Raw genomic sequence first — 119,504 nt, 5'->3', positions numbered from 1 at the left:
TCCTTCTGTTGTTGTTTGTTTTTTTCCTTCGTTTATTGCCCATGTCGGGTATCCGCATCCGAAAACAGACTAGTACACCCAAAAGATAAGATACCAGCTGAACTTAAATGTGGAGTTGTTTACAAAATCCCATGCAAACTCTGCAATAAAACATACATAGGAGTAATTGTACTCTTGTTGTCTTCCCTGAGGCCTTTTGCCTCTGGTGTTTTGAGTTCTTTCCCGTTGCCTTCGTTTATTTTTTATCAGAGTAAATTAAACCCTAGTTCCCGCTAAATTTTCCGTCCAGGACTGAGAGTTTGTGTTTATACTTTTGTTAATAAAAATACATTTTTATTTATACTCACCTTTTTCCCTCCAGTTATTATGTTACCCCTCCTTCCACACCTACCACACTACCGTTGTAACATAAATGAGGGCTCATCCGGGATATCTAACCTCATCAGACCGTGAAGAAAAGAAAAATCCCTTGGTGGTGGTATTTTAATGGTGTTTTATTTGTTTTCATAGTACGTCGGTTTTCATTATCACCTTTGAGATTTTAAATAACTCCTTTTAGTCCGGTAACACCTTTAACTAAGTTTTAACCAGGGGTTTTAATGTTGACAATTCACCCTTTAAATGTGAACCTTTTAGTCATGGTTTTGTTTGGCATTATTTTAATAATGCTCTCCATCTGTTTGCTCGCTTGTTTTTACAACCTTTTTATGACAATTAAACCCATTTTAATCCACTGTCACGTTTCTTATGTTACCCCCCTCCTTAACTTTTTAACAGCTCCTGTCGGGGTTGCGACAGGCACCTTCAAAATAAAAGTCCCCAAAAAGTGGGTTACATCCGTATATTTATGTCGATGATTGTACTGTAATGTACATGCTGTTAGGACTGTGATCACTAGGTGGCACTAGTGTCACGGGTTCTACTGTTGCGTCAGTGAGTTGATACAGAAAGTAAAAGTTCGCTGGAACTAAACAGCTGCGTCTCAGTGTTTAATTACATAGTAGAAAACCTACAGAAGCTCATAGCATCCTACAGTCATAAAGCACGAGTCTAAACCACCAACCACTTCACAGTGGCCACACACACACACACACACACACACACACACACACACACACACACACACACACACACACACACACACACACACACACAGAGAGAGAGAGATTAGATTCGACAACCATAAAACTCTAGAAATAAACTTGTGCATGTCTTCTCCCTGGAGGAGAGTCTAGGTACTGCAGGTAACAAGTACCAACTTCATTATAAACCATTGGCATGCAATGTAAATTTATTTATGAAGCGTTTTAGAAAATGTGAGAGCTGCACCAATGTGTTGCGGCAGAAAGAGCAAGACATGCATTAATGATTAAAAATTGAAAGGATAGAAAATAATAAAAACAGAGAAGTAAAATCCTCCCAGAGCTGGAGTGGGTATTTAGGAGCACCTTAAAGTTTTCTACTTTGAGCAGCTCTGGTATGGAGAGGTACATTATTTCCGAAATCAAGATCAGCCACTGTAATATACCGGTAAATAAAGAAATGATGACCCAGGGATAAGAACACACACGCACACACTGCATATGTTTTTATGAATCAGGCCTTCAAAGGGTTAAACAGGGAATACTAACACAAAGAGTTAGATTTATGGGGCTGGCTTATCCACAAAGAAGACACAAATGATTAACTAGTCTTAGGAAGGAGTGAGGAGACAAACAGTCTCAGGATTGTTTCTGGTCCTAGGGGACACTGTGTAGTCCACAATCCTTTGACCTCATTCTTGTGAAGCATGTCCGCTTTGACTGGACACAGCCTGTTTCTCTCTCCCATTCAAACAGCAGCAGCAAACCGTTTCCACATTCAGGAAGGAATTTATTAATGAATGTAACAAATATTAACAGTGGGACGTATGAAAAAATGTAACACCACTTCTAGATATTACTGTTCAAACATTTTGGAACCTGTTATTCATGTTATCATGAATACTTTGATATCTGGCAACCTTGGTCTTTTTCGTGGTTCAGCTATTTGTGAAGATCACCCAAAGAAAAAGGTCTTTGCAACTTTCACACCTTTCAAAACACAGTTCATACAAGCATCAGAGCAACGTCTACAGGTGGGTTTGTTATCTGGTTTACACATGACGGCGTTTAACGTCTTGTAAGACAGGAGAAGATAGAGAAGCTTATGCAGGATTTTGGAGGTAAAACAACAAAAACGGAACAATTGTTTAACCTTTATTTGTTCAGGTGGAAGACTTGATGCATAAAGGGTCAGCATATCTTTAGATACACAACCTGTTAACAACAAAACATTTCAGTATATTTAGATAAACTCTAAAATACACTGTGGAAAATGTTCAAATCCAAGCAAGAAGAAAATATTTCTACTCTGGTTACAAAATAAGAGCTGATACCAAAGACCTGTCCTGGCCAGAAGAACACACATGAATGTTCCCGGGAACTAGCTCTCCCACACACACACACACACACACACACACGCACACGCACACACGCACACACACACACACACACACACGCACACACACACACACACACACACACACACACACACACACACACACACACACACACACACACACACACACACACACACACACAAAGGGTTGCGGTCAGTGGTCCTGCACTCAGCTCAGTGTAATGTGGGCAGGTGAGCTGCCAGAACTTCCATTTATCCACAGAGGACTGTCTGTCTCTGAGTACTAAACCAATGGGACAACTTCTAAATATCTAATTTAAAAGAAAAGACGTTTTCTACAAAAATGTTTGTGAGGACACTGACGGCCGGCTCCTTCGTGGTGGCGGATTATGTGGTGTTTGCGATCATGCTGGTGGTTTCTGCAGCCGTCGGGGTCTACTTCGCCTGGACTGATAGGAGGCAGAAAAGCTCCAAGGAATTCCTGACAGGGGGCCGCAGGCTGAACGCCCTCCCAGTCTCCCTGTCCCTGACCGCCAGCTTTATGTCGGCCATCACGGTCCTGTCCAACCCTGCTGAGGTAGGATAATTCACATAGCCTCCTAAAACCTTTTTTACTACTAAAAAATCTTAATGCATCATAACCCTATATAGGTGTACTGCTATGGAGCCATCATTGGATTTTACGCAGTGTCCTATTTGCTCACAATGCTGATCACATCTGAGATCTTTCTGCCAGTTTTCTACAAACTGACCATCACCAGCACCTATGAGGTCAGCGTGGTTTCTCTTTTTGATGTTTCTTTAACATTTTTGGTGAATACCTGGTTTGCTGATTTCTACTATTTTGCAGCCATATTTGATTCTATTGTTGTTCTTTTGCAGAGTGAAAGGTTTTGAACATTTGTCAGGAAAAGTACATTTTTCTGTCAGAAATTGGTGATTGACCTATAATAATAATGTTTGGGTCAGAGAGTGAATTGAAAATGACTGAATGAGAAAGCAGATCATAGACAGTGATCATAAAGATGCTCATGATGTTATTTCCTCATTGGTCCATTTCTATCAAGTATCTGGAGCTGCGTTTCAACAGAGCCACTCGCCTGCTGGGAACCATGCTCTTCATTGTTCAGACTGTGAGTCCAGATCCAGTGAGCTTGTATTACAGGTCTTCATTCCATAGAGGAAACCACAAATCTGTGACCTGTTTTTGTAAACACAGGTTCTCTACACTGGAATCGTCATTTATGCCCCTGCTCTTGCTTTAAACCAAGGTATTTAATCTACATGAGACAGATTCATGAAACATTCCCACATGAGGGTACTCAACCCTACTCCGATTTGTCCCATTGACTGACCACAATTCAAAACCTTCTCTCTTCAGTGACTGGTTTGGACCTGTGGGGTGCGGTCATCTCCACAGGAGTGGTTTGCACCTTTTACTGCACAATGGTATGTAATAAAATATGCACTTGTTAAAACACTTTTAAACATGTTGCTTTGGCATCACTTATTTCACCCCACAATGTTTTTTCTGTGCACACCTGCTTGTGGTTTACCTAACTGCAGGGCGGCCTGAAGGCAGTGGTATGGACAGATGTGATTCAGGTGTGTTTTTAAAATTATTGGTCAAATAAGGAGTTCAACTAGCTGACTAAGCTATGTGTCACATGTTTTGCAGTTATCAGTGGTAACAAACCACAACTATGGGACACTACTATGGGACAGTTCACTGATACAAAAGAGCTACACTTATCTCCAAAACAATTTTTCATGCAACTCAATCAAAAGGAAATAACAAACAGTTGGCTTGTTTATTAATAGATTAAAAAAAACACACAAAAACACTGTTTGTTACTTCATATGGAGCAGGGTTATGGGATAAGATGGAAAACATTAAGGAAAACTTTAAATTGAACAATTCAATTCAATTCAAATTCAAAACTACTTTATTAATCGCCGAGGGAAATTAAGAGTTTCGGTACAAACAATTCTGAGATCAGACATACATACATAGACACATGACAAGAATTGGTGACTGTGGTTATTCGCAACCCGAGTCGCGCTACCGTTATAGATCAAGAGGGTTTATATGAGGATAGAGTCAGGGGGAGGGAAAAAAGGCACTTCAGAGTTACCCTCTACAGAGAGGGCAGCTTTGCTATGCAAAAAACAAAAAAACAAAAACCTCAGACAGATATGCACACAAACTTCAGACATTACACAACATAAGTGTCCACTAGGTGGGGAGGTAGGGTTGGGACTCTCCTCACTGCAGTGCGTGCAGCTGCAAGAGCAGCGCTCATCACCTCCGTTTGGACAGGGGATGGAGTTGATGGGTTAGAGGGCACAGTGACTCCTAGATACGGTTCCACGGCCTTCACCGGTCACAGTCCTGCCCAGGCTGGGATAGGGAGAAAGGGTTTCCATAGCGACGGCAACATTCCACATTTCTTCTGAGGGGGGAGTTATCACTTCAGCCTCACAGGCTCCAAGGGCACCAGATTCAGATAAAAATTGTTTTGGGGACAGACAGAGATAATTTCCTCTCTGCCTTTGTGTTCTGTTGGTCTTCATCCCCTCTAGATCCAATAATGGCGTAATTAATCCATCTCAATTCATGTGGGTCTGTCCACTCGCTCCTTGATGGTATCCACCTTTTGTGCCAGAGCCTGAATCTCAGCCAAAGTTCCAAGCTTACGACTCATCTCGACAATTATATGAGTTTGTGCGTTCACAGCATGATGCATTCCATCCCTGAGCTCCGGGATTGAGCCAATGTTCCTTGAAATCTCGTTAATTTTCCAGTAAGCCAGGTAACCGCTCATGCCAAATCGCAGGAATCCCAACACCAAAACGAAGAATATCCAAACATCTTCAGAATTCTCTACAGACTGTTGAGAGAGGCATATCAGGTTCCACTGTTTCCAGGAGTCCATGATATACCCAGCTGGCTCTGCCCCAGAAGGGCATCTGGGAGCCCCTTCTCCCGTTCTCATCGCTGAAAAAATTTTGTCAATCGCGTTGAGAGACCAACTGACCATGTCCATTTGTAATAATTTCCAGTTTCCAGAAAAAATGCAGAAAGCGCCGTGCACACAAGACAGGACAAAGACCCTTGAGATTAGGAGGGAGGGAGAGGAGAAAAAAGCATCTGTACTCTCCAAGAGCTGGAAGAAAAAGCAAACAATCAAAACTTCCAAAGATTAAATGTGGAATCCCTCAAAGTTCAGTGTTGGGTCTGCTGATTTAGACCTAACATGGACCAGGCTGATACTTGTTGCCTTTAAATGCAAAATGATTAGCATTCATGCTAATTTTCATGAGTTTGTAATCATGACAAAGTCCTGATCTAGGATCATGGTTTGATGGAAGAAGAACGAAAATAATAACAACAAACTCGATTTTAAAGTAACAGATCAGTCCAGATCATACTTCTAGGAAGTGGAGTTGCTTGAAGACTTTCCCATCAGGTTATAATTTTCCCTGGACCATAAAAAATGTCTTATAACATCCATCATCCATCCATCCATCCATCCATCCATCCATCCACACACCTACTCACCCACCTATCGTCCGTCCGTCCGTCCGTCCAACTATCCACTCACTCACTCACTCACTCACTCACTCACTCACTCACTCACTCACTCACTCACTCACTCACTCACCCATCCATCCATCCAACCACCCACCAATCCATCCATCCATCCATCCATCCATCCATATCCCCCTTTTTTTCTAAGGTTTAATCACAGTAGTATTTTAAGAAAGGAAATTCAGTTAAATTCATTTTAACTGCATTTGTCCCCTAGGGGAATGTTGATAGCACAGAAGCAACACAAAAATAAACAGAATAACTATAAACAGAGCAATTATCATGCATTGAAAAAGAGGTGAGAACAAACATGTTTCAAAATCAATGAACAAGCTCACACTGCCATGAAAGGTTTCTGTAATTAAAAAAGCTGAAGTTGAATGGAATATACGTATACATATATATGCATTCAATGTAGAAACATGAAGAACTCTGTTTTATAAAATTTCAAACATTGAATTTAAAGAAATGATTTACTTCAGGTGATACCGGTCAAAAATTATGTTTGGAGATTTTGATCCAAAATGGCTTTTGTCTATTTGGAAATTATTTGAACTGCAAGAACCAGATCAAGTAAGAGTCACAGTTGGAAAAGAAACATAAACTAAAACAGGTCAAATACGCAACTTAAACTTATTTAAACTTTCTCCTGCAGCTTGGCGTCATGCTAGCAGGCTTCCTGGCTGTCATCATCCAATCTGCGGCCCTACAAGGCGGCGTTATCACCATCATTTCAGACTCGCAACAGGGCGGAAGACTGAATTTTTTGGAGTGAGTTTGTGGGAAACATTTTAAGTAAAACAGCTACTGGGTTGGGATTAAATCATGGATCAGGAACCATTTATAAAGCTAACTAGCAGTTGTGTTTGTGTTGGCATGAACTTGTAGTATACTTGCTATAACAATGTGTTGTGCTGAAACATTCAGCCTTTTGAGTTGAATCTGTCACTTATTATTAGCATGAGAGCACTGTTCACTTCCTCGCCCTGTCTGCCTGTTTGCAGAGTTATGGTGGCTATGTAATGGGAACTGACATCCAGTTTTAATTTCATCTGTGGTTGAACATAACCACTTTGTTTCCAGTATCTAACCAATAAGTGAAAGTAAAGCAAAGCGAAACATTTTTTATGTTCACCGAGAGTTGAGATTCGCTGGTGTTACAAGCGAATCTTTGACCCACCTGGCCATCACAGAGCTGGTTGATAAGGGTTTAACCTGCAATCTGAGAGTGGTCTTCTCTTCAGCTGAGAGGCTTATCACAAGCTCAGCAAAGGTTAATAAGCAATGATGATGCCTTGTTGACCCATATAACAGGCAACTAACAACTTTGTATGTTGTTTTTCTGGAAATTCCCTCTAGAATTGTTCAAACAATGTGACCTGAGACGTTTTTTAAACATGTTTCTTTACAAGTTTGAGCAAAAGGGTTTTCAAGATGTAAACAAAGATACTTCTGAAACAGAGGTAGTTTCTATGGAACAATTACATACAACTTAAATCTTACCTGGAGATGACTTTTAATACAATGTTATTTTATTTATATAACCTCTGGTGCAGAAGAACTAATAGACATAAATCCCAAACTGAAGAATAAACAATCTCCAACTTTAAGTTTCATAAAGGTTTCATTTTGATCTTTTCTTTTCACCAGCTTCGACCCAAACCCTCTACGGAGACACACATTCTGGACCATGTCTATCGGAGGGACATTTATTTGGGTCGGTGTGTATGGGATCAACCAGGCCCAGGTTCAAAGATATATCTCCTGCAAAAGCATGACTCACGCCAGACTGTAAGTTCTGCTGGACAGCAGCGTGTGTGTAGCTTTGTCTGCTTCATCAAAGCAGTTTTTGTGATTCACATTTAGATAAATCTCAGTTTGTGATAGACTCTAAGCATCTACAAGTGATGCATTTTGTGTTTGATGCTATTTTGACTTTTTAGTTCCTTGTACATCAACCTGCTGGGCCTGTGGTCCATCTTGTTGAGCTCGGTGTTTGCAGGAATGTGCCTTTACTCGGTCTATAAAGACTGTGACCCGTGGAGTGTTGGGCTTGTTTCTGCTCCTGATCAGGTACAGATCTGTGACTTATACACCGACCATCCTGATCCTGTATGTTATTTGATCCAGTGTCACTTCCTCTGTAGCTGATGCCATATTTGGTGATGGACATCCTGGCTGGCTATCCTGGCCTCCCTGGACTGTTTGTTGCAGCAGCGTATAGTGGATCTCTGAGGTTGATGCATGTCATTTCAGTGGTTTTATTGTTATGTTTCTCCTTTGGTTGAACGTCTGATGGTTCTGCTTTGTGCTCTGTTTAAATCATCAGCACAGTGTCTTCCAGCATCAATGCACTGGCTGCAGTGACAGTGGAGGATCTCATCAGACCACACGCCAAATTGTCTGAAAAACATCTGTCCTGGATCTCAAAGGGAATGAGTGAGTGAACGGTCAGGAACCGGGCTGTCAAACTTAACTTCTGACATGGTTTTAGGGACGAGTTTAACCCAAGATGTGCAGAATTCACCACTCAAGTCAATTAGAAAAATTAAAGAATTTTATTTTAAAAAAATCAGGAACTGAGGGCGCACTGGATAAGGTCCAGTGGGGATTGCAACGGAACCGCAGCGTCTGAGGAGGGTAGAGCAGAGGAACAGGTGAGTCCAGGGAGGCAAGTCTAAACTAGGAAGGTGCAGAGTAAAGACTTACGGGATGCTGGAGGCTGAAGAATAGCGGAGGGTAGGTGGAGTGCCGGGGTGAATCCAAGAGGGGGTGTCCAGGAAAGGGGGTGCGAGGAGAGCAGGAGAGCAGGCCGGCAGGGAGGAGAATGGTAAATGCTGCGTCCAGGAGATTTATGGGGCACAGGTGAGTAATCCAGCGGGATCATGGAAATGTCCAAGTAGTCAATCAGAGTCTACGGAGCAAACGCAGCGCAGCATGGCCCCGAGCTCCTGGTTCATGCACTCGCATTGTCCATTCGTCTATGGGTGATATCCGGAAGTGAGGGAGATCTTAGCCCCCAGAGCCTCAGCGAACTCCTTCCATAATCTGGAGATGAATTGAGGTCCTCGACCCGAGAGAATCTCCTCTGGAATCCTGTGCAACTTGAACACAACGAGGAGTTCTGCTTAACGAGGAGTTTAGCGGTAACAGAGGAGGAAGGGAGAGACTTTAGGGGTACGAGGTGGCAAGCCTTCGAAAACCTGTTCACTATGGTGGAAAAACTATGCGAATCAGGCAACCCACAGACGAAATCTAAGGCTATGTGTGACCAGGGATGTGAGGGAGTAGGAAGGGGGTTTAATAAGCCTGCCAGAGGCCGATGGTCCCCCTTCTGTTGGGCACATACGTGGCACGCCAAGATAGTCCTTCACTTCCTTGTACATAGCAGGCCACCAGAAAGTCCGTTTCAATAGGGCAATAGTGCGACCTGCACCTGGGTGCAGGGAAAACCTGCCGCTGTGTGCAAGGGCGCCAGTTTGTTTTCAGAATTGCTGGGGACAATAACCATACACTTGAGTGGGGTTTAAAAATTGCTGGGGACAATAAAGTAGGCTAGCACAGGGGTCGGCAATCCGCGGCTCTGGAGCCGCATGCGGCTCTTCCATCCATCTGATGCGGCTCTCTGTGCTTGTAAAATAATGAATGGATATTTAAATAAAATGCTTTATATTTTACTGCATTAATTTTACATCTGTATGCCAATTCCAAATGTAAAGATTGTCTGCGTAAACCTGAACAGGTCCAACCCGGTCTTACTGTGAGACCGGGTTGATGGGTCACGCTTGTGCGTAATCATATGCGCTGTCTGAGCTGAAGATGTGAGATTCTGGGCTTCTCCTCAGACGGCTCATGGATGTGTCGCCACATTGGAGACAGGAACAAGCACTATTCAGCCAAAGTTTCATCATCAAGGAACATTTTCTAAGTGACAAGTCTCTCTGAGAGAAAGGGTTTGGAAAACACTCGCTTCAGTGGAAGGAATCTTCCCGCATGCGCTCTGGTTCTCTGGGTGGCTCTGGGGTTAATCAAGTTTAATTGTTTCTCTTTGCAACAATCTTCACAGGAAGGCAAAACAGTTAAACGGCAGGTTACATATATTTCCATTTGACTGTTTATTTTGACAGATGAACTCAAGGATGTTGCTTGGTTTGAAAGAATTACCCCGACGCACACTGATGCGCATGGATGAGCTGACATTTTAATCGTTAACGCACATCGCGGAGGTAAAATATTCCCATCAGAACATCAGAGCTTTATACTGGACACTGTGTTCAGCGTGGCTCGGAGCGCCCACGGTGGACAGTGAGCTGAAGATCTGGGGTTCGCAGCGCAGTGCAGAACCACGCGCATGCGACAAGATTTCCTCCCACTGAAACAGTCTGGAAACCCGGTCTCTCTGAGGGATGTGTCACTTGGAAAAATGTTCTTTTTATGAAATTATGAAACTTTGGCTGAACAGCGCTTGTTCCCGTCTCTAATATGGAGACGCATGACGCGTAGAGACATTTGATCACGCACAAAGTTTATGTGGAGCAGAAGCGGTCGGGCCGCGGCAGGTGAAACGTTCCTAGCCTACATGAAGTGAAACTGTTTAATTGTAACATTAATATGTTACTGGACACGCTGGTCTGGTTGGTTAGACCAGTGTTTGAAGTGGAAAACACACACACACACACACACACACACACACACACACACACACACACACACACACACACACACACACACACACACACACACACACACACACACACACACACACACACACCAATTAAAATAATGCTGATAGCGTGGACTAGAAGACAGGTGATGGTTTACGTATTTAAATGATGATCAGGCTGCTGTAAAATGTAATCTCAATCCACATCCAGACACAATTATCCTCTATTCTTTCTCTATTTGCTCTGCTCTTGTCTGGGCTGATCAGCTGATGGTGCGCGCGGCGCGCCTAACTAGCGGCTGATGCACATTTTACGCATTTGGAGAGGTGGGCTGGATGCTTTGCTTTTACTGGAAGATGGTCCACTTAAGGCACGGGTGTAGACTAAATATTAATGACAAATGAATGAAAATTAAATTGTGAGTTTTTACTTCATATTTTATAAATAAAAAGGACGGGGGAACACATTTATGACCTCTTTTTAAACTAAATTTTCTAGCGCGACCTGCCTGCTTCACTTAAGTCACTGCTTATTAAGGTCCGTCCAAAATTACCGTGGGAAATGGGTAATAATGGCTCTTTGATGGGAATAGGTTGCCGACCCCTGGTATAAGATCTGAGCTGGTAAAACAAAAATCCTCATCAGCAGGCGTTTTTGAAAGTGGGGGGGACACAGCTGCCAATCACAAATTTTGCCGGGGACATGTCCCCGGCGTCCCCGGTTAAAATGACGCTTATGGGTGTGTGCCCAATGGATGACCTTGCCCCTTAAGCCTTGTGGCACATAAAGCCGGCCAGGCGGACCCTTACCTGGACCTGGGTCAGTTTTAAGAGCCTCCAGCACCTGATCCCGGATCTCCCACGTGACTCCTCCCACCACACATGCTGGGGGGGGGAGAATGGTGGAGGGCTCAACCTCCTGATCCGGAGCATACAACCTGGAGAGGGCGTCTGGTTTTGTTTTTAGACCCAGGGTGGTAAGAAATCTGGAAATTGAAATGTGAGAAGAAGAGAGACCACCTGTACTGTCGTGGATTAAGCCTCTTAGCTTCTCTCAGGTAAACCAGATTCTTGTGGTCAGTCCAGATGACGAAAGGTGTTTCTGCCCCCTCCAGCCAGTGTCTCCACTCCTCAACAACGAGCTTTACAGCCAGCAGCTCTCGGTCACCCACGTCATATCTGCTCCCTGCGGGAGTTAAACGGCAAGAGAAAAAGGCACAGGATGAAGTTTATTATCCGTGGGAGATACCTGAGAGAGTACAGCGCCGACGCCAGTGTCGGAGGCGTCTACTTTGAGGGTGAACTTGCGTTGCGGATCAGGTCTGTGGAGCACAGGGGCATTAGTGAACTTCCTCTTTGAGGTCTGGAAGGCAGCCTCGGCTTCTGAGGACCAAACAAAAGGGCGATTAATAGAGGTCAGGTTTGTAAGTGGGGCGGCGGTCTGGCTGTAGTTCCTTATAAACCTCCTGTAAAAGTTGGCAAAGCCCAGGAACCTTTGTAACTGCTTTCGAGAAGTTGGAATGGGCCACTCAGTGACTGCACTGACCTTCTCAGGGTCTGCCTTTAGCCTCCCGCTCTCGATGATAAAACCAAGGAACTTTACCTTGGGGACGTGGAACACGCATTTCTCCACCTTTACATATAAACGGTTCTCCAGGAGGCGCTGTAAAACGGCCCCAACGTGTCTTACATGTTGCTCTAAGGAGTTAGAAAAAAATCAAAATATCATCTAAAGAAACTGTTACAAACTTATTTAGAAAGTTTCCTAAAACAGAGTTCACTAGGGACTGGAACACGGCTGGTGCATTAGTTAAACCAAAGGGCATTAACAAGTACTCGAAATGTCCGATGGGAGTCTTAAACGCAGTCTTCCATTCGTCTCCCTGACAAATTCGAACCAGATGGTAAGCGTTCTGGAGATCCAGGCGACTGAAGATGCTGGCATCCTGAATGGGCTCAAAAGTAGATGTTAGTAGAGGCAGCGGGTATTTGTTCTTAACGGTAATCTGGTTCAGACCCCTGTAGTCAATACAGGGCCTGAGTGTTCCTTCCTTCTTCAGAACGAAGAAGAAACCCGCTCCTAGGGGTGATGAGGATGGTCTGATGAGGACGGCGGCCAGAGACTCCTGTATGTAGCTCTCCATGCTCTCTCTCTCTCTGGTTTAGAGAGGTGGTAAAGGCGGCTGGAGGGAAGAGGAGCCCCTGGCAGCAGATCTATGCTGCAATCGAATGGCCTGTGTGGGGGGAGAGATGATGCCCGATCCTTGCTGAAGACTAGGCTGAGGTCGTGGTAGACTGGTGGCACAGAGGACTGGTCTATCCTTTCTGCTGGAGGTGCGGCCGGGCTGCGGAGAATGGGTGAGGCTGAGCGGAGGCAGGTCTGTGAGCATCTGGAGCTCCATTCCTCAACTCTGTTAGTCTCCCAGTTCACGTGGGGGTTATGGAGGGACAGCCAGGAGTGTCCCAGGACCAGAGGTGACTGAGGAGAGAGAAATACATAAAAAGCCAAAGCCTCCGTGTGGTTACCTGACACTCGTAACTGCAACGGGGTGGTCTGGTGAGTAATGGTTGACAGGTTGCGGTCGTCCAAGGAAGACACAGAGAGCGGAGTAGGGAGCCGAATGGTTGGGATCTTCCATCTCTTTACTAAGTCCGGGTCCAACACGGACTGCTCACAACCAGAGTCAACAAGCGCTTCTATAGGAAACTGCTCGGAGTTAAAAAAACACAACACACTGAAGTACACAGTGGGAGCTCGCAGAAGAAGAGTTACTGCCCACCAGTAGTCCCGTCTTTACTGGTGGGCTCTGCCTTTTAACAGAGCCGGACAGGCTCTAGCAAAGTGTCCTGGCTCCCCACAATACAAACACAGACCTGACCTGATCCGATGTGACCTCTCCTCCCAGCTGAGGCGTGTCCTTCCCATCTGCATGGGTCCTTTCATGGTGGTGGGCTCCGCGGAGGGCCGAGTGCCCGACTCATGGTGACGGTCCAGTGTGGGGAAGGTTCTGGTACTGGAGTTCTGGTACCGCAGTTCATGCTGGCGTTTATCAATAGAAATGGCCAGGCGGATGAGTTCCTCCAGTGACTGGGGTTCTGGGCACAGTGCCAGCTGGTTCCAAACTCGGTCGTTGAGGAACTCCGTGAAGGCTGCGAGGAGGGCTTCCTCATTCCAGGATGACCGAGGCGTCAGGGTTCTAAACTCCACAGACAATGTCAGCAACAAATCTCCGCCCCTGCGATAAACTCCACAGTCTTTTACTGATGTCCTTAACAGACTCAGTACTGGCAAAAGTTAATTTGAAATCAGTCACAAAGTCCTCCAGAGGTCCCGACAGAAAAGTAGCACAGTGACTCTTCATCTCAGCCCATCTTAGGGCTCTCCCACGAAGAAATCCTACTATGTATGAGATCTTGACTGAATCCGAAGAAAAGGCTCCTGGTGAGCGCTTGAAAGCGAGCCGACATTGTAGCAGAAAACTGTAACAGTCCTCACACTCACCACTGAACATCGGTGATGGCGGTGAGGAGGCTGGACGGACATAGGCGACTTCCAGGGTGGCTGCTGCTGCCGGCCCGGGAACTGCAGGAGGGAAAGGGGAGGCGAGCGGAGACTCCGCAGCGGGGGGCTGCGGTTGGGACAGTCTGAGTTGTACCTGTCGTACCATGGCCTCCAACTGCTGGAAACGGTTGTTAGCGGCTTGAAGCTGTTCCATAAGTAGTGGCAGGACTTGCTCCTGCTGAGACAACCTGTTGAGTAGATCGGTAAGAGGTGAATCTGCAGGGTTAGCGGCCTGGCCGGATGATTCTGACATGGTTTTAGGGACGAGTTTAACCCAAGACGTGCAGAATTCACCACTCACGAGTCAATTGGAAAAATTAAAGAATTTTGTTTAAAAAAAAATTGGGAACTGAGGGCGCACTGGATAAGGTCCAGTGGGGATTGCAACGGAACCGCAGCGTCTGAGGAGGGGAGAGCAGAGGAACAGGTGAGTCCAGGGAGGCAAGTCTAAACTAGGAAGGTGCAGAGTAAAGACTTACGGGAAGCTGGGGGCTGAGGAATTGGGGAGGGTAGGTGGAGCACCGGGGTGAATCCAAGAGGGGGTGTCCAGGAGAGGGGGCGCGAGGAGAGCAGGAGAGCGGGCCGGCAGGGAGGAGAGGAGAATGGTGAAGGCTGCGTCCAGGAGATTTATGGGGCACAGGTGAGTAATCCAGCGGGATCGTGGAAATTTCCAAGTGGTCAATCAGAGGAGCCACAGGAAAACCAGAGAAGCTTCAGAAGTCCAAGGAGATCCTAAGGAGTCAAGGTAAGGTCCACAAACGATCCAAAAATCCTGGGAACAGGTAAGCACAAGTATATCCACAAGGGTTCTAAAATCCAAAAATCACTAGAGTTAACCTGGAGACACAAAGGGCCGGAACTACCAAGTTGTAGTTAATCATCTGGCGTCGAGATGTGTTCTCCTCCTCTTATGGCTGGACCCGCTGATTGTTAATGAGCTGCAGCTGGAGCCCCCCTCTCCTGAAACACAGCAGCTCAAAGATGGAACAAAAATGAGAGGAGCACTCACCCCGGCACATGACAACTTCAGAGGCCAATGTTAAAAACTTGGTCCAAAGACCAACATTTGCTATGTCTAAAAAAAATTTCACATTTTTTGCGACATATGTTATTGATAAATGATGCCGCTTGTTGTTTACTGGTTATTATTATTTTATTTAAATGAGATAAAAGAAATACACGTAAAATTAATATTAGCTGTTTTCCCGGGTTGCAGCAGCTTAGGGGAGGGGCCAATGGGCTTGTGGTGGTGCTGCCTGTACCAGTGCATTCTGGGACTTGCAGTTTTATGGAATTTCTGCTGTAAACTCATGAGACAGTTATGATACACAGAAAATGGATACATGTTATTTGGATGAATTGCTGTGAAATATTTTTAATTTGAGTCATTTTACCTTGACAGCATTCCTATATGAAATTGGCCATGCTTTGACTAGTCGTTAGCTTGTCAATCTGGCCAGACTTTTTCCCCCCTGTTTCTTCTAATCTAGCTGGTCAGATATTAGTCGTCCATAACCTCTTTACAAAACCCTCGTTTGAAAGGATATGAACTATCCCTTTAACTGATGCCACATCTGTTTTGTAAATAATTATAAATGATGTCTTCACACTGTCCTGATGATATTTGTAGGTCTTTCCTATGGAGTTTTATGCATTGGAATGGCTGGACTGGCCTCACTTATGGGAGGGGCCCTTCAGGTAAAAGACACAACAATTAGTATGCAAACATTTCAACCTTTGATTTACAATTCAGCATGAGAATGTATTCTCCATCCTGGGATATTTTCCCATTTGCAGGCAGCTATCAGTATTTTTGGAATCATTGGAGGTCCGTTACTTGGCTTGTTCACATTGGGCATCCTGTGTCCATCAGCCAACTCCAAAGTAAGTTCGTTCTCACTCCAAGTCACTGCCCAAAGATTCTCCCTGTCTTTAAATGTCTCTTAACTGTCTTGCAGGGAGGTCTTGTAGGTCTCGTGTCTGGGCTGGTCGTGTCTCTTTGGGTGGGCATTGGAGCCCAGGTCTACCCTCCTCCTTCTGAGTTGACTAAGCCTCTGCCTTTGTCCACTGATGGATGCAACTTCACCACAGCAGATTCCTTCAACTGGACTTCTGCTGCTTTGCCAATGCAACCAAACTCAACGGCTACAGTCCCACTCCATGATGATGATGGCAGGTGAGTAACTGCGCTGATTTTTTAGTTAATTAAAAAATTCTGGTGTTTTGTCAAAAAATGTTAAACTGACTGGAGTGCATAAAATACTTGTGTCAGAATTACTGTTGTAGAGCTGATTGGTAGAAAACAATTGATGAGACGTTACAAGATGTTCTCACATTTTGTTCAGAATGTTAATAATTTCTCTCTTTTCCCTCCTCCAGGTCTCTGATGTACTCTCTGTCCTACCTTTACTTCAGTCCACTTGGAACAATAATATCTATCAGTGTGGGGCTGATAGTCAGCATGCTAACAGGCAAATAACATTCTTCTAATCCAAATAGATCACACTAATCTATGGGGCACCAGCCAAAAAGTAACACACTCAAAAATAACAGCTACATTTGACAACATTTAGCTTCAAATAGAAATGTAAAAAATTTCATTTTCCAAAATAGATCTAAATTTAATTGTGAATAAATAAAGTAATAAAATGAAATAACTAAAACAATGAAGATTAAACCAATTTTTTTCTAAAATAGTAAATATGTTTTATTTAAACATTTAGATGTGAGTTTATACATGTAAATTTTATACACGTAAATATTAAGATTTGATCCTAAATAGTTTGATGTAACTTCCCATATTTAGATATTATTATTATTAAGTATTCTGATAAAACTTTTATATTTATTTTATTAACCTTCTACTCATTTTATTTTTTGGCATCTAATTTTGTTTTCATTTTGGTGTGATTTCCTTTGTGAAGCCCTTTGAACCATTTGATTTCATTTTTGTTTTACACCAAATGTTCTGGAAGCTTACTGTGACAAAATGTAGCTGCTAAACATTTCACTATTAATATTGAATCGGTGCCCCTTACTAACTTAAGTCTTTTAAGTTTTCCAATGATCTTTTGAAGTACTTTTTTTTTTTTTTTACAAATAATTTTGTTTTGTACATTTTAGGAGGCTGCAGACAACAAGTGGAATCAAGGCTCTTGTTAAAGAAGGAGGACACAACGTTTTATCACTTCATCAAGTTATTCAAGTGCAGAGTGAGTCCTGTTGCTCTGAATTCATTTTAGAAACAACAAACTCATAACATCTCTTAAATGGCTGCTCTGTGTTTGGTTTAGGCGAAGAGACAAAGTCGACAGCTCAACCTTGAGAAGGACAGAGAGAAGAAATTTGGAAATACCAATCCTGTGTTTAGTGATTTAGAGTTGGACTTAACAAAAAGCAGCATCGCTCTATAAAAACCATCAACCATCAGTCATCAACCAGTGCACTTGTGTACTTTAAATTTTTCTTTTTTTTCTGTATGATTCGTAAAAGTTTTGTTAATAAACAAGGAGAAATAATCTGTGACTCTATAATCTCTTAGAATACAAACTAAAGGAACCACAATCTCAAATAGTCCTAACCCTATGTTGAAGTTTAACATGAGTGAAATTTAAATGCACTTTCATTCAGACACTCAACATTAGGGATGTCCCGTTCTGATATCGAAATTGGAAGTGATTCAATAACGGCCCAAAAACATTGTATCGGATTATATCGGATGGCCCATTAAGGTTCACATTTTTGCAACCAATGGTTACGAAAAAATGGTCACTTTTTTCCTGTTATTGGCTCTTGTTCTCTGATTGAATAATATCACTTAATCAAGCATTTTATACATTCCACACTACAAAATAGGTAAAAGTACGTATGATTTGTGCTGATATCGCATCGGATTGATATCGGTATCGGTCAGTACTGAAGGCTGCAATATCGGTACTGTATCATTTAAACATACCTTCGTGTAAATCACACCAGAAATATACATGAATGTAATTTATTTCCAATTGTTATTCAGTCTTTTCAGCCCAACAAACCAACACTAGTGGAACAGACCAACACAAGGTCTGACAAAAGGATACCATCCTGTTTTACAGGGCTCTGCATGAATTAAATCATCTTTGATGTATTTAAGCTTAAAGCGTTCTGAGACTGTTTCTGCATCTTGTACAAAAACTTTTTAATTATTGATCTTAGAGTTACAGCTAAGATAACAAGTGTTCGTGTGTGTGTGTGTGTGTGTGAGAGAGAGAGAGAGAGAGAGAGAGAGAGAGAGAGAGAGAGAGAGAGAGAGAGAGAGAGAGAGAGAGAGAGAGAGAGAGTGCGCTCCTACTTTGCATATTTACACAGTACCTGACTGGAATGCTTAGACAGCATACAAAAGAGCAGCTTGTTACATCTTTGGTTCAGATCAAAGCAGATTATCGATGCTACAAGAACTTCTAGTGAAGTTAGAGAACAGTTCAGGCTGAATCATTTCCATCAAAATGTCAGGTTCTTCTCAGGGAGCTGGCTCCTTTGGCATTGCAGACTATGCAGTGTTTGTGCTCATGCTGGTGGTGTCTGCTGGTATAGGAGTTTACTACGCCTGGATGGACAGAAGCTCTGGGGAATTCTTAACGGGGGGCCGGACTCTCACGGCTCTGCCTGTGTCCATGTCCCTCACCGCCAGCATTATGTCATCTGTCACTCTGATGTCCAACCCGGCTGAGGTAAGAGCGACAAGATGGGACAGGACAGGACCCGGACTGGAAACCAGAGTTTCCCCAGCTACCTTCTTCCTCAATACTTTGATATTTCTTTGGCAAACTAAACACATTCTTGAGGAAAATAATTCATAATTACAATAAACTTTGCTGATATGGAATCAATTTTTACGGATCTCAAATGCATTCTCTGTAATTATCTTGGATTTGAAATGTTTAACTTTTCCCAAACTCTGCCAAAAATACAACCAACAAGAAAAGCAGCAGCGTGAGTGAATGGTGGATTCTCCATGAAGCGTTTTGAGTTCCTAAAGCACAAAATAAATCCAGTCCATAATTAGTATTATATATTTTTTCCAAATTGGAATTTCTTTTAAAACCTGTAACAAATCTGTATAAATCCTGTACATATGTACATAAAAAACATAAAACATGTAGTAAAGACTTAATGACAGGTGGAGAGAAAAGGGTGGATAGTTAAAAGGCACCATGGTAATATTCAATAGCAGCAGTTTATTTTTCTAATACTCTGTGGTTTCTTTTATTACTGATGGCTGATCTTTGTAAATTAGTTTAACATTTATTTGATCTGAAACAAGTAATTGATTTTTGTTGTTTTCTCTGACAAAATGCTGCTCAAAAAGATTTGAGGAAAGCACATTTATTAGGAGGTTTCACCACTTTTTAAATAAACTTTAATAATTTGTGAAATGAATTAATAGTTTGTGGTAGTATAGTGAGAGAAATCTGTGAATATTTTTATTTAATCTTGGATTTCTTTCTTCATTCATTTGGACTGTTTAGGTAGTCGGTCAAAATTAAAGAACATTTCAGGTCTTTGTTGTATTTGTTTAAAGAATAAAAACTAAATGATTTAGTCCCTATTGTGATGAAGTCCCTGAAAGGCCTCAGACTGGAGAAACAGAGATTAGCAGGGACCAGAGTGGGACCAGTTACAAGCAGAACACTAAATGACAAATGTGCCAAAGCAGTTTGTGCAAACAATTAAAAAGATTTACAGTTATTGACATCAGGACAAAAGTTGCATCAGAATTTTGTTTTGTAATTTATTTCGAGATGCCTCCTCTGCAGGTGTACCAGTATGGAGCGATTTTTGGTCTTATTGGTATCGCCTACACACTATCGATTGTCATCACTTCTGAGATCTTTCTACCTGTCTTCTACAGGCTGGGCATCACAAGCATCTATGAGGTGTGTTTGACTGATTATTTGCGCTGTAACCATTGATTTAGTTTGTTGTACTGTGAAAATTGTGTTTAAAATCTTTCCTTCTATGTCAAGTATCTGGAGCAGCGTTTTAATAAAGCAGCACGTCTCTATGGGACGGTGACTTTTATTATTCAGACAGTAAGTAAAGTTTATTACTGATAAGTCTTTAATGGGTCCAGTTAAAACTTTACCCCGTTGTCTTTCTCTGTCATAGTGCCTTTATGCAGGAGTTATGGCTTATGGCCCAGCTCTGGCTTTAAACAGAGGTATTTTATTTTGAAAGTTTTTGACATTTTTTCTCATCATCACTTAATCTAATCTTTACCTTAATCTTATAATGTCTTTATTTTTCTGTAGTTATTGATATGAATCTATGGATTGGAATTACTTCTACAGCCATTGTTTGTACTTTTTACTGCACTTTTGTAAGTAAACTCATTAAATTCTCCATTGATTTAGCACTTTCCCTTTAAGGCCTCGTCGTCGTCGTCGTCGTTGTCTTCCTCCACTTATCCGGGTCTGGGTCGCGGGGAAAGCATCCCAACTGGGGAGCTCCAGACCGTCCTCTCCCCAGCCACCTCCACCAGTTCCTCTGGCAATACCCCAAGGCGTTCACGGACCAGATTGGAGATGTAACCTCTCCATTGTGTCCTGGGTCAACCTGGAGGCCTCCTGCCGGCAGGACATGCCTGAAATACCTCCCCAGGAAGGTGTCCAGGAGGCATCCTGACCAGATGCCCAGACCACCTCAACAGACTCCTTTCAATCCGGAGGAGCAGCGGTTCTACTCCGAGTCCCTCCCAAATGTCCGAGCTCCTCACCCTATCTCTAAGGCTGAGCCCGGCCACCCTACAAAGGAAACTAATTTTGGCTGCTTGTATCCGCGATCTCGTTCTTTCGGTCATTACTCAAAGCTCGTGACCATAGGTGAGGATTGGGACGTAGATCGACTGGTAAATCGAAAGCCTGGCTTTCTGGCTCAGCTCCCTCTTCACCACGACAGATCGGCTCAGTGTCCGCATCACTGCAGACGCTGCCCCAATCCGCCTGTCAATCTCCCGATCCCTCCTACCCTCACTCGTGAACAAGACCCCAAGATATTTAAACTCCTCCACTTGAGATAGGACCTCTCTCCCGACCCGGAGTTGGCAAGCCACCCTTTCCCGGTCGAGAACCATGGTCTCAGATGTTGAGGTGCTGATCCTCATCCCAGCTGCTTCACACTCGGTCGTGAACCTACCCAGCAAGAGCTGAAGGTCAGAGCTGGATGAAGCTAGGAGGACCACATCATCCGCAAAAAGCAGAGACGAGATTCTTCTGCCACCAAACTTGACACACTCCACTCCACACCACGGCTGCGCCTAGAAATTCTGTCCATAAAGGTTATGAAAAGAACCGGTGACAAAGGGCAGCCCTGGTGGAGTCCAACCCTCACCAGGAACAGGTCCGACTTACTACCGGCTATGCGGACCAAACTCACGCTCCTCTGGTAAAGGGACTGAATGGCCCTAAGCAAAAGGCCACCCACCCCATACTCCTGGAGCGTCCCCCACAGGGTGCCCCTGGGGACACGGTCATAAGCCTTCTCCAAATCCACAAAACACATGTGGATTGGTTGGGCAAACTCCCATGCCCCCTCCATCACCCTAGCAAGGGTACAGAGCTGGTCCACAGTTCCACGGCCAGGATGAAAACCACATTGCTCCTCCTCTATCTGAGATTCAACTATCGATCAGACGCTCCTCTCCAGTACCTTGGAGTAGACCTTTCCAGGGAGGCTGAGGAGTGTGATCCCCCTATATTTGGAACACACCCTCCGGTCACCCTTTTTAAAGATGGGGACCACCACCCCGGTCTGCCACTCCACAGGAACTGCCCCCGATGAACACGCAATGTTGCAGAGACGTGTCAACCACGACAGCTCTACCACATCCATAGCCTTGAGATACCCAGGACGAATCTCATCCACCCCCGGGGCTCCACCGCTGTGTAGTTGTTTCACTACCTCAGCAACTTCTGCCTCAGAGATTGGACAGTCCATCCCCAGGTTTCCCAGCTCTGGCTCCTCCTCAGAATGAGCGTAGGTGGGATTGAGGAGCTCCTCAATGTATGCCTTCCACCGCCTGACTATAGCCCCAGTTGACGTCGACAGCCCCCCATCCCCACTGTGAACAGTTTGAGCAAGTTGCTGCCTCCCTCTCCTGAGGTGCCGGGCAGTTTGCCAGAACCTCCCCAAACTCATCCCACGCCCGAGATTTTGCCTCGGCAACTGCCACTGCTGCACCCCGCTTGGCTATCCGGTACCCGTCTGCTGCCTCCGGTGACCCACAGACCAGCCACGCCCTGTAGGCCTCCTTCTTCAGCCTGACGGCTCCCCGAACCTCTGGTGTCCACCAGTGGGTACGGGGATTGCCACCACGACTGGCACCGGCCACCTTCCGACCACAGCTAGCAACAGCCGCCTCAACAATCGCAAAGTTGAACAAGGCCTACTCGGAGTCAATGTCCCCCACTGCTCTCGGGACGCGGTCAAAACTCTGTCGGAGGTGGGAGTTGAAGACCGTCTTGACAGGTTCTTCTGCCAAGCGTTCCCAGCAGACCCTCACTATGCATTTAGGTTTGCCAGGTCTACGCGGCATCTTCACCTGCCATCTGATCCAACTCACCACCAGGTGGTGGTCAGTTGACAGCTCTGCTCCTCTCTTCACTCAGGTGTCTAAAACATACGGCTGCAGGTCAGATTATACAACTACAAAGTCTATCATCGACCTGTGACCTAGACTGACCTGGTACCAAGTGTACCGATGGGCATCCTTATGTTCGAACATGGTGTTCGTTATGGCCAAACTGCGGCTTGCACAGAAGTCCAGTAACGAAACACCACTCGAGTTCAGATCAGGCGGGCCGTTCCTCCCAATCACACCCCTCCAGGTCAAGCTGTCATTGCCCACATGAGCATTGAAGTCCCCCAGCAGGACAATGGAGTCCCCTGATGGAGCACTATCTAGCACTCGTCCCAGGGACTCCAAAAAGGGTGGGTAATCTGAACTGATATTTGGCGCAAAAGCACAAACAGTCAGGACCCGTTCCCCGACCCGAAGGCGCAGGGAAGCTACCCTCTCGTCCCCCGGGGTAAACCCCAACACACAGGCAAAGAGTCTTGTGGCTAACAGAAATCCAATCCCAGCCCTCCGCCCCTCACCCGGAGCAACTCCAGCAAAGGAGTGTCCAACCCCTCTCAAGGACATGGGTTCCAGAGCAAATGCTATGTGTCGAGGTGAGTCCGACTATATCTAGCCGGTACCGCTCAACCTCTGCCACAAGCTCCTGCTTGTCACGTTTAAGGCCTGAAATATGAAATGATGATGAAAAAAATCTTGTTTTTAAAATGAACCTTTTGTCTAGTACTAATAAAGAACTATGTAATAATCTGTTTTAGCTCATGATGAAATCTAACAATATGACAGAAATGAATACACTTAGGGCTGTACCTGTAGATCTTCCACCAGAGGGCAGTAGGTATAGGACTGAATATGGCAGATTTGTGATGAAAATATTAATCATAATCTTTAGACACCTTAAGTCAGTTATGTCTGTTTGCAGAAATAATGCTAAGTGTAAAAAAGTTTTTTTAAGCTAAAATATTTTTTGTTGGGTCTAATGCTGGATGTTAGGTCTGAATAATCTGACTTCATGTTCATTTTTGCAGGGTGGGTTTAAGGCAGTTGTGTGGACTGATGTGTTCCAGGTAGGTTTCTAAAGCAAAAGTAAATAAACAGCTTTCAGCCCTTCTCTCTCTGCTCCAGACTGCTGGACTCCTCACTCTGAATAAAAGGCTTTACAACTTATAAGTGAATTTATTATATGGTTATATCATACATATGTGTGTGTGTGTGTGTGTGTGTGTATACATATATACATACATATATATATATATATATATATATATATATATATATATATATATATATATATATATATATATACATATATGTATATTTTTTTAACATCTATATTTTAATCTATCTATTTATATATTTACTTAATTTTTTTGTTTTACCTGACCTGGAAAGCTCGGCACAAGAATTCCAATGTGCAGGGGCTGTTGATTTGTGCACAAATGGAAAATAAAGGACTTGAATAACAACAGCAACAACAATAATAATAATCATAATCAATGCCACATGTTAAAAAGCTATTTTTAAAAATCGTGTGGGTTTTTTATTCTGGTTCGCGAACGACGTGTGCATCTGTGTTATCAGAAGTAGGTGTCTTTGGGGCTGCCTTGCACCTTTAGATGGAGGCTTTGTCATGGAGTGGTCCCAAGTCTAAAACGGCACCTGTGATTCCTTTATGATGCTTATTATTTTCACTTGTTGTCAGTATGATTATTTTGGTCAGCAAGCTGAACTGGGATCACTACTGGATGATTTTAAGGACTTTTTCAACTCACAATGCTAGTTGGATCTATTTACTTACTGTGTTTGATGCTAAGCTACAGCTAAAGAGCCACACCAGGAGATCAATCTATCTAACTCTGGGAAATATGTCAACAGATTAAAGTTCAATTTTGGATGAAAAAAATCATTTATGTTTGAGTCACCTTTCACCCATTTATAATTAAATCCGTCTAAAGCAATTTTTTGTCCAAGTAATAGATGTACTCTCTAGGTCAGTGATACTCTAGGAGGCCCTCTTTGTAGGCCCCGGACCACCAGCACACCCCACACAAAATCTGTAAGCTCTATTTTTAACCAAGCCTTAACATTTGGCACCCATAGTCGTCAGTCAGTAATGAGATTCATTGTCACGTTGAGAACGCAGGAGGATTGGACCCAAAATGCAGAACACCAGAACTACTCAGGCGGTTGCATAAATAAAATTAATTTTATTCAGGATGATGAGCGAAATCCAAAAGTGCAGGACTCTAAGCCTAAAATCTAAAACACTGAATGACCAAAAGCAAAAGCTCACTTATGAGCAAGATCCTAGAGTTTCTAGAGGGGAACAAAACAACGCTGACAAAGACAATGGACCAACACACAGAGGGAAGCAATTAGGGAAACCGGTAGCAGGTGTGTGGGGAGTGTGAGCTGAAGGGATCAGAGACTAATTAACTAAATGGTAGGGCTGTCGCGGTTGAGGAATTCCTCCTGCGGTGATTCAGGGTGGCTTAATATTGAGGTGTGCGATATTATTGCAGCCCTTTTTTTATTGCAGTACTATCTAAACATAATGTTTACACATTTAAAAAAGGTTAAAAATTGCCGTGCCTTCTTTTATAACACTTTACTGAATGCAGATCAAAGGGCAGTAACAACACAGATCGCAGTAACGTTAGTTTCTCCGACAGTCGGAGTCCGACTGAACTTAAAAACAACAAAATTCAGGAGGTTAAACTTTTAAATGCAAATTTGGCTGCAGCATCTAACAAATAAGAAACAAGTCCCCATTTTGTTTAGTTGTTTAAAATCAAGCATAAAAAATTACATGTACCGGGCGCGCGCGTGCCGGGGGGCGGGCGCACTATCATTTCACTTTCACACACACGAATGACGGTGATTTATAGCTCGGTCACGTCCTTGTTACCCACAAGGAAAACCAGCATGTTAACCATATACGGTTTGAGAGAGGATCTGAGAGGGGTGGCAATATTTCCAGCAACACTGAAAACCCTCTCGGATGGTGTGCTCGTTGCACTACACATACGTACTTGCGTGCGACTGGCGAGCAAAGGGAATCTCTCCCGGTTGTTGCTCCACCATGTCGGGGGGGGTTCTTTAGGGTGGATGCATTCCTCCTGCAGATAGCGAGTGAGCTCCAGCTCGGCTCAAACTCTCTTCGGGACGGTTGCAGAAGCAGTGCTTGTCCGGGACTTCAGCAGGTCTCCGAGAGTTTATTATTATTTTTTTGCCACTGGTGGCAGCTCTGTCTCGGCCAAGGACTCTGGCTGCGCAGCAGCTGACGTACTGAAAACCAAAGTGCTCCCAAAGGATCGAAGTAGCGTTTCGTTTTGATACCAGTGCAGCCATCCTTCTAAACATGCATCATTGAGTTGAACCAAGTTCAGTAATCGCGGTGGCCCATGATGCAGCGCGGTGGGCTTCTTCATATTGCGATATTTCATTTTTGCGGTTACCGCGACAGCCCTACTAAATGGGGAGGAACACATTGTACTAAAGGGAGATACTGACTAGATAATATTAATATACAGAGAACTAAAGATAAGTGAACTAATAAACCTGAAACTAGAGACACCAGAACAAACAAGAAACACTAAACATTTAACTTGGGAAACCAAAGAGACGAGGAGGGAGGTGGGGACCAAAGGGGCACAGAAGATTAGGGGACACATGAGGGAAACCTGAAGAGAAACCTGGAGGAAGACCTGCGGGGGCTGGGGACCAAAAGGACACAGAACATGACATCATGTCTGAATAATTATGATGCTATCATCTTCTCAACTCTCCAAACTGAACTCACTCTAGCCGCTGTCTACAGCTGATAACTTGCAGACCACTAATAATTATTCCACAAAACCCCACTTGACACAAATATTTCTTTACTTTACACTAAAGCTGTTATATTTTACCCAAACGTTAACTGTGTTTGATTCAGTGCCATTTACATGTAAAAATGCTAGTTACTAGAAAATTAGACCATGAAACAGAACAAACACTAAACCAAAGGTGCTTCTTGGGATTATAGATTGGAATAATGCTCTCAGGATACTTTGCTGTTATCACCAAATCTGTGATGGTTCAAGGAGGAATCTCCATCATTGTTTCGGATTCACAACAAGGAGGAAGACTCAACTTTTGGGAGTGAGTATTCAGATTAAGAATCTTTAATAAACGCACAAGGCTGAGGTTTAGCAGACAGCTGAGTGAAGATTTTGTTTTTGTATGTGCCTAGCTTTGACATAAACCCCCTAAGGAGAAATACCTTTTGGACCCTTGTTGTTGGAGGCACGTTTGTCTGGAGCTCGGTTTATGGGATCCACCCAGCAGCCGTGCAGAGATACATCTCCTGCAAGAGCATCCTTCATGCCAGAGTGTAAGACAAAAGTATATTGCTCAGGGTGCTCAGTATTTCAGGTTTGTTCCAGAAATCTTTTTTTTTTCCAGAAAATTCAAGACATTAGGTCCGTGATCAAGTCCTCAGGGGTCAAAGCTCATTTGGAGCCCCCTCACACAAGTTCTCTTTCTGGTTTTTATGACATCTCACTCTCTGCCTTGGAAAAGATAAAAAACAGGAATGAATCCTTCGGGTTCCCCAGAGGACCCCATTCCTCCCGGAGTGTTGACTGAGGAATTTCCTGTCATTGGTCCCCTCATCCATAACTTTATTAATTCCAGCCTACTCTCAGGTGTAGTTCCATTTGTCTTTAAAACTGCAGTTGTTCAGCTGCTACTGAAGAAACCGGGTTTAGAAATTGACAATCTCTCATTTCTGCCACATTTCAAAACTTCCATTCCTGTCAAAGGTCATGGAAAAAAGTCATGTAAGAATAATTAACGCAACATCTTTCAGTCTGGTTTCGGGCCTGTCTACAGAATCCACACATATTCCTGTACTAAATGACTTTCTGACAGCTCATGTTTTATTTCTTAGCCTTTACCTCTCAGCTGCATTTGACACTGTTCATCACTCCACCCCGATTCAAAATCATGAGCTAGGCTCAAAGGGTCAGCATTGGATTGGTTTAAGTCATATCTAGCAGATAGAAGCTTCAGTGTCTGCATCAATAATATTTCCTATAGGCGCCCGTTTCTCTTTTTTGTGGGGTTCGTCAGGGTTCAATTCTGGGACCCTTCCTTTATTCATTCTACATCCTCCCCTAGTGCTTTATTCTGAAAAAAACATGCAGTAAATTATCACATCTATGCTGATGAATGTCAAATCTACCTCAGCATAAATCCTGAGGCATCCATTCTCTCTTTTCTGGACTGTCTCTCAGAGGTTGAAAACTAGCTGGCATCAAATCCCCTCTTTCTGAATGAAGGAAAACTAAAGCGATTATTTTTTCTCCTAAAAACCACATCACAACTTATCCGGATCTTACACCACTCTGTTTCTCTCAAAACCTGTGTGACTAGTCTGGGCATTAAGCTTGATTCTGAACTTTCCATGTCCCCTCAAGTTAAGACAACCAATAATTCTTGTTTTTTCTTTCCAACTTTGTCTCATAACCCGACTTAAACACATTCTCAAAAGATCCCACCTAGAATCCGTAATCCATGCTTTTAAAACTTCCAGACTTGATTATGCAAATGTTGTTGCTAGACCGTCTTCAGAAGGTCCAAAATGCAGCAACACATTTTTGGAATGAGCTTCCTATTGTGATGAGACAGTCTCCCTCTATTGCTCGTTTTATATCACAACTAAAGGCTAACTTTTTGATTTTAACTGTTAGCTTTTAATGTTCTGACATGTTGAGCTCTTAGCTGTGACATTATTTATGTATTACTCAATACTGTAAGCCCCCCCCCCCCCCCCCCCCCCATTTATCTGTTCTCCTTTACAAATCTTTACTCTTTTATTTGTTTTGTACAGAACTTTGGTCATCTGCCATGTTAAATGGTAAAGTTGTTTAGTAATAACATTTACTTGCTTGTTTTTTACAAGTGTGTGTTTATTCTCAGAGCCGTGTATTTCAACCTGCTGGGTCTTTATGCCTGTTTGATATCGACACTCTTTTCTGGACTGTGTCTATATTCGGTCTATAAGAACTGTGACCCGTGGACAGCCGGCCTGGTTTCATCTCCAGATCAGGTGCAACAAACAAAAGGAAAATAAAAAACTGCATTATTAGTTTCTTGACAAGACACACACACATGCACACCTTAAAATGCTCAGTGGATGTGGTCAGGCCCTACTTATTATTAATTTTTTATTATATTTTCTTTCTTTTACAGCTGATGCCACATTTGGTGATGGAAATCTTTGCAAGCAACCCTGGAGTTCCAGGACTTTTCCTAGCAGCTGTGTACAGCGGCTCTTTAAGGTTAATTTACACAAGGCACAATAAATCGAAAAAGCAAAAACAAAGAAAAAAAAGAGGAAATTTTTACATTAATTTTAACATTCGTTTTATTGCAGACCGTGTGTATATATATTTCTTTTTTATTTTAAGGCATCAAATATATATATATACTGTATATATTCCTTTCTTTTAAATTTTTTCATTCTAAGGCATCAAAGAGAGATATTGATGAGAAGGATGAAAAACAGTGGGCTCATAGTTTGCTATTGATCAAAATGAAAAGTAAATTAAAGTAAATAAAAAAATGTTGCTTTAGTGTTTAAAATTGTTATTTCATTATGCTTGTGCACAAACTTAAATCAGGGTAAAGATACTCAGAACTGATCAAACTTGTTTAAATCATCTACTCTGGAACTGAAAACCTTCCCACTTGCAGTAAATTACCTCAAGAAGTTACAGGTAAACTCTGATGACTCAGTTGCACCTTCTTTCTAGCCTGATAATATTGTAATGCACGTTAAAATATTCCAACTTTGATAATTGAGAAGCCCTTATAAAAACTACACATAAAAAAGGCAGACACTGGTTTATGGAAATTTTCCAACTTTTTCTTTCTTATAGCACAGTTTCATCCTATGTAAATAAGTTCATGCCTGAGCTTACTCAACTTTCCTCTAACATCTGTGTTTTGTGTGTTTCTTCATGAAACAGTCAGTTGCTGTCATTGGTAGTGTTACTGGAGGTCCGTTGTTGGGCCTGTTCTCCTTGGGTATGCTTTGTCCATTTGCCAACTCCAAAGTAAGTCTTCATAAAATAGATCTGCAGTAGAATTATTCTTTACCTTAAAAATAGCCAGTATAAGAACATCCTGGGACTGTGGTGCTACTCCACAATTCAGAAACAGCATGTTAGGTTTGAAAATGAGTGGTAATGTTTGTCTTTTACAGGGGGGGTTGTCAGGTCTTGTTTTGGGGTTTGTTGCAACCTTGTGCGTAAGCATCGGAGACATACTATCTCCTTCTCCATCTGAGATGACCCGACCATTGTCCCTGACCACAACGGGTTGTAACTTCACCTCAGCTGGACACCATAACTGGACTTCGACTGTACCCCCCGTAAATTCAAGCTTAGTTACCACAAGCCCTCAGCCAATCAGAGAAGACATGTGAGTGTTCAAAATTAAAACAGTTTTAAAAATAGCTCAACCATTTTTATCATGTTTTTGGCATGTAGACCGCGCAGACGCTGCATTGCTCCCCCAAAAGCAAAGCCTAGGTCAAAACAATAGTAACTGTTAAAAACCACTTCTATGGATACCAATCATCTTAGTAGACTGTGCACGATTGCAGAATTAGGGCCTCTTTTGGAGGAAAACAAATGATGGGGTTTCAAATGAGGTCATTCCAATCTCAGATGAACAATAACCCTCTTTGTGTTCAACTGTGTTATTTTTAACAAATGCCAAACCAAAATCCTAAACCAGCGCTTGAAAAAAAAAAAAAAAAGAAAATCAACCAGCTTCACTAAATCATCTTCTTTAAAACTTTATCAATCTCACATTATAAAGAAAGAATTTTGGCTCAATCTGATTAACAGTAAGAACTGACTTTACAGCATGTTTACATAAGATTCTGCTAACTCCCTATTTCAACTCTTCAATTCTTTAACTTTTCACTTGTCTTGTGGATCTGCTGCTGTGTTTAGATCATTGGTCCATGCTTCAACTGTCAGATGGGCCATTCCCATCTGTACCGGGTCGGCCCGGGCCGGGTAGCGTAGTTTAGCCCCATTCCCACCTGTACCGGGTCGGCCCGGGCCGGGTAGCATAGGTTGTTTACATATCTGGGTGGCCTGGAATTTTCCCGGGCCAACCAAGGCTCATTCTCGGCCCTCTTCCCGAGGGGTACTGCTTCAGGCCGACCAGGGCCAACACGCCCACTGCTGACAGCAAATTCACACCTTCCATTAGAGCAAGCCTCTGATTGGTGGGTAGAATCAGCCCATTCACACCTTCCATTAGAGCAAGCATCTGATTGGTGGGTAGAATCAGCCCACATGGGCTTAAGGCAAGGATGTGTGGAATCAACCGGGCCAGGCTGGGGCCGACTGGGGCTACCCAGCACAGATGGGAATGGCCCAAGAGATGTCTCACATTTCCCTCTAGAACACTGTGGTCTTCACAGGAGTTCATATTGGACTCAGTGACCAAGGTGCCCAAACTATCAGCCTCTGTGCTAACAGCTTGTTTACTCCAAACAGTGATCTAGACTTCAAAATGAGCAATTCCTGTTCAGCTTTATCTTGTAAACATTTAAAAAGCCAAACCAGACCTTGAGATAGATTTCTTGGTTTTTTATTTTGTTTTAGAGCATACGATCTGATATTTTTGTTAATTTTTTTTTCTCTTATTTCATTCAAAATTTATAAAATACTCTTTGAATTTCCATTCCATCTATCGTTAAAATTTCCTACTGGGAAGAATGACAAATAGCTTGTATTGTTCATTTGTAAATTATCTTTTTCCAATCCAATCCAATTTTATTTATAAAGCACATTCAATAAGGCATTACAACCAAACAAGGCGCTGTACACTAAAAATGTTAGCTAATTAAACCAGCTAAAAATTATACAATCATGTCGAACACAGATAAAAGATGAAAAGGAAATACAACAAAATTCCCATTTTTCACAAATTAAATAGACTTAGTCGCTTTTCTAAATTAAAAACTAAAGTATTTCCTCCAAATTATTGTGTTTACGCTCCAGAATAGCAAGGCTTGCTAGTAGGGGTGCAATCTATCGGCTCCGATCTCGCTTTTTTTTTTTTCCATGATCAGTGATCGGCCAAAAACTGCAAACGGTGCACCCCTAATTAATGTAAAAGTAAATAATTTCTATAGAATAATTTTTGGGGACAAGTGTGTCAAAACAATTACAAAAGTTTTGTTTTCAAAATTAGAAAAATGAAAGACTAAAGGAACAAATATGATTTTGTAGATCAAGTTGCAATGCTAAATATGTTTATATTTGAGAACATTACCTCATGTCCAGTTGAAACTGGTATCGTTTCATGAGTATTCAAATTGGTTTTCTCGATAAAAGGAAATTGAAACATTGATGTAATCTGCTTTTAGTTAAAACAAAATCGGTATCGGCAAGTCAGGTTTTTCTCAAGATCGGTGATTGGCCAACAACTGCAATCAGTGCACCCCTAGTTGTTGGGCTTTCCCACAAGCTTTTATAGAGGTTCCTAGACCCATTGACAACCAGTTGGCTTTTGTTAAATAATATCAAAATATGAAATGTTCTTCATGTATTTTAGTAATTTAGGACACACAATAAGCCGCACACATGGTCAGATATTTGAGATCATTTTTACCATGGACGTAATTTTTTGGGGGGGGGGGCATGCCCCCCCCCCCCCCCACACACACACACACACACACACACACTTTTTCCAAAGTCAAGTTTTGACCCCTGCACTTTTACCATCCAAAAACAATATTACGCTATATTAAATTGACACTGGTTGAGCTCTGGGACCATGCAGAAAACAACCGTTTGTGTTGAAGCCGGTTTCCCATTAGAACATACTGTAAAGAACCCCCCCCCCCCACACACACACACACACACACACACACACACTTCTAAAGTGAAAATGAAGTCTATGATTTTGACACTATACCCACTGTGTGATAATGTGCAGTACTTTCTTTCACCACCAGGTGTCCTCCATCAGAAAAATGGCACTCTCCCTCTTACCTTTACTTTTGTCTCATTGGAGCTGTAACAGCTCTGACTGTGGGAGTGATAGTCAGCCTGTTGACAGGTAAAACTTTGATTTTTATTTAAATTTACCACATCAGGTTTGGGAATCAGACTGAAATGTTGCATAATTTCATTTTCACGCTCCTCTTGAACATTTTAGGGGGCCGCAAGAAGAAGGTGGATCCGAAGCTTTTGTTACAAAAAGAAGACACAACTTTATGTCACCTATTTAGCCTCGCCAAAGCTAAGGAGGATTTGACAGCACAGGAGAGGTTTTAGCAGATTAAACAGCTGTTGATGTTGGTGTTGTCTTTCTGCAGGTCATGGTAGGAGCAGAAGAACTTGATCTGACAGAGGCACCAGGAAGTGGAAACGCAAACCCTGATTTCCGTGACTTGGGGGGGATTACAAATCAGATACGGACCCTAAGTTATCCTGACTTGTCGTTTTTATATTAGAATTAAAGTCTAAAATAATTGCTGACATGATCATTCAGACTCTCAACGTAACAAATATTAACCAAGCTTTGAGAAGTGCAGAAGAATGAATTGGATTTCATAGGGTCAGTTTTTTCAAACCATAAAACCAGTAGATAGAACATCAGACTTTTAACACAAGAATAATTTAAATTGTTTTACATAATTCAGCCCCCTCAGCACAGTGGACATCTGCCTTATTCTCCAACTCAAGCCCTCAGGTCCACACACCAGAACCTTCTAGAAGTTCCAAAGACCAGATATAAAAGTCGAGGTGATCGCTCCTTCCAGACTGTTTCACCCCGACTTTGAAATGATCTTCCTTTCGGTCTGGACACTTTTAAAAAACAGCTAAAGACCCTTTTATTCAAAGCTGCTTTTACCTAAATCATTTTTCTTATTTTTAACTCAAATTTTTAATCTTTCATCTGTTTATGAAATGTTACAAATTTATGACTTTATTTTTTTCTGATGTTAATCAATTTGTTTTGAGATCATTATGATTATATGACTTTATTTTGTTTTGATCTATGTGAAGCACTTTGTGATTCCATGTCTGTGATAAGTGCTTTTTAAATGAAATTGACTTCCTAAATATGACAAGAAAGCCTCAACGGAAAAGCTCTGTAAGAGATCACAAAATTTTAGAAGTTTTGAAAGCCTGCAGATTGTTTTGTGGTAATCCTCTCTTGGAAGAAAAGCATGGTATTTTGTCAGATTTATTATTGTTGCCAAATAGCAAATTCACACCCCCCTTTATCAGTTTGATAGTTAACATGCAAATATGTACATAAATCCATATTTATGGATTTGCATGATTTTGTCCACATGACCACAGAGTAAATCCTAACCACCTGTTACCACCTGAGCTAATTTCTTGTTTTTCTGATATAAATACTGACATAAAAGAAGATGGTCTGTTAAAAAATATTCATTGTGACACAATCAAACACTCAGATGGAGCAATAAATTACATTTTCAGGCAAATGGCAGTTTTTCTTGTTTGTTTTAACATAAACCTAAGAGGATGTTTAAATAAACATGAAGGAGACTGGTTTGATGAATTAAAAATGTAAATTTGCACATTCCCATGTGTCCTTAAATTGATAAAAGTTGTTGGATTTACTTTTCGGAATCATAGTAGCGTTTCTTCATGGTCCTGTATTTTCTGAGGAAGTAAAGAGCCTCCAGTTCCTTGATGACATGATCTCCTCTGGCCACCAGCTGCTGGATCTTCTGTGGGTCGGTCTCGTCCTTGTTCTTCATGAAAGCAGACTTTAAACGCTCCCTAAAATAAGCTGCTCCTTTAGGGTACTCACGGCCGAGATACAGCAGCTAGGAGGAGACAAAAGCTGATGAAACACAAGCCAGACTGCTGTTGGTATTTTTGTATTTTACGTACATTCTTGTACAGCCTGATCACCTCACCCCGTAAAGGGTTAGCCATGTCAGGAACGAAAATAACCTGAAACAGGGAAAGACGGGAGTGGGCAAAAGTTAGTTAGCATTTCAAACGCTGCGTTCATCAAAAGCCTCAGTAATCTACAGTACAGTAAATCCAGTTTTACTTGTAAATACTCCAGCTGACCCACAATGTCAACAAAAGCTTTGTTAGCCGTATGCGCTGCCGTACGACGTGGTTCAGTGTCGTAAATAACTAAATAAAGTAGTACGCAGGCGCATGAGTTTCTATGGTTACCAGACAGCGCTAGTGTTTAAAGCAGTCGACATGGTGAGTTTTTAATACGATTTCCTTGTAAAAAAATAAAATAAATTACAGCGGACTCGTGCTATGCGAACAAATAAATACTTAGTAATTAAAGAGAAAGTGGAAATGTTTTAGAATGAATGTTAAATCGCTTCGGTTGAGACTAAAAAAGCAACAGAGGGCAAAAAACAAGCAACTAATATGCTTCTGAAGTCAAATGTATTTATGCTGTTTATTAATTTTATTTCATCCAAGGGTTCTGTTCTGTGTGGGTTTTATGGAGTCAACCATAAATATGCATTCTTTTACACGATATACCAGCTTTACTTCCTTAGCTGCGTTCTCCTTCACAATAAGAGTCTAAAACACTCACTCACAACACAAGAAGATTTTAATATAGTTATTTAATACATTGCTGTTTGAATTTGATTGTAGAACAGTATCAATATACAATTGTGCTTGCTTCAGGCGTTTAGCTGTATGTGAAAATGCTCGAAACTTTTATTATGAAGGACACGAAAAGCCATCAGTTAATGTAACAATACAAAAAAGGAACAAATACAATCAACACGACATTACAATCGGGTTTATTTCAACACGCTATTCTGGACATAATTAACTTTTAGCTTCTTTGGTGTGTACTTGCTGTGTTGAGTTTCAAATTCCATCTTTCAGTTCTTTTTAAAACACAGAAAAGGTTCATTTACCTGCAACGTTTCGTTTGCGGCTGCGTTGCAGGTCTTTTCTGTGTTTTAAAAAGAACTAAAATGGAAACTTTTAGCTCCTTTCTGTAACTAGTTCAGCTTTCTGGAAATATTCATACTTTTTTCTTTTTGGTCCTTGTTTTACTTTTTGTTTCCCTGACATGACATTTATGCTACTTGACCGTTATTAGAGTTCTTTCTTTCCTGAATTTATATCTTTAAATGTTTATATTTTCAAGCATTTTCTACAACTTTCTACCTTTTCTTTTTTCTTTCCCTATGAATCATAGCCACCCAAGAAACAAAAGGTACGAGCTTAAGGCCATCTGCACTCTTCAGATTTGTTTTTGACATCAGTCAAAGAGAATCCATCACCATTTGTGCTTCAGAAGGAGATTTTTCCATTATTAATTTACCAGTACCAAATTATACGTTCAGCCAAAATGATTAACTTATGAAGCAGACCTGATTGATGATAATCACATCTAGAAAACGCAAAATCATCCAAAACTCATCCAGTTTACATAGTGAGCTTCAGGCTGGGGTGGGTGGGTGGGGGCTGAGAGTCAGTCGCACAATAAATGTATAATTTACTAACTCATCTAAGAAACTATGGCGGTGATATATTTTACTTTGTACTGTTCTGATGTCTGAATGTCAACATTAGCACAAAAAAAATCAGAAGCTTAAGAAGCAGAGAGAAGAGGAGGAGCGGAGGCAGATAGAGGAAGGTAAGTCAGGTGCAAAAGTCAAAACATGTTTATGCTAATGTGTTGTTGAATTAAACTCATGATGCACTTTGAAGTGGGAGTGTGCGTGATCCTGCATCCTGTTGTTTAACAGAGGAAGCACTGCAAGCAGAGAGAGAGATAAAGCAGAGGGAAATAGAAAGACTTGAGCTAAAGGTAAAGAGACACCAAACTCAGGTGCTGTATACTGGTGTGAAAGGCATGAAATATTGGGGAATTTCTAGATGTTTGCATGTTTCTTTTAAAAATGGGTATTTCATATTTAATTTAGTCACTTGTGTATAAAAACATTTAAAAGCTTCATGAATCATGTACAGAACTGCTTTGCTGACAGGATCTTGAGCGTAGAGACAATGAGCTGGAAGAACTGCGCTATCTACTGGAGAAGAACCAAATAGCAGTCACAGAATTGAAACGTGATGCAGAGGAGAACGTTCAGGTTTGCTGTTCTATGTTTGCAAATGTCCTGCGACCAGAAACTAAATTAGTGCAGAACTATGCATTATTGTCAGACTGAATTTTTAACTACCCTAACCATCACTTGAAAATGTCTGGTAGCTGATAACATTCCCGCACACACTTTTGGTCTTTAGTGGGAGAGATACTTGCGCTGTGATGTTCAACCAGACCCAGAAGATCAGAGGAAGGTCAACTCATTCATCACCTTTTGGAGGGATGACACAGAGCTCAAAACCACAGAGGTGCTAAAGCAATGCCACATCGCTGTGAGGGTCTGTATCAGTCCATCTGTGTTGGCACAGATTAATATAAATGCCAGAATATGGTGATCAGATGAACTGTGATTACAAAAGTGACACGAAAATACACTTTCCACTGATTTTGAGAAAGCTCTATGAGAACGGTACTCAATTGTGGGCCTGCAGGGCCGGTGTCCAGCACGTTTTTTAGTTTTAACTCTGTTTCAACACACCTGATTTCTATCAGCAGGTGATTAACAGGCTTCTGCAAAGCCTGGTGTGCTGCACATGTGCTTCAACCACTGAATCTAGTGTGTTGCAGCAGAGAAACCAGTAAAATATGCTGGACGGCGGCCACCCACGTCTGTAATTAACCCTTTGATGCATGAATTATGAAATCTTCAACCATGATTTTTTTAACAAATTTTTTCATTCATCTTTAGGTATGAATGAAACAAATTTCAACAAATATTTTTAGCAAAATTTTATAATTTACAAATAATTTATTACATGTGCACCTCAGTGGACAGCGTGCATTCCGAACATGAAATATGTTGGCTTGACTTACTGAAGTCCAAATGGAGGGGCTCAAGTGCAATAAAGTCTTCAACAGCTGTGCTTAATAGCAAAAATAAATAAATAACAATTTTGAATACCTGTCCACTGTAGTGACCATTATGCATCAAAGGGTTAAATATCCCTGCTCTATCAGGACAGCCTCCTAAAGCTGGTCCAGCTGTAGGGTTGAAGAAGACTTGTGAAGGGCTCGCCAAGAAAAAACGTAGATAATTGTCTTAAGTCCTTTTTGTGAATGACAATGTCTTTGCCAGCATTAAGTGGCTCAGAAGACAAAATATCACTTTTGTACCATTTTTGAACTTGCGGTCAATCGTCAAGAGGTGGGTGTGCAAACCCAAACCCACATAAACACGAAATACTTATTGCGTAAGACTGAACTGTCATCATTCAAGATTTGGTCCAGGGAGAGTGCAGAGGTTAAAACCATCACCAAAAACCAGAGATGTGAAACTGTGGCATCAACAAGTCATCTCCATGTGGTGTTTTTATTCTGCTCAGCAACAAAACCAGGTGATTTCAATCAGCACAGAGAATGAACCTGGTTTTGTTGCTGAGAAGAACAAAAACACCACATGGAGATGACTTGTTGATACCACCATTTCCCATCTCTGCCAAAAACATCTCCTTATGTCAGCATACACATAAAAAAGTCTTTAAATATTTACAGTGCTAGTAATCATACCTCAATCTACCATAGAAACATCTGACACAATAATCTAAAATCAGTGAAGCAGCAGACTTTGTGAAAACCAATAGCCGTCATTCTACGAACTTTTGCATATGGTTGTAAATCGTGCTAGTATGTGCAGGAACTAAACCATTTAACAAAATGTTTTTTAGCTGGTTGAGGAGATTGAAGATCTTCTCAAAAAGGCTACAAGTCCCCAAAAGATTCAGACGTACCAGGAGAGTCTTCGGAGTTTACAGGAGCTAATCTACTTCAAACACAATCTCACAAGTGAGGAGATCCTCAAGGTACAAAAAAGAAAAACACACAGCAGTTTGAATCATAACAAGGATCTGTTTTTGAGTCTGTCTGCACTTTGTCACAGAGCGCAAACAAGAACATTGATATCAAGACAAGGAACTTCCAAACTGTGATTAAAGATGAGAATATAACCATGTGCCTCTGGGCCAACCTCTGTAAGAATCCAAGGTCAGTGTCTAAAGGTCAAAAGCCCCATTCCCATCTGTACCGGGTCGGCCCGGGCCGGGTAGCCCCAGTCGGCCCCAGTCTGGCCCGGTTGTTTCCACACATCCTTGTCTTAAGCCCATGTGGGCTGATTCTACCCACCAATCAGAGGCTTGCTCTAATGGAAGGTGTGAATTTCTTGTCAGCAGTGGGTGTGTTGGCCCTGGTCGGCCTGAAGCAGTACCCCTCGGGAAGAGGGCCGAGAATGAGCCTTGGTTGGCCCGGGAAAATTCCAGGCCACCCAGATATGTAAACAACCTACGCTACCCGGCCCGGGCCGACCCGGTACAGGTGGGAATGGGGCTTAAGAGGTGAGGCTGTAGCCATCCCATCTTCTCACTCTGCTGAGTCTCTGGGTTTTTTCTTCCTTGCAGCTTAAAGTTGTTTAATTTTGAGGAGGTTGGTTTGGGCTTCAAGCTTTCCAAACCGCTGGCTAAGAGTAATATCGCTGTACGGGTAATCCACACACGCTACGACCACCTGTCGATGATATCCAGGATCACTCACCCGAGAGCCCACACGACCAGTCGCAGGTTTAACAGCATTACATCCCCTGCACGAATACAGTTTAGAGATCATTTTACTGACTGGTCTTCTTACCCGTCTGGCTGCAGGTCTTCTGTGAGTAGTGATCAAATTCTGAGAGACTCGTCTGTGCAGAAGGGGGAGGACGATGATGGTATCCCGGAGCAGAAATCCAAAAAGGTGCTGTCCATCCAAGAGGAGGGCAAGACAAAGGATCCTAATCCTGGTGGTAGAGGAAGCCAGATCTTCACACAGATGGAGGCACTCAAAGGCACAAAGTCTAATGAGCATTTCTAGACACTCCTCAGATGTATTATGTTGTTTTCCCACAGGTGGACAGAATCTTCAGAGTTCCTAAAGTCAGAGCCCTCTTAGTCGTAACTGCATCACAAGTTGAAGCAACACAAAAACAGATCTAGTGTTGCTACCAACCGTCAGGTCATTTGGCCTTTTTAAGATCAAGGATATACACTGTAAACAATGCAAAAATATTCAGCAATTTAAGGAGATATATAAACAGCAGGTCCTGTCAGAGTATATAAGTATTGGGACATAATTTTCCCCTAGTTTAAGTATACACAGTAACTGAGTATATAGTATATAACTGAGTATAAACCATTATCTCATTTACATTGTTGGACATTTTGTTATGACCATTATTTCCTTGAGCTGTTGTTACCATCATTGGTATTGGCATATTTGTTCATATTTAAGGTACATACAATGTGACAAAATGTGATAATTATGATGCATTACTGTTACATTATAGTTGTATGAAGATTGAACTTGTGTTCAGAATATAAATTATATTTTAATTTATATTAAGAGGAAAAAAGACCATTTGCACAAGATTACGCAGTGAAGCAGAGAAAAAATAAGGGGTAGGATATAATAAGTTTTCTTCTTCTTACTACCTTTCAGATACCGGAAATTGTATACTTCATGTGTTTGTGTCTCGTGTATATAAGTTTGACACGCATTTGCATATAGTTGTATAATGTTATAAAAAACATCTACAAGGAATGACAACTGCAGGACGAGTTGATGAAAAACAGAATTTCAAAAGCAGACATATTTTCCAACCCAGGTGGCTCAGGTTTTGCAGTTGGTAGTTTCTTCACCCAGATAAATGTCTAGTCAAACTTCTTTTAGACCCCATGTTCAGACTAAATTACAACTTGATCGTTAACTGATGCACGTTTTTCTCTTCTCAGCTGAATCACAAGTCATTCCCCAGCCAATAACGCGCCACGCGAGTCCAGTGGTAGACCTGATGGAATACACTCCCCTGGGTGGTGTTTTCTACTATGAAATGTTTCACCTTCCTCATCAGGCTTACACTGTGGGACAATATGTAATGCAACAGGCAAGTGAGAGGACAGGGACAGTTTTTCATCTTATGCTCATTTCACTCATGCTTAGTTTCATAAGCTTGGCTTTTGCAGATTTCGGACAAAGGGCTTCAAGTTTTCTTACACCCCACTGAGACGTCCAGCTTTAGGGACAATGAGGATTCTACCTGTCCCCCGGTTGGGGCGTCTGTGACTCTGCCTGACCGCGTGGTCTTCTTTGAACCCCCTCATGTGGCCCGCTTGGATGCCACATGTACTTAGTTCTTTCAATTGATCAATTTGAGTATAATTTAAAGTACACATCAAGATATAAACATTTTCTCTCATCCAGGTGAGCAGTGGAGAATGGACGGTATCAGTGATATCGCCTATGAGGAGGCTGAAGCCAAACTCTCCTTCAGTATGGAAACATTCCAGCCATTTGTGCTGATGCAGAAAACTTACCTCAACCTTCCCTTTCAAAGCTGGGAGCTCCGGCCTCTGGGCAGAAGCTCGGCTCTCTTCACCATAGAGGGAGCGCTCTTTAACCTCAGCATCACAATTCAGGTGGGAGACCCTGACTGCTGGTGTTCTGTCAAGTTTTGTCATCACTGATTTGGTTTCCATATTACTGAGCAGGGTAATCAGTGTATGCTGCAGCTGGAGCAGGAGAGAGGTCTCTCCCATCTGGTGGGAAAGTGGATGAGCACACCTGCCCTGAAGAAAGCCATGCTCGATGCAGGAGTCAACATCTTTGTTGATGAATACACAGAAAACTATGTCAGCAGCTGCAACAAGGTCGGCATCATTTATCTGATGGTAAACAGTTTCTGCATCAGTTGACGAGTATGGCTGAAAAACAAGTATATGCTGCCAGAACAATTCTCTCAATAAGTTGGCAAACATATTCCTGTTCTGCAACAAAAACCTACACATCTGTAAAACTAAAACTAGAGCTCACGACTCACTCACAGCCAACACAAGTCATTTTCACAGCTATACTATTTTGACCCCTTTCCAGGACCCACTTGCAGAGCATGCCGCCTACAACCAAATGGCTCTTTTTGCCTCTGCTTGTGCTTTCTCACGGAGCAAGTGGAATGCTAAATGTGGAGCTGAACATGTGGTCCTGCAGGTATTAGACACATCTTTAAAAGATGCATGGGTTAATCTGCACAAACAGATTACACAGCCACTCCTCTAAAAGTTTAGCCCCAGCATTACCTTGTTGTTCAAACTTCTGCATTGGCACAGTTAGCCATCAGCACAACACTTTACAGATTTCATCTCTTCAAAAGTAGGAAGTGTTTAACTGTCAAAAGGTTAAGGCAGCAAACATGAGCTTTAGCTACAAGTTCGTAGTTAGAAAGTAGTCCTAAAGAGCAGATGGCAAACAGACCTCATATTTTTTCTCCTATGCCAGGTGTGTGAGCACCATGACCCTAGCCCTGTACCCAAAAGCTCTTGGAGTTTGTACCTGCTGGGGGCTCAAAGGAGTAAGAAACTGGAGATGACAGAGGACAGTGAAGCCTTCTCATCAGAGCATCATCCCAACAGCGAGTTTCACTCAACATTCATCCACTTACTGCAGGACAGCCTGAGTCCTGATGGGTTGGACCGAACCAAAACATCCTACTGCATGTTTATTGACACCATACAGAGCCTGCTCCATTCTACCAGACCGCTGGTTTATTCAGAAACCATTTAAATATCCAGTGGAACGTATGCAAGACCACATGCTCTGTTGTAGAATAGGCTACTTTATTTGTGCAAAGATCCACGCATCTTCTTTGGAACATACAAAAAGTGTATGCAAGTACAAAACTGTGAGAACCACAGAAAAAAAAACTTTGGTGTTAAAACTGTAACAAGTAGAAATAAAATACCAGCCAAGAATTTAGACACATTCCCATTCGGATGTGTCCAAACTGGGACTGTGGCTTAAGAATAAACACTCTGAACTAATAATCTCGTAAAATTCATATGCGAACACATAAAATAAAGATATTAAAAGTGTTCTTTCTTTAGATATAATTGAGTTGTTTTGCATTTCCTGTGAAAGCAACAATAAATGTAAAACTGTTAAAATCTCAAGAGTCCTTCCTCCTCCAGCACATGTGGTTCTGTCAAAGTGGCTCTGAATAACCCTAATCCATGTGACATAATTGGTCAGTGTTGTATCAACTAACTTGGCATGATGTAAAACCCGTAGTGAGGGCTTGTGGACAGTTACCAGCACCAACAACATTTTGAGTTCTGCACAAGCTAGTCACCACAGCCTGTCCACCAGCCTTGTTCTGGAAACGAAGACAAGTCCTGTTTTGGAAATATTTAGGCACCAGTAATTATCCCATCAGCCTTTGCTCAGAGTCAAGAGTGATGCGTTTATCTCCACTTCAGTGCACATAAACGCCATCTGCAAAGAACCGTTGGGCCATAGGAGCATCCTCTTGCTGGACCTGGGTTAGACTGGGGGTTGTCCGTTGTGCCGGAGCCCCGTGTAAGGCCACAGCAGCTGCTGGATGGTCACCCAGGAGTCTCCTGTCCCCACCGGAGCAGCGTCCACTGCTGGCTGCATCACCAGGCTGGCCAGAAGAGCCAACAGACCTTAGTGGAGCAAATCAATTGGAGAAAAAAAAGATGAACCCACGCAGACTTGATGTCAGCCTCAAAAAACTCAACATGAAACTTATTTTTTCATTGAAGCACTTTGTTGTACCGTCTGGTTTTCCTTAAACCAATTAACTAAATTTTGTTGGGCTTATATTAAAAAGGTGTGTGGTTTCAGTGCAGACAGCAAGGCTTTTATGTTAAATGATAAATGACCCGCACTTGTATAGCGCCTCTCAGAGTAAGGACTCCAAAGCGTTTTACACTACAGTGTATCATTCACCCATTCACACACACATTCACAAACTGATGGTGATGAGCTACGATGCAGCCGCAGGTACCCTGGGGCGCACTGATAGAGGCGAGGCTGCCGAGCACAAGCGCCACCAGTCCCTCCGACAACAAGGCAAGGTGGGTTAAGTGCCTTGCCCAAGGACACAACAGCAGAATTCTCTGTACGGAACTGGGATCGAACCTGCAACCTTCCGATTATTGGACAACCCACTCAACCTTATGAGCTACTGCTGCCCTTAAACTGTTGGGGAAAACTAACATTTCTAAATATTTAACAGAGGTTCTAGGAGTTCCTGATGTTTATGTTATGTGGGACAGCCATGCTGGCTATCCTGCTTAGCTAACAAGGCAAAAATAAGGAACACTTTGCCTGTAGAACAAAAATGGGAGATTAAACAAGAAGCAGTTAATATTATCAGAGGGAAACATTGGCATGTGTTCAATATAGTGACATGGAGGCGGTGGTGGTCGGACTTAGGGTGGTGGTACCTTGACCGGGTCCAGGAATGAGGTGACCAGTTGTTTAAACTTTTAGGATTATTGGATGTTGAGTTTTTGAGATGAACATTTCTGTTCAACAAGTGAACAACAAGGGGTTGGACACTCTTTTGCTGGAGTTGCTCTGGGTGAAAGGCGGAGGGCTGGGGTTGGCTTTTTGTTAGCCCCAAGACTCTCTGCCTGTGTGTTGGGGTTTACCTTGGGGGACAAGAGGGTAGCTTCCCTATGCCTTCAGGTCAGGGAATGGGTCCTGACTGTCGTTTGTGCTTATGCGCCAAATATCAGTTCAGATTACCCATCCTTTTTGGAGTCCCTAGGACGAGTGCTAGATAGTGCTCCATCAGGGGACACCATTGTCCTGCTGGGAGACTTCAATGCTCACGTGGGCAATGGCAGCATGACCTGGAGGGGTGTGATTGGGAGGAACGGCCTTATTGGACTTCTGTGCAAGCCACAGTTTGGCCATAACGAACAACATGTTCGAACATAAGGATGCCCATCGGTACACTTGGTATCAGGGCAGCCTAGGTCGCAGGTCAATGATAGACTTTGTAGTCATATCATCTGACCTACGGCCGTATGTTTTGGACACCCGAGCGAAGAGAGGAGCGGAGCTGTCAATTGATCACCACCTGGTGGTGAGTTGGATCAGATGGCAGGGGAAGATGCCGCGTAGATAGGGCTGGGCGATATGGCAAAAATAGAATATCACGATTTTTCCAATATTTTATCACGATTTCGATTTTATCACGATTTTTTATCCATGAATAGCATAACTTCAATTGCGTATTAAAGAAGAGAACCATTGAATAAATAAACATTTATTCATATTAGGGATAATCAGCACAGTGCTAACACACTTATATTTTAAACTCACACCAGAGATGATAAAAGCCCTGAGAGAAACAATTACAAAAATCAGTTTTTCTCATTTTTCAAGTAACTTAACATAAATTAAAATCGTAAACATATTTGAAGTGCAAACATGTCAATTGCAAACGTATTGTGCAAACATTAACTTGTTCAAAATACTATGTAGCTCCCAGTTGCTCATGTAGTGGATAGTTGAGCTCAAATACGGCTCTTATGTGCGGCTGGACCAGAGATCGCTTGTGGTAGCAAAAAACTGCACATTCTGAATATTTTCTGCAACAAGTCTCTAAATAAAGTAAAAATTTTCCAGTGCAGATTGGAGACAACCCATAGAAGCACTGATTTGATCTCATTTCAGAGAAAAATAGAACAGGTTAGATGCACCTAATAAATAAAATGACTAACAAACTCAGGAATCTTTCTTTGCTTCACTGTTCTGGTGCTGAAAATATCACTAATGCGGATCAAAGGAGATACACGGATGAATGCACCTCTTATTATTTGGAAACTACATTTACTGCAGCTGACAGAGGCAGAGATTGTTTCTATTGCTACACAGAATTTACAGAATCATTTTAAATGTTAATAGGGGAAGACTGCAGGAGGGAGCGGTAAAATACAGGGGGTCCCCACCAAAAACAAGAAACTACGAGTCTGATGAAACCTGCTGGTTTTCCATCAGGCAGTCACGGGGCAGCTCCAGCGACCCAGTGACCGAGCTCAGTCCGGCTCGGCAGAGGGTGAACAAGCCGAGGCGACGTTGTGCTCTGCTTAAGAAGAAGTGTTATTTTCCTGCTTCAGAAGAAGCGTCCAACGTGTTTTTACTCTTTCTCCGAGACATGTCACGTCGCTAAGTTGTTAGCGCCGCGCGCTAAGGAAACCCTGCGTTCCTCTTCGGAACGAAAACCTCTTTGTCGCTCAGCCGCGGCCGAAGCCATGTTTGTTCACACACAGGTGAAAACAAGCGGGGCACTAATATATTACTATGACTCACTCTGATTGGTTAAGGGTCAAACAAAGGCGTGTCATTCGCCTGAGGTAAGTTCCCTTTTCATTCAGAGGCAGAAATTCAACAGCAGAGATGTGAATCGTGATAAAAAGTGTCTCTCAAAAATGACAGACCGTCAGATGTGTAGATCGTAAAACGGTCTAAAATCGTCATATCGCCCAGCCCTACGCGTAGACCTGGCAGACCCAAACGCATAGTGAGGGTCTATTGGGAACGCTTGACAGAAGAACCTGTCAAGACAGTCTTCAACTCCTACCTCCGGCAGAGCTTTGACCGCGTCCCGAGAGCAGTGGGGGACATCGACTCCGAGTGGGCCTTGTTCCACTCTGGGGGTGGATGAGATTCGTCCTGGGTTTCTCAAGGCTATGGATGTGGTAGAGCTGTCGTGGTTGACACGTCTCTGCAACATTGCATGGTCATCGGGGACAGTTCCTGTGGAGTGGCAGACCGGGGTGGTGGTCCCCATCTTTAAAAAGGGTGACCGGAGGGTGTGTTCCAACTATAGGGGGATCACACTCCTCAGCCTCCCTAGAAAGGTCTATTCCAAGGTACTGGAGAGGAGCGTCCGATCGATAGTTGAATCTCAGATTGAGGAGGAGCAATGTGGTTTTCATCCTGGCCGTGGAACTGTGGACTAGCTCTACATCCTTGCAAGGGTGATGGAGGGGGCATGGGAGTTTGCCCAACCAATCCACATGTGTTTTGTGGATTTGGAGAAGGTTTATGACCGTGTCCCCAGGGACACCCTGTGGGGGACGCTCCAGGAGTATGGGGTGGACGGCCTTTTGTTAAGGGCCATTCAGTCTCTTTACCAGAGGAGCGTGAGTTTGGACCGCATAGCTGGTAGTAAGTCTGACCTGTTCCCGGTGAGGGCTGCACTCCACCAGGGCTGCCCTTTCTCACCGGTTCTGTTCATAGCCTTTATGGACAGAATGTCTAGGCGCAGCCGTGGTGTGGAGTGTGTCGAGTTTGGTGGCAGAAGAATCTCGTCTCTGCTTTTTGCGAATGATGTGGTCCTCCTAGCTTCATCCAGCTCTGACCTTCAGTTCTTGCTGGGAAGGTCCACGGCCGAGTGTGAAGTGGCTGGGATGAGGATCGGCACCTCCAAATCTGAGACCATGGTTCTCAACCAGGAAAGGGTGGCTTGCCAACTCCGGGTCGGGAGAGAGGTCCTACCTCAAGCGGAGGAGTTTAAGTATCTCGGGGTCTTGTTCACGAGTGAGGGTAGGAGGGATCGGGAGGTGGATTGGTTTGGCGTCTGCAGTGATGCGGACGCTGAGCCAATCTGTCGTGGGGAAGAGGGAGCTGAGCCAGAAAGCCAGGCTCTCGATTTACCAGTCGATCTACATCCCAATCCTCACCTACTGTATGGTCATGAGCTTTGGGTAATGACCGAAAGAACGAGATCGCGAATACAAGCGGCCGAAATGAGTTTCCTCCGTAGGGTGGCCGGGCTCAGCCTTAGAGATAGGGTGAGGAGCTCGGACATTCGGGAGGGACTCGGAGTAGAACCACTGCTCCTCCAGATCGAAAGGAATCTGTTGAGGTGGTCTGGGCATCTGGTGAGGATGCCTCCTGGACGCCTCCCCGGGGAGGTGTTTCGGGCATGTCCTGCCGGCAGGAGGCCCCCGGGTCGACCCAGGACACGCTGGAGAGGTTACATCTCCAATCTGGTCCGGGAACGCCTTGGGGTCCTGCCGGAGGAACTGGTGGAGAAGGCTGGGGAGAGGACGGTCTGGAGCTCCCTAGTTGGGATGCATCCCCCGCCACCCAGATAAGTGGAGGAAGACGACAAGGGAACAATTCTGGTGAGTGATGTTATTTAATAAAAGTTGCATCCTTCATTTACATTTCAACCAATATCTCTAGTTTGCTGGGTTTTGCTATTTTATGTAGCTAGTTTTCCCGTTGCTTATTTTTCCATTTTGGCCTTGTTATTGTGGTAATGATGGGATAACCCACACATTTTATTAGCTTGGATAGTTCCACTTAAAAGTATATTTTGTTAAAACATATAAACATACCAAATGTATTTGATAAATGCTAGGACTACCTTACCTACTAACATCATCACCATGGCCAACCACATCCAGATCCCCCTGCCTCCTCTGGCTACTGCAGCAGCAGCTGCTCGAGAACTGGCCTGGCTGTGGGGCAGAGACGGAGACGGTCCTGGATCTGTGGATGGCGGCGTGGATAAAGGACTAGGACTGAAAGAAATAAGAAAAATGTTACTTCACTATCAACAGAAAATATGACAGGAAGCATGTCATGACAAAGCCTCAGGGCAAAGTTACCATAAATGAGTGGTAACGGTGGTTAGTCACCGCAGAACAGTATAGCAATACTCATTTGTGGTAACTTATCAAATGTCCGCAAGCAATAAATCAGATGTGGTTTAGCTGAAATCTCAAAGCGGTTTTAGTGACCAGTCTCACAACAAAGATGGAAAACCATGAACATAACATGAGGTGTCAGCAGCAGTTGAGCAGGTGGCATGAAGGTGGATTAGATTGGTTAGGCTAAGACGTGAACACAACCACTTCCACTTGACTTACAGCATTACAAACAGCTCATCCTGACTCCTGAGTTATGTGGAAGCAGGAGAGGAAAGGACAGTTCAGAATGCAGCATTATCTGCTGAAGAACATCACAATGCTGCACCTCAAGTGCATCCAGGTTAGGCAGCTGAACATGTTAGTAAACGACAGAATAAAGTTGGTAAAGATGATTTTCAATGATGTCCATGCAGGAAGCGCAGAATCATGAGTCACGCTGATCTCAAGCCAGTGAAAGGCTGAAGGAAAATATTACACGTCTGCAGTGAAAACATGATCTGAAACCACTGAGCACCGAGTAAAACGTCAAACAGAGATCTGACATAATGAAGGAGGTTCATCATCTAGGAGGTTCCACAGGTTCACTCAAACCTTAAAACTAAGGAACAAACATTTTAACATTTTTTATCTCTGATTCTGATCATAAACCAGACAGTTGGCCAAGTTTACATCAGTGATGTAAATAAAATACAGAAAATGTCCAGGTTACATGTATGGAACCCCAGAGCAGCTAAATGATCCGACTCCTTCACCATGCAGTCAGCCTGACCGTTCTGCTGGAAGACAGCGGTGCTGCAGCAGCTAGAATCGGACTTTTGTTGGACTAACGTCTTCAGCGGCAGAATGAGAGAGGTGAGTTTGCTGCCCAGCTCACTGAGACTGGACCTCCTTCTCTCTGCCTGTGCATCCTCCTTCTGCTCGTCCTCCGACTGGCCGTCTGAGTTGGTGCCGGTTGGCCTGTGGGCATGCATGGTCACTTGTTCACAAACACTGATCACTTGTTTGTTCACAGACAGACGGACACACACACCTTCCTAACCCCAGTGTTTTGTGAGCACACACAAATGCATCGGTGAACACAAAAATCATGCATGAGCAGTCAAATAAATATAACAGGCAGAGGTGGAAAATCAGCCATATGTTACAAATACCAGATGCCAAGAAGCTACTTCATGTTTATTTTCTAAACATTTAAAATAATTTCACCAATTAGGACCCGCACAAGTGCAGTATACCAGTCAACTGTGGTACACTTGCGCAGGTCCTAACGGGTTAAAAGCAACGAGACATTAAAACAAATGGGAACAGAACTTAATACACTTCCCCATGCAAGCATGGATGGATCAAATGCATAAAAGACAGCTGCTAAGCGGTTTGGTGACATTTCTGCTTTTTCCTTATTTAGGTTTTATTGAACTTGATGTGTTTTTTTATCCTAAAGAGCTCAGTAAGTTTGTTCTGATGCACAACAAAATAATCAACTCAGTTTAGCAGAAACATGTTAACTTGCTCCTCTGGAATGATATGTAATGTAATGCTAAATCAAAATCCCATTCAAACAAACCCCATTTTGTGGCATTAGAGCATCATTTATTAAGTGATGCATTAAAAAACAGCTATGTTAGAAAAACAGAATAAAATGTAATTGTATAAAACAAAATCTAAATATTTCATTCACGTGTCTGTTTTACTGCCACATCCCTAATTTTATTGTTTATACCATCTTTAACAGGAACTAAATGTGATAGAATGTCACAGTTTCAATTAGAGTTGGAGCTGTTAAATTCCTAACTGTGACTAAAAGTTACCGCTGATTTAATTTCCTGTTTCTGGTGTGAGATTCTCACTGTTGCCATCTTTTTTGCATATGAACTTTCTGTAAAAAGGACCTGTGTGAGGCAGCCAGTGTGGTATCCATGTCTTTAGCATGGCTTACCCCTTCATGGTGACAGAGGGCTCTTCAGTGTCAACCCAGGCCGCAGAGCTAACAAACCGTTTTAGTGGGGGACGCATCATGCTCTTCCCCGCCACACTCCTGAAAACCACCGTTATCACATGGGGCATAACAAAAACAACAACCCTCACATAATAATAATAATAATAATAATAATAATAATAATAATACACAAAGCTTTGAGTGGCATGAAATAAAAACAACAGCCCACATTATGCAATCTCATTTCAAACACTTTTAAGCTTTACATGATGGCACTGACAGCAGCGCTTTTGAGCACCTACCAGGGGGATCGCCTGGTCAGCCTCTCTGCTTCAGCTTCTGAGACATCCTGTGTTTTGGTCTGTGTTGGAAAAAAACAAACTATAAATCAAGCTATTATTACTTATTTGTGGCCTGTTAAACTATAATTTGTCAGACTGCATCACATTAAAGAAAGATGTGTGAAAGCTAAGACGTACTGGCATAATTTCACCTACTTCCAGGGTAAAAGGAAATAGGCCAAATTCTACTGATGACTTGGATAAAGGCCACCAGCCCAAACAGATTGGTTAGTCAAGGTTTACAAGTGCTGTTTAAGTTCTGAGCCTTTTTAAATGTCAGAAGACTGTTTTTTGATTAAAAAAACCAAACAGGAACTTTATGAATTGTTAGTAAAAGGGGAGGGGAAGAGCTGTTAAATGATACAACATGAGAAATTTGATAAATGGTGATTCTCACCATATCAAACTGCATGTTGCCGCCACCTGCACGGGGAAATGCTGCTATGCTGACTCGCCTGGTTGATTGCTATGAGGGCATACATGGGGTGGAGGGAAAAGAAGCCCTTCAGTAACACGTTCATATGCATCATTCAATGAAGTCAATGAAAATTTAAGCAAAAGGGTGCTTCCTATACCCTGTACAACTGACCTTGTATGGCATTCTTGAATTTTTGCCATCTGTCAAATTTAAAGAAAAAATAACAACAAAGGTTAAACAGCAGCCTACAAGGATATGTGTGGTAAATGTGTTTGATTACAGAATTCCAAACCTTTTTCCGATCCAAAGGACCTCTCGCTCTGCATGAGCGCCTCTCTGAGCTCCAGCAGCTCAGAATGCTCCTTAGTGTAGGTCCTCCTCAGGTTCTCCACATGCTGGATCATCACCTCCACTGCTTTACCAATGCGATTCTCCTGTTGCCAAATATAAAACATCATTACTGGTTAAGTCTTCTTTACCTCATGAGTTTATTCTGGGAGAATAATCTCTCAGCACCGACCACTGTATCAGATATGCCTGTTCAACAACATGTAGACAAGTAGCTAATCAGCCAATCACATGGCAGCAACTCAATGCATGTGTGCATCAAGACATAATATACTTGCTGAGTGGACCCATGGTTACTTCCAGCAGGACAATGAACCATGTCACAAAATAGATAACTTTAAACTGGTTTCCAGCACATGATGAGGTCATTGGAGTCACCAGATCTCAGTCTAGCCCAGAACCTTTGGTGGGACAGGATATTCACTTCACTTTGAAGACAGGTTTATTGTAAGACAGACCTAGGCCAATATGTAGAGATGTTTCTTTCTTACACACACACACACACACACACACACACACACACACACACACACACACACACACACACACACACACACACACACACACACACACACACACACACACACACACACACACACACACACACACACACACACACACACACACACACACACAAATCATAGTTGTATTTACATTAATTTCATTGTGTAATTTCCCATTAAGACCATAACAGATCACCCCCCCCCCCATATTTTACAAACGTACTAGCACTTATTTTTTTTAAAGACTAACAAAGTGAAGGAGAAGAAAATATCTTTTCTATAGCACCTCTCAAGATAAAAATCACGAGGCGCTTCACAAAAACAAATGGTATATGGCCTGTATTTGATATAGCGCCTTCTAGAGTCCTGGAACCCCCAAGGCGCTTTACAACACAATCAGTCATTCACCCATTCACACACACATTCACACACTGGTGGGGATGAGCTACAATGTAGCCACAGCTGCCCTGGGGCACACTGACAGAGGCGAGGCTGCCGAGCACTGGCGCCACCGGTCCCTCCGACCACCACCAGCAGGCAAGGTGGGTTGTGTCTTGCCCAAGGACACAACGACAGACTGAGCAGGGCTTGAACCTGCAACCTTCCGATTGCGGGGCGAGCACTTAATTCCTGTGCCACAGTCGCCCCGAAAAATGTAAAAATATAAAAAAGCATTTAGAAAATGTTTAAAAATATATTTAAAATGAGCAAAAATAGACAATTGTGATTAAAAAATGTTAAGAAAGAGAGAGAGTGAATAGGAAAGAGGGAAATCAGTGGATCCTGAGGAAGGTGGAATAGGTGGGGAGAGCAGAATAAAGAGAGAGGTGAAGAAGGTCATACAAAAGTACCTAATAAAGTTGCCAATGAGTGTACACAATATTGATGCAGACTGCCATGTTAGCATTCAGCTGACCTGGTGAATAGCTCCCAACATTTCCGAGCGACTGGACACCCTGGTCATGGACTGGATAAGAATATTCAGGTTCTTCTGGAGCCTCTGGATGATCTCCATGGACTGGCTATCATCATCACACAGAGGAATCAAAGCCTGGGAGGAAAAGTGAAAAATTAAATACACTCTACAATAATAATAAAAAAAAAAACAGAGGGAAGCTTTTAGTCACTTATTGAAAAACCAATAAGGCTCATCTGACATTTCTGGCGTCACTGGAAGGACCACAGAGCAGCCCATTCACAATATGCTTCCATGCAAAGCCCTCCGGTCAGTGCTGCAAAACATTTTGCATATCATATCCTCCAAATTAATACCATGCCTCTGTTTGCAAACCAAAACCTCATAAGGGCAGACGACATTAATCATCAAGTCCAGGGACAACCCTCATTTGACTAGATTTTCTAAAACTCAGACTTAACCATTTATTTCCTCCAGCAAATCTTTTCGTGCTTTAAGCATCGGCTGCTTTTGAAAATCTTTTCCAGTCATCTTTGCAACTAAATGTTTTCACATCTTGCCTGTTTTGTCATTCATCTATGAAATATCCAGGCTCCTTAACCTAAAGAATTAACCAATATAGTGTTGACACAACAGGCATCTTGGAGATCTTTAATGTTACTGTATAACAGGTAACTGCTGCAAAGTATGGATGTTCCGACTGATTGGTCACCAAACACTGATTGCGTTGAAAGTCTTTTCCATTGAAAATATAAAAACGTGATGGTCTAAAATAATAAAGGCCATTTAAGGGGATGTTATCGTTCCTTCGTCCCAGCTCATGTTGTCTGTAGCACTCAACTACGTTGTTTGTTACTATAACTAAATTATGGCCGATCAATGTGATCGATATCGGTGATCAGTAGCAAAAAACCTCAACGGAGCATCCCTGCTGCAAAGGCATTTAGATGCATTTAGCTGCAAATGCAAAAATGACCAAAGAACTCAGATGAAAGGCACAAAACAGGATTTCAGCACCGACATAATTCTGGAAGAAACATGACCACAAAACTGAAGCATCTCTCATGAGTTAAAAAGTCTCAACTACTTTCGCATGATCCCCATCAACTGTGGTAGATGAATTTTATTTGCTGACTTTCATTAGATTGCGTTGGCATTTAAATAACCATACTGACATTGGCATTGGTTTTAGTAAACATTTGAAGGAGTCCTCTCATTGGTTCAATAATTCTACTTAATGCCTGTCAGATAGCATTTAGGCAGAAAACAAACAAGGTCCAACTAAAAGCAAGTTATTGTTTTTGAGAAACAACACTTGTACATAAGTGAGCTTAAGGCCTTGTTCTGCTAAATTAATTCATAAATTTGTAGTATTAGCATCAAATTTTCTCTGAAACGGGATCTTTATTATATAAATAAAACCGAAAAGCCGTCATCGCTCATGTGAACAAACTTTAATCTCTGGAGAACTAAATCTCAGGATTACCTTACAAAAACAAAAGAAGTCTTGCTACAGGTGCAGTCATAAAAACTATTTACAGAAGTATTACAAATTATCTAGTGATGTCTAAATGTCTTTACCAGATAAAAACTCAGATCCCCCAGCAGCACAGAAAACAAAAACAAATGCTCTATTCACAGAACGCTGGTGATTTGCGTACAAACCTGCAGCAGGCCCTGGCAGCTGGACACTTCCCTGCGTACGTTTTCCTCAGCCAGGTCACGTGACCTCTCCTCCAGGCGGAGCCTCTTCTCCAGAGTGAACATATCACATTTAAACCCAAGAGCCAGACGCTGGAACTCCGTCTGAATGAGAACAAGTCCAACATCACTGCTAGACAGACCATTGCGAGATCTGCCCCTCTGACCACCATCAACACAGGCTAGGAAGGAGAAGTGCCTTGCCAAAAGACACAACAGCAGAAATAGGAACGAGATGGAATCAAACAGGCAACCCTCAGATTACTGGACAAGCTGCTCAACCTCTTGAGATATTTAGTGACATCATGGGGCAGCAGTAGCTCAGGTGGTAGAGCGGGTTGCCTCATGATCGGAGGGTCATGGGTTCGATTCCAGCTCCCACCAGGGGTATCCTGCTGTTGTGTCCTTGGGCAAAACACTTCACCCAACTTGCCTGTGTTAGTGGTGGTCAGAGGGGCCGACGGCGCCAAATGGCAGCCTCGCCTCTGTTAGACCTCCGCAGGGCGGCTGTGGCTACAAGTAGCTTATCATCACTAGCAGTGTGTGAATGTGAGTGTGTGAAAGCATCTTTAGGTGTCGAGAAAAGCGCTATATACTGTAGGTTCAATGCATTATTATCATTCCAATAAAAACCCTGATTTTAGAAGAACCTCAGTATATTAAGCTAGATAAGTTCCATTCACATTTAAAATCTGCTTTAAAGTAACACTAAACAGTTAACACTTCAGGTTATTCATTTTAAAGTGGGTTTCAGTGATTGTGTAGGCAGAAACTTGACCAACTTCACTTTGTCAATTTAGTTTGCGAGTCAGAAAGTGAAGGAATTGTGAGACAACTTATAGAGGAGTTGGCGACACAAGAAGTATAAATTATTTGTGAGTAAATTCCAAAAAAAAAAAATACATAAATAAAGCACAACTTGTTTTTAGTTCTGCATGTCTCACATGACCAGGGCATTTATTAGACTACTTGATATTGGTTTACGGTCAGTTAAAATACATACCTCTATCTCCTTGTCACTGGGTGACAAACTGCAGAAAAAGTAATTAAGAGTTGGTAAGAATCATTCTCATACATAAACACGAATGAGGATAAATTTCACCATCCCACCTGATCCTGTCTTCTCTGAAGACATCTTCATTGTCAGAAATCACAGAAGTCTCCGCTAGAGAAAGTCAAAGATGAAGAAACGTATTTTTAATAAACTGAACAAAAGAACAGATTTGTGTTTGATGTATTAGACGTACATTCCCTCCTGGAAGCCACGCTGATCTCGCTGGTTTCATCCTGAGCTCTGGGCTCCATGTTGCGCATCAGGTCCTGCAAAGAACACACAAACATGACGGTTTCTTCCTCAACCGGTTCCTTCTCCTGATGCCTCCTCTGTTCTGCTCCATACATTCTCCTTAGCATCCATATCACCATTTACATCTGCCCCACTATTAACATAACGAAGAAGAGTTTAGAATCGAAGATGAACAGAGCCCAGACGGAGAGCCAAAACGAATCGCTTCTGTGTCTCTGTCTTATATACGTGGTCACGCACTCACTGAGCTGCTAAAACCACATTTCTCTTCAGCATGCTGTCATGTTTAGATTTCAACACACCAACACACAGTCTCATTGCAAATTAAACAAATAAAAAGTAATAACGATGGAGAAATCTTCATACAACATGATGTTGGTGTCTTCAGCTGTTTTAAGAAAAGTGCTTCCTGTTACTACTTTGGTCTTAAAAGAAAATATCACAAAAATAAATAAAATGTTCAATAAATTCAACTTCAGCACTAATCTCAAAGATTCATTTCAAAATATGATAAACTTAGAGGAGGGATGCCGCTCTTACCTGTGTTTTTGTGTTTTTGCTAAGAGAGGGGTCGGTCTTGTCCGCGCTAAGCTCCGGACAGATGGGATCAGAGGTTGTGTTGCTCATTCCGCTCCCTGATTGGCTGTTGGGCATGATGGATGATCCTGACTGAGCAACGCTCCTCTCTGAAAAGACGTTTGGCCCACTGCTGGTGAACTGGTTTGTCCCTTGAAATAAGATTTAAGAGAGCAGGCGGTTAAAACTGCTCATCGAAGGAAGGAGTAAACAATCATGAGAAGCTGAATGTTTCAGAGGTTTCCTCCAACCTGTCAGGCTGACTGAAACTGTTGGAGGATCAGCTGTAATGTCCGGTACGCTCTCTTCTTCCTCCACCAGCACAGGCAACAGGCTGGTGCTGCAGGTACGAACGCTACAGCTTAGCACGGCAGCTTCAATCTGTAAACAGCAGAAATTCACCACTCACCTGTCCTCAGCAGCTGGCTTATCTGCAGTCTGGTCCCGCATTTGGATCTAAAACAAACAAAGGAGGAAGTTTGGAGCTTTAAAATATATCTTTAACGCAGCATGCAAAACATGCATACCTGTCCCATGGCAGGGAAATTTAATCTGAGCCGAGCGTGGGAGAGATAGATCTCTCATGATGCGAGTCGAGTGTGTGGAGACCTCTGCAGCTCTACAAGTGTGTTTGTGTAACTAACTGGTATCAGGTGAAACTGTTAACATGGATAACATAATAGAGTAGGTGGACAGGCTGAAAATACTGTTTAACATACATGCACCACGGAGAGCTGAGAAATCAAGAGTAACGCAATGGATTCTTGTGTAACGGTCGTACATAACATCCGCCATGAGCTCAGAACCCGAGATGCACTTATTCTCTGAATACAAACTAAAAGAGTCCTGTGACAAATTACCTACAGATGATTTTTACCAACATTAAATTTTACATCACATATTTCAGTAACATAATGGGTCAAATTTGGTATTTTCTCTAAGCATGACACCAACAAAATCCTAATGTGTCAAATACAAAAATAACAACATAAATTCACTTAAATTATTGGTAATGATAGAACACATTTGATTTACAGAAATAATGTAAGATATAAAAACATAAAAGTAGAAAACATTGCTAAAGGATAAATTTAGTTAGATTTTATCAGTCCTTTAAATGACATAATAAATCCCTTATTTAGCTTTTCCTTGAGCAGTTCCTCCCAAATTTTTATAATTTTGAGTAAAGGCATTTAATTTTTTTATGTTTTTACAGCTGGTCTACGTCCAGTCTGCAGACCCACCACCCTAAACACACCTGGAGCAGAACAAAGACCAAAAATTACCAGATAAGACTGAGCAGGTCAAAAAGAGGAAGGGGAAGTGGTGGAGAGTGTGTGCTGAAGAGAACAGAGGAAATTGTATTCCCTTGTGCATTAAAGCACTTCCTCCCTGCCACTAACCTTATGTGGGCTCATCTCTGCTGCGCTTGAATCCGCTTCAACGTCTTTCTCGTTTCCTCTGCTGTAATTCTCACAGGGCGGCTGGATGCTGGCCACAGTTGAAAAGTCAAAGTTAAACTTTTAGACACAATCCATTTTAGAAAACTTGATTTTTAGGTAAACAGTAAAAATTGTGTGCGATCTGGCAGTGGTTAAGGGTTCAGTGATGGAAAGCCTTCATAGAGTTGAAGGTTGACTGTGACTATAAAGTTTGGTCGCAGAGACTGATTAGCCCCTGGGCGCCTCCCACAGGGGGAAGAACACCCATTTGACTAACAAATATGGCCTGTCACAGGGAAATGCTCAACCTCAATGAAACTGGCATGACTTTAGACATCATCATGTTTAGCAGGACTCGTATATCCTGCTATTAACATGAGCTGAAATGTAAAGGAGAATGCACAATTTCAAACACCTCGTTCTCACCTAGACCAGTCAGGAACAACAAAATATTTAATTTTATCTTTAGGCAACTGACACCATTACAAAACAGACACATGACGAACCAAATGGGCAGCATTCTGTCTTGCAGAGAGAAGGTTGCAGGTTCAAATTTTGGTCACAGCCTTTCTGCATGGCATTTGCATGTGCTCCCAATGCATGCATGGGTTTTCTTAAGAGTGCTCCAGTTTCCTCTCATAAACCAAACAAACGTCTCATAGGAAACCTGTAAGTGACTCTGGATAAAAGCCTCTACTCAAAGAACACCACCATCAGAATCACTAACCTATGTCTACAACAAATTACGTTTGTTCCATGGAACCATTGTTCATTCCGCCTGACAGCCTATGCTCTTTTTTTAGGTAACACTTCTCTTGGCAGCTCTTGGCTAATATGCTTTGTTTCAACACAGTTTGCATTCACTACAATGCATGGTCTAAGGAGCTTTGAAAGAAAGGCGTCTGGACTTCTTTGAGTTGCTTGAAGACGTTTCACCTCTCATACGAGAGGCTTCTTCAGTTCTAAGGTCAAATGGTGGAGAGTCCCAGATTCAAACCCAGTGGGAGTTTCCCCCCGAAGAGGGAACAAAAGACCCCCTGATGATCTACGTAAACACATGAGCCAAGGTGTGAGGGTGGGTGTGGGTCCTATTCAGCCAGAGTTTCGGGTGAGCTCATTCTGAAGCCTGGCCCCACCCTATCATGTGAATTCCTGAGGTCAGATGGTCCAGGATATGCGTGGGCGTTGAGGCATCTGGGAAGGGATCTCAAAACTGGATTATAGATGGCAGACAGTTGGTGTCATAAACCACCGCCTCTGTTCAAAGATGGTTGCTCACAGTGGACATAAATGGCGTCCTTTACTCCTCTTTCAAACCATCTGTCCTCTCTGTCCAAAATGTGAACGTTGGCATCCTCGAAAGAGTGACCTTTGTCCTTTAGATGCAAATGAACTGCTGAGTCCTGTCCCGTGGAGGTGGCTCTTCTATGTTGTGCCATGCGCTTGTGAAGTGGCTGTTTGGTTTCTCCGATGTAGAGGCCTGGGCATTCCTCGCTGCACTGTACAGCATACACCACATTGTTCAGTTTGTGTTTAGGAGTTTTGTCTTTCGGGTGAACCAGTTTCACTCCACCATTTGACCTTAGAACTGAAGAAGCCTCTCGGGTGAGAGGTGAAACGTCTTCAAGCAACTCAAAGAAGTCCAGATGCTTTTCTTTCAAAGCTCCTTAGACTACAATGACCTGGATGACTGAGAACCTTCACAGACACTACAATGCATGCATTCATTTGGGCTGCATGGTGGTGCAGTTGTTAGCACTGTTGCCTCGCAGCAAGAAGGTTGCAGGTTCGAAACCCAGCTGCAGTCTTTCTGCATCGAGTTGCATGTTCTCTCCATGCATGCATGGGATTCCTCCGGGTACTCTGGTTTCCCCCACAGATCACAACATGCCCTATAGGTTAACAACTGTACGCCGCTTTAGATAAAAGCATCTGCCAAATAAATTAAACTATAAATGACGCAGCATTGCTTACATCCTATTTAGGGTTGATGATTAAATATGAATACAATGCTGTTAATATATTATTTAATCTCATACAGTAAGGTACGGTAATATGATGATTGATTGTTCAGGGTAGGGCAGGGGTCTACAGTCCTTATGGCCAAGATACATTTTACCATAATTTGTATAGGGCAGCAAAACAAGTGTGATGCTTAAAATAAGGAGTTTTTTTCTGATGTGATTACTGTTTATTTCTAAATATTGGGCAAAAACAAAAACTTTTCTACCAAAACACAAAATTTTCAGAACCATACAGAGAAAACAGTTCTACCTACATTTGTTCTTTTAGAAACAAGTAAAGCCATAAACTATTACATTTATTATTCAAACAAAAACAGCAATAAAATCATTAAGGTTGCAGGCCTCTCATTAAAAAAAACAGGCTGTGCTTTCAGGCTCCATATAATAAAAAAAAAGTTTTCCTCTGTTATAAAAACACCTTTCTGTATGGTACTATGTATTTTGACATCCTACAGTCTGTGTCCTCATGCTGATTTTACTACAGTACTTAGAAAGAGACGGTCACCTAGTATGTAGTCTACATGTGTCTGCAGGTATTTGAAGACTACAGTTGGTTTACATTGGTGCAGTTATTAATTTTTTTTTTAGTTTATCTCGTGACTATTTTCCCTGGGCCATGTCTGCTGGAACCGGAAACCCACATTGTCAGAGGAAACGAGATAGCGCTAAACACCAGTTGCTGTTCTCTAGGTCCAAATGTCTTGTTGTCTATGACTTCAAATGGTGTGTTTCTTTGTGGGACTCCGGTGGTTTGTCCTAAAGATGAAGTGGTAGCAGCCAGCTGTTTCTACTTCGATATTATTGAGCCACGAGCCTCTCACACCAGTGGTGTTCTGTTTCTAAATACGTGCGTAATGAGTGGAGGATCCAGGCAAATGCAGAAGTGCAGCAGTTCAGTGAGACTGAATGGCCTAATAGGTGCTTTCAGTTCAAGTTGTGCTATTGGTGGAGGTTTTTAAACAAGTGCAACAAAACCACTCCATTGTTGTTGTTTTTTATCTCTACAATAGATTAATAGCTATACGATGTTAGACAGTTGTTAAGAAGCATGGAAAATTGTTTTAACCCTTACCCAACGTTTAAATTTTCTAACGTTAATGTCATTTGAGCACAAAAAATGCTTTAATGTGCAGTAAGGGTTAAGCTTGCTTGCTCTGTAGATTTGCCACTGCAGCTTTAGTTATCTGTCCAACTTGATGGAATCTGCTTCTTAATGTCCAGATCTGTGTGCATGATTTCTGAAATTGAGGAAACAGAATATTCTGACTTCTGCTGGGCTGTGTATTCTATGGTTGACTAAGAAAATTTAGAGATCCTAGGACTAGGTTTAGAGAGCTCTAGCATGTGTGGAATATCAGACACCACTGCCATAATAACAAGCACCTAATTTTATTCTCAGCCACTTCAGCCAGCGTTATCTTGGGTTAGGGTTTTAGAGGAATTGGCTACAAAATATTTTGCAAACTTGTAACGATGAATAAAATCTGCTCAGAAAGATTTTTGGCCAAATTGTGTCTTTTTAGTACATTTGGAAACGGTAACGTTGCTTTATTTGTTGACTTGCAAAACAGTAAAAAGATATATAGTTAAAATTTTTTGTAGTTCACGATAAAATTTTGATTTCACTGTATAAAGAACCGTTTAACCCTCCATTCCTACATGTAAACTTTAAAGGCCTCTAGTGGTAAAACCCACAAAATACAGTTGATATCCATTAAATTCACCTCTGGGTTTGAGTCTTCTCTGGCTTAGGCGAGTTGCCACTGGAAGAAACCATACTAGCTGCTGCAGGAGGGTCAGCAGGTGTTCTGGTTTGGTCGTGTCCAGGCGCTGGCGTCAGAGTTGTTTCAGGACTGACGCAAAACTCCGCTGTCTCACTAACCTCCCCACCTGCTAATACAGAAAAACAATCCCAGTTATGAATAAAACTCCCAGTGCAAGCCTGATGGTCTGAGCGTCAAAAGTCATAATTCAATCACACATTTTGACAACAGCGTGACATAACAGCTCAGTTAAAACTCCTACACACTACATACATGGAGTTTGATCTTTATTTAGCAGGACTTAGTCTTCTCTGCTCTAAACTGGCAGAATAAGTGAGTCAGCAAATGACTCACTATTTGGTTAGTCGAGCTGCAGTTCAGCTGACATTAGAGGTATGAGAAAAATAATAGCGAGAGAGGAGGGAAAAAAGTCTTACTGTTGTTTTCTGAGCAGGACCTATCAGGGAGGGCATCCGCCTCTGGGTGTTTTATGCTGACAGCTTGTGAGTGGGCGCTCGCTGGTACTGCCGCCTCTTCCTGGAAGCACACATGCCAAAGCAGAATGATAAATATTCGAAATAAATAAATAAAAACACTTAGCTGTGAGAAAAGATGAAACACGCAACACATTAAATGCACCAAACAGCTGGTACGCCAGTGGGCAGAAACTACATTTTGATGAAAAAATTTAGCTAAATAACTTGAAAGTCTTTATTAACTACTGTTTTCATAAATCTTTGCACATAAAATTATCTGATCAAATTAATTGGATGCATAACATCCAAGTTTAGAAAGTCAGATATTTTCGCTTCACCTCAGAGTGATCTCAAACTTTCATCACTGCCGTTTTATAAAAGGAAACGGACCGCTCCAGTACAAATATGGAGCCTGAAAGCACAGCCTGTGAATAATGATACACGAAGAGCTATTTGCCAGGCAAATGACCAAAGGAGAAACAGAAATGCTGAATACTTTCATTTTTTTCTACCAATAAAAACACATGAAAAGAACATTGATCACTCCGAACAGATTATCACTAATCAGTGGTTTCTGCATCCATTTCTCTTCTTAACAGGTGATATGGTGTTTTTCCAGCGGTGAAGGACAAGACAAACGTTTTCATGCAGTGAAAATATTAACAGAAGTTTGTCTGATATCCAATATTAAATTTGAAAGTGCATCTTCAATGAAGCAAACGATGCAGCTGCAGCCCCATTTTTTAAACTGGGGGTGCAGACGTCATATCTAGCTTCTCTGCTTTTCAACTGAAATATAAAACCTCTAATCAGTTTGTCGGTTCTTATATTTATTCACATACAGACTACAAATAGTCTAAATTTTTAACATTCCCACCCCTTGCACAAATATGAGTTGGTTCACTCTAACACAGCAGTCAGGCAGCATTTAGCTATTAAGATGAAACAAAATCAACGAGGGATTGCTTAAAGTAGGGGGTGTTCAGGGGTCCTATTTGCAGCTCGAGGAGAAGCTTTTTGGTGTTCGTGGCCCCCATTTTAATTTCAGTTTTGGCTCATAAACACAGGTGGATGACGCAGCTGGTATTATTGTGAAGTCATAAACTCCCAATAAATAGAAGAGCGGTTTCCTTAAAGGGCTCGTTTACTGAGAAATCGTGTAATATTTGGTGTTTCTGTAATATGATCCGTCACTTTAAGTAGCACATGCACACCGAACACGAAAACCTTCACCCCCCCCCCCCCCCCCCGCCTACATTAGCCACAGAAAGGAAATAGGACAATGATTAGGTTTGAAAAACCCAGTCCTCTTCTACGTCACAGGGAAAATTTGCATTTGTGGCCCCGCCCACTTTGGCTTGAGACTGTGGGAAGGCTCTGTTGATTTAGTGGTTTGGAGAGAGCACAGCATTCAATTCAGTTCAAAAATACTTTATTAATCCCAGAGAGAAATGGATTAATATGTCAGCGATTAGCTAGCTAACTGTTAGCATTAGATAAAGAAGCAAACAAAACCAGCAGAAAAGTTGCTGTTAGCCAATCATAGGTGAGATGTTTGCATATTATGAATAATGATGAGTAGAACTCCTAATGTTTCTGCCCTCCTCTCCTCCAGCTAACTTCTACTTCATGAAACAGGAGCACCAGAGCTTTCTACCTACAGAAAACGACACAAAGGATTCATACCACTGCAGATTTATTGTAGAAACCAATGCAACCTGCAGCCAGACAACAGGAGTAGTACTGGTCCCATCTGGCTTTAACTGTAACGTTTCTAAATTTAGTTCTTCTCTATGACTGAGACCAGCAAGAAAAATGTATCTACAGATGCAGGATCGAGCTCGAATTAGAGCACCATGGAAACCAACAGAACCAAGAGTTATACAGATTTATACAGTCTGTTCAGGGGGTATCAACTGTTGGGGACTGGATCTGTAGGTTTCAAACTGTGCTCTTCCGCATTTTGTAACATAATAAGCCACCCACAATGACACTGCATCAGACTTCTCATCAGTAAACATATAAGGGAATTTACACCACCTGCTGTTTCCTTTTCTGTCTGCCAGGCTGCTCAGCCACAAGAGCGGGTAAAGAAGAACTGGTTGTCTGAAGCTTAGTATCGAGAAACTCTCCTTGACTAAGGTTTGATGAGCAACGGGCTCATTGAACTCATCAACAGGAAGCGTTTAGCTATAATCTAACTGTCTAACTGAGCAAGTGTGGGAAAAAAAGTGAGTGAAGTGTGAAAACAAACCAGACCTGTTGAATTGCTCATAACCTGCTAGCTTAAATATTTCCTATTCTGCTCAAAGTCACAAGTGAACCAAGTTATTTCAGACTGACTAAATGCAGCCGACATTACCAACACGTCTCATTAATCAGACTTATGAGTAAAACATTTAAGGTTAATTTACCTGCAAAGCCTGAGAGTTGAGTTCTGGGTCTGATTCTGCAAAGGCAGCATTGTCTGGAACAGTAAAAACATGTAAATGAGGTAGAAACCAGCATCACTGTAAGGCTGACAGAGAAACGGTCAATTTTCACAAAAGATGCACCTTCACCATAAATAGTAAAACTGCTCATTATGTAAGGCTTGCAGCGAGGAAGGACTGAGGGTTCAAATACCCCGCATGGATTGAGTGGCAACAACATCCACGTTCACACAGCCGTGCTTCTCTCTGCCTGCTGGCCAACCATGCAGGCAGAGGAATGGGATTACTGAGCTACCTTCATGGCCTCAGTCCACTTCTTCAGCTGCCTTAGAAGGAACTTCAGGAAGACAAGAATTTTCATATTGTTTTGACATACTCTCTCCCTCTCTCTCACACCCACCCACACATACAAAATGTTAAGAATCTTAGAGCCACAGCAACCATAGAAGGCTAGGGTCTGCACCCAGGGGCCGCAGAGTGTATCCGTATAGTGAACAAGTGAGCTTTGAAGGCATCCCTGAACCTCATGACACCCATGGATCAGACGTAATCCACCATCACGCATGCACATTGTGATTTTTGTCTTGAGGCGTTACATAAAACATCCTTTACTTTCTTCTTTCTAAACGCCTCTAGCTTTGATCAAGTATAAATTAGCCTTTGTACTGTATTTTTCTGCAAAGGTTACTAATAATTAGCTTCTGAATGGTCTGTTTTTCATGTGAAGCCAGGACAAAAGTGAATTGGTGCCATCTTAAAACAGCTACAAGCTTCAAAATTTCTGACAAATTTAAGCAAAAGTTAGAAACATTTAAAGCAAATTATTTAAATGTCTCAATCTGATGTCTAGCTGATGTGAAAGGACCAGAACAACTAATGGTAAGAAAATCCTTTTTGGTTTTTAAAGTTTCCTTGCTTTGATTGATATAAATGTTTTCCTCTAAAACGAAGACCCTCTAAGTTTTGACAGTGAAGATTAAGGAGCTCGGTGCTCATCGGTGACAAGCTCCAGCAGCTATCATCCAAGAGGAAGGGGACACCCTGGACAGGTCGTCCATCTGTCCCACTCACACACACCTTGGGACATTTTAGGATGTGGGATGAAACCTACATTACTGCTGCTCGGATTTGAACCCACAACTTTCTCAATGTGAGGCAACAGTAACTGCACCTCCATGAAGCCTCATCCAAGCTTAAGTGAATCTGAAGACATTCGTTATTTTATTCACATCCAAGGAAAATTTAGGAATTTGAAGGAAAAAGAAAATTTATATTTAGATCAATTTCAATGCGTTTAAATCCAGGACTATTTTTATAGTTAATCCCACTTAGTTTCCTCCAAATGAAGTTCAGTTCCCACTGGAAAAATTCTCATTTATTGGAGTTCAGAGAATGCTGACGCTGAGTAAAGACCAGCCGTATTATCCGGTACTTCAAAGTTTCCACATTTCCATAAAAAACGATATAATTTAATTATCAAACATTTTGGGGTCTTTTGGAGTGAATCGCTGATCCATCCACTCACCTTGATCCTCTTTCACAGAGTTCTGCACAAGCTGAATCTCCACAGAGACAGTGGAAAGAGGAGTAGACATGTCTCTCACTTCTCCTGCTGTGTCCACCACCGTCCACTTCTTCCCATCCTCCTCTTCTCCTTTAGCTGTTACATTATGGCTCTTTTCCTCTGACTTACAGTCTCTCTGCCCCTCCTGGGCCCAGCAGTTTCTCTCTACTTCATTCTTTAAGAAGTCCTGAAGAGCGATCTCCTCTTCCCAGTCCAGGTCAACCCCAGGCTGAAGAAAATCATTAAAAAAAGTTAAGAGTTGCACATATCACAGCTGCAAAGGCAATGGAAGTTAACATATTTCATACAGGGGAATTTATCTTTAATGTTTCTCTACGTTTTTTCTTCTTTTAATTTAATTTAATTGTTTAGGACATTTAAATCTGGTGCTAAACTGATGGAAAGCCATTTCTTAAATTTAAGTAAAAACTGGGTTCATGCAGGAAACCAAAACTACTCAAAAACGGCTAAAATCGTTTTTTGTTTTTGTCAGTTTAAAGATCAATGCCTTTATAAGTCAGCTGGATGAGAAAGTAGCTTCAGATGGCAGGATATGGAGTCTTATTTCCTGATATTTGGACATCTCACTTCTGATTGGATAACAATGTGAATCAACCACCAACTGTTTGATTTGCAACGTGGATGTTTTATCTCCACAAATAACACAAGCCTGGAGGAGTTCTACTGCGTGGTGGAGTTGCTAATGCTAACAGCTTCAACTAGCCGAGATGCTCTGTTGATTGTTGGACACTAAACCAGCAACAGCCTTCCCCGTCACAAGTCAAGATGGGTAGTCCATGAATGGCAAATGACCTGTACTTGATTTTCTACAGTCCTGGAACCCCCCAAGGCACTTTACAACACAATCAGTCATTCACCCATTCACACCCTGGTGGTGATGAGCTACACTGTAGCCACAGCTGCCCTGGGGGGCACTGACAGAGGAGAGTCTGCCGTACACAGGCGCCACCGGTCCCTCTGACTACCACCAGCAGGCAATGTGGGTTAAATGTCTTGCCCAAGGTCACAAAGACAGCGACAGACTCAAAGCTGCAACCTTCTGATAACGGGATGAGCACTTAACCCCTGTGCCACCGTCGCTGTAAGATAAAAGCTAAAGGTTGAATATGGAACAATATGATTAAAAGCAATATTTTTTTATAATTATTCCTCCACAGGGCATTTGGAGGTGTGCAGAATGAAGGCACAACATTTTCTTTAACAATTTTTTTTAAATCAGCAATTTTTTTTTTTGACGGGCACGACACTGGGTTTATGTTTACATCTATCATCCACTAGAGGGCACCATTGAAGGTTACCAAACAGTTCGCTCAGCACAGCGAGGCTGGCCCTGTGGAAAATGGAGGACTCGGCAAGTCAAGCAGTTGCTTCTGAGCCCATAAGATATAGTTATCCTTCTCCAAAGAGAAGTGACCACAAAAAATCTGAATCCAGAGTGAGTTTAGGTGAAGCCTACAACAGATGGACCCAAATAAAACATTTCAATTATCGGCAACGAACCTGGTATCCCGACGACTGGAAACCTTGTTCTATTGTTTCAACTGCAACCTCCACACACTAGATGTCGATTTGGTGTTCGTGTTCCATATTCAACCTTTGAGTGAGTGTGATGCAGATCTAATACTAGAGAGTTTCACCATCTATTTTCTCTCAGAAGCTAATGCAGGAGATGGGTGTAGGAGACTATTTTCATGTTCAGCCTGCATGAAAAAACTCAGAGACCAACTTTAATCAGAAATGGTAAAACATGTTTTTTCAGTGAAGCTGAACTTTAAATAAAAACACTCCCAGGTTCCTTTGACTTTTGGGAAAAATCACAAGAAGCCAATTCCTACAGGTGGGAAAGCCACATGTGGCCCCAGAGCCACAGATTTCAGACCCCCGGTTTAGCATGTTTCATCGATGCCTAATCACGCGTGTGTGTTAGAGGTACAACATACAAAAAAAAAAAAAAAAAAAAAAAAACAACAACAAAAAAAAAAACAACAACATCCTTGAAACTGAAAGATCTCGTCACTCTGGGTTAATACTGGAAACATGATTTTAGATTAAGACCTGGATTACAGATGATGGATCTGTTCTGTGTAAGTCCATTACTCCAACCACAGAACTCTTTGTTACAACAACGCTGAGATGTTCAAGTGTGCCTGAATGCATTCTGAGTTTTTAAAGTGTGTAGGTGTGTGGCCTCGTCAGAGCCTGTGTGCACAAGTGTGGGAGCACATGTCCACTTCTGCCGCCAACTCACAGATCAGGCTGCAAACAAAACAAGTTGCATCATTTCTCTCCAGGCAAGCCAACCCATATCCCAGATAGTGTTAAAACATAAAATAGAATTGTTAGCAACGACATCCACTGAACACCTCAACAGCATAGGTTTGTCTGTTTTGGTGGTTATTACTCACTACAGTAAGACTTTAGTGCAGTTTATTACACATCAACACCCCCCCCATACACACCTCCTCTTCTGGTGCAGACATCTGGCATGAGGTCTCTCTGCTGTCCTGAGACGTCTTTAGCTGCTCAAGCTCCTCACACAGCTGTCTTTTCTGGTTCTCCTGCTCCTGCACCCTGCAAAACCAAATCATCTTAACAGCTCAAGGATCAAAGAAACAGTTCTACAAGGAAGAACGTTTATCACAGCACTCTTCATAATCAGTTGAGATTAAAAATAAAACTCCGAGATGGTGAATGACAGCACAGCAGACACACTGTACCCAGTCCGCAGGCCCATGCAGTGTCCCATTCTGTTGCCCAGGGTGACCAGCGCCAGTTCTCCGACTGGCCTTGGACCGCTCTCTTCTAGTCACTTTTCTTTTCTTTACTCCCAAGACCGCACAGGACCTGAAATCCCTCCTTGCCTAAAACTCAAATCTCAGTGCCATTTTAAAGTCCCGTTCCATTTAAACCTGACCACTTCTCTCTCTCTGGTCTGATATCACTCTCATCTATCCTTTTATATAACTGAAGGGGATGGCTGTCTCCATGAACACACATCCAAACAGACACACAGACGTGCAGCATAAGGCTAACACACACACACATGCACACACACACACACGCACACACTCTTTTGGAGTAAAATCCAAAAATGGCCCAGATCCAAACTTGGTGAGGCAGGTCTTTTGGGGTTAATGAGGTCAGGATAACTGACAGGTCTTCCTCCCAGTCAGAACAACTGACCGACCAACTGAGACAAAGAACATAGAAACCATGAGTTCAGAGAAAAGCCCTCCTTGGTTAGGAACACAGACACTTGTTAAAATACTAGTTTTTGACCTTCTACTAATCATTCATTGTACTGATATTTTATCTGAAAATTTAGGACATTGTAGAAGGTAAAAATCTGTCAAACACACAGAAATACATTCTTCATCTCAAGCCAGATGCTTGCATGAGGCCCAGAGGCTTTAATTCATCAGAGGCTTTTTCCACGTGAAGACAATACAGAGTTATTATTGGAAGTTTAGTGTTATGGAAATTTTATATTTCATTATTTTAATTCTATAAACAAATGTATTACCTTATGCCTGAAAACACACACACACACACACACACACACACACACACACACACACACACACACACACACACACACACACACACACACACACACACACACACACACTGGTGCTCTGCCACAGATTGTAATTTGGTGTACTTGTCTGCTTATTGTCTCTCTCCTTTTCTCTTTGACTGCAGGAAATGGGTTTATTGATAAATATATTGATAAAATCCCTAACATTTAGCATAAAGCTTACTTTACAGTTGTTCTGATTCTGGTTCAGAGAACTAACATTCCAGTATGGATTTAACCTGTCCATATAAATTTTGACAGAATCTGAAATACTTCTTTCTGATTAACCTAAAATTATGATTCTAGAAGTAAAACCGTTCAGGTGAAAGCTTGGTTTTTGCTAGTGTGAATTCTTTTGAGTTTACAAAACTGGAGAGAAGTTGGACTGTTTTATTGCTGCGCTTGGCAACGGTGCGTTCATGGACTTTTATCAGAAGTTGGTAACAAAAGTAAAAATGGAGTCTAGGAAACGAAATGCTAGAGAGAAAAATCCAATATACTGAAAAGCTTAAAACTGTGCATATAAAGCTGTTGTCACCAGCTCATAATAAGCAATTATGTGTCTGCATACCCCTTTAAAAGTAGGTAGTTGCGCCCCTGTGCAGATCACCTCGCACTGCCACCCGAACCAGTCAAGCTTCACTGAGTACTAATGTAAGTGCAGCATATGTGTATTTGACTGTTAAGTATGTTTTGTTTTAACATAATGGGTCTGTGGGTTGAGGCGAGGCGAGGCTGGCCATTGTGGGAACGTGTGGGAATGGTCAGAAATTCAGCGGGAGTGGAATAATTAAAACAGCCCTGAGATGGGCTCTATTGTAACCTGATGTCCCTTGCAGATCAATCTGTTATTTTTAATTCTGTGAAATTAACATTTCACTTCTGTACAAGAATCAAAATCCGGTATCAAACCTCGTAAGCAGAGAAGCTCTGCTGCAGACAAAACTAATAAGAACAAACTATAAATCTTAAGCCAAACATTTTAATCAGAACCAGGTTTGTTCGTCACGTTTAAACAATTGTAGAAATCATCTTGGTGACAGAAGGAATTGCAATGATAGTAATTACTATCATTACAGAATGTTCATTCAAACACAAAAACAATGCCCTCAAATGTTATTTTAAAGAAAATTAAAGCAAATATTAAAAAGGAGAGGTATATTTAAAAGGATAAGAAGTTAGACGAACTTCAAATCTGCAGGTTCTGGGAGGTTGCTCAGTTGCGGGAGGGGAGTCTCTCTCCTAGCGACTTTATCACTAATAATAAGAAACTGTTTTAATGTTCTGGTTCTTCCACACTAGCCTTCCATAAAAGAGTAAATTACTCTGAAAGTTTATATCCAGGGTGGGATAAGTCAGCAGCAATACCGTTGACCCACCTGAAGCTGTGAGTAAATTAGAGAGCAGACTTGTTTTTTTATTAAGTTTGTTAAAAAGTTTAATTGTGTGCTAGCTGTGAGATGTTAAAGCCTGCGGACACAAGGAGGGAAAAAAATCTAATCCAAGAGCTTATGAGCATATCAGCCCCACCTACTGGAATTATAATCACCCAATGAGATAAAAGCCTACGGAAAAAACGATCTTCCTGTGACCATATTAGACTGTGGGTCTCCTCCACATCTTCATCCATCCATCCAACATCAAATGGTCTAAAACATGTTTTACCGTAATAAATGTTCTAAGAGGTGAAGAACACCCAAAGCTACTCACCTGACTGACAGGTGTAGGATCTCCGTGCGGGATCTCCTCATGTTGCCGGCCATTTTGATCAGCTCCTTCTCTAAAGAGTCCGTGTACTGGGCCAGCTGGTCCAGGCTGACGACCCAGTCAGCTCTCCTCGAGTCCAGCTTGGCCTGAACTCTCTGCAGGAGGACAAGGCAAAGGGTCAGTTTCCCCACTCTGGGTCAGAAGTCACAAGCTGGTTCCCTCAAAAAGGTTCCACCTAACTGAAACATATAGAGTCCATCAGAGCAATCATACCAGCAGAAGACAGATTTGTAATGTTATAGCGAAGATCTGCAAACACTTTCAGTCTCATCAGGTGAGTTTTCGGCTGCGTGGCAGCACGTGGCTAATGAATGCAGAGAGGCAACAACGCAGAAGGAGGGGAAAAGAAGAAAAGCGAAAGAGAGAAAGAGTGAGAGGAGAGTTGGTGGTACAACAGTGACTAACCAGCAGCGCCTGGATGGGGCTGTTGGAGTTACATAACTGAGATCTCAGAGGAGAAATAGTGGGTGGGAGAGGAGAGGGATGGCGGAGTGATGAAAAAGTGCAACATGTGAGAGAAGATGGTGGAGACGGCACATCATTTATAATTCACATCAAGTGTTTAAAGAGCTCTTTGCAGAGTTAAAAGGTGAAAAACACAGATGCCTACAAATCAGATCCTTCTCAATCACAACATGCTCAGGTCAGAGCAGAAATCTTAAAGTGGTGCATGAGGGTGAAGACTTCAAACTATTGTTCACCTTAAATATCCATCTGCTCCCTCTGCTGTAAATCTAATGGATCTGCAGGAAAACCACTCAAACATTCACTCATTCTTTTGAAAACTTCCCACTGAAACACTTCCCTGCAGAGTTGTGTCATATGTGCACAGATCTGGAAGAGTTTAGTGATTAACACCAACCACGGCACACTGGTAAACACTTTTTGTTCTGTGCAGCTCTATGGTGTCTTTCTGAGGTAGCTTTATTTCATGTAATGTTCATGCTACAACACACATCCAAACATAAGTAGTTAATGTTATTCTTTCTAAACATATTTTAGTGGTGGGGACAGTGTGTGTGTGTGTGTGTGTGTGTGTGTGTGTGTGTGTGTGTGTGTGTGTGTGTGTGTGTGTGTGTGTGTGTGTGTCTGACCTGGAGACAGGAATCTGTGTTTGTCTCTGCCTCTGTGCGGTGGTCCAACACGTCTCTGACAGCTGATAAGGCAGAGCTGGTTTCTTCTATTAAATCACTTTTCTGGGAGAGAGAGAATATAAAGCTTACTGTTAAATAAAAATGAAGACAGAAAAGAAAATAATGAAAATACAAACAAGTAAAATATTCATGAAAAACCTTTGTAAGACTAAACTATTCTGCCAGACAGGTGAAAAGACTGTTGTACACCTCAATATTTACTCAGTTTATGATGATTCCTCTAGCAAAGACATTGGACGTTAAAACTTAAAACATGTGGAGCCCAAGTCCTTAACTTATGTTTTTATATTACTAATTTACCGATAATATTTTCAATTCTGTTCTTTTTGGTCTATTGTCACATTTTTGAAACAGGCGGATCAGACCGAGTTCCAGCGTTTGGTGGCAAATCATAAACCCAATTCATGATGGAGTTTCCAAAAGGCATTAAAACAGATTTCTCACCATCCTTGCTCGAGTCCTGGGGCCTCACTACTGTGATGCCGGACTTTTCATCATTGTCAAAAGAATCATAGGTCACTCAGAGACAGCCATTGCTAGAAAATCTCAAACCCACCTCAAATTCTTCTTAATTTAGTTGCTGAGGGACAACTTCAGGAACAATTTATGTGTAAAATAAGGCTAAACTACAAATAAATGAGAAAAAAAACCCCTCTGACTTGCACCAAGAACAGAGTTTATGCCAGAAGCCCGCTGTCTCACAGCCACATTCAGAAAGATACCGCTTTGCTGGATATATTGTGATCTAGTGTATAACTCCTCAGTTTAACTGGTGCTGGCAGTACCATGTTACACAACATCAATGCAATATTCAGTATGTGTTAAAAACTCTTGCAATACCAGATGTACATTAGTGTGTCTGGGTCCCGTATGCTGCACAACTCTGGAAACAAGCTTCATTTTTATTTGTAGTTTTTAGTGGTTGAAGGTTACAATAATATAGCTTACTGCCTTTGTGTGTTTACCTGTAATGTTATTTATCTTCTTTCTTTTCTTTAAGCAAATTAATTTCCCCACTGTGAGATAAATAAAGTCTATTCAATTCTTTTCAATTCAAAAATATTAAATTAATCCCAGAAGGAAATTCAGTTGTTTCAGTACACATAATTCTGAGATCAGACATACATACATAGACACATGACAAGAATTGGTGACTGTGGTCATTCGCAACACAAGTCGCGCTACCGTTATAGATCAAGAGGGTTTATATGAGGATAGAGTCAGGGGGAGGGAAAAAAGGCACTTAAGAGTTATCCCCAACAGAGAGGGCAGCTTTGCTATGCAAAAAAAAAAAACACCTCAGACAGATATGCACACAGACTTCAGACATTAAAAACATAAGTCCCTACTAGGTGGGGAGGTAGGGTTGGGACTCTCCTCACTTCAGAGTGTGCAGCTGCAAGAGCAGCGCTCATCACCTCCGTTTGGACAGGGGAGAGAGATAATGGGTTAGAGGGCACATTGACTCCTAGATACGGTTCCACGGCCTTCACCGGTCACAGTCCAGCCCAGGCTGGGATAGGGAGGCACCAGGTTCAAATAACAAGAATTGTTTTGGGTACAGACAGAGATAATTTCCTCTCTGCCTTAGAGTTCTGTTGGTCTTCAACCCCTCCAGGTCCAATAACGGCATTATCAAACTATTCCAATCCGTGCTGATCCGTCAACGCTCTCCTTGATCGAATCAACCTTCTGTGCCAGAGCCTGAATCTCAGCCAAAGTTCCAAGCTTACGACTCATCTAGACATTTATATGAGTTTGTGCGTTTACAGCACGATGCATTCCATCCCTGAGCTCCAGGATTAAGCCAATATTCCTCAAAAGCTCATTAATTTTATGCCAGGAAACCGCTCAGGCAGGAATCACGGCACCAAAACGACAAATATCCAAACATCTTCAGAATTCTCTACAGACAGTTGAGAGAGGCAGAACAAATTCCACTGTTTCCAGGAGTCCATGGTATACCCAGCTGGCTCTGTCCCAGAGGGGCATCCGGGAGCCCCTTGTCCCGTTCTCATTGTTGAAAAGATTTTGTCAATCGCGTTGAAAGACCGACTGACCAGATCCACCTTTAATAATTTCCAGTTTCCAGAAAAAATGCAGAGAAGTGCAGTGCACAGGCAGACAGGACAGAGAGCTTGGGAGGAGCGGGGAGGGAGAGGAGAAAAAAGCATCTGTACCCTCCAAGAGCCGGAAGAATATTTTATATTCAGCTTCTGAAAAGCTAAGTCAGCTTTTATTCAGGATAAAGCACCGCTGCTTCATCTCAACGAGCCACTAGATCAAATGTGGGGCTGTGCTCTATGGCTGACTAATTACCAGGTTGTTTAGGAGACTTTTGAACTCCAGAGACATGTGGTCAGGCAGAGGGCCCTGCAGCATCAACAGCAGCTCTTTGTCTAGCGTCTCGTCCAGTGGTGAGGCCGTGTCTGGTCCCTGGGCGACCTGAGTGAAAGGGATGGTACGAATCCAGTTAGCAGAAGAACATCAACTCTGCTGAGTTTAGGCCGTGCCAAGTTAACTACAACTAAAGAACTGTACCGAATAGTAACAATGTAGTGTTTTGTGCTTTTAGCGGTTAGCTTCTGTTGAGACATTTTCTGCTGATTCTGGATGTTAAAAACAACAACAGCCTTCCCATTGGTGAGTCAATATGAGTAAGTCCAGTTTATAATGTGATGTAGCGTGGTCAGGCTTTTCAAATCCTGGATTTTCACCGTGCAATAGTTTTCTATCAGAAGCTAATGCAGGAGATGGTTGTGGGAGACTATTTACATGTTCAGCCTGGGTCAAAAACTCATAACTGATTTTAATCAGAAATCACTTAACCACACCTTTAATAATTTACTAGCAGGTATTTGATGATTAAAAAAAACATTGACCGAGTTAAACTAAAAAAAATAAAGAACGCTGTATTTTCCCTTAAATATTAGGTTTTAAATAATTTTTGTTTAAACTGATGAAGTTTTATTAATCCGTGGCAGTTTTAAATAAAAATAAAATGATTGTAAATATTTTTCAAGTTTGGACATTTGACAAAGTAGTTTGTAATAAAATAGGTTTTAGCTCAGAAAGTTGATTTATAATATGAAACTATTGTGTGCTGAAGACCAAAATCCTTCACTAAAGAAAAAAATGATAAATTTTGTTTCGTCATCGCTTAGCTCTTCTCCTGATCCATGCAGACCTCACACCATCCTGTTGTAAAGAGCAATGTCTTGTTATGTCACCACTGCACACATTTAGTGGTTCACACATTCATCAATGTGTACTTGGTGTTTCTGATAAGAGAATAATGTCCTCTCATTTTGGCTTTGGCCTTACAAACAAGAGAGCACCAACTTAAACCCATCCTGTCTCTGTATGATACCGAGAATGTAACAATAGGACAAAAGTTCTTGTACAGAAATATAAAAAATAAACGAGACAGAATAAAGGGGTTGCTGACCTCCAGTGGTGACTGTGCCAGAGCCAGTTCAGTGTGCAGACATCCTGTGCTGCTCTGGTTTATTCTGTAAGCCAACGACAACGACAGACCCGTACTGAGAGAGACAGCGGGATGGAAACAGGGAGGGGAAGACAAACAGTCAATAAACACTAAAAAAGACACTTTTTAAAAAGATGTACTGGAGAGTATTTTCTGGAAAGACTTGGAATTGAGTTTAAGGTAAAAAATGATTTATAACTGTTTACTTTAGGCCATAATGGGACTTTATCTACGGACTAGTTTCTGTTCACTCACCCATCCAGCTCAGGGAGAATCATCTGCATCTGGTTCTCCAGTTTGTTCTTGTCCTTCCTCAGCAGCTGGAATCAAGTACAGATAACAGAACCATGACTCATTCCAATTTGTGAGATATTTATAGCCAACGTTCCCCCTACAACAACCTGGGCTAAAGGATGCACGTAACACACAGCAGGTGATTTGTTTCCCACAACCCCGGTCAACCGACTCCTGCTGCCGAGCTCTAACCATTCACATTTAGAGACAAATAACTAACCCAAACCCGAAATGTAAAACAAAATAAAAAGGCCTTTAATAATCTAACTGGCTTCTGCAAAAGAAAACATGTGAAACTTGTAAATATTTAGTAGCTCAAGAGTTAAAGCAGAAATACCGATGCAGCTCAACCCACTGACCTCTGTGATGGCCGAGTATTCCTCTACTGCTGCCTTCAGTTCATCTATCTGCCTGATCTTCTGCAGGAGGAAAGCAACACCACTTTGAGTTTGGTAGAGCTGGATTTATTAGGTACTTTGTAATTAGTTATTACTGTAAGAATAAATGGCTGCAAGACCATTAGAAAAATGGACCGTCTCCAGATAAAGGAAAGATCAAACAGATGCAGCACTGACCTCTAATATAACAGATTCCTTTTCATTAACAACAGCATCAAAAGAGTCAACCTGCACCTGATGGAAGGAAAAGAGCAAACAGTGGATACTTCATCGTTATTTTGCACAGCTGAAACTCAAACAATTAGGCAAGTCTTCTTAAATAACAGAATCAAGAATAAAAATCGAGAGAGCACGAGTGATTAAAGAAAAAGAGCCAAATGATGTGGCAGAAACAAAAATACGTGATGGGTAAATGAAAGGTACCTGAAGGCTGGTGTTAATGTCACGCAGCTCCTTTATTTTCTTCTGCAGCTCATCTGTTTCCATAGTGATCCTGAAGTTCTTTAAAAAAAAACACCAGTGGGAAGTTCAAGAAAATTGTCAAATTTTTACAATAAAGGAAATTAAATTTTCCCTCTATACATAAGCTGTGTTTGTGCCAATTATGCCAAAGAAGGTCATTTAGCTGGACAGAGAAGACTTGAGGTACCTCCTCCTGAAGAGAAGCAATCTTGGCAATGAGACTCTGGTTTTCTTTCTCCTGAGAAGAACAGACAAAAACAGTGAACGACAGAATGAGTGGACATAATAACATTGCAGCAAATACTACAAATAATGAAGTGTTAATAAAAGTATGACCATGACCACTCTTCCTCTGCCATCGGTTGCTCTTTTTTCTTGGTTAAGAATGCAACGTTCATATTTTATTTCCGCAAATAAGTGAATGAGATCCAACATTTTATTGATAGTCTTGGAACCCCCCAAGGCGCTTTACAACACAGTCATTCACCTATTCACACGCTGGTGGGGATGAGCTACGATGTAGCCACAGCTGTCCTGGGGCGCACTGACAAACAGACGAGGCTGCTGAGCGCTGGCGCCACTGGTCCCTCCGACCACCACCAGCGGGCAAGGTGGTTAAGTGCCTTGCCCAAGGACACAACAACAGCGACAGACTGAGTGGGGCTTGAACCTGCAACCTTCTGATTACGGGGCGAGCACTTAACTCCTGTGCCACCATCGCCTAATCAAATCAAATCAAAGATACTTTATTAATCCCAGAGGGAAATTAGAGTTTCAGTACACACAATTCAGAGATCAGACATACATGGGCAAGACACATGACAAGAATTGGTGACTGTGGTCATTCGCAACCCTGAGTCGCGCTACCTTAATAGAGATCAGAGGGTTACATGAGGATTGGTTCAGGTGGAGGGAAAAAAGGCACTTCAAAGTTACCCTCCCACCAGGAGGGCAGCTTTGCTCGGCAAAGAAACACCTCAAACAGATATGCAACAGACTTCAGACAACACAACATGAGACTCCGATAGGAAGGCGGGGGGGGGGGCTGGTATCCTGTTTCCCCAGCGAGAGCAGCCATCTACGGCGCTCAACCACTGTAGCCACAGGTGGGAGGGAGATCTCGGGAGAAGTGCAGAGCACACTGACTCCTGCAGGTTGATGAATGATGACCTTGCCAGGCTGAAGTCCACCAATCCGAAGGCGGGGGGTGGGGGGGTGTTGGTTGGGTTTTTACAGCACCTGTCTGCATTCCTTCGTGGGGGTTTGTTGCCAGCCTCTCAAGGCTGTTATGGCGTCAGATTTGGACAACAAGACTTTGTTTTGGTCAGGCTGAGATCATTTTCCTCTCTGCCTTCAGTCTTTAAACTGATCATTCCAGTCCTTCAGTGAAGTCAATTTGGGTTTTTAAACTTGTCCATACCGTCCGGCGACTCTCTCCGAGATGACATCCATTTTGCTCACTAATACCGGTATCGCAGCTAGAACATTGTCCAGCTTACGATTCACCTCGAGTAACGTCCCAGTCTGTGAGGTCTCCACACGGACGGTGCTTTCCATGGGTGCGGGTCGCCCTCCAATCGCTCCCGTCTTCCCAAATTTCCAGAAAACCAGATATCCTCCCACTCCAATCAGGAGAAATTCTGTGATCATCAAGCTGAATATCCACACGTCTTCGAAATCCTCAATGGACAGCTGGGAGAGGCATATGATCTTCCATTCCCTCCAGAAATCCAGCATATACCCCACCGGGTGTGTTCCCGTGGGCATGTGGGAGCCCCCTGCTCTGTTCTCATTGTTGAAAAAATCTGATCAATCGTGTTGAATGACCATTTTATCAAATCCATGGTTAAAAATAGGGTTTTTCAGAAGAAATGCAGAGAAGCACTCTGTGGGCAGACAGGACAAAGAGCCTTGGGAAAAAGAGATAAGGGAGCAAAAAGAGAAGCTTCTGTACTCCGCGAGTGCCAGGAAGAGAAACAACAACAGCAACAGACTGAGCGGGGCTTGAACCTGCAACCTTCTGATTACAGGGCGAGCACTTAACTCCTGTGCCACCATCACCTAATGCTGGCAATGTTGCCCACCCTGTACCCAGAGGGTTGCAGGTTCGAGTCCCGCTCAGTTTGTTGTAGTTGTTGGGTCCTTGGGCAAGACGTTTCAGCCTCCTTGCCTGCCTGTGGTGGTCAGCAGCCTCATCTCCCGTCAATGCACCTCAGAGCAGCTGTGGCTACATTGTAGCTCATCGCCACCAGCATGCGAATGTGTGAGCGTGAATGTCTGTGTTGTAAAGTATCTTGGGGGGTTGTAAAACTCTAAAAGGTGCCATATAAATACAGACCATTTACCATTTTGTTAGCTTCTACTAGTCAAGACATGATCTGCTCTCACCTGGCCGCAAAGAACCTCATGATTTTTATTTTGAGAGGCGCTTTATAAAAGATCGTTTCTTTCTTCTTCAAAATCAACACAGCCTTCCTGTGAGCTCACAAGCCGAGGTGAACGAGTCCATTAATGTTAGTTTTCCTTGTGATGTAGAAGAGACTGGCTTTTTGTAACCCGACCATTTTCCTGTTCATTTTCTTTCTGCAGCTAACGCAGACAACAGCAGTGGGAAAAAAACGTTCATGTTCAGCGTGCTCGTGCAACTCAGAGCAGCGCTTCCCCTAAATAGGCTCAGGTGTAGTGCAGGACCACAGCTCTGTAATTCATTTAGACAACATTTAGACCACATCAAGTCTGATATTAGCCTAAATATGTTTTTTCAGCCTAAAATGTGCCAACTGGGGGTTCACACATCTTGGCACGGAGAATCCTGAATAGCAGATGAAAGATTTTACTCATTTCTGTTTGATTTACAGTCAGAGGGATGTACAACATTCCTTTAACACCTTAAACAGAAAACTTTTATTTTTCCACATCTGAATACTGCTTCACTGTCAGCTAAAGGTCTATGAGCTGAGCTTGACTGAACCAACTCCAAGCACTAATTTATTGTTTTAAAAAGGAGTAGGACCATAATTTTGCATCCTCACTAAAGTATTTTAGTTTCTCCACTTGCTCCCTTACTCAGGAGCCTACGATCTGTTTACTTTTACGTTGATAGACCAGATAGGTTTGTGTAACAGATGAAAATTACAGCACAAATCTCCTTCAGGTGTCTGACTAACCATATGTTGTCTTTGTGCAGAGGCGCGAGCTCTGCCTTCTTCTGTGCAGGTCAAAGTTGCCTTCATCTCTTCCACCTCCTCCTTTAGCATCTTCTCCTTCTGTGCCAGCAGCTGGTTACTGAACCAGAAAACAATCAACAAACCTGTTTGCTGCCATGAAATGTTGCTGCTGTGCATCTGTGGCTAGCTAACAGCATCTTACACCCTGGCCCGAGTGCGTAGCTGCTCATTCTCCTCTGCTAGCTTCTGGTTGCCCTCTTCCATGCTCTCCACCACCTGCTTCAGCTTTTTCACCTCCTCCCGAAGCTTTTGGTTGCTCATCTGAAGGTCAGTGACACAGTAAACCAGCTCTGATGTTTCACTGGGGAGCAAGTATAAACAAACTCGAATTAAAAGCATTTAGCTACATTTAAGAATGAGATTATGTCTTTATATGTGCATGTTACTAACATTTCTGGTCTGGATGCCTCCCCTCCAAAAGCCTCCAAACTCCCTGAGGTCATGTTTAGCAGCATGGACCTGCACTCCTCACCCCTGCCACATGGAACCAAGGGATAAACCATCAATCCTGCTCAATGGTCAACTTTCCTCACGGCATCACACCCATTAGGACAGTGGGAGGGTTAAGGAACTTTTCAAGCTATTTCAAGGTGAGTTTTTAAAATCCTTCAGCAACTTAAATATCTAATGATTCACACAGAGATGAGTCACTCATACATAATCAACAATTCCTGGTCTGATTGAAGAAAAAGCAACAAAAAATTCAAAATGTTAAATCATCAAATAATGATTCTTTGGGATCTCATACAGGCCTCAGAGAGAGGAGAAAATCTGCCGTTTACCCGTTATTCCGACAGTTGTCGATCCATTCCCGCATTACAGCGTGGTAGGTGTCTAAATCAATAGACACATCCTTCTGATCTGGATCCAGCATGTAGCAAAGTTCCTCCAGTCCTGTGTCTTCTGGGGTGCGACTGGTGGTGTGGCGTAGGTAGTCAACAATATGAGACACATACACTTTACCTGGAGGATGAATGGAGCGACATTTAAATCTGTAGTAGCTGAGGGTCACCAAAAGCTGACATTCATCCATATGCATGCAATGTGTTAGCTTTCAGAGTGTGTGGCATTTTGTTTAAGCACCAGCCAAGACTACTTTATGCATTACATCATGACATAAGACACCATTTCTTCTCTATAAACACATGGTGTTAAAACCTGAACATATTTTCATTTAGCTTCGTCTTCGTCGTCTTCGTCTTCCTCAGCTCATCCGGGTCCGGGTCGCGGGGGCAGCATCCCAACTAGGGAGCTCCAGGCCGTCCTCTCCCCGGCCTTGTCCACCAGCTCCTCCGGCAGGACCCCAAGGCGTTCCCGGACCAGATTGGAGATGTAACCTCTCCAACGTGTCCTGGGTCGACCCGGGGGCCTTCTGCCGGCAGGACATGCCCGAAACACCTCCCCGGGGAGGCGTCCAGGAGGCATCCTGACCAGATGCCCAAACCACCTCAACTGGCTCCTTTCGATCCGGAGGAGCAGCGGTTCTACTCCGAGTCCCTCCCGAATGCCCGAGCTCCTCACCCTATCTCTAAGGCTGAGCCCGGCCACCCTACGGAGGAAACTCATTTCGGCCGCTTGTATCCGCGATCTCGTTCTTTCGGTCATTACCCAAAGCTCATGACCATAGGTGAGGATTGGGACGTAGATCGACCGGTAAATCGAGAGCCTGGCCTTCTGGCTCAGCTCCCTCTTCCCCACGACAGATCGGCTCAGCGTCCGCATCACTGCAGACGCCGAACCAATCCGCCTGTCGATCTCCCGATCCCTCCTACCCTCACTCGTGAACAAGACCCCGAGATACTTAAACTCCTCCACTTGAGGTAGGACCTCTCCCCCGACCCGGAGGTGGCAAGCCACCCTTTTCCAGTCGAGAACCATGGTCTCAGATTTGGAGGTGCTGATCCTCATCCCAGCCGCTTCACATTCGGCCGCGAACCTACCCAGCAAGAGCTGAAGGTCAGAGCTGGATGAAGCTAGGAGGACCACATCATCCGCAAAAAGCAGAGACGAGATTCTCCTGCCACCAAACTCGACACACTCCACACCACGGCTGCGTCTAGAAATTCTGTCCATAAAAGTGATGAACAGAACCGGTGACAAAGGGCAGCCCTGGCGGAGTCCAACCCTCACTGGGAACAGGTCCGACTTACTACCGGCTATGCGGACCAAACTCACGCTCCTCTGGTAAAGGGACTGAATGGCCCTTAACAGAAAGCCACCCACCCCATACTCCTGGAGCGTCCCCCACAGGGTGCCCCTGGGGACACGGTCATAAGCCTTCTCCAAATCCACAAAGCACATGTGGATTGGTTGGGCAAACTCCCATGCCCCCTCCATCACCCTTGCAAGGGTATAGAGCTGGTCCACAGTTCCACGGCCAGGACGAAAACCACATTGCTCCTCCTCTATCTGAGATTCAACTATCGATCGGACCCTTCTTTCCAGTACCTTGGCGTAGACCTTTCCAGGGAGGCTGAGGAGTGTGATCCCCCTATAGTTGGAACACACCCTCAGGTCACCCTTCTTAAAGATGGGGACCACCACCCCGGTCTGCCACTCCCTAGGAACTGCCCCCGATGACCACGCAATGTTGTAGAGACGTGTCAACCATGACAGCCCTACAACATCCATAGCCTTGAGATACCCAGGACGAACCTCATCCGCCCCTGGGGCTCCGCCGCTGTGTAGTTGTTTGACTACCTCAGCAACTTCTGCCCCCGAGATCGGACAGTCCATCCCCAGGCCTCCCAGCTCTGGTTCCTCCTCGGAATGCGCATTGGTGGGATTGAGGAGCTCCTCAAAATATTCCTTCCACCGTCCAACTATAGCCTCAGTTGACGTCAGCAGCTCCCCATCCCCACTGTAAACAGTGTGAGCGAGTTGCTGCCTTCCTCTCCTGAGGCGCCGGACAGTTTGCCAGAACCTCTTTGGAGCTGATCGATAGTCTTTCTCCATGGCCTCACCAAACTCCTCCCACGCCCGAGATTTTGCCTCGGCAACTGCCACTGCTGCACCCCGCTTGGCTATCCGGTACCTGTCTGCTGCCTCCGGAGACCCACAGACCAGCCACGCCCTGTAGGCCTCCTTCAGCCTGATGGCTCCCCGAACCTCTGGTGTCCACCAGCGGGTACGGGGGTTGCCACCACGACTGGCAGCGGCCACCTTACGACCACAGTTAGCAACAGCCGCCTCAACAATCGCAGAGTGGAACAAGGCCCACTCGGACTCAATGTCCCCCACTGCTCTCGGGACGTGGTCAAAGCTCTGCCGGAGGTGGGAGTTGAAGACCGTCTTGACAGGTTCTTCTGCCAGGCGTTCCCAGCAGACCCTCACTATGCGTTTGGGTCTGCCAGGTCTACGCGGCATGTTCCCTTGCCATCTGATCCAACTCACCACCAGGTGGTGATCAGTTGACAGCTCCGCCCCTCTCTTCACTCGGGTGTCCAAAACATACGGCCGCAGGTCAGATGATACGACTACAAAATCTATCATCGACCTGTGACCTAGGCTGCCCTGGTACCAAGTGTACCGGTGGGCATCCTTATGTTCGAACATGGTGTTCGTTATGGCCAAACTGCGGCTTGCACAGAAGTCCAATAACAAAACACCGCTCGAGTTCAGATTAGGTGGGCCGTTCCTCCCAATCACACCCCTCCAGGTCAAGCTGTCATTGCCCACGTGAGCATTGAAGTCCCCCAGCAGGACAATGGAGTCCCCTGATGGAGCACTATCTAGCACTCGTCCCAGGGACTCCAAAAAGGGTGGGTACTCTGAACTGATATTTGGCCCATAAGCACAAACAACAGTCAGGACCCGTTCCCCGACCCGAAGGTGCAAGGAAGCTACCCTCTTGTCCCCCGGGGTAAACCCCAACACACAGGCAGAGAGTCTCGGGGCTAACAAAAAGCCAACCCCAGCCCTCCGCCTCTCACCCGGAGCAACTCCAGCAAAGTAGAGTGTCCAAACCCTCTCCAGGTCTCGGGTTCCAGAGCCAATGCAATGTGTCGAGGTGAGTCAGACTATATCTAGCCGGTACCGCTCAACCTCTGCCACAAGCTCCGGCTCCTTCCCCGCCAGCGAGGTGACATTCCATGTCCCAAAAACTAGTTTTCTTGTCCGGGGATTGGACCGCCAAGGCTCCCGCCTTGGTCTGCCACCCGATTCGCATTGCACCGGACCCTTCATGTTCCTCCTGTGGGTGGTGGGTCCACAGTTGGACGAGCCCATGTATCCGGTTCGGGCTGGGCCCGGCCGGGCCCCATGGGCGAAAGCCCGGCCACCAGGCGCTCGCTCACGGGCCCCAACCCCAGGCCTGGCTCCAGGGTGGGACCCCGGTAACCCTCCGGGCCGGGTACTCCGACTCTTCGTTTTAACCGCCATGAAAGATCCTTCGAACCGTTCTTTGTCTCACCCTTCACCTAAGACCAATTTGTCATGGGAGACCCTACCAGGGGCACTAAGTGCCCCAGACAACATAGCTCCTAGGATCATTAGGGCACTCAAACTCCTCCACCACGATAAGGTGACGGTTCATTTAGCTTCATGAAATGCTCATGACAAAACGTCAAGATTTCAGTAAACATGCATGCTAATTCATCATCATGGTAGGAATCCCTCTTGCTAGGCCAAACAAACACATGACCCACTAAAACAACATGCATCTGTATGTGTGATCATGAGTGGAGATACCTCTACGTTGAGTGTCGCAAGCATAAAATATGGTATCCAGCAGATTCTCTTCACCGATGACACTGATTTCTGCCCTATTTCTTCTTTTTTCAGAAGCAACTGATGGTTTTGAAGGGAAAAAAAACAAACAGAAACACAAACAAGGCATGTGATACATTTTCCTTCAGGCACAACAGTAACTTTTCATGACCATAAGATCTCTTGTGTATAAAAGAGACATTAAAGGTCAACCTGACTCATATTTTAATACATTTGAGTGGTCTCAAGTAGGAATGAATGTCTTAAAGTCATTCTCTGGTGAAAAAAGGTCAGATGATCCTGTTCGAGGACGTGGAATTCAGCAGAAGGAGAGAGTTTCTTCACACAACAGGATGTTGAGTCGTATTTCATGAAATTTGGAAATCTCACCTCTGATTGGATAACAGTAACATGTCGATCACTGACTACTTGCTTTGCAATGTTGATGTTTTTATCTCCACACATTACTTGCTAGAGTTGCTAATGCTAATGGTTAGCTACTACTAGCTGAGATGCTCTCTGCTGTTTCCTGGATTCTAAACCAACAAAAGTCTTCTCTGTTGTGAGTCACGATGGGCGAGTCCATGAATGTTAAGTAACGGACATAAATCTTTCAGGCTTCTCTAAACTAAACGTTTTTTCATCTATTTTCTAGAAGAAGCTAATGCAGGAAATGGGGGTAGAAGACCATTTTCACATTCAGCATGGCAAACTCAGTGACTGTTCATTTAAAAAATAATTAGTAAAACTGGTTTCAGAGACTGTCTTTTCTGATTGTTTTCGACATGAAGACAAATGATTATCTAGAAATTTGGAAACAACATTTTGTTTCCAGTTAATCATGGTTGTTGCCTTGAGAGTAGTCATGGTTAGGTGAGCATTCCTGTTTCCAAATAACAAAAAGTGGAAGGAATGCAGGAAACCCAACTTAATGTGCCAATCTCATCAATAAGAATCATGGGAAAAGATAATTATGTCCTTGGATTCGTGATTTATAGAATTAAAAAAAAAACTTAACAGGAAAAAGTGTACATATTTTTGGAAAACTCCAACCCTTGTGTTTGCAAATCTTGGGAGACAGGAAAGTAGCAGCGCAACATCATTTATGGACCTGTAGACCCTTGCACGCAATATAAACCTGAACTGTCCTACTTGGAGCATTAAAATGCCAAAAAATAAATAATAAAAAATAAAAAGAGCTCACAGGATGCATGTCCTCGTCCTCACCCAGTTTCCATATTTATTTACATGAAGGCCACTTATCGGCACCATATGAAAATGCTGCAGCATCACTTGATCACCTTTTGCTTGTCAGAACACCGACTGTGGCAGCATACAGAGGAAATATTTGACAACTGTGAGAGATAACATCCCAAAAGAAGCTGCTGCTGTTTCAGAATGCTCATGTTCAAAAAGCATATTAACATTTAGACAACTGGGTTCTTGCTTTGGCCATACAGTACATCAGTGGTGTCCAGCCCAGGTCTTTGAGGGACACCGTTTTCTTTCCAGAGATCTTAACTTTTTATTTGGCATTTTTCATGTAGATTAACCCCTTTCCATAGAGTTTGGCATCTTGTTTTACGCACTGATGGATGTTTTTGTTTCATAAAGGTGGTTAAACCCTTCAAACAACCCTGAATCATACAAAAAGCTTTAGGGCCTCTTACCTCCATCATCCATGGATAGTCTTTTCACAAGCAGAGCTGGGTGGGGAAGCTCATGCTCGGCTGCAGTGTCCGCAGAGCAGAAGTTGACATTGTAGAAGAAGGAGCTGCTACCAGGAGTAAAAGTACAGGACAAAGACGGGGTCTTTCTGTCACATTTAGATGGTTCTGACTGAGGTTCTTGGGTAACAGCAAAATAAGGGGCACCCTTGGACTGGATGGAGGATGTTGAACAGGATCTTTGCCAGGTGTTAACTTGTCTTAAATCTCTCTTATCAGCTCCTTTTGTTTCTCCTAGAGTGCTTGTGACTGTGTAAGTGACGTTAGCTGGGGTGGGAGGGCTGCATGCTGGAGTGGATAAAGGCACAAAGGGACTCAGGTTGCTCTTCTGGGAAGCTGCAGAGCTCGGCATCCCCATTCCTCCTCTGTCGACGCTCTCCGCTTCGTCTCCGTAGAAGGCTCGTCTCTTCAGGATGCCGTCCAGGTTGGGCCTGAGGCCACACTGAGGACTGTCGTAACTGCTGGAGAAAAGTTTAGGAATCTGGAAAGGGGAATTTGGTTCTCGATCACCACGCCATTGAATGGTCTGAAGTTTGCGGCAGATGCTGTCCACGGGGTTGTGTCGACGCGAAGACTGGGGGCTGTAGTAGTCCATGATCCTGAAGGGCTGGCTTCCTGGCTAGGGGAGAGGCTAAAGTCTGAAATTAATAAAGACACAAACAGAACATGTATTTTTGTTTTTAGCTTGTAAAATATGTTCAAATTAATACTAGTTTTAAAAATAGGGATGTACAAAGTATCGGCATCAAAATCGATATCGGCCAGTGTCAGTAATGTTTTAACATGTCGGTATCAGTCCGACAAGTAAAACCGAGCCAATATTAAGAACCAATATTTTTTCAGTCTTGTTTCCATTTGTGTATCTATTTCAGAAGGTGATGATGTGCAATTGTTTAGTCATGTGACAGTAATCATCTCACAACCGTAAATGTGTATTGTGTATTGTGTGTGTGTGTGTGTGTGTGTGTGTGTGTGTGTGTGTGTGTGTGTGTAACATATTGCAAATTGCACTTTATAAAAATAAAGCAAAACATAAAAAAAGTCAGCTAGCATAATTTTCAGTCTATACAAAATTTGGCGATTTCAGAAGCGTACATGTCAACCTGTAGCTATAAATCTATATCGTATCATCGGCCCCAACAGTGGCAGTAATATTGGACATATCGGTATGGGACCAAATAAATAATATCGGTGCATCCTTAGTTAAAAATCACAGCAAACAAGGCAAAAATTTATAAAAGCTGGTTGTTGTATTACTAGGTCACTCCATGGTGCTAAAATAAAGAGCAAACATAACTTCAGCATTTTCTGTGTGTCTGGGACTATTTTCAAAATTATGTGATGCAGATTTTTTACAATTTCAGACAACACATTTAAATTAATGCCAATATAAAATAAGAGAGAGAGCCTAGAAGCCAAAAGGTAATGTAAATTAAATAGGGTCAAAACAGGAATCCAAACAGTCCTAATTGGACAAAAATAAAAGAGAAGAAACCTTTTTTCAAAAGTGGGAAAATGTGTTAAAAGTGAACAAGATCAGGCGCTAATATTTAGTTTTAGGCAGCAACAGGCGTGCAACCAGATAATGAATGAATCAGCTCGGGCTAGGCAAATTTATTTTAAATTAATGACTCTAGAAACGACACTATAATCCTTAAAAGCACAAAGAAAACACGGACTTATTTTCAAAAACAAAAAATATGATCTAATTTGATCATATTTTTATTTTTTTCATTCACTCGAGTCTAAACACAACATAAAGACAAATGTTAATATCTGATATTAATTGAATACTCGCACAAACACACACGTTCGGTATGGCTACTCGCAAAAATTCCCTTGTTTTCGGGTCAGAAAGAATCAGATATTACCTTTTTGAGAGCAAAATATCAACGACGAAATGTTTGGTCAGGTGTCGGCTGGTGTGGACACGTGCTCAGGTGTGTGGGGGCTCGAGCCAGGCTGGGCTCATTAAAACTTAATTATGGGTTAACACCGCCCCTCAGCGGCCGGAGTGTGACTCGACACCCTCCAGATTCAGATTTTTTTTTCAGATTTCAGATTTATTGGCCAAGTAAAATTACATTTACAAGGACTTTGTCTTCGGTATATGTTCGCTCTCTAAAACATACAACAACCACAATAAATGAGAATAAAAATACCTAAAAACACATAAGAACATGTATACCACACAATTTTCCATTTTCTATCATTTTCCACACAAACTGGTGGAAAATGTACAACTTTGCTAACACCCAGTATTAAACTTTGTGGCAGGCAGGTCAGGTTATAATTGCACACTCTCAGAAAATAATCAAATATTGTGTTATAGTAAAAACCTTAGAAAAATAAATTAAAATAGAGTTTTTAAATATACATTTGTGGAACTTGTGTACTTGTTTCCATGCTAGTCCTGTGTGCGGAGTGATGATGTCAGGTCTTTTGTCACCCAAGATATTTTATAGCTAGAATTTTAATGTGCATAATTAACAACATTGCATCAAAATGTTTCAGCAGAGCAAGGCCCACTTGGCGTTAGACACACAACAAAATATCTAATTCACTGCAAGTGCACAATAAGTGTAAATGAAAACCACTTGTGTATTTTTTTCTGAATAAACAGATTACCTGTGGAGCTAAATAATGAATGACTTTATTATTACTGCCAGTGCTCAAGTATTATTGCATCTTTACTTCTATTCTGTGTAATTCTTCAACATTTTTGTCAATTTTCACATTTAGAAACAAACAAACTAACTAACTATATCAAAAAGTGTGGTTCATTTGGGATGGTGTATCATAACGTTTAGTATTGGTGGTACATGTTATGCTTTAGATAAATCTAGACAAAGCCAGTCAGGGCCATACATTCATTCATCTTCCAGAAACTACCTGCATAATATTGTCACACCAGGCTGGAAATGATCGTGCACCCGCAGGAATCCCAGTATGCACCAGTGAAGGGTCTAACTGGTCTGAGGATTTCATCCTGATAATTAACAACAGTCAGGATGTCATCCTGCAAAGGTCTGCATACATCTCTGTGGAAATGCCATCCCAGACTAACACTCATCCACCACTAAACCAGTCATGCTGAACCACGCTGCAGGCATCTTAACACTCACCAGGACGTCTACAGACCTTTTCATGCCCATCACAAGAGCTCAGAGTGAACCTGCTCTCATCTGTCCCAGTGCTGGACCTGCCAAGTCTCGTGTTTTCTGGCAAACTCCAGTTGAGCTCCACAGTGCTGGACAGAAAGCGCATTGCCCACATTTGGTAGTTGGTCCCTCAGGCCACCTTCAAGAAGTCTGTTTCTAGTGGTTTAATTAGAGATTTTCACACCAGTGGCCTGCTTGAGGTTTTACTGTAGGACTTGGAGAGCACTTATTATGTTCTTCCTTACATAAAGGAGCAGATACTGGTCCTTCTGATAGCCACCACTTTGTTTCTCCTTACAGCATCACCAAAACTGCTGATGCGATAAACAACACCCTCTCACCAGATGTTTAACTGACTTTATACTCATATTTAAAAACCTTTATTTCATTTTTTATCATTGTTTTTAACAAACGGGGAATAATAAAGAGTATATAAATGACCTCTCAACTGTGAACAGGTGCTCTCTGTGTTTTAGTGTTTAAATCTCTTGTTGGAACATGATCAGTACAAAAGCTGTTTTTTAAGCTGTCAGTCTTCCCAACAGCAGCTGGCCAGACTAAACTACAGCATGGTTGTACTGACCCTGCCTGTAAGCCTCGTACGCATAAGGTTAACAGCTGTGGATGGTTTGTGGTTACCACGGTGACCCCAACAAGCATCTGCTGGTGACTGTGATGACTGTACTGAGCCACTGGCAGCAGCTTTACTGCTTTTTTTACATCTTGAATTTTTTCACAGTTTAAACATGAACATGTTGGGTTTGTTTTTGATCATTTTATTACTGAGATGTATTTTGAGGAAGTAGCTACACTGGCACTCTGCAAAGTTTCTTCTGATTCTTCAGAGCTGTGGTGGCCTCATGGATGAGGCCATCGGCTGGCACGCTGTTGCCAGCCACTTAACGTAATTAAAAGACGAAGTTTCTCTCTTACTAATTAGAATATCTACTAAGAAATCACAATGTAGACACTACTTGGTGTGTGTGTGTGTGTGTTTGTCTGCTGTGACTTCTCCATCCCCAGTGAGTCATGGTGGATGGCTGATTACACTGAGCCAGGATCCTCTGGAGGCTTCTTCCTGTTAAAAGGGAGTTTTCCTCTCCACCGTTGCTAAATGCTTGCTTACTATGAGGATTGCAGTAAATTTGATGCAGTTAGCTGGGTTCCTTATATAGGAAACTTTTTCCTGATTGTATTGGAATGTTTACTTTGTTAAGTGCCTTGAGACGACTCTCGACATGATTTGGCGCTATATAAATAAAACTGAATTGATCTGAATTCACTAAATGTGTTTTATTTCTTGTTTGTTGTAATTGTTTTTGAGAAAAGATGCATCTTTCCACCTCTAACATGACCGATAACAGAAGCCAAAATTACATAAATGAAAAACCTTAATTTAAAAGTCTTTTAACTTTCTGGTCACTTACTCGTAGCTTCATTTGTAGCATCATGGTGACTCCTTGGCTTCTTAACACTCAAACCCTCCCTTATTGGTCCACAAAGAAGAGCTTCCAGTTGTCCTCATGCCACGCAGAGAGCAGAGTTGAAATGTCCAGAACGCCAGGTGAGTACAGATGAAAAACCAATCCAAAGAAATGGTAGAACTCGATGCTTTCCCCTTAGCCTTTTGAGGTTTTACCTCAACGCCAGTTGTATTGTTTTCATTCTGGTACCTTTTGGGGGGAAGAGGAATGGAGGATGAAGGGGTTGTCCAGTTTCTTACTCGTCCTCCTTCTGCTCTTGTGCAGCCTGCTCAGCAGAATCCACTTTCCCAGCTCACGTTAAGTAGCTGCAGCTTTGCTTGTTTTCTGACCCTGGGCGTCTGAGCGGGAGACAGAAGGCTCAGGTGGAGATTAAAGTGGACACGTGGACACACACACACATCCACACTGACGAGGAGAGCTCCGTCTTTTGCTCCCGTTGACATTACTGTTTCAAATCGGTCTTTTTCTCCTCTCACTCACAAATTTAGGCTCAAAGCCACATAATCTGAGACCATGACTGACTGTAATGTGAGCAAACTAAGAGGTTAGTGTGAACATGTTATTGCTCCATCCCTCTTTCGTGCTGGGCAGATATGGCTGTGTTTCTCAGAACAAGCCCAATCACTTGGGATAATTGGGTTTGTACATTTGTTAATAACATGAAAATAAGAATGAGCTTAAATGAACAGAAAACACATTGCTACACTGATTTCTTGCAGGTAACATTTTGTTCTGTAATCCGGGATTAAGGCGTGAGCAACCGTCTGCCCCAGGAGGGAGGGGATGAAGGGACGACCTAATCCCAACTGACTGCTGGCTGGGCGTGTCTGTTTCAGAGAGCGTTTAAATGACTGAGTCTTGGAAAACTGCTGGGAAGGAAAACATTCTTAAAGTAATAAAAGTTGTGGATTCCAGGAAGTGTCAGTGTGGGTACAGAGAGTGCCGGGAAGGGACCACGGCAGGAAATACAAAAGAAAATGAAAACAATTCATACAAATGTGAACAGTTTTTAATGGATGGATGAATATGACTCATTTGTCAGTAGATCCAACATTTTTAATCTGAACACAAGTCTGCCTTTTCACCACTGGATGGCATCATTTTTCCAGGTGTCAGAGGATCCTGGATCCATGTAGAAAATGAGCAGCAGAAATAAGAACTGAGAGGAAAAAGTAAACATTTTGATGTTTGAGAACTCAAATAAATTCTGTCAAAAATCCATCCTTTATCGTCCGTATATCCAGAGCGTGTTGTGGGGCCAGCAGTCTAAGCAGGGAGGTCCAAAATTCCCTTTCCCTAGTCACTGGGGTGTTCCCTGGCCAGTCGAGAGACATAGTGCCCCCAGCATGTCCTTGGTCTTCCTTTAGGTCTCCTCCTGGTTGGACGTGCCCCGAAAACCTCACCAGAAAAGCCAGGAGGCATAGAAACAAAAATCATGATTCTGAAATGCGTGATGTTCTTTATAAACGGTGAGTTTATAGGCACAGAGCGTTAGTTTCATTTAGACCCGTTGTGTCACGGGTTGGTTCAGGAGGAAGTGAGGACCCAAGGTGCAGAGAACCAGACAAACGAGGCAGAGGTGGAAGATGGAATAAAATCCTTTATTTAGGGATAATCCAAAAGGCAGGGAGCCAAAAACCAAAAATCCAAATGACTAAATCAGCGATCCAAAAACACTAGAAGCTAGAGACACTAGAAGCACTGGAAACACTAGAGGCTAGGAACATGAACGAGACGAGACTGAGGCCTAGTCCACACGTAGCCGGAGCTTTTTAAAAATGAATATCCGCCCCTCCAAAAACTTGCATCCACACCACCGCGTTTTAAAACAAAACTCTGTCCACACGTACCTGGATAAATACGTTGTTAAAGAGCATGTAACGTCTAAATTAACTTTTTTTTTGCTGATGAACTGTATAAATGAGTGTCTAATAGTGTTTTAAATGTGTGTATTCATTATTTTAGCATTTTGGTGCATTTTTAAAAAAAATTAAAAATTCTGCCTAAATACCACAGTATAGCGCCACCTTCAGCTTAAAACATAGAATTTGACTCATTTTGAATAAATTTTAGCCAATGGCTAAAGAGTAAGATACTACGTAAACCAGTAGATTACTACGTAGCAGCTCTGTGTCAAAGTTATAAAAGCAACGAGCGTCTCGGCCACGCCTTGTGGCGAGTTGGGAGTTGGATTTGCAAGCGAGTGTAGGAGGTTAGCCGTAGTTCAGCATTAGCATATAGCATTAGCATATCCTAGTCTTTAGCGTAGCCTTTAGTGTTATACATACTTATTTAGTGTTAGTTTGGCTGTTGGATATTGTAGTTTAGTTAGTGTTTGGCTGTTAGTGTTATTAGGAAAGTAGTTCAGGTTTAGTGCTCCATATCGTGTTAGTATGCTGTGAGAAGGTGTAGTGTAGTATGGTTGCGGTGGCTCTGTGGGGTTGTACTCCTTTCCGCTGGACTTAGAAATTAAGAGCCAGTGATTGCGCGCAATCGGTGTCTGGAAAACATTCAGCTCCCGCCTGGTGCTGTAGTTTGCAACCAGCATTTTACCCGCGATTCTGCACATCTCCGTTTGAAGAGGAAGGCAATGCCCACCGTGGCTCTTCCGCGATTTAGATGCAGCCCACCGATTCTGCTCCCCCACCATGGCGGGCTCCAGTCTGAGGTGAGTAAGCTAAATAAAAGTTAACATCTTCTAAAGACAATTTCTTACCTAAATGCAGTTTGCGAGATATGGTTCACTCCATTTAGCTAATATCAGTCTGCACTGCCTTCGGGCAGATTTGTCAAGCTCACAAAATGTGGAACGGGATGTAAGGTTAGAATCAGCGGCGAATCGGAACATATCTCGAAGCCCTGGCCAACAAAACGGTCCACATGACTGCCAGGCTCAGAGAAAATTTGGTTTTTTTTGTGTCAATCGGTAATTCTGCAACAGTGACTCTAACTAACGCAGCACAAGTTGACAGACAGCATTAGAGCGTGAAATCCAGCACAGTGTGACCCGGTTCCATGAGGAATTCTGTTCAGGAGGTCGCATTTCAGGCTCTCCACATCATATGCGACTGACTTTTACGTTATAATAACATCACACACTAGGAATGTTATAAAGCGCCTATATAGGACAGTTTCTTTTGTATATTATCTGACTTTATAAACATCACTGTGCTTCTATTTTTTTTTTCAGGCTAAATCTGCCCAAGACACTGGCTGTCAGACTGATTTAGTAATCTGCAAGAATGCACTTGTCCAGGCTGACGTGGTGTTACCCGTAGCAAAGGTGAATTATTTTTAATAATCTTCTATGTAAACATTTTATTACCTTCTAGTTTTAATTTGTTTTACAGATTGTTACACGTGATTTTATGCTCTTTTAAACATTTATAAATGTGCTGCTTCTTTGTTTTTTTTATAGAGCTCACAGCCTCAGTGTGTCTTGTGACACAGGGACCATGACGGAAATTCATCTTCCAGAAAGTCCCAGAGCAGCATCCACACCCCTGAAAAGACCACAATGTGAGGTGTCTGCTGTTGATTCCAGCTTCCACCTCAGTGACAGTGCAAGCTCAGTGAATTGTTCAAGGTAAAAAAAATTAAAATATTTCTGAATTTTTAAGATATTAACAATTAAATAAGTATGTGATTACATCATGACATCATGAAGGAGGCTACTGATTCTGGCCCTGTGACACTTGGTAGTGACGTGTGAGCTGATTCACCTGGTAAATAACTTTTAAATTAAATATTTTGTTTTTGCTATCAAAAGTAAATTAACTAATAACCTGCATTATTGCAGGACACTCAGCAAAATATAGACTCTACACCATGAAGCAGGAACACATAAGAACACATAAGGTGAGCAACACCACAGATTATTGTTATTACTGTACACTGTCCTGGATTTGTTTTCTTTCTGCATCTCATCATTAGCCTGGCTGATCACCTGATAACTCCTGTCATCTGGTTATGACAGCATGAGGATGTCCTCACACACCTGTAACCTATCAGCTCATCTGGCAGAATAGAGAGAGAAGAGACAACACCACATCTCCTGTTCCTGGAAAGCCTTCAGCCATCCTTCGATGACTGAGAACCTACATCAGCTCTGTCTCCTGTCTGCCTACAGTTATTATAATAAATATTGTGTTTGACAAGTTTGTGCTGTCAAATATCTCATTTTGATTCCAGTTTTGATATTTTAATGGATATTTATAAATTACATTAATTGAATTATCACATTGCATGTTTAACTAGCTCTATTGTGATGAATTAAAACTAGCACCTCATTGTTAAAAGCTCGTTTTAATTTCAAGCATGTTTAAGTATTTATGGACATGAACAAAAACAGGAAATATATAAATTGAGATTTATTTAAATAATATAACAAATAAGGGGGAAAGAGTCATTGAAAGGCACATTCTTCTGGAAGCTCCTGATCCTGATGACACCAGCAGAGGAGACCACCTGCAGACACCAGAGGATCACCTGCAACCAAGAGCAGCTAGTATCAGTAAATAAATAATGAAAACAGGGCAGTTTTAGTGAGCTGAACACATTACAGAATAATTTTCTCATGGGATATTTTCATAACTTTATGCAGCAGACTGTAACTTGAGTCCAGAGCTCCTGGAGAGCTGCTATCCAGCACGTTTCAGTGGATTTTCCTGTTTTAACAGGTTAGATTAGCTGTTAAGCAGCCCAGCTATTTGTTGCTGATTAAAACCAGGTGTGTTGAAGCAGATAAATCTCTAAAACATGCTGAATACTAGCTTTTTAGGGCCATGGGGCCAAACCCTGCAGCTAATCCAATGCTATGGCTAACGGCTATTTACCATTCAGAGCTGGTTCTGTTGGGTCGGTTCCGCTAGTGTCAGGCAACTCACAAGCTCAAAACAATAAGGCTCAGGTCCGCTTGTCTCCTCCAAATAGACTTGGTCCCTTTCTTCTCGAGTGTCTGGGTAAGGAGGGGGAGAAACGTCCTCCACTTCTAATAACTGCTCAGAGTGAAGGGAGCTAGCATCTTCTAGTTAGCCATCGTCTTCGTCACTGCCGCGGCTCTGCCCTCTCGGTCCTCCAGGCAACGCCTACGAATGTTGCAGTTTTTAAAATTGATACGTGGGTGGAGAAGGACTCCGAGGCACACTTTACCTGCTCTTTAAGGACATGCCAGACCTGTAGGCGGCAGTACTTCCCCCGTTCTTAACATCGTCCATCGTCTGTGGTCTTCCACAATTAGCAGTAATTCCGCTTGCAAAAACAAACAAGCAAAAAGCGCTTGGACAATTGATGGATCGGGTAGTGACAGAGCACAGCTCTGAGGGCTTCCATGATGCCGGCTAGTGTAAACACAGGTAGCACACGTGATGTCAGCATTTTTTTGTTGCGGAAAGTGACGTTGCGGACCTTAAAACTCTGGTTTTGTCTGTCCACACGCAGACACCCAAAACGGAGAAAACGCAGATCTTCACTTTGGCCGGAGTTTTTAAAAAGATCCGTTTTCGTGTGAAAAAACTCCGTTTTTGTGTGGATGACAGGCCAAAACATAGAAAAATATCTACGTTTTGGCAGATCCCCGGCTACGTGTAGGCAGGGCCTTAGTTAATTGATTTCACCAGTCCTCCCTCTAGACCTCACTCCTCACACCTGTCACCTGTTCCCCTGATTGCTAAACTCTGTCTTGTCCCTCAGAAGAAAAATACGGTAAGATTAGCAGCAACAACCCAGCTCCCTGTTTGTCATGTTTATAGGAAGATGTTTTACCCAAGACATGAAAGAATCACACTACGGAGACGGGGTAAGTAAAAATAATATAATAATTTTTATTAAGAATGGTGAGTAAACTAAGGGTGCTGCTCCAAACGGGAACAGGAGGAACCGGAATCTAAAAACAAGAAGCAGACAGATATTAGATAAACCCGGAACCAGAGAACCAAGAACATGATTTGTTTTTGGAAGTTATTCTTACGGTTGATGACCAGGACTGGTGAGGATGGGCTGGGTCTTTGGGACCAGGTGGGAACAGATGAATGGCAGGAGCACAGATCCAGGACAAGACTGGGAAGCAGGTTGGGAGGCAGACTGTAAGGCTGGCTGAGAGGCAGGCTCAAAGGCTGGCAGTGAGGCAGGCTGTGAAGCAGGCTCGAAGGCTGGCACTGAGGCAGGCTGTGAGGCAGGCAGGACGACAGGCGGACGGTGGAGAGCGGAGGCCAGGGGATCTTGAGCGACGTGACGTTGATAGACAACTCCAGGCGAGATTGAGAGGGCATCGGGCTTGATGTTCTTAGAACCAGGTCTGAAAGAGGTAGTAAAGTTGAATCGGGAGAAAAACAACGACCAACAGGACTGACGAGGGTTTAGTCTCTTAGCCTCCTTAAAATATGCTAGATTCTTGTGATCAGTCCATATTACTATTGGATGTTCTGCACCCTCCAGCCAGTGGCGCCACTCCTCTAATGCCATCTTGATGGCCAGTAGTTCCCGGTCTCCCACATCGTAATTCTGTTCCGCAGATGAAAGACGACGGGAGAAGAAGGCGCAGGGATGGAGGCAGTGATCTGTGGGAGAAACTTGGGAGAGAACAGCGTCCACCCTGGTGTCACAGGCATCAACCTCCAGGGTGAACTGTAACGAAGTGTCTGGGCGTGTGAGAATGGATGCTTGAGTGAAGCTGGTCTTGAGCGCATTGGATGCCTGGTTGGCCTCTGGGGACCACAGGAACGGTACTTTGACCTAGGTGAGTTGAGTGAGGGGCGTGGCTATTCGACTGTAGTTTCTGATGAAACTTCGTGTTGAGAAGCAACATGTCTTCTTTAAACCAAACACTTCGATAAACGTTTGCAAAACCCCAAAATCGTTGTAGCTGCTTATGTATAGCTGGAGTTGGCCATGTCCAAACTGCTTCGATCTTGTCTGGGTCTGTTTTCAGCCAACCGCTCTCCAGAACAAAACCCAGAAACTTGACAGAGGAGGCATGAAACTCACATTTTTCGGCTTTGACATATAGGCAGTTTTCGAGAAGTCGTTGAAGCACAGCTCAGACATGTTGACGGTGTTCAGTGAGTGATCTGTAAAAAATCAGAATATCGTCCAGGTAGACAGTGACAAATCTGTTGATGTAATCACCCAAGACAGAGTTCACCAGCGATTGGAAGACTGCGGGGCCATTAGTGAGTCCAAATGGCATGACCAGATATTCGTAATGTCCCAGAGGGGTCTTGAAGGCCGTCTTCCATTTATCCCCTTCCCGGACTCTCACGAAGTGGTAAGCATTGCACAGGTCCAGCTTGATAAAAATAGAGGCATCGTTAACAGGGTCGAAAGTTGACGAAAGCAGTGGTAAAGGGTACTTGTTTTTGATTGTGATCTGGTTCAGTCCTCGGTAGTTAATGCAGGGACGCAGGGATCCATCCTTCTTAGACACGAAAAAAAATTGCATCCAGGGGAGACATGGAAGGCCTTATAATACCTGCAGACAAGGACTCAGAAATATATTTAGCCATGCTTTCCTGTTCAGGCTTGGATAAATTGTATAGACAGCTTGAAGGCAAAACGGCATCAGGAATTAGATCAATACCACAATCATAGGGTCAGTGAGGAGGCAATGAGGACGGACGGTCTTTACTAAAAACCTGCTGAAGGTCATGGTTCTCTGAAGGGACTCCAGTCAAATCGGGTGGCTCTTGCGTCTGACTCCTGGGTTCTCTGATGGGAAGGGGAGCTGAGAGGAGGCAGTGGGACAAACAAAACGGGCTCCAGGCAGCGACCAACCCCATCCTCCAGTCGATGTGGGGATTATGAGTGACCAGCCATTCATGACCTAGGACTACTGGGGACTGTGGAGAAGGGAACACGAAAAAATACCGTACCTCATGGTGATTTCCAGAAACCAATAGATTAACCGGAACTGTACGATGGGTTATGGTGGGAAGAGAACTCCCATCTGGTGAAGAGGCCTTTATGGGTGAAGAGAGGGGAACAGTGGGGATGTTGAGCTGCTGCACCACTGTTTGGTCCAAAATGTTCCTCTCACAACCAGAGTGCAACAAGGCATCCAAAGAAAAAGTCTTTTGGTTGTAGGTGATTGAACAAGTTAGCGCGCACCGGGAATTGGGGTTACTTGCATTTCCACCCACCAGTAATCCCGGTTCTACAGGTGGGGAGCGGCTTTTGACCGAACCGGACAAGTCGGGACAAAGTGGCCAGACTGACCACAATACAAGCAAAGGCTGGAGGAGCGTTGTCTCTGCTTCTCTTCAGGAGTCAATTGCGCCCTTCATATTTGCATTGGTTCATCTGGTCCTGTAGGAAGGGAGGTTGGTTGTGGTGTTTAGTGGGCACGTTGATGTGGAACAGTAACCGGCGGGGACCTGAACAAGTTGGTCTTTTGTCTTTCCTTAAGATGCTTCTCAATATTGTTAGCTAAGGTAATGAGGGCCTCAAGGTTCTTGGGTTCCAGGCAATAATCTAGCTGATCTTTGATACTTTCAGTTAAGGCCTGAGAGAAGGCGGATTTGAGGGAGGCCTCATCAAGAGTGGAAACCGAAGCAAGGGTTCGAAACTCGATGGCAAATTCTGTGACAGATTGTTTTCCCTGCTGTAGATTCCAAATACGCTTAGCCAAATCTGCAGGGGATTCAGCGTGGTCAAAAAGCTGCTTAAACTCGGTTAAAAAGGCTGAGAGAGGGCCACGATGGAAGCTAGCCTGATGGCTCTTAGCCTCAGCCCATTGCAAGGCCTTACCCCAGAGCAAACCAACTATAAACTAAATCTTTACCATGTCATTAATAAAAGTCTCAGGAGATTGTTCAAACAATAACTGGCAAAGTAATAGGAAACAACAACATTTACCTGGTTCGCAGGAAAATGTGTCAGGTTGTGGCGATTTGGAGACCCGGAAGCCGACCCCAAGCTGTGGAACTGGAAGAAATGACTGGGACGGAGCTGTGGAAGTAGCGGTAGACGGAGGTGTAGCTTTAAGTGCATCGTTTATCTGGCGAAGTGCGGTGTCAAGCTGGAATAAACGTTGATTGGTAGAGGACAACTGATCAAGCACGGTCTGAATGGACATCTCGTGTTTTGCTAGGGTATTGGCGTTGGCAGATGGAAGTGATTTTTCCATGGGGATGGACTTTTGGCTGGCTGATTCTGTCATGTTTATGGGAAGATGTTTTACCCAAGACATGAAAGAATCACACTACAGAGACGGGGTAAGTAAAAATAATGTAATAATTTTTATTAAGAATGGTGAGTAAACTAAGGGTGCTGCTCCAAACGGGAACAGGAGGAACCGGAATCTAAAAATGAGAAGCAGACAGATATAAGATAAACCCGGAACCAGAGAACCAAGAATATGATTTGTTTTTGGAAGTTATTCTTATGGTTGATGACCAGGACTGGTGAGGATGGGCTGGGTCTTTGGGACCAGGTGGGAACGGACGAATGGCAGGAGTTCAGATCCAGGACAAGACTGGAAGCAGGTTGGGAGGCAGACTGTGAGGCTGGCTGAGAGGCAGGCTCAAAGGCTGGCAGTGAGGCAGGCTGTGACGCAGGCAGGATGACAGGAGGATGGTGGGGAGCGGAGGCCAGGGGATCTTGAGCGACGTGACGTTGGTAAATAACTCCAGGTGACGGTAGGTTCGTTCTGAGGACAAACGAGAAGGAACGTTCAGGACTCGACAACAGGCAGATCAAGACTGAGACTGGAACAGGCAGACAAAACATTAAAGCTGGAGCAGGCAGACTAAGACTGTGGCTGGCTAGTGGTTACCCATGGTGAGAGTATCAACCGGCACTGGAGTTGTGTCACACCGCTCCTTCAATACCTCTGGCCCTCTGATCAGGGAGCTCAGGCACAGCTGGCTCTCCGACATGCCCACCTGTGAACACAAACCTGGGACAACTGCAGCATATTGATTGTTATTAGGAATGATCAGGGCAGACCGTGATACTGTCACATTTCTTGGTTAAATTAAAACAACCCTTTCTATCACAAGTTGTACAAACAGCAGCTTATTATCGAACATCACATCACTTCTATAAAGACTTTTCTCTCATTTCAGCATTCTTTTCATTTAAAACTGATGTTGATGGTTAACATAACATCTGTAAGGGATAACTGCGGTACGTTTCAGTCGATAAACCATGTGTTTGCGCTCTAAACAACAATCCACGTATCTATATTTTCATTCCCTGCTGGTTTCTGAGAGAAACAGAACTAAGATGCCTCTTTTCACCATAAAACATTGATGTTTTTATCTCGACAAACAACCCAAGTGTCATCTAGGGGACCTGGGGTAGCATGGAGGATGCGTGACACAGGAAAAAACAGTAAAAAAAAGAAAAGGATTTATTTAACAAAATTGCTCCAAACGTCAGGCACAGAGTTTTACTTCAACACAAAGAGCTGAATCGGCTGTAAGTGGATCACACAATGACAAACACACTCAATGTTTCATGAGTAACACCACTGTGTCCAAACAGACCAAATCACGGACATTAAACTTTACACTTACCCCTCCTTTCAACTAAATGTGAAAGCATCGTGAAACGTCTGCGAAACGTACTACACTGCAATTAGCTGCCGTTATGGTGAATGAGTTCCTTTACATCGGCAGCAAAGTGTGACATTTTGGACATGCACCAGAAGCGAAAGCACACTAATATTATATTTTGAGTCTATTTTTGACATGCTACACTTTCAAAACACGTAAATCTCCTCAGACAGAAAGTCAAACACAAAGACTGTGTGAAACACATTCAGAAACATTCAAACTAAAAGTCACATGCAGGTAAACGTATGTCATTTCCTGTTATAACCCCCCATAGCCGATGTAAGCAACAGAAAAGAAACCACTGACCTTTTTTGATACATGCATCTGTCTTTCTCCTTGCTAATAATTGTGTGTGGACTTCTGTAATCACGTGTGGTGTTGCAGTTCTCCCATGGTTTTGTGACATCACGGGATGTGGAACCCTTTCACTCCCATTTCACATCTGAATTGCCCCTGATTGGGAATGGTCTCACGGGTAAACACCGCTATTACGTTACACAACCACTTTCCATCTCATGGAAAGCCGGGGTTTCTCTAATCACACTAATCAGGGACTCCCCTGCAAACACAAGTGGTTTTAAAGCAGAACCTCTCCTGCATTTCTAGTAGGGGACTCCCCCTCTTCAGAAAGACATCTGTAAATCCAGAGGTGGAAAGTAACGAGTTACATTTACTCATGTTACTGTAATTAAGTAGCTTTTTTGTGTATTTATACTTTTGAAGTCGATTTTAAAATCTGTACTTTTACTTGAGTACGTTTTAAAAAAAGAATTGTAATTCGCTACATTTTAAATCATATCCTTTACTGAGTAAAAATAAATTGTAGGGTTAATAAATTAAAAATATTGCATGTCGCAGCGTCCGAACAGAAAGAGACACCTGCATGAGTGCTGCGTCTAAACTGTGGGTGTGTGTGTGTACACTTTTGATAATGAGGACAAACAGCCATTTTACCGCAGTTTTGCTCAAAAACATCAGTTTAGTCCCAGTGATCCACTCGCTGTTAACCTCCTCTCTCCCTCCTCTCCTGTGGGTTGGAACCCGCACCTTCGTGCACCGGTGTGACGTCATCAGAATATTGCTCGGTTCGGTAGCCGGACTCGGTTCCGTGTTTGAAATGTGTTTCTCTACCGCTCCGCACGGAAGAGGCAAAATAACGTTTAGCGCTCCTAACAAGCGGATTCTCAGCGCTTTGCTCATAAAACAGAAGACCTGCAGGCCTCTGTGAGAAGTTGCTCCTTGATGCCACAGATATGTGATGATTCAGCTTGTTTCTTTATTTTACTCCAGAATAAGAGATTAAATTATTACAAAAGCAGTTCAGTGTAGTTAAATTAGTCATTCAAATTATTCTAACATGCTGCAGTATGTGTGTGTGTGTGTGTGTGTGTGTGTGTGTGTGTGTGTGTGTGTGTGTGTGTTACACATTTAGGACTGCATGAGACAGCGTGGTTTCATCAAATCCATGCCTCTTATTTCTTGGCCGAAGTAATGGCTCAGGAAAATAACTTATGTTTCATAAATAATGACGTCTCTGCAGTGTTTATGATAATGTTTTATCATATATTGGACCTATCTTTGGTCTGGGAGGTGTAACGTATCATGATACAAGCCTTTGAAAACGTGTTAAAGTGTTACAAGAGGAGATAAATGCATGAATTTAAAGTTCATGTTTGGAGACCAACCTTCACAGACTGGAGGCTCACGCTGGTGAGGAGACACCATTAGTTCTAGTAACACCTGGGCTCCCAAGGCCTATTCTGACAGGATGGATGTTACGGGTCCCTTAAGGATTCCAGCTGGATGATTGGAGGATTATTTAGGAGGATTAGAATGAACAAACTGATTTCAGTGGTGATCGGCTAAATGAGTGAGTGAACCCACAACCAAGGATGAACTCTGCTAACTTTAAAAATCAGCTGCTCTAAATAAGCATGAAGGTCAGAGAGGAGCTCTAGGATGGACACGGATAAAGGAACTGTAAGGTAGAGGTAAAGTAGGGCAGGGCCAATGTTAGCAGCTGTCATAAGGTCCATTTGAAATGTTTGAATTTCATTTAGCTTGTTATGTTATGTGACAGGTTAGATCACAGTCTCTTGTTAGAGTTTTGTCATGAAAAGATTAAGATACCCCACATGCTGATGGCATCTAAAAAATTATTATTATTATTTTATCAAAATGAAGAATAATTTTAATCACAACTGAAACCTACCATCCTAGAAAAACCTCGTCCAGTCAATGTGCACAGCATGTTCTTACTGACTGGATAGAAATCCCTCCATCAAACTGTGTGTGTGTGTGTGTGTGTGTGTGTGTGTGCGCGCGCGCGCGCACGAGTGAATTGTGAACTGGCGTTATGATTTTGCTCTACTTACATGTAGCCATCTTTATGCTGACAAAAATGGAACTAAGTAACTTTTACTTTGAGTACATTTTATTAACAATACTTTTTACTTTTACTTGAGTAAAAAATTTACGCAAGTACTTTTACTTGTACTTGAGTAAAAAATTATCAAAGTATTGGTACTCATACTTAAGTAGGAAATTTTAGTACTCTTTCCACCTCTGTGTAAATCACACATATCGGCTGAATGGATAAACAATACAAGCCAAGGAGACAACAGACCAAGGATCGGTGCCTCTGGTCTGCTGCTCCCTGAGCAAGAGTTCCAGGATCATTTGAAGCTGTTTGTCCTCCTTCAGATGCTGATTTTGATTTCCTCAGCTGGGTGCTTCAGGGTGGAGCCAAGTAGTGCAGGAGGAAACAGGTGCTGCACAATAGCTCCTGTCAGAACATGATGACAACAAAGGGGTATAAGGCACATAGAAAACGAAACACAAACAGCTGTGGCCGTAACAACAAGCCTGAAGGAGTTGTGCTGTGCTGTGGAGTTGCTAATGCTAAAGGTTAGCTTCTACTAGATAAAATGTGCTCTACTCTCTCCTGAGAGCAAAAACAACAGTCTTCTCCATCATGAGCCAAGATGGGTAAGTCCATGAATGCAAATTTTCTGTGTGATGTATGTCTTTTAAGCTTTTTCTGACTCGAGTGTTTCCTTGTCTGTTTTCTATCAGAAGCTAGTACAAAATTAGGTTGGAAGACTATTTTGATGTTCACCCTACATGTGAAACACAGTGACCAATTGTATTTCACAAATAGGAAAAAAAAACAGTTTATCAGTGAACTTGCTCTTTAAAAATGTTTTTGTTCTTTTTGTGTGGTTTGATGCCAAAATCCACAGGCTGCTGGTCCCAGTAATTGAAGATCCACTGGTTTTGCATTCCCCAAATATTTGTCTCCACTTGAATAAGCTCTGATTGCACACGATCCTTCAAATAGAGGCACAAAACGACTACATATTTATCTAAATTACATTTGGGAATGTGTTGTGGGGAAAATGGCCAAATTAAATAAAATGGCACCAAATTGAATTTTAAATATTGAGGTTAAAAGGCAACATCTACCATTTCTTCAAAATATAAACCTCTTTGCATTTCAGTAACCAAATTATCACAGTGTTGTCTAACAGGTTATTATGTAATTTAATAGGATTAAATTATAAAGTTTTAAATCTTTGACTTAACTCTGTTTAGGTAAATTTGTTAAACTTACCGTGTTCATCAGTTTTGTGGAAGAACATAATGAGGGGGGTATGTTATGTTATTAGGAAGTGATTAATGCTTTGGTGTGTAATCATGGCCCAGTCTTTCCTCAGAAGGTTTAAACAAACGTGTAATTGTCTTGGCTGCAGGCCTGATTTGTGGTAACAAATGTGAGCTAGTTTTCTGTAATGCAGTTGTTCTTTTCTCACTGATGGTTGAAAAACCATCAAAAATAAATAAATACCAGACAGAAAAACCATCAAAGTTGAGAGCAGAAGTATTATAAAACTGAATGTCACCCACATCAATAGAAAAATATCCTTTTTACTTCATAAACCAATAATATCACACCGCAGTTGTGCAACATTTATAATTGGAGTGGACAAAATGATTCAATGTTTAATTAATGTCTCACAACTGCCTAAAGATTTTACAACTTGGAGAAATTTGAACCAAAGTTTAGTCCAATGATAATGGATTAGCTTGTCTTTATGATGTAGCGTGATTATTTAAGATATAATTGACATTACATATTAATTATGACCAATAAGATGTGATGATTCCATATAAATATGAAAGATCAGCAGTGTTGCAGAGAGACTTTGACGGGAGGTCAAGGGAGATGGTTTCAAAATTTGGTCGAATCGACAGTCAGCTGGAAACTGAATTAATCGGGAAGTAATTCTTGTTTTAATAAACTCATTGCTTATAATTCTGACACATTCTGGAAAATCAGAATGTGTCATGTCATTCCTCAGAAGACATGCCTTGTTCAGATACAAAGCTGTTTTAACACTCTGAATGAGAATGTTTAAAACACTTACCATATGTGAGGTGAATATCAACATTAATATGTATCCTATTGTAATGTGTATGAGTGTAAACAATGATGAACTTGTTAAATCAACACATAATGATCTGGTGTAGATGAGGTCTGGAATGGATCATTATAAGAACGATATAATATATATATTTTTTTGGATGTTGGAGCGAGCGGAGGGAGACTAATGGTCTTAGCACACCTCTGTTGTCACTTGGCTTCCCGGGGCTGGAGGCTAGGAGGGAGATCTGGCCGTCTAGGCGGGGGAGCCTGCTCATCAGCACCCCAGCAGAAAGAGTCGAACTCTGGGAACCGGTGATGGTTGTACCCCATAAGCAGCAGTACCGGGACCAGAGTAAATAAGGTGTGTATGGGGAGCATGAGTGGGTGTCCGGCGTGCATTTTTGTAAATCTTTGGTTGTATGTGTATGTGTGAGCATGAGGGAGGGGGTGTGTGACTGTGTCTGTGTATGACTGTATATGTCAGGTTGGGCCTTTGACTCCTCCCTTCTCCTGGGACTTCTTTTGACACTATACATCTTTGTCTCCCCTCCCCCCTGCCACACCTGCTGTGGAGTGCGGTGCCTTGGTCTGCCTGAGTGTCCGTGGCTCCCGGGTCAGGGGGTTTAAGATTTTTGGCGTCTGCCTGATCAATCCCGGTGGCTGCCTGGTGGGATCTGGGTCCCTGGTCTCTGCTGGGTCCCCGGCGGGGGTGGTCGTCCTGGGTCCCGGGTTGCTGGGTCCCGGGCTCGGCCGGCTAGGGGGTGGGAGGCTGCGGGCGGGCCTGTGGGCTTGCCGCTGATACTTCCTGGGACTCTGCTGGCTGCTGGTTGTGGCCCCCCGAGGCGATCCTCTGCGCCTCTCGAGGGGGTCAGTGGCTTTTCTGGTCGCGGTCTCCTTGGGGTCCCTGTGCTCTGGGGCAGCTCCTGAATCTCTGGGACTTAGAGCTCCCGCCATCTCCTATGCATCTTTGGGGGGCAGATGTGTGGCCCCTCACACTCTCTATTGGACACTTCTATAGAGAAACCTTACATAAACAAGCGCATGTACACACACATGTGCTCACATGGTGCTCTCATAAGTATGGACTTGGGCACGTTCAACACATGTCTTAAAGCTGTGGTTGGCACTAAATGCACTGCAATTTATTATCGTGTAATTTTTCAGTAAAACAATGTTGATTTTACATTTCTTCATCAAGTTGACACAGTGATAGCTTGCTCCTGTTGTATTGTTGTGTGTCCCTTTTCTGTAGGTCTAGGAGCAGACTCTTGTTCATCATTGACTGTTTATTTTCGTGAACACCCCCCCTCCCCAAGCACTGAGCAGAACCTTCTGGATTTGGAGGCCAGATAAATTGTGGGTTTATGTCTGCAAATGAAAGGTCATTATGTGGTCAATATGTAGGTAAAAACTGACCCCTTGGATAAGTAACAATGAAAAAAGTCATTTCTAAACAATCATTTTTATTGCTATAACCTGAAATAACTAATAAAAAACATTTTTAAATAGAAAAATAAGTATTTGTTTTTGCAAATTAATTCTTCTCATTTTAAAATAAAAATTGCTCACCAAGTTGATAATTTTTGGGCTAACTTTCTAAAAATTTAGCAAAACCTTTTGGTTCAGCCACTTCTTTAGCATGACGGACTGGAATAAAGCTCTTGTTCTATCTTACCATCACTCAGAAACAAGAGACCAAGAAACACCAAACACTCACTCCCATCTCAGTGGAAAGCTGAAGCTGATTTGTTATGGTATGTATGCAATTACAAAAAGGGAAAAAAACCTCTACTTATGACCAATAAGCTGTGATACTCTATCTAAATTTAGAATATCACCCTGCCTGGTCTTCATTGTGCTCTAATCAGATGATTCTAGGATTCTTTATTTATTAGGGGATTGTGCACACTTCATTTTGATTCAGAAAATAGTCAGGTTTATAAAGGTAAGAATTTATTTCCAAACTATTAAAACATGACAATTTAACTAAGCATTTACTGTGATGGATGGAACTAGTTGTGATGTATGAAACCTATGTGTGAAAGAGATGTTAGTCAGAACTTCCGTATCTAGGAGAGGTGAGTTCTGGATGTAAAAGAATTCGGTTTGCGTTAAGCTATGAAGTTGATTGTTATCAAAACCACATCAAAACACAATTTCACTGTGTTCTACGTACTCAGGTGGAGAAGCCCTTTTTGGATCTGAGATGTCAGGGGAGGGTCGTAGACCCCAAGTACCAAAGTCCATAGATTAACTTGCAGTACGACCAGGTCAGTCCAGAGTCATCTCCAGGTAACGACAGTTGGAACTAGTTTGCGTCTCAGGAATAACTCTAAAGGAGTTGAACAAATAAGCTTGTTCTGCAGGAACTATTTTGTTGTGTCAGCTTTGCAGGTGCAAAAAAGTTTTTGACGACGTGTCAAAAGCTTTGGTGGGTTAAAGAGGGTTTTGCTTCAGGTGGCCGGCCTGAAGCTTCTCTAGAACTGAAGAATCACCAGAGTGACCTGGTTTTAATGTTCTCATGTTATGATTGTGTAGCCAACCAGAGGCTGACAAGTTTGAGGAAATTACCAAGAATCTCAGAAACACGCTTTCTTTGATCCGGAGGCTCTGATCTGGGGCAAAGGCTAATTTATGTGTCATGGATTTAACTTCACCTTACTTTGTTCTTGTGTGAGTGCAATATGGTTATGACCGTGTCAAGTAAACATGCTGAAACATATATCATTGAGCACAGATTAATGAACATTTCATTATTTTAAAATTATTATAAGTAGCAATGAACAAATATTTATTTAATGATTATCTAGTTTGTACATTTTAGAAGTTCATATTTAATTTTAAAAATCATCTTTCTTCTGTTCTTCAGTGAGCAAGGAGACTTAGATAAAAGGGGTGCACCGTGAGGGACCTTGGAAAGAACAGGATGTCAATGTTATGATTTCGTTATCTCTGTCAGAGCTGCAGACTCTGAGCTCCAGCAGGTGTGAGGAAGGCAGGCTGATTTAAAGGGAACACGTGCAGTCTCGTGTCTTCTTTTTGACCAGATGTTGAATGGTCGAACATTTTTGACCATTGCTTTTTTCTTTTTGGAACCTTTACTGAGAAAAACCTCTCAAGTGGTGAATCTATGCATAGATTAACAATTTTGGATTTAAATCTCGGACACAGCATACATTCTTACACACACACACACACACACACACACACACACACACACACACACACACACACACACACACACACACACACACACACACACACACACACACACACACACACACACACACACACACACACACACACACACACACAAAGAAATCACATCCACCGGTATCCCTGGGGTCAAATATACCCTGAATGCTGTTTACTGTATAAGCACGGACAGAGGACGGGTTATACAATAACATACTCTCAAATCAAGAAAACTACACAGATACATCTACAGCAGGAGTTGTTCACGTCCAGGCTGTCCTGTAATCAGAAGGCTGCAGGTTTGATCCCGGCTCTGGACAGAGGCTTCTTCTGTTGAGTCCTTGGGTAAGACACTTAACCCATTTTGCCAGCTGGTGGTAGTCGGAGGGACTGATGGCACCTGTGCTTTCTCTGAATTGCACCTTTAGTTAAAAATCCAGAGGGTTGAAAGTTTGTGTCCTGCTAAATTTGTTGCAGTTGTTGTGTTCTTAGGCAAGGCACTTCACCCTTCTTTCCACTCGCAGCATCATTTTTTGGGCGGGCTTAGCACCAGGGCTGGGGTGTTGGAAAACAAAGATGGCTTCATCTCAGGAATTGTGCTTGTTTGAAATGGCTTTGGCATCAACATGAACAATTTAGTCTTGGGCTTTTCTTTGAGACATGAGCAGATAGAGGGACTTAAGCCCTTATTTAGAAAAAGGCTGCATTTGCTTATTTTTCAATGGTATATGGTGGACTGTCCTGTTGACTGACATCCATAGCAGTGAGTACATCATGTTGTTCATTGCTCCAACTGGTCTGAGCGCTGTCTAACTGAGTGCAGGTTATGTCAACCGTAGATTCCATTGGGTTGTTTCAATGGCTTGTGGCCAGAATACATCTTTACACATATAGGATGGTTGGCTAGGTTAGTGCTCGCCAGGATTTTATGAACACTCACCTTTCAGTCATGAGGCTCTAGCTTATGGGAAGCTATGAACAGTGAAACGGGGAACTAATAAACTAAAAAGCCAAAAAAAAAAAATCAAATCTCCAAAATCATGAGGTCCAACAAATATTAACAATTGACAGTGAAATGATAACATTACACATGACTGTCACAGTTTGCCTCCACCTACTGGTGGATTGTCTCAGTTTTGTGTTGCAGGTAGGCACGGCAGACTGCACAGCTGTTTGGAGTTTCACTAATTGAGGTGCAGAGGATTTAAGGAGCGGTGTGACTCAACTCCAGCGCCGGTTGATACTCTCACTTGGGTAGCCTCTAGCCTCTGAACCTGCCTGCTCTCGTTTGTGATTTTGTGTTACTGACCTTGAATTCCGTTCCAGTATCCTGCTCCTGCACCACCTACCTTGCCTGGAGTTGTTCCCACGTCTCGCCGCTTAAAGATCCTCTGGACTCCTCTCTCCACGTCTGCCCGCCTGCCTCACGCTCTGAACTTCTCATCTGGTCCGACCTCCCTCAGTTCGCCTCCGCTCTAGTCCTGACTCCTGACCGTAAGAACTCTCTCAGTTACAGACTCTCATCTCCTGGTTTTCTGGTTCTGGTCTCGCTCACCTTCTGTTTATATCTCCGTAGACTCCGGTATCCTCCTGATCTGAAGCAGCGCCTTTAGTTTAGTTTTGTCTCTTCTATTATTTCTCATTGTAAATAAACCATTTTACTCACTCACCGACTCTCTCCTGTGATTCTTCATGTCCTGGGTGAAAGCTCTTGCCCACAACATGACAGAATCAACCAGCCAAAAGAACACCCCCATTGAAGAATCACTTCCCGCAGCCTTAACAAACACATTGTCTCAGCATGAAGGATCCATTCGTTCCGCCCTCGATCAGTTGTCACTTGTTAACCAGCGTTTGTTCCAGCTCGATTCCGCCATCCACCAGGTTAACGAGAAACTTACACCGTCCTCTGCTGCTGTCTCTGTAGCTTCACTCCCGGCTCCACTTCCTGTTCCGCATCACGGGGTCGGGTTCCGAGTTGCGCAATCTCCACAACCAGAAACATTCGCCGGTGAACCTGGAAAATGCCGTTGTTTTTTTATTACTTTGTGATTTGGCTTTCAACAGATCACCTGAGACGTTTGTAAACGATGCTGTTAAAATTTCCTATATTGTCAGTCTGTTGCGTGGTAGAGCCCTACAGTGGGCCGAGGCCAGGAGTCGGCAGCCAGCCTTTCTTCAGGGACCGTTTGCAGCTTTCTTAGCTGAATTCAAACAAATTTTTGATCAGAATCCGCAGCCGAAATCGCCAAACAAATCTGGAGTCTCCAGCAGGGCCGACAATCTGTAGTAGAATTTCCCATTCATTTTCGTACTCTTGCCTCCCTGTCCTCACTAGATGAACCTTCACTTAGAGCCGCATTCTCTCACGCTCTTAATGACAGGATTAAGGACCAATTGGCATTTTGCCAGGAACCAGAGAACCTAGAGTCCCTAGTCCAGTTAGCTGCCAATATCGAAAAACGCCTAAAAGAGAGACACAGGACACAGAACCTCAAACCGATCCCTGACTCTGCTCCACAACGACCACATCACCCTCATCCCGAAGAACCGATGCAGATAGATCGAGCGAGTTTAACCCCTGAGGAGAAGGCTAGACGTTGCTCTTTAGGTCTCTGCATTTACTGTGGGCAGCCGGGTCACATGCTGCAGGATTGTCCGGTTAGACCAAAAGTCAGGGCCCATCAGTAGGACCTGGGTTACTGGTTTCCCACGTCTCGCCGCTTAAAGATCCTCTTGACTCGTCTCTCCACGTCTGCCCGCCTGCCTCACGCTCTGAACTTCTCATCTGGTCCGACCTCCCTCAGTTCCCCTCCGCTCTAGTCCTGACTCCTGACCGTAAGAACTCTCTGTTACAGACTCTCATCTCCTGGTTCTCTGGTTCTGGTCTCGCTCACCTTCTGTTTATATCTCCGTAGATTCCGGTATCCTCCTGATCTGAAGCAGCGCCTTTAGTTTAGTTTTGTCTCTTCTATTATTTCTCATTGTAAATAAACCATTTTACTTTTACTCACCGACTCTCTCCTGTGACTCTTCATGTCCTGGGTGAAAGCTCTTGCCCACAACATGACAATGACAGACTAAAGAATCTTATTTTCCACCCTGCATTTCCCTTCATCTAACCTTCTCCTCTATGACTAAAGAATAAAATGAACACCACAACCCCAACAACACGATGCTTCAAATAGATTGTAAGAATTCAGTTTTGTTTTTGATAAAGTTTGCAGTTCAGATTGTATTTTGTCATGTCATGGTTGTATTTTGCATCCTCTTCATCACAGTAATGTCCTCTAAACTCTAATTAATTCACGTTCTTATCTCTACAACTGTAGCCCTTTGTTTTCTCTTTTCTCTGTATTGTTTATTCTATCTTTGTGAAACATGAAATAAGCATATCACCAGTTTTTGCTGCTGTAAACAGGGATACAATCTCCCCAACACGAAGCGTTCTTTAGAGAATAAACGGCTGAGACGGTTGCTGGCCTTTCTGGAGGAGCAAGATGAAGTCCTGGATTCTCTCATTACGGTTGTTGTTGTAATTGCACAAACCCAATTATTGCCTCAGCCTTGTGTGATCTTCAAAGCCAAGATGGTGCAAATGAAGCCTCGAACAAGTGAGGGGGGGGGGGGGTGGGGGTGTATTTGATGGAGGATTGAAGGTGGTGGGGGCAGCAAAGCTTAATGAACAATAAAATCGACAAAATGCTGGAAAATGGAGCTCGCCTTCCAGAGCACTGTTAAGTCTGTTGACATTTCATTTGGAGGGAAGCTGTACAGGAAACACACACACACACACACACACACACACACACACACACACACACACACACATACAAAACCCCTCCCGAAGACAATATTGTGCAACAAACAAATGAGTGGTCTGAGGCAGCAGATGAAAGATGGGTTTACTAAGTCGCCCTGCTGTTCCTCTTTCAAGTTAATTAGAAATCACATTCTTTTGTTTCCCCTTCACAGGCGTTTATTTACTTTCTCACTCCGACCATTAGAACAAATTTGCAACATGAGACACAAATAATTGGATTTGTCTCCCCGGCTGTCACAGATTGGGGAGCATTTTGTTTTGATTTTTCTTATACGTCCCCTTTTTTCTTTCTGCTGCTGTGGCAGTGTTATGCTCGGCTGCTGAGTGAGTTTTCACATTTGCTCATGGATATTTAACTTTTTTTCTTTTTAATTTGTGTTTTGATCGCAATTAAGCAGAGACGAGCAAGAAAAGTTCAGAGCTTAGTGAGATTTTTATTCAATTCAAGTTTATTTATGTAGCGCCAAATCACGGCAAGAGTAATCTCAAGGAACTTCACACAATAAACATTCCAATACAGGTCAGTTCATTAAGCCAATCAGAAAAAAGTTTCTTATACAAGGAACCCAGCAAATTGCATCAAGTCATGACAACCTTCACAGCAATAAGCAAGCATTTAGCGACAGTGGAGAGGAAAACTCCCTTTTAACAGGAAGAAACCTCCAGAGGATCCTGGCTCAATATAAGCAGCCATCCTCCACGACTCACTGGGGATCGAGAAGACAGAGCGGACACACGCACACACAACAAATACACCAAGTAGTGTTTCTATGGTTACATTGTGATTTCTTAATAAATATTCTATTTGGTGAGAGATAAACTTTATTGTATTTATCCTAGTGGATCTATAATTAAACGGGTAAACTAGCAGTAGCACATTCAATGTCAAGGAACGTAAAAAGTTATCAGGAGAGGGAGAATATTTAAGTGGTTAGCAGCAGTGTGCTAGACCCGTGGTTCCCAACCTTTTTCCCAAGGGACCCCGTTTTTACCAGTAAAATTTCTGACGACCCCCTCCCATTCTCTCTTCCAGTACAAACATTATTAAGAAATGATAAAATTGTTCAAGCACATTTTAATATGCTTTGACTCAATAGATAACAGTAATAGTAGGCTCCAGTACAGAACAAAGTCATTAACAAAACCAAACAGAGCATAATGTGCTTGACAGTTTGTATTACTTTTCTGAACACATTGTTTCTTGTAAACACTGATAAATCAATCATTACTTTCAATAAACGTTTGACACATAAAAAAAATACACTGAGCAAAATGTACTTAAATGTGTATATTACTGTTTATACTAGATTATTTACTGTAAAGGCTGTGATTAATCAACCAGTCCTATCTTTAATGAACTTTTGACACTTGAAAATAAAACAGTGAGCTGAGCAAAATGTTCTTAAAAGTGTGTTACATTTACTGTACTAATTATTTCCTGCCTTAATATCAGTAAACTTTTCACTCATGAAAAAAAAATGTGAGCAAAATGTAGGCTATAAACAAGTAATAAATGAAGTTTTAACCCCTTAAAGTGGACAGGTCCTGGTGACCCACTGAGAGGCTTTGGCGCCCCCTTGTGGGGGTCGGGACCCCCCAGGTTAGGAACCACTGCGCTAGACGATGGCCCCCTCCATGAGGCCACCACAGCTCAGCAGAACATCATTGTAGCTTCTTCTGGGGAGAAAAACATTCAGAGAGAAAATAAAGTTAACAGCTGAAATTGCAGGAAATAATACAGTTAAAGAGCAGATTGTAGAAGAAAGTAGTAGAGTGTGGAAAGTGGTCAGTATGTCCTCCAGCAGTCTAAGCCTATAGCAGCATAACTACAGAGATAACTCTGGATAATCTGTCCTATTTAGATGGAGACATGTCGGAGGCAGGGCAAGGGAGAGTCGTTTTTACGACTGTACACTCCACCTCCCTCTACTCCCCCACTTGTTCAGATCTAGGCTAACATCAGATTTTAACCATAGGCCCTATCAAATAAAAATGTTTTAAGCATAGTCTTAAAAGTAGACAAGGTGTCTGCCTCACCACCCAGCTGTTTCCACTCAGTAATCATCTGGGCTACAGTGAAAAAGGCTCTCCTCAGCATTCAGTCAGGGAGAAGGTCCTGGATAGTATTGACTTGGAGGAGTTGATACTAGTCTCTTCTCTTGGTGTGTTTGGTGGTTAAACTTAGAATCTCTCTCGTGTAACTTTGGTATTCGACGTATTTTGGGATTAGGATTAGACCTTTTGGTAATTTGACTCCGGCCAGGTTTTGGACATTGTATTTGGATCCCCATTGAGCTTTCCTGCTAATCAGGACTGCTCTTCTTATTAGTACGTTTCTGTCAGTTAATCCCCAACCCCTTCTGGGTTGGCGTTTTCCGTTCTCCATTTTTGTAGATAGCTCCTTTAGTTTTGTATATAGATATTATTATTATTGTTGTAAATACCCTTTTGTAATAAAATCCCGTGTTTAGCGATACAGCACTTTGTTATTATTTCACCCACTCACCAATTTAATTACTCCCCCTATCTTATCACTTCTAGAGAGCCGGGGACGTAATAGTTCCACAAGAGAGGAGCCTGATAGCTAAAAGATCTGCCCCCCATCCTATTTTTAGATATTCTGGGAACCACCAGTAAACCTGCAGTCTGAGTGAAGTGCTCAGTTAGGAACATACGTAACAATCAGGTCACTGTATTTAATGAGCTCCGGCTCCAGAACACAATGACATGACTTTCCTCGTCCATCAGTGGCAGAGAAGATTGGACCAATCTATATGTCTCCAGATGTCCAACCATCCATTCTTCTCATGTACAACACAGTTTTTTGATGCTTAGAGTGTGAGAATGTATTGGTATCTAAAGTGAGACTACAGAGTCGTCATGTTCAGGGGGCCTATTCAGACATTTATATCTTCAGTAAAACTCTTCAGGTCCTCATGGAGGATCCTTTGGAGTTACCAGGTCATACACAATCTCTCCAGTGAGTCCTGGTGTCCTCTCCCAATGGGATGTGCTTGAAAAACTAGGCAAACAAGAGGAATTTGGACCACAACGGACTAATTCTCTAAAGTCCCTTGTTCAATCCAAAATTGCAAATTGGATACCAAACACCCACTTTCCACTTTAATAATTTAAAACCATGAGTCACACTCTTCTGAAACCTTCACTCTGAAATTTACATTTCGATTGTGTCTACAAACACTACAAACAGCATCCACCATAGCTAATGTAACTTTAGCAGTGTTGAACCTAACTTTTAAAAACCATAAAATAAAGACAAATAAGTGTCTAACGTAACTAACAAAAATGGGCCACTGTCTCATGCAACACTGCACAATAATTTACAGCAAGCAGCAATCGTGGCCGACCCTTTTACTTCTAAACTCTAGAACACAGCCAACGTCCAGGGGAGATTTGTTGCTTGGATTCTACATGAAACCCAAAAACAGAGTCAAAGCAGCTGGAAGGTATCAGAAGTTCAAAGTTTGATCTTACATTAAAAAAGTCATGAAGCCTGTTTGAAGAATAATTTTTGGTTGTGCTTTGAGTTAGTTCAGTGTGAAAATCCAACTCCGAAAACGTGCCAAAAGTAAATGAGTCACAAGTTGTTAATAATGTCTCAGATATTTTTATGGAGGCAAGACTTCAGAAAATAGCAATGTTGGTCCTTAAATCTGTAGCTGATATAAGCTAGAACTACTTAGCAGCATTTTAAAACACAGATAAGTGTTGAAGCAAAGCAATTTCATGCACATAAATACTCAAAAATGTATAAAAACTGTGGTTGGTATCGTTTGAAAGGTGAACGTTGGACCATTTAGAACAAAACAATAGTCACTGAAACTTTTCTAAGGTTAGATAAGAAAGGATGCCCTGCGGTGGACTGGCAACATGTCCAGGTTGTACCCCGCCTGTTTGCCTGTTGACTGCTGGAGATAGGCACCAGCCCCCCTCATGACCCTGCATGGACAAGTGGGTTCAGATAATGGATGGATGGATAAGAAAGGCACCATATGGTGGGACAGGTCTCCAATCCATCACAGAGCCGCAGAGATTCAAATGAGACACACAATTATTCACGCACAGCTAACAGACAATTTAGTGCTGTGCATGTTTTGGGGCCTGTTGTAGGCAGCCGCAGCACCTGAAGAAAATCCACACATGCATGGTCATGCTAACTCCACACTGAATGGCCACAGCAAGGTTTCGAACCTGCAACCTTCTTGCTACAAAGGAACAATGCTACACCACTGTGCAGACATAATCATAATGTATTGTGTAACTTGTTCTTTTTTTTGTCCTTTGCTGATTAAGTTGACCTCGACAAGACCCTGCAAAGACCCTTCTTGTTAAGCCTGATGTTTTACATCTTCAGCCCGGGTGTGTTCAACCAGCAGCGGTGCAGAGGCACAGAAAATAACAGCTGCAAGTGGGCCTTTCGACATGAGGTCTAGGCTTTATCGAGACACTTTCACAACCGTGGAGGGCAGCGGTTTTCCTATCTCTCTCTCTCTCTCTCTCTCTCTCTCTCTCTCTCTCTCTCTCTCTCTCTCTCTCTCTCTCACACACACACACACACACACACACACACACACACACACACACACACACACACACACAATCAGAGAACCTGGAATGGAACCAAAGCCATCAGCATAATGGGGACATAACAGTAAGCCATCAAACTGGAGAGCACTTGGCTGTGCTCAATGACACATGTGGACACACACACACACCACACACACACACAACATGCACATGCATGTGCACGTGCATGTACACACATGCCTGAGCACGTGCACGCATATATGTGTGTGTGTGTGTGTGTGTGTGTGTATAAGCCATGTGTTGGATGAATTTAGTCTTTTTGTGAAGACAACATATTTTGGCAGCGTCTTCCTCCTTGTGCACAGCTGGTGAAGAGACTAGCCACTGCAATAATCTCTCTCTCTCTCTCTCTCTCTCTCTCTCTCTCTCTCTCTTTCTCTCTCTCGCTCTCTCTCTCTCACACACACACACACACACACACACACACACACACACACACACACACACACACACACACACACACACACACACACACACACACACACACACACACACACAACTTTAAAATGCCAACCATCAGCCAGCCGGCTTAAACTAGGCCACCAGTGATGTTGCCACAGCACATTTTAACATCTTCCACTTTGTTCTGTTTGTCTCGATTAATTTTATTTTATCTAATCACTTTCTTTACTAAACTTTAGGGATAGTTTTACTCTTAAAAACTCCAGAAAAATGTTACTTACATGCACACCATTTAGGGGCAAGCCGGATGATGCCTCTAATCATAAATCATCTCAGAAGATTCGCAGGGCAAATTTCAGCCAAGAATTTAAAATCATGACCTCGGAGATGAAAATTATTTGTATAGTTTTGTGAAATATTGCTACTTGATTCCTGATCATATAAAAGCGTTAGAGTCAAACATGTTTCTTTAAGGTTTGTAGTCAACATTTAATCTGACATTCCTTATCATCGAGATGGTTGCTGCTCATCAGTTTTGGCTTACCCCCTGAGCTTTGTGACGCTAAAGAGTTCAGATATGTTGCCAAAGGATCCACCCTTCAGATCACGATTTCCCATCAAAGGTTCTTTATTTCATCTGCGTTCAACCTAACTCCCCACCTCCCAAAGAGCCCCAACTCAGAGACCAGGGACCCAGCAGGCTGCTCCCATCAGGCCTAAAGACAGCTAGGATGTTTTATTTGTCACTTCTCGTTAA

At 42.8% G+C, this 119,504-nt stretch overlaps 5 protein-coding genes across 21 annotated transcripts; 3 read left to right on the top strand and 2 right to left on the bottom strand.

Moving 5' to 3' along the window:
• Nucleotides 1-2,654: 2,654 nt before the first annotated feature.
• On the top strand, nt 2,655-18,216 carry slc5a8 (solute carrier family 5 member 8). 2 transcript variants are annotated; one of them, XM_054739581.2, is made up of 17 exons: nt 2,655-3,016; nt 3,091-3,210; nt 3,507-3,572; nt 3,659-3,710; nt 3,821-3,888; nt 4,006-4,044; nt 6,687-6,802; nt 7,682-7,822; nt 7,975-8,104; nt 8,179-8,267; nt 8,361-8,470; nt 15,887-15,954; nt 16,054-16,140; nt 16,215-16,432; nt 16,636-16,727; nt 17,380-17,468; nt 17,550-18,216. In XM_054739581.2, the coding sequence occupies exons 1-17, from the start codon at nt 2,783-2,785 to the stop codon at nt 17,667-17,669; spliced, it is 1,839 nt and encodes a 612-aa protein (XP_054595556.1). In that variant the 5' UTR covers nt 2,655-2,782; the 3' UTR covers nt 17,670-18,216. The 2 variants fall into 2 exon arrangements, with proteins under 2 accessions (XP_054595556.1, XP_054595557.1); XM_054739582.2 differs by lacking the exon at nt 4,006-4,044.
• A 407-nt stretch (nt 18,217-18,623) lies between these two features.
• LOC107382352 (sodium-coupled monocarboxylate transporter 1-like) lies at nt 18,624-33,731 on the top strand. The gene is made up of 18 exons (XM_070553332.1): nt 18,624-18,965; nt 20,052-20,171; nt 20,262-20,327; nt 20,404-20,455; nt 20,547-20,614; nt 23,899-23,937; nt 26,898-27,013; nt 27,105-27,243; nt 27,317-27,488; nt 27,589-27,693; nt 29,612-29,634; nt 29,887-29,973; nt 30,123-30,340; nt 30,409-30,450; nt 32,901-33,004; nt 33,104-33,204; nt 33,264-33,269; nt 33,591-33,731. The coding sequence occupies exons 1-18, from the start codon at nt 18,741-18,743 to the stop codon at nt 33,729-33,731; spliced, it is 1,824 nt and encodes a 607-aa protein (XP_070409433.1). The 5' UTR covers nt 18,624-18,740.
• Nucleotides 33,732-33,972: 241 nt separating this feature from the next.
• lyrm5a (LYR motif containing 5a) lies at nt 33,973-35,078 on the bottom strand. The gene is made up of 3 exons (XM_015956230.3): nt 34,988-35,078; nt 34,822-34,884; nt 33,973-34,754 (listed from the first exon to the last, which is right to left on the bottom strand). Exons 2-3 carry the CDS (start codon nt 34,864-34,866, stop codon nt 34,542-34,544), a joined length of 258 nt encoding a protein of 85 aa, XP_015811716.1. The 5' UTR covers nt 34,867-34,884; nt 34,988-35,078; the 3' UTR covers nt 33,973-34,541.
• dnai7 (dynein axonemal intermediate chain 7) lies at nt 35,068-42,993 on the top strand. 5 transcript variants are annotated; one of them, XM_070554450.1, is made up of 16 exons: nt 35,086-35,151; nt 36,122-36,139; nt 36,499-36,562; nt 36,675-36,736; nt 36,915-37,019; nt 37,174-37,281; nt 38,698-38,832; nt 38,910-39,013; nt 39,424-39,582; nt 39,664-39,845; nt 40,789-40,940; nt 41,020-41,179; nt 41,258-41,472; nt 41,545-41,724; nt 41,927-42,040; nt 42,329-42,993. In XM_070554450.1, the coding sequence occupies exons 1-16, from the start codon at nt 35,101-35,103 to the stop codon at nt 42,611-42,613; spliced, it is 2,094 nt and encodes a 697-aa protein (XP_070410551.1). In that variant the 5' UTR covers nt 35,086-35,100; the 3' UTR covers nt 42,614-42,993. The 5 variants fall into 5 exon arrangements, with proteins under 5 accessions (XP_070410538.1, XP_070410551.1, XP_070410544.1 ...); XM_070554443.1 differs by having other exon boundaries at nt 37,174-37,311; nt 41,545-41,703; XM_070554433.1 differs by having other exon boundaries at nt 37,174-37,311.
• On the bottom strand, nt 42,646-91,700 carry lrmp (lymphoid-restricted membrane protein). Of its 12 annotated transcripts, none has more exons than XM_070554414.1 (38): nt 91,684-91,700; nt 87,039-87,733; nt 85,351-85,449; nt 81,444-81,624; nt 81,052-81,135; nt 80,804-80,962; nt 80,602-80,719; nt 77,622-77,672; nt 77,396-77,473; nt 77,150-77,206; nt 76,934-76,993; nt 76,536-76,600; nt 76,242-76,335; nt 75,113-75,238; nt 72,734-72,835; nt 71,583-71,734; nt 68,755-68,866; nt 66,236-66,503; nt 64,693-64,745; nt 62,240-62,339; nt 61,764-61,932; nt 57,977-58,064; nt 56,983-57,029; nt 56,825-56,913; nt 56,538-56,725; nt 55,939-56,011; nt 55,802-55,856; nt 55,695-55,722; nt 54,656-54,796; nt 52,991-53,125; nt 51,516-51,657; nt 51,395-51,423; nt 51,203-51,271; nt 50,767-50,825; nt 50,465-50,563; nt 49,357-49,485; nt 48,248-48,399; nt 42,646-43,512 (listed from the first exon to the last, which is right to left on the bottom strand). In XM_070554414.1, exons 2-38 carry the CDS (start codon nt 87,688-87,690, stop codon nt 43,370-43,372), a joined length of 4,446 nt encoding a protein of 1,481 aa, XP_070410515.1. In that variant the 5' UTR covers nt 87,691-87,733; nt 91,684-91,700; the 3' UTR covers nt 42,646-43,369. The 12 variants fall into 12 exon arrangements, with proteins under 12 accessions (XP_070410515.1, XP_015811740.3, XP_015811776.3 ...); XM_015956254.3 differs by lacking the exon at nt 91,684-91,700 and adding an exon at nt 88,967-89,074; XM_015956290.3 differs by lacking the exons at nt 49,357-49,485; nt 91,684-91,700 and adding exons at nt 48,748-48,774; nt 88,967-89,074.
• Nucleotides 91,701-119,504: the final 27,804 nt, after the last annotated feature.

This window comes from Nothobranchius furzeri, chromosome 1, assembly GCF_043380555.1.
Source record: "Nothobranchius furzeri strain GRZ-AD chromosome 1, NfurGRZ-RIMD1, whole genome shotgun sequence".
Taxonomy (NCBI): domain Eukaryota; kingdom Metazoa; phylum Chordata; class Actinopteri; order Cyprinodontiformes; family Nothobranchiidae; genus Nothobranchius; species Nothobranchius furzeri.
This window is presented reverse-complemented; position numbering and strand designations above follow the sequence as displayed.

Coding starts and splice junctions, on each gene's coding strand:
- slc5a8 (XM_054739581.2), top strand. CDS start 2,783: ATGTTTGTGAGGACACTGACGGCCGGCTCCTTCGTGGTGGCGGATTAT. Junction 3,711..3,820: donor TGCTCTTGCTTTAAACCAAG/GTATTTAATCTA, acceptor TTCTCTCTTCAG/TGACTGGTTTGGACCTGTGG. Junction 8,268..8,360: donor GCGTATAGTGGATCTCTGAG/GTTGATGCATGT, acceptor TTAAATCATCAG/CACAGTGTCTTCCAGCATCA.
- LOC107382352 (XM_070553332.1), top strand. CDS start 18,741: ATGTCAGGTTCTTCTCAGGGAGCTGGCTCCTTTGGCATTGCAGACTAT. Junction 27,694..29,611: donor AGGTCATGGAAAAAAGTCAT/GTAAGAATAATT, acceptor TCCCACTTGCAG/TAAATTACCTCAAGAAGTTA. Junction 30,341..30,408: donor CAGCCAATCAGAGAAGACAT/GTGAGTGTTCAA, acceptor TTTGGCATGTAG/ACCGCGCAGACGCTGCATTG.
- lyrm5a (XM_015956230.3), bottom strand. CDS start 34,866: ATGGCTAACCCTTTACGGGGTGAGGTGATCAGGCTGTACAAGAAT. Junction 34,755..34,821: donor TGATCAGGCTGTACAAGAAT/GTACGTAAAATA, acceptor GTCTCCTCCTAG/CTGCTGTATCTCGGCCGTGA.
- dnai7 (XM_070554433.1), top strand. CDS start 35,101: ATGAGTTTCTATGGTTACCAGACAGCGCTAGTGTTTAAAGCAGTCGAC. Junction 41,180..41,257: donor GGCCCGCTTGGATGCCACAT/GTACTTAGTTCT, acceptor TCTCTCATCCAG/GTGAGCAGTGGAGAATGGAC. Junction 42,041..42,328: donor CTGAACATGTGGTCCTGCAG/GTATTAGACACA, acceptor CTCCTATGCCAG/GTGTGTGAGCACCATGACCC.
- lrmp (XM_070554414.1), bottom strand. CDS start 87,690: ATGGACTACTACAGCCCCCAGTCTTCGCGTCGACACAACCCCGTGGAC. Junction 77,474..77,621: donor TTGCTTCTCTTCAGGAGGAG/GTACCTCAAGTC, acceptor TTTTTTTTAAAG/AACTTCAGGATCACTATGGA. Junction 57,030..57,976: donor CAGAGATGAGCCCACATAAG/GTTAGTGGCAGG, acceptor TGTTTGTTTTAG/ATCCAAATGCGGGACCAGAC.